This window comes from Podarcis tiliguerta (genome assembly GCF_965153285.1).
Source record: "Podarcis tiliguerta genome assembly, chromosome: 5".
NCBI lineage: Eukaryota > Metazoa > Chordata > Lepidosauria > Squamata > Lacertidae > Podarcis > Podarcis tiliguerta.
This window is the reverse complement of record NC_139538.1, coordinates 37,300,801-37,422,696: the sequence shown is the minus strand read 5'-3', so window position 1 is coordinate 37,422,696 and position 121,896 is coordinate 37,300,801. Positions and strand designations below refer to the sequence as shown.

General features: G+C 43.5%; 5 protein-coding genes across 21 annotated transcripts; 3 read left to right on the top strand and 2 right to left on the bottom strand.

Moving 5' to 3' along the window:
- Positions 1 to 223: 223 nt before the first annotated feature.
- On the bottom strand, positions 224 to 42,534 carry PFKL (phosphofructokinase, liver type). Of its 6 annotated transcripts, none has more exons than XM_083443227.1 (22): positions 41,975 to 42,534; positions 33,684 to 33,757; positions 31,454 to 31,531; positions 26,689 to 26,878; positions 24,749 to 24,914; positions 23,519 to 23,563; positions 23,231 to 23,339; positions 22,052 to 22,147; positions 20,993 to 21,085; positions 18,744 to 18,869; positions 16,923 to 16,987; positions 14,555 to 14,618; positions 12,638 to 12,784; positions 12,222 to 12,292; positions 8,683 to 8,770; positions 7,643 to 7,795; positions 7,221 to 7,385; positions 5,570 to 5,631; positions 3,805 to 3,916; positions 3,287 to 3,386; positions 2,520 to 2,625; positions 224 to 1,309 (listed from the first exon to the last, which is right to left on the bottom strand). In XM_083443227.1, exons 1-22 carry the CDS (start codon positions 42,456 to 42,458, stop codon positions 1,162 to 1,164), a joined length of 2,742 nt encoding a protein of 913 aa, XP_083299353.1. In that variant the 5' UTR covers positions 42,459 to 42,534; the 3' UTR covers positions 224 to 1,161. The 6 variants fall into 6 exon arrangements, with proteins under 6 accessions (XP_083299353.1, XP_083299352.1, XP_083299357.1 ...); XM_083443226.1 differs by having other exon boundaries at positions 3,287 to 3,382; positions 3,801 to 3,916; positions 41,975 to 42,532; XM_083443231.1 differs by lacking the exon at positions 41,975 to 42,534 and adding an exon at positions 41,180 to 41,550.
- A 33-nt stretch (positions 42,535 to 42,567) lies between these two features.
- On the top strand, positions 42,568 to 53,829 carry LOC310678868 (endothelial protein C receptor-like). 7 transcript variants are annotated; one of them, XM_083443388.1, is made up of 7 exons: positions 42,568 to 44,665; positions 45,194 to 45,341; positions 47,727 to 47,849; positions 49,640 to 49,675; positions 50,597 to 50,658; positions 52,198 to 52,470; positions 53,313 to 53,829. In XM_083443388.1, the coding sequence occupies exons 2-7, from the start codon at positions 45,271 to 45,273 to the stop codon at positions 53,423 to 53,425; spliced, it is 678 nt and encodes a 225-aa protein (XP_083299514.1). In that variant the 5' UTR covers positions 42,568 to 44,665; positions 45,194 to 45,270; the 3' UTR covers positions 53,426 to 53,829. The 7 variants fall into 7 exon arrangements, with proteins under 7 accessions (XP_083299514.1, XP_083299512.1, XP_083299510.1 ...); XM_083443386.1 differs by lacking the exon at positions 45,194 to 45,341 and having other exon boundaries at positions 42,573 to 44,665; positions 50,597 to 50,848; XM_083443384.1 differs by lacking the exons at positions 42,568 to 44,665; positions 45,194 to 45,341 and adding an exon at positions 44,709 to 44,990 and having other exon boundaries at positions 50,597 to 50,848.
- Positions 53,830 to 56,751: 2,922 nt separating this feature from the next.
- DNAJB11 (DnaJ heat shock protein family (Hsp40) member B11) lies at positions 56,752 to 69,177 on the bottom strand. Its single transcript, XM_083443365.1, has 10 exons — positions 68,979 to 69,177; positions 65,720 to 65,876; positions 63,507 to 63,604; positions 61,829 to 61,961; positions 60,062 to 60,204; positions 59,465 to 59,547; positions 58,592 to 58,649; positions 58,160 to 58,271; positions 57,825 to 57,984; positions 56,752 to 57,115 (listed from the first exon to the last, which is right to left on the bottom strand). Exons 1-10 carry the CDS (start codon positions 69,044 to 69,046, stop codon positions 57,051 to 57,053), a joined length of 1,077 nt encoding a protein of 358 aa, XP_083299491.1. The 5' UTR covers positions 69,047 to 69,177; the 3' UTR covers positions 56,752 to 57,050.
- Positions 69,178 to 69,314: 137 nt separating this feature from the next.
- TBCCD1 (TBCC domain containing 1) lies at positions 69,315 to 80,082 on the top strand. 6 transcript variants are annotated; one of them, XR_014511989.1, is made up of 9 exons: positions 69,331 to 70,062; positions 72,232 to 72,591; positions 72,911 to 73,060; positions 73,890 to 74,256; positions 74,378 to 74,564; positions 74,681 to 75,178; positions 76,420 to 76,577; positions 76,882 to 76,994; positions 79,627 to 80,082. XR_014511989.1 is itself a non-coding variant. In XM_083443311.1 (9 exons), exons 3-8 carry the CDS (start codon positions 72,247 to 72,249, stop codon positions 76,547 to 76,549), a joined length of 1,677 nt encoding a protein of 558 aa, XP_083299437.1. In that variant the 5' UTR covers positions 69,337 to 69,818; positions 69,890 to 70,062; positions 72,232 to 72,246; the 3' UTR covers positions 76,550 to 76,577; positions 79,627 to 80,082. The 6 variants fall into 6 exon arrangements, 4 of the variants coding, with proteins under 4 accessions (XP_083299436.1, XP_083299437.1, XP_083299435.1 ...); XM_083443311.1 differs by lacking the exon at positions 76,882 to 76,994 and having other exon boundaries at positions 69,337 to 69,818; positions 69,890 to 70,062; XR_014511990.1 differs by lacking the exon at positions 69,331 to 70,062 and adding an exon at positions 70,069 to 70,195.
- Positions 80,083 to 85,619: 5,537 nt separating this feature from the next.
- CRYGS (crystallin gamma S) lies at positions 85,620 to 91,043 on the top strand. The gene is made up of 3 exons (XM_083439523.1): positions 85,620 to 85,859; positions 89,116 to 89,358; positions 90,701 to 91,043. Exons 1-3 carry the CDS (start codon positions 85,839 to 85,841, stop codon positions 90,971 to 90,973), a joined length of 537 nt encoding a protein of 178 aa, XP_083295649.1. The 5' UTR covers positions 85,620 to 85,838; the 3' UTR covers positions 90,974 to 91,043.
- Positions 91,044 to 121,896: the final 30,853 nt, after the last annotated feature.

The window sequence follows — 121,896 nt, the reverse complement described above, 5'->3', positions numbered from 1 at the left end:
TTCTTATGTCTTCATTGTGAGGAGACTAGAGGTAGAAGATCCATCACCTTTCCTGTCCCTCCTTCCTCATGTTCCAACTTCTCCCCCGATAGAGAACTTAGGGTGCATAAGGCTAGTATTCCAGCACAGGACCGCATCATTCCTGTTAGCCCATCCCATGCTGTGAGGTCAGAGACAGTTTCCCCAAACAGGAAAGAGAATCAAACTGAAAACACGCACAGGCTTGGTTCATTGATTTCTTTTAATGTACTTCTAGAAGTCACAAAGCTGTGGCACAGACAAATACAGGCAACACAGGACACTGAGTTCACAGAAGTGTATTGGGAAGAGTACGCAAAACGGGTGCCACCATCGCAGCTCTAGCCAGGAAGATGGCTCAGTCAAACCAGTCAGACAGCGTGGAGAAGAGGGTTTCCCCATGCAAATCCACGACACACTGGGCAACCCCAACCCAGCATTCAGACATGCTGCCATGTCCTGGTTGTCATGCATCACCCCAGTGAGGGAAGGTGGGGCAGGGGAAGAGAGGAGCTGTTCCACTGCTTACTGCTACTTTGCAGTATGCCGCCGACATACTTCTGCTAGACAAGATCTTTGTGCTGGATGTTAACATGATAGGGGCAGAAGTTCTTGGTCCCGAATTTGACCCATCATTTGTCTTACAGCACTCCCCAAGTTGGGGAGGCACTTGGGGACCTCACATTCTCTGTGACTCCCATCTAAGGGACACCCCCTTCTGGACTCCTGCAATCTCCATGGCACCAGGCCCAGAAAGAATCTATAACCAATCCCCATTGTCCATCTGATTATTGAGTACATGATTCTTTAAATAGTGTCTGAATAAAAGAGTAGCCTGGGAAACAGGGATGGACCCTTTCTGGAGTGACTGTGCTGCCTGGAGTGAATAGGCTCCTAAGAGGGAGCCATGGACAGAAGAACACTCACCCTCTTAGGCTATGAGGAGTATACAGCAGTGGGTATGGAGTGATTCTGCAATGTCAGCCAGGTTGGCCTCAGTCACACTCCTACAGGCTCACAGTGGCACCAGCACTGCACTCAAAAGGCATGAGAAGGCCAGAGGAAGGGGTGGGGGAGTTGTGGGTGTGTGCAGGGAAAAACAATGGAGAACTAGTCTGGGGTGAGCAGAAGAGAAGATTGCAGCTAGAACCCCTTTTCGATGCTGAGCGTGCGACGGGTGACATGCTCAATCTTCCCAGACACATATTCAGTCAGGCTGATCTGGTAGTGGGCCAACATCTTCAGCATAAGGCGCAGGTTCAGCCACCATTGCTCCTTGGGGAGCCTGTGTCTGCAAGAAAGGAGAGGAAAGCGAAGTCAGCACCAGGGTTCAATCTGAACTGGGGCTCAGCCCTGGAATGTGTGATGTCATTAGCAATAAACAGAGCAGCTCTGTGCACCTGTGAAGTCAATTCCCCTCTCCTAGTTGGGGGAATTCAAATCTTTGCAAATTGCAACAGGAATTGACCTCGATCTTTACCTCCCAGAGGGATGTACAGATCAGATTCTGTGCTGAACACAGAAGGCTCAAAAAGTGTAGCAAAATGCGTATTTTATGATAAGGTATAATTACAAGTGTGTACTTTGATGGGAGGGACGCGGGTTAAACCACAGAGCCTAGGACTTGATCATAAGGTCGGCGGTTCGAATCCCTGCAACGGGGTGAGCTCCTGTTGCTCGGTCCCTGCTCCTGCCAACCTAGCAGTTCAAAAGCACGTCAAAGTGCAAGTAGATAAATAGGGACCGCTCCAGCGGGAAGGTAAACGGTGTTTCCGTGTGCTGCTCTGGTTTGCCAGAAGCGGCTTAGTCATGCTGGCCACGTGACCCGGAAGCTGTATGCCGGCTCCCTTGGCCAATAAAGCGAGATGAGCGCCGCAAGCCCAGAGTCGGTCACGACTGGACCTAATGGTCAGGGGTCCCTTTACTTTGACGGGAAAAGCTTACAGCAATTTGTATGTTGTGGGGAAAAGACATCCAAATATACATATTTAAACACCATTTAAACATTTTCTTCTGAAGTTTTTTAAAACTCAAAGAGATTAATGCAGAAATGGGAGGGGATATGGCTGAATACATGTGAAACTGACACAGATCGGAAACATACCGGCCCGCCCATATCCCTGTTTACAGGCAGCCTCCACCCATCTGTGGCTGTGGAGCATATCTTAAGTAAGAATCCATCAAGGGAGAGGCAGGCAAGGAACTCACCCAGCTCACTTTGATGCTCAGTATGCTAAATTCTGAACATTTGACTCCCAGGAGGGATGAAAGTGTCCCCACTGGCAAGCAAGTCACAAGGCTCACCATTTCCCAAAATATCTGGGCACTTCCCACTTCCCTTAGAAAGGAAGCACAAAACAGAGCTAAGAGGACTGTAGTTAACGCCTCACAGCTGCTCTGCCCACCAGTCCTTTCCATGAAAAGCACTGGCAGGAAGTGTCCTCCCTGCTCCCAGAATCTCACATTCCATGACTCGGATGGCAGAAGAGGTGCCTACTTACTCAAAATCTGTGACTTTCTTGAGCTCAGTCACTGGGCTAAATGACACAGCCTTCCTCTTCAGGCCTATCACGCAGGCAGAATCGGCAGAATTGGCAAATACCCGGCCTGTGGAAACAGAGAGGACTTTTAGGTGTGGTGCCAAGAAATTCTGACGTCAACCAAACGGCTTGCCATTACTTGAGAAGGCCTGGATGTGGCTACCCTGGTTGTCTCTGGCAGAGAGCCAGTAGCTATAGAGGCTCCTGGAACCCCAGCAAGTCAACAGGACTCAAGAAAATTAGTTGCATACTGTTTTCAATGACTATGGGCACACACTGAAATGTTGGTCTCGTGAGCAGTCCCCACAGAGCACTCAGTGGCTTCAAAGCACAAGCACAGCAAACCAAGGAGGCCTACTTTAGGATAGCATCCTCCTCCTAGGTACAGACAAGATGCTTCAAATTACAATGGTTCCCTGGGGTGCCACCCTGCACAGTCCTGGCTAGGCCCTGGCAGGGAATGGACCATCTCTCATGGTAAGGGGGAAGGCATATGTGCACAGCAGCCTCCTGGCATTTGTCCCTTACTGAAGCAGTGGTACTTCACCTGACTCCCTTAATCCCTCTGCTCAGTTGATTAGCAACCGTAAAAGTGGTTGACAGGTAGATGGAGGCATGGTGCATAAGAAGTTCACCTCATTCTGCCAAAGTTCTCCTGAGGATCTTCCCTATTACAAAACACCAGGGTGAAAATTTTTCATTCGCAAGGTGATCCTCTCTGAACATACCCTTGCGGTAAACTTCCTTCAACTTCTCCGACATCCACAGTACAGCTTTCACACCCAGCTTGGTGCCGTAGTTGCGGTCAAAGGGGGTTGGGGCACCTCCCTAGAGACAGAGAAAAGGAAATGAAGGCAGAGCCCAAAGGGTGGTCATGCCACTCCTGCTGCAAGGGAAGTCCAGCTGTTCTTCTGCTGGGGCCATCTCACTAAGCAGCCATTTTGCATGCCTCTTCTGCAAAATGATGACAGTTCAATGAAAACTAAACAAAAAACCCCGGTCAGCTGAAAGCTGGAAAACAGGACCTTGGCATGCACCCCACTGCCCTGAATGGAAGAAGTAGCTGATGAGTGTTTTCATGCAAGACAAAAAGTATTCCGGTTACAAACTCTCAAACAAAAGCTCTGCTGTTTTTCCCAGTTAATATCTGCCTGCCTGCCTTTTCTCCACCAGTAATCTTCTAATCCATTAGAAGTGACTTAGCCTGACACTGCCTTGTGGCTACCCAATATGTAGCAATACTTGCCTGCTGGAGGTGGCCTAGGACGTTGATCCTGCAGTCAAATATTCCTTTCCCTTCGGAGGAGTATAAGTTGTAGAGGAACTCAGTGGTATAGTGCTCATGGCACTTCTCGTTGCTAAGAAGACAGCAAAAGGGAGAAGGCACTTTAAAACACAGGCAGCTGCCTAATAATACCAAGTCAAAACTCTCAGTTCATCTAGCTCAGTGCTGTTGACACTTGACAAGCAGTGGATCTTCAGGGTTTCAGGAAGGAGCATTTTCCCAGGCCTGGTGGGAATCAAACCTGGGGACTTTTGCATGAAATGTATGTGCTTTACCTGCTGAGCTACAGCCCCTCCTCCCCTTTGATGCACTAAGTGAGTATGAATGTATCTCTCACAGAAAATACAGCATAGAAAGCATCCTGGGCCCAACTGATTTTAAATGCTGAAGCCCTCGGTGACGGAGTCTCATGTTTTTTATACACTGGCTTTTTCCATACAAGACCTTCTGCCCTCTGATTTCATAAGGAAGGCCCTGCTTCAGGTTTCATCCCCTGCTCCACAACAAGAATAAAGGGTGGGGCTTTCTTGGTAGAAATCCAATGAAACACACCAGGGCCACTCATTCTTAACTCATTCTTGATCTTGTTTCAGTGACTGGTTCCTGATTGTATGCTGCATTTTTATTGGGTTTTTCAGGATATATGTTTTAGCTTTTAAAAATATTTTCTGAGCTTCTGAATTCTGCACACTGACTTTATCTTAATTCCAAAACAAGGGAAATACAGTTTTTGGAAAGAAAAATCAAAATGAAGTGAGTTTGTTTGCACAAGTTAACAACACCAGGGATAAGAGCTTTGGAGAAGAGTCCTTTATGATCCAAGAAGTGTGCGGGATTGAATATTCTTAAAGTTTTGCTCTGCCAGGACTACACAGAGAACTGGGTTTCAGGCAAATGCTGACAAAATTTAGACAAAGGAAGCAGAACTAAACCAGTGACAGTGTAGCCAGCTACTGAGCACTGGCAAACCCATTCTCTCCCCTGTACTAGCCTTGCACTTGAGGAATCTCCTCTACCCTTTTTCCGCAGGACTGCGGTAGAATCCATCAGATCTCCATCCCGGCAGGGAGCCAAGCCTAATCTCATCACATTTCTAAAACCATCCATCTCTTTTCAGTGTTTCAGAGGTTTCTAGGCTGCAATTCCTTCATTTGTGCTGAGTCACTATTCACGCATGCTACAGAGATGCAAGTCTTGGCAATACTCCAGGGATTGGGTCAGCAGAGTCACAGAGAACAGTGCCAACCCTGTGATCCAGGAGCAGGTGATGGCATCCTGCACTATGAGCTGATGCTTCCCATAGTTCAGAGGCAGTGAACCAAGCTCCCATCATCCCTGAGCATTGACCATGTTGGCTGGGACTGCTGGGAGATGGGAGTCCAGAATCATTTGGAGGGCCACAGATGCTCCTATCACAGATATTGTACAGTATAGTACACTCCCTCTGCTGAACACATCACTTGCTCCCTCCTTTCTTGAGGGAGACAGTCTGAAAAAGACAGTCTGATGAACCCATTTTGAGCCCCAAATCTCTTTATGCCTTTTTCAGCTACCGTCTCAGCCTTTTTAAAAGAGCTGCTGCCATAGCATTGGCACACTCAATATAAAATTGTGTATTCAAAAAGCTACAGAGATAAAAGTTATTTCAATCCCAGATGACACTGAAGATTTCCATCTTCTTCAAGAACTGAAGCACGGCCGTTTCAGAGCCTTTTCCACAACTCACCGCAGTACTAGGCCTCTCTGAATGTCTGTTTTCATTTTGTCAGTTAAATGTTCAACATTTGCCTGGAAAGACACAAAGACCAATCGTTTTCATTGGAACAAATTTTGCTGATTCAAGAGAAAACAGCTCTTTAGAAAAAGGAAGAAGGAAATGTCACTTCTGAGCTACAGAGAGAATGAGATTAGATAAGACAAGACTATAAATGCTTTGCTCAAGCCTGACTGTGTTAGAATCAACTGTCATTAAGTGCAACAAACAAGTGAAAAGAAAAGGTTAACCAGGAGGGAAACAGAATGTTTTAGCAGCTTGAATAATCTTGGTCACTGTTGTTCTTGATAGCAACACATTTATATGAACAACAGTTGCTGCATTTGTTCCATTGAGATCAATGTAAGTCAGACTTCCCCAATCTGGTGCCCTGCAGTTGTTGGTGGACACCAACTCCCATCAGCCCTAGCCAGCCTGGCTAATGACCAGGGATGATGGGAGTTGTAGTCAGAAACATCTGGAAGACACTATGTTGCAGAAGGCTGTCTTCAAGTAAACCATTTTATAGCTTGGGTGTATTCATTGCCAGCAAAGCTGGCAAAGGCAACAGGCTCCCCCAGAACAAGAATGGAAAAAATCAGAGATGGAGAAGTGGTCACCATCAGATGATATATTGCTTTTGTTCTATGATCAGGAGTTTGCTAGCATAAATGCTTGTATAAGGCATGTCTAAGGAGAGGAGAGATTGTTGCCTCAAGCAAGCAAAATGCTTGTCTGATGTAACAGAGCTACTTTGAATTCCATCCTAACTGCCTTGGGCTTTGGAGCCAAAATTTGCTGTAGTGGAAAAGGGTGGCAGAGGGATAATTCATTCTGCCTCATTTTTAAATTACTCTGTAAAATGAGACAGACGAGTTGTCATGATGAGCATTGCCACCACACGTGGTCCAAATATCTCCTCTCTCTTTCAGCCAGTTCATCTCACCTGCACTTCCAATATCCAGATAAGTTACAGGATTCATTGGGAACACTTCAGTCTTCTCACAGATGGAACATGACTTATGTAAGAGAGGATGTCTGCATTTTATAGAACTACATATGTAATTTAGGTCTTGCTTTTTCAAATATTGTTTAATAATAATAATATTTTTTATTTATACACCGTCCTCCCTGGCCAAAACCGGGCTCAGAGCGGCTAACATCAAATGTATAACACATTAACGTAAAATCAGCCAATCAATTAAAATACATCCGGAAATCCAACCAGGATCAGAATAAAATCCAATCAGATGGCAACCAGCAGATTAGGGTTGGGGACCTTAAATGCTCACCAGGCCCAACTGTTTGTGCTGAACTTATATGAGCCTGTGAGAAAAATTGGGAGGTCACTTTCATGCAAGTTCTTATGAAAGGGGAGGGCTGCAACATGAAGTACACAAATCAATAACAACTTATAGGTTCCTGATAAGCATTGATTTGAAGTTTGGATTTTCCCCCCCAACCAGGAGTCATCTTCTTTTCCATATTCCCTTCTCATCCACCCCCAATTATCACCCAGTCGCCTGCCCCTTGCACATCTGACAAATGCCAGGAAACCATCTTTCTGTGCCACCTCACGACATTCAAACAGCACTTCACGTGCTCAATTCTGCCACCAGCACACCTTTAAGTCATGAATGGTGAAAGGATCTTCATAGACGTAGGCAGCATCAGCTCCTGTTGCAATGCCAGTCACTGTAGACAAATAGCCGCAGTAACCGCCCATCGTCTCCACAATGAACACTCGTCTTTTTGTGCCCGAGGCGGACTGCTTGATGCGGTCACAGCTCTACAGATCAGGGAGGAAGGAAAAGGATGCTTAGTTGCCCAGGTGTTAAGCTGAGTTTCTGTCTACCATTCTGGGGTAGGTGTAGTTTTACGTGGTCTGTATTACTCCCCTGCTCCACCTCCTGCCTCCTCTATCTTTCTTGCCAACATTTCTGATATATGCAATAGAAATACATTGATGAAACAAAGGTTATATAATTCATCTCCCCGCATGCCTAGTTCCCGGCATTCTGTGGCTGCTGGATAGACCCATCTTACCTCCATGGCAGCATTGACAGCTGTATCGGAACCCAGGCTGAAGTCAGTGCCTGGGACGTTGTTGCTGATGGTGGCTGGAATCACACACATAATGATGCAAAGCTCATCATACTGACCACGAGCTTCCACCAATTGTAGTACTCCCTCATACGCCTGCAAAAGACAAGAGTGGCAGAAATGTAAGCCACATACCCAAGCCTAAGCACTGGGCTGCAAGAAGTAAGAGATAAAAAGAAATTTTACACCTCTGAGCATCTTAAATCTAAATTTTGATTGACTCTCTTGAGCTGGGTAGGAGTCATGACCTTGAAATGAACCCTTGGAAACTGGCTATCTATCAGTCCAGAGGTATTTTTGATACATAGTCATTTAAAGCATATGTTTACTAAAGAGGATTGCAATTGTTGAAACAAAAGGTACTATGAAAAGAGACCAAAAAGAGACCAACTCTATAGATCTCACTATATACTATATTTAACCTAGTCAGTCATCACATGGTTTTTATTGGCTGCTTCCCAAGGGTCTAAAGGCAGGAGTGGGGGAAGGAGGATGGGTGGGGGGGGGGCAGGGAGAAAGGAAAACTCTTGTCTGTAATACATGATGGTGGGGATTACAGGAAGGCCTTGGTGTGGGGGAAAAGGGTGTCTGTGTATGGCAGTTTTAGTTCTTTGGTGGCTGACGGGGGGGGGGGCGGGGAAGCGAAGGGAGGAATTGGGGAAGCAGCAAGTGGAACTGGCAGGGGAGTGGTTAAGATGGCATTTAGAGATATGAGGGGGAATATGGGAGGGTTATTTAGGTGATGAGTGGAAGAAAGCTGGAAAGGAGGAGGAATTGGGATGGGGAAGGTGGAAGTGGATGGGGTTTAAAGGGCATGTGTTCTATGACTGAGCTGCAGCTCAATGTGGCTAATTCCAGCCTTGCAGTCTGTCTACACACTGAAGTACCAACATCAGTGCAATCATGCCTGGCCCAGCTTTTTAGGAAAAGGAGCGAGGCATTTCTCATTCAAATCTGAAAGTGTCCGATGAACTTCTCCACACCTCAAATCCTCCAACAACCAGCAGTGCATGGATGTTAAATTTCCGGACATTTTCGACAATCTTTTCCATGCACGTCTTGGGAAGCGTTCTGGCAAAACAAGAACAAAACAAGCTGTTAGAAAAGCTGCATCACGACGATGCCTGCCTCTTCCTGCTTTACCGCACCTGCTTAAGAATCGGATTGTCTTAGCACAGTGAAGGAAAAGAGAGGAGACGCTAATTCCATGAAGCAGGCAAAGAGATGCTTTGAAATCTTCCACGTTTAATTTGCTGCCTTACTTTCCAAATAACAGCATAAAGGCAAGCTAGAGCATGCGCCAACGGCCAGCCTTTGATAGGATATGTTCTTTGCCAAGGGAGCAGAGACAGACGGGCTCACTCCCACAGACTGGCAAGTGCAAGTCATTTAGGAACAATGCACCTTTTGTATTGCTTCCTGCAGAATGAATGGCCTACTGACCAGCAAGAGGAAACATGCTTATTAAACCAACTTCCTCCCACTTTGGCCATGCTAACAATTGAAGAGTACAGTCCAGATACTCTGGAAAAGACTCTTATGTTCAGATAAGCCCAGTAGAATAGGTACTTGGCCAGATAGCTCATAAAGATCTGTGGTCACTCTTCACCTGCAGAACTAAGCAGAAACGAGGCTGTCTATGTGAGGGAACATAATCCTGGCAGTTCACATAGCAGGTGGTTACTTCAGTCGCTACTCATCACACTCCCTTAAGAAATACTGTACTGCACAAGTGAAGCAGGGTTAGCACAGGAAAGGGTAAAGATGTAACATGCAAAACTGTTACATTAGCAATGGCCTTGTAAATGATTTGGAAATGAGTTCATGCTTGCAACCTGTGACTGTTCCAGCTATACAGTCTCTGCAATGGGATACAGCAGGGGTCAGCAAACTTTTTTTGGAGGGTGCAGGTTCACCGCCCCCCAGACCTTGTGGCAGGCACGCACCCAGCAGAGGGGGCTCCTCTCTCTCCCCCAGCCCCTCCCCTCCCCCTGCCTGCCTATGGTGCTGTCGGCGCAAGGGCTGGCTGGCTCCAGAGAAGCGCTGTGCTCTCCCAACTGCGGCTCCTGTGCCTGCCTTTGCGAGCGGCAGAGGCTGTCAGCGGAGGGACAAGCGGCCCGAAAGGGCTGCTTCGGGCCGCTCATCCCTCCGCCGCTGCCAGCCTCTGCCACTTGCAAGGGCAGGCACATTAGCAGCGGTTGGGAGAGGCACTGCACTCTGCCAACCACGACTCCTGTGCCTGCCCTTGTGAGCGGCACAGGCTGGCGGTGGCGGCAAGAGCGGCCCAAAAGGTGCTGGCTGGCTCCGGAGAGGCACTGCCCAAAATGGCACTCAGCTAGCTCAGCCTAGCCCTTCCTCCTCTATGCAGGGCGGGCAAAAGGATGAGGAAAACCCAGGAGGGAGGGAGGAGATGCCGCTGTAAGTGTGTGTGCATGGAAATGGTGCCCCCCCAAAAAAAAAATGGTGGCGCAGAAATAAAATTAACAAATTTTTTTAAAAGAAGGAATCTGCATGATTCACGGACTGTCCATGGACCGGATGCTGAGGGCAATTGGGCCGGATCTGGCCCATGGGCTGTAGTTTGCTGACCCCTGAGATACAGCAACAGGATATACAGTGAAATTATCTGTTAAGCCAACATAGCACAGCTGAGACCGAGGACTGTAAGGAGACAAATCTCTGTAGGACTGAATTCCACAGGTATTCTTGACTGGTGAAACAGTCCAATGAAACTTGTGTCTGTAGCAGATCTGGTTTTGCATTCATTACCACTTTAAATAAACCAGTTATTGTACAGGCTGCATGCACTTTATGGCAAGAGTGTGCAACTGGTGAACATTATCCAAATTCATACTTGCAGTACACATTTTAAGATCCTCTGCCCCATATGTAATTTATAAATGAGTGCATTTGCATGCACGCAGACCCCATCAGGTTTCAGACGCAATCATCACCATTGCCATCACATTTCAAACCCTCACAAAATTTCAGAGCCCACAGGAATAAATGGCAAGCTCAGTAGGTCCCCCTGCCCTGTTTACCAGAAAGGAGAGCAATTTGGATGAGATAATGCTTCCTGCCTGATGGGACTCAAGTCTCATGACATTATTATGCAAACCCAAGAGTTTGCAACATTTAAGACTCACCCTTTCTAACATTCCATAACTTGATTATCAACCTAAAGCAGGGGTGGGAATCTTTTTTGGCTTCACCAATGAGATCCTTATTAGGATCTGCCTTGTGGGTCAAATTTGACAGGTGGATGGGGTTACTTACCTATCAAGCATGTGGCATCATTATGACATCACATGACTGACAGGTGGGCAGGACTGCCCTATTGTCAAAAATCCCTTTCACCCCAATATTAAAGGCGGGGAGGAGGAAGAGGCTTCCAAAAGACTTTGCAGGTCTCCCTAACCTTTACAGTTAGAGTGAGACTGGGGGATTAAAAGGGAAGCGGGGGAGGAACCTTGCAAAAGCCATTGCGAGCCTCCCACTTTAAGACTTGCAGCATGTGGGTGGCCTATAAAGAAATGAGAGAATGAAGCATGGCAATTTCACATTGAATAACTATTTTGGAAGCCCTCCAAATGAGACAATGAAGAATTGGCAAGGAAGTAGGAAACAGAAAATATTATGTTTGCTTATCATACAGCACCAAAACATTCAGGAGAAGCAGATAAAGCATTCTATGAAAGAGAAATAAAATAAACAAAGGGCCATGAACTAACAATAATGAAGGATCCTGTAGAGATAATACAGGAGCATGAGGACTGTCCAAGAAGTTCAGGCATGCACTTTCCATTTCCGACAGCTGAAAAAATAAGATAGAAGCTTGGCAATTTTAGGTTTGCGTCTAAGAAATGAAGAAGACAAATGACACTGGAATGTTAAAGGGGGAAATTGTCTTTGGAGAAAGCTGGTTATGAGATGACTGTGGTAAGAAAAGAATATAGAATAGCAAAGGATGACTACATAGAAAAACTGACTGTCATAAACTTGGTATGTTATCAAGAGACCTTTCAGAGAAATATGTTGATATGTTGACAGTGGCCAGCAATTTTTAAGAATAAATCATACAGGAAAAACAACCACACAAACAATGAATTTCCACAACTGGAAGGCAGAGGCAAGATAAGCTGCAGGGGGAGAATTCTTAAATTACAATAGTTCTGTAATAAATTAAGCAGTGATACATCCCTAATCACCTTCATGAAAGGTTGAGAAAGGTTTGCTCTGTTTTAGGTGAAGGACAATTGTGTAAAACTGCTATGTTATGCTATGCTATGCTATGCAATGCACCCCCTGAGACAATAAACTAATTCCATTTTAGAACAAAAGATCCCTTGAACTGAGTGCCAGATTGCATGTGAGAATTGCAGGTTTGCATGCTCACTACACACTTTGTAACAGGTACCAACCTTTTGGAAGGTTTTACCTGTATCGTCCCCTCTTTGAACTCAGTCCTGCAATTTCTCCCCATCTGCAGAGAACCACTCTGTGGGCTGTCATGTCAACTTACCTTTTGGTCCCCAGCATGGATCCTCCACGCCCTAGCCAGCCTGCAACATCGTGCCAGCCCACCTCTCGGATCTACGAGAAGAAACATTTCATTAGACCTCTCATGATTCGCCCAGCCATTCCCAACTGCATTGCACCAGGTTGTCTTCCAAATCTTGGATTTGAAAGTGAAAGCAGTGTGGTTTAAAAGAAGAAAGATCAAATTGATATTTTGTTTCCTGTTACAACCAACTGCCCCTCACCTCCCCCCCTTCCAATCAGAAATTCGTAAGCCATGGTGCCAGTTTTGCAGCAGAAATGACAGATAGGGTTCCAAATGAATGTTGCCCTGTAGATGCTCTACTTTACAAAGAAATGAGAAGGACTAGTAGTCCGACAGGAAGGAGGACCTCCTCCCATCCAATTAGAGAGATTCACCTGTCCTTTGCTCAAGCCTTCAAAGCCATCATTCACCACATACATTGTGTGGCCTTGGCAGATCCCAACGCGCACAGCTGACCGGACTGCTGCGTTCATGCCGGCTGCAGGGGCTCCCACATTCAGAATGGCAATATTGAAATTGCTCTGCCCGGAACAGAAACAGATAATAAACAGCTGGAAGAAGTCATTGGCAGCACTCAGAGGGTGCTGGGAGTACAGCGAGCTTTTAGGAGGTACCTCTGCTACAAAGCAAGCTGTGTAAGAAGACATTGTGCAACTTCCTTGTCCTGCAATACTTCAGGTAAGTATTTTGAGGACTTCAGAGAAGACACTGAGTAGCCTCGGCTGAGATGTGCCTCATTTCCTTGCATAACCATCTCAAACAAGGTGGTCCAACTTTTCACACCAAGCGGGCCGCAAGAGTACTTTGGCACAGAACCCAAGGGCTGCAAACTGCCTTGTTGCACGGGGGGAAGGAAGCAAGGCCAAAATTTGACACCCCCTCTCAGTCCTTGCACTGCCTTCCCAAAACTGGCTAAGTGAGGCACCGGTCTTTTGGAAGGAACTGCGAGGCTCTGGCAGGGTCCTAGACTCCTCCCACCTTCTTCCCAAAGCTGGAAAAGCACTACCTAGGCTTTGGGAAGGAGGAATAAGGACTCTAGGACCCTGCCAGAGCATCGCATTTCCTTCCCAAAGTCCAGAGCCTCACTTACCCAGCTTTGGGAAGATAGCATGAGGGTTGGGGGGGGGGGGAGAGAATAAAATGTTGCTGAGGGCTGCCAAAAAAGGCCACACGCTGGACTACCCTGATCTAAAAGAAATGATAGGAAGACCATATATCAACATAACAATTACAGTTCACAAAGTCTTTGCCTAACTTTTGGCTGTAGAAGAGGCTCAAGTTTTTCCACCCTGTGCAAGGAGTTCAGAGCTCCGTATAGCAGCAGCAGCATTGGGTCCTACTTTCACCTTCCCTCTCCATCTCTTTGCACCTCTGTTCAGGCGGCTCAGGGAGTCAGGCATGGCACTGCTGCCTATGTCCCTGGGATGGAGCACACATGAGGGCTGCTGGTATTTCCTGCAGAAGCCAGAGGTTGCTTCTGCATTCCTTTGTTTGACCCTCGAGCAAAACAGGTGAAGATCTTTTTCCAGTACAGATGGCAGCTCTTTCCTGGGCTGTAAGGACACATCCGACCTCTATTGAAAAAGGCTGGGCATGCAAGCAACTGCTTTGAGGCTGCGAGCATCTGCAAATGGGAGGGGGAGATGTCCAGGAGACAGCACTTCTTTCGTGACTGTATTGGAAACCCTTATTGGATATACAGTGTGGATTCTAGCATACACAGGAAGACATTGTTTTTACTGTTTGTGAACATAGAATGCATGTGCAATTTGTGGACATTTTTTTAAACCTTGCATTGTATCCAATGCTGTGCCAGAAGGGTTCCACTAGTGCAACAGGACTTCTGTTCCCTTTCCTACCCTGATGGGTTCCCAAAATCAGCTCTGGAGGGTCCCTCAATATAATTTTGAGTGTGTACAGAGGGCTGGTGGGGACAGTAGAGGAAGTTCCATTGCACACAGAAGTCCTTTTTGGAGCTGCAGCATTGTATAGGTCCGTCCATCATTAAATGTCCAGATGCACCCTCTTGAGAGCTGCTTCCTGCTGCCTTGGGGCTTTTGATTTGTGCTTGTGCACACCAACTTTTTTATTTATTTAATGGTGGCTTTTTCAAACACTTTCTTTACAAGGAGCTCACAAAAACAAATTAATAACAAAAGCAACATGCTTACAACATGCAACACAGACCATGATAAATGTGAAAACATTAAAGCAGCAAAAGAAATAACAGCTATTCCTTTCACACTGCAAGAAACCTGCAGAACAAAAGATGCTTCTCTTTGCTTCCTTACCTTTTCCATTGCAGGCTTCTGGTGTGCAAGAAGCTTGTAAATGTTCCAGTTGTTTTCAAAACTCCTGGCAAAACAAGCCCACAATTATATTGGTAATTTTTATCGTAAAAAACCACCAAAGCCAAGAGACAGAGAGAAAGTCTCTTCTCTTTCTTACTTGGACTCTAGAATGCTCCTAAGATGCACAACACCTTCAAACGTGAACCTCTTTTTAATTCCTTCCAGAAAATGTACCATCACTGAAGTGCATTGTGGATGTAACTTCTCAAATTTAATTTAGCTTTTGCCTGAAAGTGCTGACCTATGGAATCTTCCACCTATTTCAATTAAGGTAAGTGAATTTTCTACTCATGCATCTTAAAGCATACTCAGACCTTTTAACTTATATTTGTTTAAACAAAAAATACACACAAGAATATTTGCACTCCCAAAAACAGTCTTAAATTGCTACTCCTGTGTCTCCTTGCCAGGAAGGTCACTTAAAGCAGGCTTCCTAATTCTCAGGGGAATTTAGCTATTGCTGAACTCCTTCAGCTATTGTTGTATTCCAAGTACCATTAGGGCCAGCCAGCATGGCCAGTGGACAGGGATGATCGAAGCAGAAGTCCAGCAACATCTGGAAGATCACAAGTTTCTCATCCTTGCTCAATCTGGTGTCCTCCAGATGTTTTGGACGACACTAAGTGGGGAAGGCTGCCTCCCCACTGTGTACAGAATAATTTATTGCCCTGTTTTGCTGCAACTGGTTATCAGTCATTTCCTCAATAAGTTATGTTTCTGTTTTCAAAATAGGCTGATAGTTTATCTAAGCCTTGAGTCTGCTATAGCAGTCACTGTGACACTGTCTTATAGGTGACAGGAAAAAGCGTTAGCCTGCAGTTCCTTCCTTAAGCATTGTTGTTGTTTAGTCGTTTAGTTGTGTCCGACTCTTTGTGACCCCATGGACCAGAGCACGCCAGGCACTCCTGTCTTCCACTGCCTCCCGCAGTTTGGTCAGACTCATGTTTGTGGCTTCGAGAACACTGTTCAACCATCTCGTCCTCTGTCGTCCCCTTCTCCTTGTGCCCTCCATCTTTCCCAACATCAGAGTCTTTTCCAGGGAGTCTTCACTTCTCATGAGGTGGCCAAAGTATTGGAGCCTCAGCTTCACGATCTGTCCTTCCAGTAAGCACTCAGGGCTGATTTCCTTAAGAATGGATGGGTTTGATCTTCTTGCAGTCCATGGGACTCTCAAGAGCCACCTCCAGACCATAATTCAAAAGCATCAATTCTTCGGTGAGCAGCCTTCTTTATGGTCCAGCTCTCACTTCCATACATCACTACTGGGAAAACCATAGCTTTTACTATACGGACCTTTGTTTGCAAGGTGATGTCTCTACTTTTTAAGATGCTGTCTAAGTTTGTCATTGGTTTGTCATTGCATTAAGGACTTACTTACTTAAAAGAGTGGCATGACCAGAATACTGGTCAAAAATTCCCTCTGATGTCTAGACTTTCAGTGGCATTGCTTACGTAACCAAAATGGCGCCATCCATGCATGAGGAAAAAGAGCAGCAGAAAAGGGAAATGATGGAATGGAGTGGCTAGAACCCTAAACAGAACCAATTCTCACCGCAACGTTTTGCATAATTCTGCCCCCCCCCCATTTTAGTTCCTGTAACACTATACAGTTATGGAGAGATCCTGCCATTGAATGAGTCACCAGAACATACAGTATGTATGTATGTATGTATGTATGTATGCTGTATGTCTACCCAAGTAGTAGTAGAACGGGGTTAAAATAGGAAGAAAACCAACTGCTCGCAATCCAAAACGTGTGAGATTTATTTGAATCTCGTGAACTAATGATCCATGAAGAAACAGGGTTAGACACTTAAGACACCCATGTTGCTATTAATGTCAAGGAGATGGGCTGAGTGAGTTGCAGTAGAAACGAGAATGAAGAAAAAGTAACCATCAGCTCTGATCATTTGGCTCACAATAAATAGGACTGGCCATTAGAAGTTGAAAAAAAGAACACAGATCCACTAACATCTAGAGACTTCCTCAAACTGTGAATCATGGCTATGGGGTGGGGAGTCAGCGTTTCTCTATGGGCAGGAAAAAAGAAGTAAGGAAATTCTGTAATATTAGAGGAGTTTTTAATGCTTTTTTTGTACCTGACTTCACATTTCCTATGAAAAAACACCTTGGAAATGTTAAGAAAAGAGAAGTGAACAAATGAGTAACAAGTTCTTCTCTTTGCTACTAAATACCAAAGGTTAACAGCAAGACGTGTCTTTATAACTGTTGTTATTTTAAATGTTAATATAAACAAACAGATGAGAGGAAGTTCAATTTCCACCCAGATCCCAGAAACATCTCTCACCTCCCTCTGAGCTGAATTGCTTCATCAAATCTTTTGTCATCCATTGCCTTCTGGACATCTTTGGTCTATAAAGATATTGTGGAGGTGGGGGGTTAGAGAATCATAGTGAGGCTCTAGTAGAAATCTAATAAAACCAAGGGTACAGTGAGATTAATTCATCTTCTGTCAATTCCTTTTAAGGACATTCATGGACACGCTCATCGGAGGGCCATTTCAGGCACAGAGAAAAAGGCAGCATAAAAAAGGGAGGCTGGAAGGACCAAAGGATTGCAAAAACCCCTGGGGGAGATGCATTGCCTTTCTACTCTCTTCTCCAAAAAGGCTGGGCCAGGGCAAACCAAGAAAAAGAACTCTCCCAAGGAGAGTTTACTGGCACAGCCTGTTCCGTCATATATGCCAGACTCCAAATGTTTATGGCACTGAAAAGGCATGGTTCAGGGGCTCTGGAGGTTCTGCGCTCAAAAATCCAAAACCATATACCTACAAACTCCATGTTGATGGATTGCAACAACTTATGCATGCATATTGCATACTTGATTTGGGAAGTTGTTGTTCATCAATTTTATTTTGTCAAAAACCAGAAGAAAATGGTTCTTCTGGTTAATTATGTTTTTAAACAGTGCTTCATCCCAAAGGATCCCAAGGTGGTAAACAAATATTCCAATAATATACAACACATGGTAATATTAAAACTATAAAGCAGTAAGTATTGGGGGTGTCGGGGAGTAATATATTCAATTTTGCTGCAGACACACCAACCCTTAAGCTCACATATCCCTGAAAACCTGGGAAGGAAAAAAAATAATTTCCCCAGTGTGTTGAAAAGCTGACAATATGAGAACAGCTGTATCTCCACTGAGAAGGAATTCCACAACTAGAGTGTAGAATGACAGAAAAGGCCCAGCATCACCACAGACCAGGCCTCAGCCATCTATGGGACCATAATAAGCCTTCCTTGCAGAGCTTGACTCAGGCCTCATGGAAAAATATGGGGACAAAAGACAACGGGACAGCTATATATAAGGGTGCAGATGCAAGGGGAGAGGCTGGTACCTATGCTAATCAAGGCTGCATTCAGACATGTTGTTTTTTTCTGTTAGTTTGATTACAATGCTAGATTTCTTATGTTTCTTTTACATTTTAGTGCATTATGGAACTGTGGCTTTTCAATCAGCATACCACCATGCCATGCTAAATTTTAATGGTGGGAAAGAACGCATATGCTGGGGTGCCACCTTACATTTTGTCATGTGCAGTTACGACACAAAACTCCTGCAATTTTCCACGTGAACAGGGTTGCAAATGGACTCTTTTGGTAGAAACAGTTAAAATGGAAATCAGTGCTAAACGTCCACTAGATTTCCAGAGGTGGTTTTTATGTTGTGTAAAAGATCACGTAAAACAGGGGAATGAGCAAGTAAGGAAATGTAACAAAAAGAGAAAAAGCAAAAGCAACCCCAACTACAGAATGCAAGCTTAGTTATACCTCCCACCCACTGGAAATCTAGCAAAACCTCATACCATGTTTTCAGATTTCTTTCTACATAGGCTATTTTTCTTGTTTGTTTCAATGAAAGCAAATAGTTTTGGTATTCCGTCTCAGATGTCATATTCCCTCTACATATGCACAGTTCCCAACCCCCTCAGAGAACCTTCCAAATATCTGCTTGTTTGCTGATTATCATCATTATGTGTCAACTGTGAAGTTCCCTGTCACCCCACACACATGTATAAAAATGGAGGCCTTCTTCCCCCCCCCCCCAATGCTGTGCTTCTCCACACTGCATATATTTGGCTTCTATGATCATGTGAAATACTCACCACTTGCACACATTCCATTAAGGGTAGGCGCACTGACTGGTTCCCGGAGAGACTGACCACACAGGCAGGAGTGTCTGGTGTTGCTTCCAGCAGTGCCATCACAGCTTCCATCCCCATTTTGCTGCTCTGGGGGACACACAATGCATTTCCAGAGACAGTCAGCTATGTATACCTTGCATATTTAGGCACATACCATGTCTCTTTGGGATTCTGCAGCACAACATGCTTTGGAAGGTTGGAGCCTTGTCTCACCAAGCACTGGAAATCATACTTCACCACTTCAAAAATGTGTATGTGTTTCAATGTAAAAACCACTGAGACAGAAAGATGGGGTAATTGTGACGCTAACAAATGCCCACGGTTTTCACATCAGCAGCAGCACACAACCTGTATAATATGCATCTCCTAAAGTTACAAAGCAGCAAGACTGCAAAGAAGTGCTAATGGGAAAAGGCTTGCCTTGGAGACATATAAAGAAACAAAAGACTCCCAGCAGCAGGAATATGAACTGAGATGATAGAAAGAGCCAGTATTCAAAGTTTCCTCTAACAGAAAACACTCTTCCCAGGTGTTCACACATTAGGAGCAGCACAGAATGGCTTTGGTCCACAGCCGCTCCCTCTTACCCAACAAAGTTCTGCAGTGCTATCTGACACGTTCTCATAACAGCTGTTTTTCCAAACTACTGTATTTTCTCTCTTCTTAGTGCATGTTGCTAACTATCATGTCGACCGATCTTGTTTAACAGGCCTAGAGAGCCACCTCTTCAGAGGAAACTGAATACGTGCAACTAATTGGGTTGTTTGCTTTACTGAGAAACGGAAATCTGTCTTTTTCTGTTAGTTCCCATTCTTGGTAGTGGCAGATAGGAGCAGCCTTTACTTTGAGGGCAGTGCTTCCTCTGGGTCACAGGGTCAGCTTGCAAAGATGCCAAGGAGGGCACTGCCAGGCTGCACCAGAAGCTGAAAAATAACTCCTCCTATCCTGTAGTACTGGATACACCAGCAGTTTGCAAAATTCAGCTCTCCAAACACCAGGCTGACCAACTGGACAAATATTACTGTAAAAACACATCTAATGGACCATTTCCGAAAGAGAAAACACGAAGAAGATGGGACAGAAGGTCATCCCCAGGTCTTAGAACGGTCTAGCCTACAAATGCAGAAAAATATTCACCCACTCCTTTCTTGCGGCACAGGAATTCCTGATGCGATTTTCCTACCCTGTTTAATAGTGTGTGTTTGGGTGGGAAAAGACTGCCTCGTTTCAATACCACTAAGAGTGCAGGAAATCCTCTGGAGCAGTGGGAAACGTTAAGACAAAAAGAAAACCATGACCTAATGAAAAACCTCTCCTTCCAAGACCAGTCCTAAACAAAGAGGAAGGCAAAAGAGAGAATAGAAAAAAGAAGTAGCTAAGTATTCTGAGCTCTGAATGGAGCTCTGCTGAGAATCTTGCTTTTGACCAGCCAAGATCAGCCAGGGAGAGTTCCCAGCCCTTGGATTATTTACAAGTTAACTACGGCTTGCAACAAGATGTGGCACTATCTTGAAAGTGAAGACTGTCCCATCCCTGCATTGATGAAGAATACTGAGATCCTGGAAAATTTCAAGGTTAGCGAAGGTTTCTATTACAGTAGTGTTAAATAGAAATGGATCAGGCATTCTACACAATGGAATGAAGAACACAAGGCTGTCTCTATGATGCACAGCAGGGTTTATTGTTCAGACAGGACTAAGTCACACCCAGAGATCTAGAAGCACTAGCCTAAAAGAAGGACCAGGAAGCCTCTGGATTTAACAGCAGAGCCTGCAAAACCAGGACAATTTTTCTGTTTGCTTCCGAGTGGCCAAGCCAAGAATAAACAAAGCAAACACCATGAAGGGTGCAGAAAATGCCTTCTTGCCATCCAGTCTACTGCATTTGCCTATTGTGAGTTCTGCATGCCAGTTTTGAAAGAGGACTTGCAGTACAACATACCAGCAGTGTTTCCTTTTAGTTATGGCTCACTTATCTCCACCTATATACAGTGGGGCATAATGCTCGACCAGTGTGGGTGACTGATTTCTAAATGGCAGCAGGGCACATGCACTCAGTCTGTGACGTTCCTGCTTTTTTCAGGGTCTTCAGCTCTGACTCGCCTTTCTGCTGCTAACACAACGGCACTTTACCAAGAGAGTGAGAAGCCATTCCTTAGACATACCCTGAACATCCCAGACATCTAGCAAAAGAAAAAGAGTAACACTTACCAGGACACGATCAAATGCTGAGGGGGTCCCACCACGCTGCACGTGGCCAAGCACAGTCACACGAGTGTCGAAACCCAGGCGCTTGACAACCAGCTGATCAGAAAGTGGGGGAAGGGAGAAAGAAAATCTGGAGTTAAAGTATGCTTACAGCTTCCCTGTACCAGATTCCCTGGTAAACTGGGAGAGGGGCTCTAGGTCAGACATTTATTATTACCATCATTATTACTATTATTATCAATTTATTAATCACCTTCTAAACTACTGTCTCAAAGCAATTTACATGATGAAAAACTGCTAAAACCACAAATATAATAAATACATTTAAAACAAGACTAAAACCCTGTCAAGTGAATACTCATAGCAAAGACCCATTTATCCAATTGGGAAAGCCTCCTGGAACAAAATGCATTCAGCTGCTTGTGGAAAATGCTGATAGTAGGTGTCAGTCGTATATTGACAGGAATGCTGTCCCACAGAAGAGGGGTGGCCACAGTAAAAGCCCTGCTCCAAGTTACCATAGGTCAGGCTTCTGGTACCTATAGGAGAGACTCTCTTGTGGACAGCAGTGATTTATTGGGTGTGTAAGGGATAAGGCGGTCTCTCAAGTAACTTGGTCCTAAGCTGTATAGGGACTTGTATGTTAGTACTAACACCTTGAACGTGGCCCAGTAGCCAACTGGCAACCAGTGCAAATCCTGCAAGCAAATTGTTTGCCCCACAAGCAACCTAACCGCAGTTTTCTGCATCAGCTACGGCCTCCAGATCCACTCCAACAACACATGTAACAACACATAGAGTGCATTGCAGTAATCCGTGAGGTTGCCAATGCAATGTTTACATCTGCATTGAAGCTGCAAATGCCCACTTTAAAATTCTCTGGAGTGATTCAAAGCCTGAAGAAAGCTGGGAAGCCCAAGTGAAAAATGGACAGCTGTCAAGTTCACAGGATATTTTTATACTCAAGATAGTTCCAAAATATGGAAAAGCCTGTTTTCTAAGAACCGTGTGCTGAAAAATACTTTCACTGCTATGGCTCTACAACATTAATCAGTTACTTACATCCTTCACGTAGTTAGAAGTGATTGGTTTTCCATTCCTGTCTATGGCACCTTCAGCGATGATGATAATATTCAGCCGGGATCCTCTGCTCCGGGTCTATCCAAAGAAAAATATGGAAGCCAATGATTGATCCATCAGGGAAAGGCAAGAGGCTATGTTAACGGGGACTCTCTCATAATCCTAACATTAACACCTTAGGCTTGACAGTCAAGCCTTTTCCCATCAGCAACTTTGCAGTTCAGGGATGGGGAAGCAATGGTCCTCCAGGTGTTGCTGCTCTGCAGCTCCCATCACTTTTGACCATGGTGATACTGCCTGGGGCTAACAGGAGTTGGGGGTGTCCAACAATATCTGGAGGGCCAAATGTTCCCTGCCCCTGTTGTAGTTCCTGCCTGCTGAGAAAGGATGACTAAAGGCAGCTAGGTGGTTCGGTATCTAATACTAAGATATTAAGAATGGTCTGCTGGATCAGGTCAGTGGCTCTTCTAGTCTAGCATCCTGCTCCCATAGTGACTAATCAGATGCCCATGGGAAACCTGGAAGCAGGGCCTGAGCACAACAGCGCTCTCCCCTCTTGCCTCCAGGAGTGGAGGGAGAATGCAGCCAGGGTGGCTAGCTTCTGATAGCTTCATCCTCCATGCATTTGTCGGTGGCCATCACTGCCTCTTGCGGGAGTGAATTCCATGTGCTTCGCGAAGGAGTATCTCTGTCCCAGATCTTCCAACATTCAGCTTCATTGAATGCCCTCAAATTCTAGTATTAGAGGAAGAAAAGCTTCTCTCGATCCACCTTCTCTAAACTAAAAAGCCACCAATCCTCAACTCTCTCTTTCTTGAGATCCTGTCCTTTCCCCCCAGCTCCATGCCTCTCTAGGCCAGCTTTTCCTACCCAGTGTCACCTGCATTTATCTGCAGTACAGCATACACACAAAGGAAGGTCTTCCACAAAGAGCAACACATCAGCAGCACAGAGAGCTCTGGAATGCTGCTGTGAGCTGGTGCACAGTGCATTAATAGATCTGATCCTGTAAGCTCTCTGGAAAGAAATATATGGCCCCATCAACTTAGATGCGACCACTAAAGAAGAGAATATAAATGAAATCCCCCCCCCATTTGTACTCATCAGAGAAAGAGCACACAATTTCATTTTTGTTGTGCAACAGATATCACCGACACCCACCTCACCAAGCCTCTCACACATGAAATCCTCCCAGTCATCCTCAGGAGGTGACTCAGGGATGAAAAGCCAGTCTGCACCAGAAGCCAAAGCTGAAACTAATGCAAGGTACCTGCAGAGGAAGAAGAGAGTCAGCTTGTGAATGATGAATCCCGGGCGTATCAATCACGGTGAAAGATTTGGGAGATGGGTGGGTGGGTGGCAGGCATATACCCATGTTTAGATTTAATCCCCAACTGGAAACCCAGGTCTCCCTCAACGAAAAAAATAACAAGAGAGCTCTCTCCTTACCCACAGTGCCTGCCCATCACCTCCAGCACAAATGTTCTCTGGTGACTGCAAAGCAAAATAAGAGAGTAAAGACTTGTCCAGATGGTCATTCAGTGCATGCTTCAGTTGCATCTTCTCATGAGTGCAGTATTTACACACACTTTAGCTGGACAGGAGAAGAGACAGCATCAATGCTGGGAGCACGAGCCCACAGATGTGCTTGAGAGCTTGCTGCTGGTGAGCACATATTTCATTTTGTCTTTTCCCTCCAGTCTCTTAGGCCTTTGAAGGGGACTCTCCCAGGTCTTGGGCTGACTTTGGAAAGAATCGAAAAGTCTCCAGACTTGGGAAAGAAAATCTTGCTGCTTACTCAGCAAACCTAATTGTGACAGGGATGAGCACCTGAAGTCACATGCACATCGGAAGTGCTCAGAAGGATGTCACAATTGAGACTCCACATTCTCTTGCAGAGGGAGGAGCGACCAAAATCTGTAGGGCCTAGGTTAGAAAATGAGCCACACCAGGAAGGAGTGAGCAGGGAGGTACTGTGCTGCTGCTTCTCCTCCACCTCTCTGGAACAGTGTAGGGTTGTGCATTTTAGCCCAGGAAAGATGCAGTGCACTGCTACTTGTGGAAGGAGCAGAAGGCTGCTGAGGCAGTGGCTGCTTGCCTCTGAAGATCAAGGAAGGCAACCAGGTCTTGCTTCTGAACCATTTGGGCAAGCAGATATTGCTCATATGGTGCCTCCAGCACAGGAACTCCAAAGTGAAACAGTGCTCATGTGGCAAAGACTGCACATGTCGTGCAGGCAGGTAGGGATTCACATTTTCTTAGCAACATGTTGCTGAATGAGTGGGGAGAAATATAACATCTCAGCAACACAAGTGTCATCTTTGATGAAGACATCTGTGTACTTGGCTAATGAGTTCCTTTTATAATGCAAGGAAAAATGCGAAGGGTGGCATTCAACTAAGGTTTACTCAGAATATACTCAATGAAAATGACTGTTAGGTCCATTGATTTCAATGGCTCTAAGTTAATTGTTCTGGGTGGTGCAATATCTGGGAAGGCTCTAATAGGGAGTTAGTCCCAGAAAAGCAGGTTCATCACACCTACACACCCTTTGGAAAAACGCTTCTGCAGGGCAGGAACTAACTGCTGGTTACATAGCTCTCAGGCTTGTCCTAGGCATGCTGCAGCCTTTTGTAAAGGAAGATAGGAAGCAAAAGACCTGAGAAATCATTTGCTGACCTCTGGGCAGTAGTGGTGATTGCGTCGATCACCTCCATGATACGGTGCAGGGCAGAGTCAGTGCCAATGGTCATATCTGTACCACAGAAATCGTTGTCAATGGAGCCCACCAGGCCCACAATGTTTAAATGACAGTATGTCTGAGACACCTCCTCAGTGATCTTCCCTGAGGAAGAAAGAGAGAGAGAAAATATTAACAAATGGATATGAATGAGAGATGGTCTGTCTAGGGAAAGGACTATGGAAATGACAATTACATATGAAGAGAACATATCCTAAAGTAGAAAATAGGATGGTGTTAGCCCAACTGGAAATGGTTAATTGTTAATTTGAGTGAAGTTATATTTCTTTCCTATTAACTTGAGACTGTAAATGAGATTATAACCTTAATGTCTTTTCAACTTGATTTGCAATTGCATCTTGATAATCTGAAAACCATAATTTGGCACTGATACTAGCTTGATTGCAGAATCATGTTTTTAACTAGGGGGGAAAAAAAGAATTTTAAGAAGGAGCAGGGCAGCAAATTAAGCCCCACAAATTAAGTTAGCATTGACTCCACTAAGACGGAAAGCTTTCTAAATGCAAGTATAACTAGTCTCATATACTAAATGTGTTACTATTGTGTAATTTTTAGAGAGATGAAAAAGCCAGACTCATTTGTTACTTGATTGTTTCCTTTCAAACATCTTGGCCATGGATACACAATATCATGTAACTGAATCACTGGCAAATTTTGTATTCTAAGCTATAAAGATTGCTAAGCAACTTTTTGCAGAATTAAGGAGTGCTCGTCTTTAACTTAACTGCCTGGCGTGCTCTGGTCCATGGGGTCACGAAGAGTCAGACACGACTGAACGACTAAACAGCAACAACAACAACGTCTTTAACTTTGCTCTATTTTGTTCTTTTTAAAAAATCATGAACAATGTAGTGTTCATAGACACTCTTGTATATTTGAGTTTCTTTTCCTCTCCATTGTATGAAATTGAAGGTCTGCAAACTGTTTCCTCTCCATTTTATGAAATTGAAGGTCTGCAAACTTGAACAGTCCTCAGTGGTCAGGCTCCTGTGTATTTATTTCTGTGCTACTGAAGGTCCCTTCTGCTCACTGCATGCATGTATTGAGGAATGAAAGGGTAAGTGGGTGTGTAATTGAATGTAAAACATAGTCACAGTAAGTTTCAAGGCCCTTCATAGTGATAAACTTTCACAGAAGGTTGAAGTTGTAAAGACAATCCTGCCAGGGAGGGAGGTTGGGGAAATTAAATGGGGGGAAAGCATGTATATGAAACTGCTTCAGAACGAGTTTTTAATGCCCCATTTTCCTTCCTCATACCGTGTAGTGTTTTTGTACTGGTAACCTGCATCTTACGGTTCTTTTATTTACGTGATCATAGCTTTGCATGGAAGCTGAAATAAATAAATGGACAGCGGAAGAAATCCAGTCTCTATTTATTTATCCCCACCCCTGTGAAAGTTGAAATTGCAGGCTTATCCAGCTTTGGGAAGGCAGTGCAAGGGCTCTGACAGTATCCCAGGCCACCTGTAAGGTCCATGCCCAGGATACAGTAAGTTGTAAGGGAATCAAGCAGGACATTTTACTCATGACACCCACCCACCCCCGTTTTTGTTTTTGAACTGACAACATTTTGAAGATATTGAGCAATGGATGCTCTGTCCTCAGTGGACTGTGAGTGGGTGGGGTTAAACCAAACCTTTTTTTTGGCAGGGGGTACCTCTACAAACCTAGCATGCTGATACATCTCTCTTGTTTCTCAAAGGCTCAGTTTTGGCTCCAATTCTATTGGCCTTTACCATGTGGGTTCATTGTTATGGGGATTTCTAACATCCAAGACTGCTATTGGGATTTCTCTGATATAGGCATCAGGTTGACTCACTGGAGTAGTGCTCTGAAGGGGACTAAGGTTCACACGTACCTTCTTTGACCAGTTCCTCCAAAAGACCACCCCACTCCGAGCGGAATATATTTGCACCAGTCAGGCTTCCGTCCCCACCAATGACGCACAAGTTGGTGATGCCGTGCTGCACCAGGTTGTAGGCAGCCTGGAGGCGGCCCTCCCGGGTTGTGAAAGCTTTGCAGCGGGCACTGCCAATGATGGTGCCACCCTACAAACGAAGAAACCAGGTGAGAAAGGAAGTTCAGAAGACAAATCGGAAGTCAGCAGACAGGTCCACGGATAAGCACAAAGGTCATCAACATCTTGAAGGGCTGGGAGTTCCAACAGGAATAAAGCATGGGGACTTTCTACATCTGGGTTGGGGTTCCCCTCCAGATGTTGGATTACAAGTCCAACCACTCCCAGCTGGAATGGCCAATGAGAGCTGTGGCCCACCAAACCCCAGAGGGCTACAAGTTTCCCAACCCTGTTCTAAACAGAGATACTGTTTAAAAGATGGTTTCTTTGAAGTTCCAGATTCAAGCAGAATTGGATTGCTATATCCTCTAAATACAGAAGGCATATGCCACATCAGCCCAAGAAGTGCAGGATTCTTATTTCTAACCTGATGTACCAGGGGGCTCCAGTGCTAGTGGGTATGAAGATAAATGCAACAACCCCAAGGCATGGGATTACCCTGATACACTGTTATGTATACTGAAATGCGAAGAAGGGATATGGAAATGTCTCTTTCTCTATCTAGTCATGCTGCTGCCAGAACGGTGATCTTCAGTGGACTTGGTGTTGCAGTCTTTATAAATCATGTACTGTTGCAGTCCTTATAAATCATTTTATTGATAAACAGCAGCTCTGACTATTGCTAATAATAATAATAATAATAATTTATTATTTATACCCTACCCATCTGGCTGGGTTTCCCCAGCCACTCTGGGCGGCTTCCAACAAAGCATAAAAATACAGTAGTCTGTTAAACATTAAAAGCTTCCCTAAAGAGGGCTGCTTTCAGATGTCTTCTAAAAGTCTGGTAGCTGTTCTTCTCTTTGACATCTGGTGGGAGGGTGTTCCACAGGGTGGGTGCCACTACTGAGAAGGCCCTCTGCTTGGTTCCCTGTAACTTGGCTTCTCGCAGTGAGGGAACCCCCAGAAGGCCCTCGGCACTAGACCAGGTAGAACGAGGGCACTAGTCCAGGTAGAACGATGGGGGTGGAGACACTATGTAATATGTACCACTGAACAGCTGACTTCACTATCAGGCAACTCTCCTTTTGAAAGGGTCTTGGACAACACAGCTAGAGGAGCACAGGCCTGGCCCAGTCTGTGTGCTGCAACCCAGCCAAGTGTGACAAATCTGCTCTGTCCCCTACCATAACACAGGGGCATCTCTCATTTCACTCAAAATCACTCCTGCCCCTTGATCAGTGTTCAAAACTTACATTGTTCTAGGTGCATTTTGCAACAGGGAATTTCATTAGCGCAAGCAGTTTCTGAGCTATGGGCACAAAAATGCGCCTAAGATTTCAGATTAAAACTGCAGAGTGGAAGAAAAGGAGCACCTTTTTCTGCCTCCCCACTTCCAGCTACTCTCTGAAGACTGGAGAAGAGACCCTCTTAAGAATATTGAGGGGGTGGGCAGCGGAAGGACTAGGCCGTGTGAAAAATGAACATAATAGTTTTAGCTGCAGTTCATTCATTTTCAGCTTTGTATTCTTGTTATAAAAAAGCGCACCTAGACATTCTGTTGTTGTGCCCATAACCTAGGTTTAAGGTGCCATTTAGCTCCTGGCTTTCATATCTCAGTCTCTAACACTGCCTTCGATGCTCTTCACACAAAACTGCTGCTCAGTAGGATCTCCTGCTGGGATCCTCACAATGTTGATGAACGCTGCTGTGACAGGGGAAATGATCTTTCTGAATGCCCTCCCCACTCTTGAACAGCACAAGAGCTACGGGAATAGCACCACAAACCTGCATCCATTGAGCTAAAACTCCAGACTATGACCAACAAGCGTCACTTTAGAGCAAGAAAACAAGAGGGGGTAGAGGAACACAACAATGAGGGATGCAAGTGTTACTGGAATAAATACAAAGAGCAATGTGCTGTGAAGGTCTGTAGAGGGAGAACATGCTGTTAGCACAGTTAAGATTCCTGCCGTACCCTGCTAAAGGGGTGCACCAGCACCACAGTCACTGACACAGCTGCCACCCTTGTCCTCATCTTTCTGAAGGTAAGCCTACATGGGCAGGTAAAACAAAGCACTGCAGACAGCATGCTGGCCTTGCTTAAGCCCATCAGAAACAGCGGGCTGCATTGACAGCATCAGAAAGACATGGAGGGTGAGGGACAAGAAGGGGAAATCCTGCAGAGGCATGCAAGACCAGAATGTTACCTGAGGGAAAGGAGGCACACCAGTCAAATTGGGAAAGGCTCTAAGAAGGGGAAAAACAACAACACAAACACTATTAGGAGGGGGCTGAGCAGGTCCCAGTTCAGAGAGCTCCTGACAATCAGGATCACCTAGGAAGCAATTCCAGCTCAGTGGTGCGAGAACTACAGCACTCCCACCCTACCCGCGGGCGGTAGATGTTATACCCAGGTGAACGGAGCTGAGTTGGATTAGACCCAGCCTACAGCAGAGTTTCTGAGACATCTGGAATTACCAGGTGATAACTTGGGCTGTTATGATGAACCAGGTGGAAAGAAATAAAAACAGGAGTGGAGTCAAGAGCCAGAAATTGCAAATTACACTTAGTTATATTCTATACACCTGAACAAAGCAAGGTCACTTCAGAGAGAGAGGGAGAGATTTATTGGGAAAACACAATTCTCACATAGGTAGGGCTGCCATATGTCTGGACATAGCCTGGATTAGGCCTTCGTAAACAGTGGAAATCGCTACAAGTGGAGTTTTTGGAGTATTTCCTTAAAAATTGCTTTTTAAAGTTTTGTGTCCAGATTTTCACTTTTAGAAATATGATAACCCTACACATATGTATACAACGCAGGAAGCTGTGGCCATTTCAGGGTTCCTTGAAATCTAGACATGCATCACACATGTATTTTAAATATAAGCATTGACTCTGATTAGGCATTTTAGGTAAAGAACTTAAAATTGACAAGGCCCTGCCCTGATGATGATTTCTCTGTCAACACACACTTTTTTGAGCCTGAAGAAGGAAAAAGGAAATTTAGCACCTGCCTAATAATAATAATAGTAATAGTAATGATAATAATAATAATAAACAATATAATGTGACACAGATATTTTAAAACTGTGCCACCACAAATTAATTCCTATCACTTGTGACTGTGGTGGGCCAAAGAATGCATATGTCTAATCCACCCACAATAAATGGCTCTTTTTGTAGCACAAACCCAAAGCCACCATTTGACCTTCCCTGAAACCAAGCACACTGAAGAAATCATAAAGGTGAAAGGGCAAGTTAAGCATCCCAGGCTGACAGATGAAATTAAAGGAGTCTCTCTGGAGGATGGCCATATAAAGTAACAATGACTGACAAGGAAAAGTGATGTAATCTTTGGACTGGGGAATGCATCAGGTATGAAATAATGTGAAATCAATTAATTAGGAGATTTAACTGACTGGATTGCTTTCTCCAAAACTCAACCCTTTCTTGTGATTCCTCCAAGAAAACATTTCTTGGCAAACTACTGCAAAGCTTATGCTAAATATCCCAATTCAGGGAGGGACCCTGCCTCATCTCACAACTGGGGCCATATCAGGTGGAGAGGCTACAAGGGACCTCTGCCTGAGACATGGAGGACCTTACATAAGAACACAGGAAGCCACCTAATACAGAGTCAGACCAAATTGGTCCACCTGGCTCAGTACTCTCTATACTGACTGACAGTGTCTCTCTGTGGTTACAGGCAGGAGATGCCAGGAATTGGATGTGGGGCCTCCTGAAGCATGTGCTCTGGCCCTTTCCCAATCTTCCTAAAGCTTCTGCTAGCTGGGACAAACAGTACCAGGTTAGAATGAATGGGTTCAATTCAGGGCAGCTCCTGCAATCTTATTATTCAGGCTTCCTTTAGAAGTCAATTTAAGAGCACGATAATGTACCAAAACACTCCTCCTTTCTCCCTGCAGTGGCAGCCAAGTACAACTCCCATCTCCCATGAGGCCACACTAGGCAGCTACAGAACCTTTCTTAAACAGACCAAGGGATCTCATTTCCAGTGCTAGTCAACATACATTTCTGGTCTGTTACCTAACCAGCTGTGCCACAGCTATACCCACTGCTGTGAATTCACACATTGTAGACTCTTCCTCCAATTGATGCCTGTTTCCTTCCTTCTAACATGGAGCCTTCTAGGAGAAGGAATACCTCACTGCCTCTCCAATCAAGATTTTGTTCTTTATAAAGGGCACAGGAAAGCAGGGGAGGTGGAACAGGTCATATCTGGTGATCTGGGAGACAAAGGCCAAGAAGAACCAAACAGAGCTTTTGCAGAACTATGCAGGCCATGTTGCTACCTCAGCACAGTCCTTCTCCCTTCCTGTGAGGAGAAAATTGCATCTGCATGAATTTGAGAAAAATGGGACCATGAGAGGATGTGGTTTGTCTTCACTAACACCCATAAATTAGCACTTCAACTCAGAAATGTACAACTAATCTAAACAACTCAGAGAGCTACTGTAAGTCAGAGCTCTGTACTCCAGAAGGCAATGTGTGGCTATAGACGGACCTGAGATGGGAAATGTCATGAGGCCTGTCTGCTTCCACAGCAAGGAGTCAGGCAGCATGACCATTTGGGCCTTACCAGTTGAATGATGTTGGATACACTGAGCCAGTTTGCTTGCTTGATATTCTCTCCTCCTTCTACCAGTCCCTCGTAACCCTGCAAAGAGGAAAAAGAGCAGTGTGAATGCGTCATTGCACTAGGGAAAGTTTGCTCCATGACCCTTTAAAATTAATCCAGCATAAGGAGTGTTGCAAGAATCCCTTAAAACAGCTCTAAGCCACCCATATTGTCTCCATACTCCTCAGATCACACAAAGACTCACAATTAAACGTGAAGCCCTTGAATATACAAACATAAAGTTGCAACAGCTTCAAGGACACACATTACAAAGACAAATGTCATATTATCACAACATTTCTACAGGATTTGATCTTGAGGTCTGGCAATTTTTCAGTACCACAGCAAGAGTTCTTGCATAACTTGCTGGACTGTGAGAAGCTCATGAGGAAAACTATGGAACTGTCTGCCACAATTTATAGGCAGTACAAAGTGTCTTGTGGATTTACAGTTTGAAAGTTATCACAAGAACAAAGGCGTTTTTGCCATTGCTTTAACTTTTCTATGAATATACTAATGTTTTTGAAAGATCCCTCAATGCTACTCAGCTGCAAAAAAATATAATGTATTCAGCATTTGTTCTTGTAAAGCATGTTGTTAAATTATTATACTACAATTAATTTTGTATGTCAGAGAATGCACAGACTGTCAATTTTTGTGAAGGGGTATCCTAGGTGACATCTAGTTCTAACTTGATCATCATGCCTCCCCTGAGCCCCGTTTTACAGTTGCCTCATATTCCTGGCCAGGGGCTGCCATGGTGCCATGCACTGGGCTCTTCTTGTGAGTCATGTGATCACTAGTCAAACTGTGAAACAACTGCATCCAGGAGCACTAGTTTACTGCATGACTAATCATGCTGTGAATTGTGAAATCTGGCTTCAGATGTGACATCCAGTGCCTGTATGACGTATTAGATTCTTGGTTTCCTTTTTTAAAAACCACACAGGCATGCTATTTAATCTCAATAGGTGATGGGGAGGTTGTTTTTAAAAGGAAGCAGCAAAAGACAGGATCCAGGTGGCCATACACACTTGATTAATTTGCATATCTAATTTTACTTCCTGTATATTCATTCTTAGATGCGGGTGGCGCTGTGTGTTAAACCACAGAGCCTAGGGCTTGCTGATCAGAAGGTCGGCGGTTCGAATCCCCACAACGGGGTGAGCTCCCGTTGCTCGGTCCCTGCTCCTGCCAACCGAGCAGTTTGAAAGCACGTCAAAGTGCAAGTAGATAAATAGGTACCACTCCAGCAGGAAGGTAAATGGTGTTTTCGTGTGCTGCTCTGGTTCGCCAGAAGCGGCTTAGTCATGCTGGCAACATGACCCGGAAGCTGTACGCTAGCTTCCTCAGCCAATAAAGTGAGATGAGCGCCACAACCCCAGAGCTGGTCACGACTAGACCTAATGGTCAGGGGTCCCTTTACCTTTATATTCATTCTAGAAACTGCACCCTGGATTTCCCTAACTTCAAAGGACTATTTAATGATACTGATTCTGCCCGTGGGAAATTTGCAAAATTCACCTTTCCAGGCTGTGGCTTTTTAGAGGGAAAGGAGTGAAACAGTCAGTTATGTTTCTTAATCACACAACCCCTGCTAAGACAATTTCTGAGCAACAACCTTCAGAGAAAGAGACTGATGCTGTTACCACATCAATGAGACCCAGGCCTACTTCGGAAGATACTCTACCTTCTTCCTTTGACTGTGTAGAGGTGGAGTTCTTACCATCCTATTCTGCCTGCCAGGCACACATGACCTGCCTTCGACACTCCCAATATGTTCACAAAGTTTGAACAGCGTTATAGATCCATAAAATTCAATGCACATTAGCCCAAATCACACAGTCAATTTCCACCCTCACCCTGCCAAATCTGGGAACTGGCCCTTCCCATAGTGGAATTTATGCATGTGTGCCCAATGTAAACATTACACTCTAGCATTGCAAGTGGTGTCAAAAGGATGGATCATCACATGGTGGGCAGGGCAGAAAGGTGTGATCTCACTCTCCCAGTGCTAAGAGGAAGAAGGTAGGAAACAGTCTAGTCCAAACCAGGCTCCGCTGTCATTTACATGATTCCAGAGTCTCCTGGCAACTATCCAGCAATTTTAAAAAGAACAAAGCTACACCAATAACCACCCACATGCAAAGAAAAAAACAACACAGCATTTTGATGGGTAAAAATTTTGAACCTCATAGATCAGGAACACTTTTGCTCCAATATATATCCCCATGCGAGTCACGGCTCGGACAGCAGCATTCATACCTGGAGAGATAGAAGACAAGGTAAATAAATGATACAAACCTGAGCTAAAGTGATGCAGAATTCTGCACTTTTATTTTGGTAAGAAGCATAGCTAGTTTTGAATAAAGCAACACACTGCAAAAATGTTGAATTCTCACTTATTTTCAAGGAAGGGCACACGAGACTTACAATTCCCATTAGCTCAACGAGACTCAGGAAGTTGTCCTAAATACACTTACTAAGGAGCAAGCTCCTTTGAACACAGTGGGATGTCCTTCTGAATGTTTAGGTTTGCTTTGTTACAGTGCTCAGGGTGGCATTAGTGGCATGCAAGTTGCCAGTAACATGTTAAAACTCCTTGCACAGAAAAGCTAATACACTCAAAAAACGAAGGCAAGAAACAAATATAATTGGATGAGAAAAGAAATATGTATGAAATCCCACAAAAATGGCATAACATACCTGGGAAATAAAAAATGCAACTGCAAAATGTTTGTCTTGATGTATTCAGTGTGTACATTTGACTTTATTTCACTTTAGCTGCCAAAAGAAAATGCCAAAGCTGATGTTGCCTCCTTCTCACATTGGGCAGAATTACTGGAGAGGAGGGAAGTACAGTATGTTCTTAAATAATATATATATTAACTTTTAATAAATTGTTATAAATTAACCAAGAGATCCACCTGACTTTGGCAAAACAGGATAGGACTTTTTAAGCTATTCTAGTTCCAGAGATTTTTTGATTGGAAATAAAGCAACAGTGTCTGCAATCTGTGGCAGAGATGCAATGAGAAATAAGATACCCACTAAAGACTCAGATTTCATTAACTTTTGGCCTGAACATGAGGCAGTCAAACTAAAGAGGCATGAAATATATTAGAACCAGTGTCATTTGCCAAATTTCATATACTCTCTCTTAACTCATCACAACAACGCTGAATCTTGATATTTACCGTATATAATGTCTTTCCTAACTCAAATCATTTTCACAAACGTTATCTGTGCAACCATAACAGCCTTGCAATGTAGAATGCTATTTATTATTACCCTCATATTGCAAACTCGCAGTGATGGGGAGTGGGGGTTATAAGCATAAGAAGTAGCAGCTTGCCTAAGTCTACCCACTGAGCTGGGAATTGAACTGTGAATTCCCAGTTTATTGAAACCACATTCTGCACTGTTTCACACTGCACAAGTTCCAAAACTGAGACAATGCAATTTGGCTCCATGGATCATGTTTTCTTCTGTCCAGAGAAATGAGAACCCTAAAGCACAATTTCCCCCTCTTAAGTACCATTTTCTCTCTTTAATCTGACAAAAGAAGGCTTATTGGAAGCCAGGAAATTTGAATGGGCGTTTTCCAAAAAAGGCTTCTTTCTCCTTTAGATAACTAATAAGCCAGTTATGCAGGATGTTTCTTTTTTCTTGGTACATTTAGTTGTTGTTTCTTTTCTTGTCCTTGACTGAGTGTCAGCAGCTAGTCTCTCTGTTTCTGTCTCTCTCTCTCTCTCATGGCTCTCTCCCCACTCACTTGGGTTGGTTTTTTTGTAGCTTACTCTTCAAAATCTGGTTCTTCTCTTCTCTTCTCTTTTCTTTTCCTTACTTTCACCTCCTTCCCCTTTGTATAGTACAGTATATACCCTTCCATCTTTGAGTCCCTTATTTCCCTAGATTTCCATAGCATCTCATGTAAAAATGTTATTTGTCTGCAACACATATCCAGCGGCTTTGTATTTTATGCCAGTAGATTTCCTTAACATGGGGTCTGAATTCTAATTTCAAACAGTCCAGTAGATACTGACCCCTCATAGTCACACTGAATCCATGGAGTCCAATTCCCTGCTCTAAAGATGGGATGATCCATCCCCCTCTCCCGCTGTAACAGGTCAGAAGAAAAGGCAAAAAAACTTCTGTCAGCAGGGAGCTGTGTCAGCTACCTGATAAACAAAACACAGTGGGCAGATGTGCTTCAGGGCTTCATCCCTGCAAAATATGCAAGTAGATCAGCTATTTACAGAGACCTACTTCCCCTGGAGGGACGCAGGTGGTGCTGTGGGTTAAACCACAGAGCCTAGGACTTGTCGATCAGAAGGTCAGTGGTCACTTTGAATCCCCGCGATGGGGTGAGCTCCCATTGTTCAGTCCCTGCTCCTGCCAACCTAGCAGTTCAAAAGCACGCCAAAGTGCACGTAGATAAATAGGTACCACTCCAGCGGGAAGGTAAACAGCGTTTCCATGCGCTGCTCTGGTTTGGCAGAAATGGCATAGTCATGCTGGCCACATGACCCGGAAGCTGTACTCGGCCAATAAAGTGAGATGAGCGCCGCAACCCCAAAGTCGGTCATTACTGGACCTAATGGTCAGGGGTCCCTTTACCTTTACTTCCCCTGGAGAAAAGCAGATAGAATCAAAATACAAATATGCCTAGTGTGTCACAATAGCTCAGACCAGATTTAACTCGCTTCTCATAGGAAGTTGCCTTGTGCCAGGTCAGACTATTTCGCCATCTAGTCCAACTTTCCCCAGCTTGGTGCATTCCAGTTGTTTTGGACAACTCCTACTATCCAAGATATTCCCTTCTGTACTCAGATACAAGTTGCTACCTGCCTCTGATCTGTATATGCCTGCTGTACTTTGGTCCTTCGTGTACAACAACTCACAAGCAGCTCTTCTTGTCATGCGAGTCACCTCAGCATTGGAGTTAATGTGTAAAACAAGTCCCAGTTATTCAACTAATTTGCCATATTGGGGCATGTATTGCATAAAATACTTTTCAATACCATGAAAAGTGATGCCCAAACAATAATGAGAGATCAAAAGTTGATTCTGAGTATACTGCCATTTACTCTGCTATCAGAAGATTACCCCATTTGCTCCAGTATATTGTGCTAAAACTTGCAAGGATTAAACAACGTATTTATTTTAAAGTTTTCTATTCTGCTTTTCATCTACTAGGAGAAATCAAGGCAGCTACTTAAGAGTTAATTTCCATTTTTTTGTGCAAATATAAAGTATTAAAACCACTGTAGAGAGAAGCTAGACAATGTGAAGTTCTAAAACAGGGGCGGGAAAAACCTTTTTACTGGAAAGTTGCATTGCCCCTTGGTCAACCCTCCAGGGGCCCAGGCCTGTAGTGGGCATGGCCAACTGGATGTAACCAATTTCCAGCACAAAAATACACAAACATTTGCTGCCCTGAGCTCCTTGGGGAGGAAGGGTGGGACGGAATAACAGTAACAATACATACAGTACCCAAATGCACACAAAGCAATTTTATTGAATTCCACGGATATTCTTTTCCTAATGATGCAAGGTGCTGTGGTTTTCCATGCTCAGTGGAGGCCTGCATCAGGCTGCATGCATGGAAGAAAAATCATTGCAACATTATTTTATTTTAAAACTTCATGACTTTTAGATCAGTTTTAAAACATTGGGATTAGGTGTGCCAGAGGACATGAACTGACTTAACTGATTAGAGGCAGCAATCACAACTGGCCATCTGGTGCCATCTGTCTAGTTGTCATCATACTGTGCTTTGTTTACAGGCCCCATCAGCTACACAAGAGTAGCCCTTGCCAATATTCTGCCATGTCTACAGCTTTCTCCCTTGGTGGGCAAAGCATCTTGAAAGAGACACTGGTTTGCTACAAGATACCATGGTGATGTCAGAAACCTTCATTGATGTCATCCCCAACAAGAGGCAACCCCCCCCCAACATCCCTGTTTATGTCATATAAAGCACTAGCCAAGTGATAATGTTACGTACCGTATTTTTCGCCCTATAGGACGCACCGTCCCATAAGGCGCACCTAGTTTTTTTGGGGGGAAATAAATGAAAAAAATTATTTCCCCCCCAGGCGCGGGGTTGGGGAAGCCCGAGCTTCCCCCGACCCCAGCCCCCAAACAGGCAGCTCTCTGCAAGCCGTGGGAGCCCAGTGCTGGCTCCCGCTGCTAGCGGAGAGGTCCGCGAAGCCTGGGCGCGCTGAGCTCAGCGCACGCAGGCTTCGGCATGCAGGCACCTCTCCGGCAGCAGCGGGAGCGCTCCCGCTGCTAGCGGAGAGGTCCGCGAAGCCTGGGCGCGCTGAGCTCAGCGCGCGCAGGCTTCGGCATGCAGGCACCTCTCCGCCAGCAGCGGGAGCGTTCCCGCTGCTAGCGGAGAGGTCCGCGAAGCCTGGGCGCGCTGAGCTCAGCGCGCGCAGGCTTCGGCATGCAGGCACCTCTCCGCCAGCAGCGGGAGCGCTCCCGCTGCTAGCGGAGAGGTCCGCGAAGCCTGGGCGCGCTGAGCTCAGCGCGCGCAGGCTTCCGCATGCAGGCACCTCTCCGCCAGCAGCGGGAGCGTTCCCGCTGCTAGCGGAGAGGTCCGCGAAGCCTGGGCGCGCTGAGCTCAGCGCGCGCAGGCTTCCGCATGCAGGCACCTCTCCGCCAGCAGCGGGAGCGTTCCCGCTGCTAGCGGAGAGGTCCGCGAAGCCTGGGCGCGCTGAGCTCAGCGCGCGCAGGCTTCGGCATGCAGGCACCTCTCCCCCAGCAGCGGGAGCGCTCCTGCTGTTTGCGGAGAGGTCCGCGAAGCCTGCATTCGCCCCATAGGACGCACCCAGATTTCCCCTTCATTTTTGGAGGGGAAAAAGTGCGTCCTATAGGGCGAAAAATACGGTACTTTCCTACCTTGGGGCGAGGGGAAATATAGGCACTTCTCTCAGGGAAAGTACAGACCAGCAAGACTTTCCACATCAGAAGGCTTTGAGAAGGGATTTGCTAGGCACCTCTCTCCAAAAATTTGCTCCAAACACCAAGTGACAGTGGCGTAGCGTGGGGGGTGCAGGAGGTGCCGGCCGCACCGGGCGCAACATCTGGGGGTTAGGGTTAGGGGGCGCAAATCCATGGGTTAGGGGGCGCAAATCCATGGGTTAGGGGGCGCAAATCCATGGGTTAGGGGGCGCAAATTACTTGCTGACAACCCACGCTACGCCACTGCCAAGTGAGCACACAGGTCCACAAGCATGCTTCAGAATCACAACAGAGATGTATTACCTCTTCCATACTAAATAGATTACATCCTTTACTGGTTTACGTTAGGCTGCTTCCACTGAAGATACATTTACATGCTTCCACTTCAGCAATTAGGTAACTTGCCAAGCCCTGGAGCATATCCACAGTAAAGATCAGAAACCAAGACAAGGGAGTAATTAGTGGGACTAATGGGCAAAAAATATTTGCCAACTGATGGCTGATGCAGGAACTGGATAGTTCCAAGTATGTTATGAATGCAATTTGCCAGTGGAAGAGGGGAATGGTTTCAAGGGCACATAACAAGGAATATTAAATTGATTGTTTTTACAGTGCTGTTATAATGCATTGTGCTTTGCAGGCAAGGTATGTGTCATAACATTCTTCAAAACATTCTTCACTGTAAACCGAACAGATTATTTCATTACAAATGACCACAGAAACTACAGAACAAAAAACAAGGGCAAAGAGAAAGCTGTGTAAGGGTAGAAAGCTGTTCCAGAATTTCCCCCTCCACACACAAACATCCAGCAAATTCAGTTTGTCTGAAACATTCTCATTTTATTCCTAGCCTTTATGTAATCCCCCCACAAAGTGAAAATTAAATTCAACCAGCCTTCACTGTTGCACATGATAAATTTATTTGGATCTCCTGTATTCCAACAAAGCTAAAAAAATTTACTGCTAAAATGGCAGGGAAGAGGGAGTTGAAATTAAAAAGAGTTGGATGCTAGAATATTGTCTATCATTAGACAATATTATAACATCCAACAAACAGTCAATGTTATAACTTAACATCCAGTCTTAGGGCTGTATCCAAGTTCAATTCAGAATAGACCCATTGCAGTTAATAAACATGACTAAGGTTCATTAATATAAAGTGATCTACAATGAATAAAACTTATTTGTATCGAACCCTTAATTTTGATTTTTCTTGGGAATTTGTCATACCAATAAGTATTCTAAACAAATGTTTTAACATTCAGCAATTACAAACAAAATAGTGATAAACACTTTCCAGCCATCTGCTTAAATAGGCTGGAGAAAACCCACTACTGCCCTCAACAATATGTTTATTGTATAGAAGACCATCACGATATATTTATCCCTACTCCATCATAGTATACAGACTCAAAGATGGCTCTGTCCTGTCAAGGGCAAAGCAAATTGATCAGGCAAAAATAGCTGTATGTCTATTTTTAATAGGTTCCTATGATGGTCACAGCTGCACCACAACACACAACAGGGGCAAGTTCAAAAGAGAGAAAATCATTAAGGTACCATTAACACAGAGGAATCTGAACTTCTACATATGCAACTGCCAATAGATAAATTAGCCCAGTTATACCAGAAAACTCATTAACTGCAAATACAGTTTTCCTTTCCTTATGAAGGAAAAATATATTTTGTCAGCGAAGTTATAAATGTAACAGTTGTTCCATTCTAGCTTGCTACAGAGATACAGGCAGGAATCACAGAGTAAAATGGGCAAACCTAATCCAGGCCCCTGGAGCCATGTGTATAGTTTAACTACAGTGGAAGGGAACTAGAAGGGCCTTGATGTCACACTGAAATCATCTAGGGTATCTCATGGTTAGTGCTATTTCAGAGTGCCTAAATATCTGTAATTAGCTTGCAATGTATCTCCTAAATTAGCATGTACAAAACATGAAAATTAGTGTAGCTGATTCCCCACCCCCATTGGAATGATCAATAAATGTGTTTTGGACCCAATGGTTCAGTAGATTAGCACTTGATGCTGACCAGTGACCCTTGCCCTCCTGTGCCTAATCTTGTCATGCACTGCTAGAATGCACATTGCATAAATTTTCATGGCAGTTCTTACAAAAGCGGGGGGGGGGGGGGGGACACCTGGCCAAGGCCCAATTAGGCCTGTCCTATTTGGCTGGCAAGGCTGTTTCAGCTAAGCCATGCCTACATCTTACATGAAATCAGGCATGGGGGTAGGTAGACATGATTTTGCCCGGAGGTCTCAGGGCAGTTCACAGAATCAGGTCATGGTTGGGTCTTGGAAGAGCTGGCCCTGGGCTTCACAAACCTGAACCATCAGCTGATCATTGGCACAGCGTACAATGTGCTGATTGTCTACAATGTGTGGGCTGTGTCTTTGCCTGAAAAGTTTGACTTCAAACTGTGCGGACAAAAATAGGCCTCCTGACTTTTGTTATGTGAGGTGACTGACCAGTGAGTGGCTGCAACCACTTGTCAAACTTGGCCCATGGGGGAAGGAGATAATGGTTTAGTTGCTGCCTTAAAATAATTAATAATGGTAGGTCAGCATTTATCCCCATATTGCAGGCAGAAGCAAGGGATGAGGCAGACAGCGCAGCTTGCCTAAATAAAGCTAAGGAGTTCATGACTGAGATGAAATGTGAACCAGGGATGGAGCCTTTCCTGCTTACTGACTCTCACACTTACTCTTCTGCTTTTTCTCCCTCATGTGAAATTCTCAGGTGGCTTTTCCACCTAGGCGGCTCCTAGAACTGCTTAGCTTCTCCAAGGTGACTACTTTTAGCCACAAGGTCAGGGACGGGAAACCTGGTTCCTTCCTAAGGTCGCTGGACTCCAGCAACGCCAACCTAGCAAAGGCCCATCCGTGGTGAAGACTGGCGGGAGTCCAGTGGGCTCTCAGTGGGAACCTGCTCCTTCTCCCCAACCCCAGATGTACAAGGCCTGCTTTTGCCCACTCATCAGGCGAGAGAACTCTTCACATGCTCCAGGGCGCTCTCGCTGCTGCTTCACACATTCCTTACTCTTACTCTAGCCTTCCCACACGCCTTGCAGCAGGAGTTTATGACCCTGAGCGTGACCCGAGGGGAGCAGCGGGGACGCGCACAAGCGCGCCCAGCCCTCTGAAGTAACTGGGGAGTGAGTGGCTGAGAGGAAGCGGTGGGCGGAGCTCGCCTGAGGAGACGCCGGTCGCTTGAGGAATCCTTGAGGAATCCGTTTCTCTGGCTTCGATTGAGCAGGCGACCCTTCCCCTCGCCGCTCAGCCCCTCCGAGGCGCCGGCCTTCCATTACTCAGGCCTTGCGAGGAAGAGACGTTCCCCCGCCGTGTCTGCCTGCACGTTCCACCTGGCGGCGCGAGACAGGAGTCCACCCCCCCGCCCCCCTCACGCAACATCCTCCCTCCAGAGTCTCGAGCGCAGGCAGCAGGAAGAGGAGGCGGATGGGATGCTGAGGAGGATCCTTCCTCCTCCTCCTCCGACTGACCTTGTGCGTCGCCGCCGCTGGTGAGCACCGCGAGAGCCAGGCCGGCGCCCGCCATGCGCAGCTTCTCCAGGTCCAGCCCCGCCGAGCCCAGGCCGGATCCCGCCATTGCCCCGGCTACGTCCAAAGTGCAGAGCCCCGGCGAGAATGACAGCAAGCGGCGGCGGCGGCGGCACCCGGAGCCCGCGAGTCCAGCTCCCTTCAGCCACGCCCCCCGCGACCGCCCTCGGCTTCTGGCTCCGCCCACAAGGGGTGGGGCTACCTGCCTCGGCCGGGCAGCAGACGTCACGGCGCGAAGGCTTCCCCGGGGGTCGGTTTTTCTGAGCCCCGTCTGAGGAGGAAGGGGCGCTCTGCTCTTCCGGCAGACCACACCACCACCTCCTACCTGAAAGGCCTGCAGGACTTGCTTAGCATGGGTGATGTGGGGGGTGGGGGTCGGGGAATGGCAGGTCGTGTGAGCATGAAAAAGGAGCCCCCAACTCAGCATCCCGTTTCCCACAGTGGCTGGTCAGAGCAGAGCATGAAAGCCGCAGTGCTTTCCAGCAAATAGTGGTCGATGGCATGTTGCATCTGAGGGTGGAGGTAAATGACCCTGTAAGCATCGCAGATTCATAACTTCTGTGAGTCCGAAGAGGATCCCTTCTAAAGGCAACTATTATGTGGCTACTGTGTTGCTATCAATTTATAACGTTGCCTTTTGCCAGTTTCGTGTCCGTGTTCACGTTTCTCTCTATACATGCAGCTTCATAAAACTCTTTGATACTCTATATAAGGCCAGATTGCAAAAAAAAGAACCAGCATATTTTAAGAGCACTTCCTTTTTTAATCTTTATTTGTCCTGTGGACACAGCCAATTAATTTTATCACCGTAGTAACACCCAAGGGCAGATTTAGGTCTAATGAGGCCCTAAACTACTGAAGGTAATGGGGCCCTTTATATGTCTAGCTGTCCTTTGTCAACAACAAATTGTCGCTGTTTTTTGTGTTGAATATATGCTATATGGTAATTTATGGACCTAATTAGTATCTAAAGCCATTTGCACATAACAAAATATGTATTTTATCAAAGTAATTGTTGGACTGAAATACAATTAAGAAGAAGTATATTAATAGTGAAATACAATTAACAAGTATATTGGGAGAGGGGCAAAAGAGTGAGGCCCTAAGCCATTATGGCTTGTTTAGCTTATACGTAAATCAGGCACTGGTCACACCAGTGAGCTGGCCAGAAAGATCCGTGGTTATTCCTGGGGCATATCTATATATCTGGCCAGCTCGTGATGAATGCTAAAAGCGTTTATTGAATATATGGAAAATAATTGTGTACAGCCGGAAAATGCTGGCAGCATTAAGATAAATTTAACAGTGTAAATAAGTTTTGATCAATGCAATAATGGAAAACCAATTGGTATAGTTTTTGCAAAATATGCAGGGATATAAGATATGCAAAATGAACCATGAAAAGATAAGAAGGGAAGTCATTGATAGTTCAAGTTGTAAAATGTTTATTTGAAACTGTAAAACAGAAAATTTAATATAGATCATATTTTTTAAAAATGATGAATGCTAAAAGCACAAAGGGAGAGTGAGGCTGATTCTATAGATATGAGATATAAAAAAGTAACTGCAACAAGTGTTCTTAAAATATGCTTTTTTGCAATTTGACCTTGAACATGTTGAAGGGTACTAGTTGGGGAAGGGGAAGGATGCACACCTTGCATGCAGAAGATCTCTGGCATCTCCATGTAGGGTTAGGAAATACTCCTGTTGGAAAGCCTGGGGTGCTGCTGTCAGTCAGTGTGCACCACACTAAGCTAGAGAGGCCAATGGCCTCTTTATATGAGGCAGCTTCCTTTGATACTAGGGGGTGTTTACTATGCTGATCTTTACATTAAGTACTAAGAGAGCAGAAGATTTACCAATGGCTTCCAGGACATGTTCAAGATAAGAACTAGCACCAGGGTCAAAACAGTTCATAATGGATATCTCTTTTTATATCAAATTATGCCAACTTTGCTGATCTATAGAAATAAATCATAAGTTCAGATCGACAAACACCATTACAGTGGAGCTAGGATGGCCAAATCCTTTAATGCCATTCCATTTCATTCCTTTAACTATAACCCATAAATCAGTCCAGCACATGATGGATTCCCATTTTACATTTATGTTTCTTTTTATGGGTAATTTTGGTCAATTTTCATACTCAAAATACCAGAATACGTAACAAAAGAAGGCTTTTCCCAACACCAAACTGAAATGCTCAGGCTGACCGCACCATGTAGAAGACTATACTAAACATTTTGCAAAGTGGAAACATGTTTTCATGTGAAATTATTCTATACAATAAGATTTCATACAAGGGGGTTGTGGAAAGAATGGAAGACAGCTGTACTGTTATGGAAGTTTGTAGAAATTGTAAGTTAAGGCTAAGAATAGTGTGTGACTGCTGGATGCACCCGAAGTGCAAAAGACAATTCTCAAAAATTTAACTGATTTGTTTCTTATATTAGCTGTCCTCATCTGATTCCTGTTGGTCCTTTTGTTTCTCAGCTCTAGCCATGTTAACCACGCCTTCTAATTATTAATCATATTAATTGACTGACCTCAGATGTTCAGTCTTAGTGAGCTCACCTGTATCCACGTCCAAGCAGAAACCAGAAACACATTAAAAATCCAAGACTGCTAAACCAGGTTAGATGAAAATAAGATAAACTTTGGTGTTATTCTTTTAAATTAAAAGATGAGAACTGGATATTATTGCTGCACCTGTATCTTCACACATCTGCACCACAGAGTCTCATGTATAGATTGAGCAAGAAAAGGAGCATGCATCTTAAACCTTTCAAGAATGCATAGAAGACTTCCTGACAACACTTAAGTTTGTTAACATCTCTGTTGCCCTTTGGGACTCCTTTGTTAGATATATAACTACATTCAGCTGCTAACCTATACTTGCCCAACAATCTCAGTTACAAGATGCATAACCTTTTGTGTTTATCCAATTCCAATCTTCATGGTAAGTACTCTACCAGTTTCACTTAAAATTCAAGGCATGTCTGAGTTTTGTGAAATAAAACATCTGGTTTTCTTCTGGAAAATTGTTCCGACTATAATTGTGCTGTTATGTTTTGGGTCTGGCTGTGCTATACCTCATTCAAAACTCCACCAGTGCACCTCCCACAACAGACTTTCTGAAACCACACTTCGTTTTCTCTGCAGAGAAGTGGGGGAGGAAAAGGAAGCATCCTTGCTATGGCAAGGCACAGTAACCGGGAAAACCATTAAAATGAAGAAACATGCTGTATAAAAGAAGGCCTCTTGATATGGTTTTTTTTACTGAACCCATTCCAGCTGGAACACTTAGCATGTAAGCATTTTGATGTTTTAATAAACTGACTGAATCCTGACAATAAGGAGACGCAGTGGCATGTCCAGATTGGTTAATTGCCTGCTTTGGATGTGGCCATACTCCTCTTTAGGAGCAGAGTCATAGTTTGGGGTGCTCTTTGACCCATTTTGTCGCTAGAGTCCCAGTGGAGCAGAATATCATCATCATATTACTCCATTGCTGAAAGAATTGCATGGGCTGAGGGGGTCTGATATATGACCATTGGAGCTCTGTTAGGTGAGAAACGGAGAAGCAGAGAGAACAAGATGTTTTAGTGGGTTCCCTTCCTTTTAGTGGTAAGAGTGTTGGACTAAGACTTGAGATACTGGGGTTCTAAGCTCTACTCAGCCATGAAGCTCACTGGGAGACATAAGGTTAGTCACTGTCTCTCAGCCTAACCTACCTTATAGAGACCCATGTACACCATCTTGAGCTGCTCGGAGGAAAGGTGGGATATGAATATAGTACATACACACCTACTGTGATCACTGCCAATTTGCTTGCCTCTTTCTTTGGGCCCGATCCATACCAAAACCTACAGGTAAAAGCTGCTGTCTTGAGCAGCTGAACATGCAGTGAGAGCACAAAACGGCAGCAGGATCTGGGACTCGAGGGTTGGCAGTGGGTTGCCTATAGGGGTGTGGGCTTTGTCAGGCGCCCAGCAAGACAGACTTCTAACACCACCCCTGGAGACAACAAAATGGGGAGATGCAGAAGTATGGACCTGGGTTTACATTCCTTTGCCATACAGTCATATTACATTTTATATAAAAGCTTGTACTCTCATTTTTCTGTTGGCCTGAAATAAAGCCAGAAGTTTCCAGCCTTGCTTGCTAAAAGGCTTACAGCAGGATGTTGGGATTTTCTGGCAACAACACAAAGTCTATTGTTTAATTAAAGTTGGGAGCCCTGCATCACACAGACGAGATTTTGCTATCTGCTGAAAGGAGATTTTTCTAGTCGTTCTGGTAATATCCACTATCTTGGAATTACTTAACTTAGTCATTGCTACTGATAGGGTTAATCGAGGCTGCAAGGAAATGGGTTTTTGTTTTAACCGTGGAACTGTGAGTTAGAAATGGTTTGGTCAACAATGAAGAGAATAGAGCGCTAGAAAAAAGAAGAAGAATAAAGAGGTCAGGCAGAAAAGAAAAAGAGCAAAGCAAACAGTCTGAAAAGGAACCTTTCTTCATAGAGGTTTAAAATTTAGCTAGTGAAGGACATTCAAAACTCTCAAGTTGATTGGTACTTCTAGGGTTTTTTGTGTAATATTTTCTGCATTGTTTATAGTTGTCGTTTAATTGTTTAATGTTTACTGAGAATTCATATTTTAAAGGAATGGTGTTTAGGAATTACTCAGCCCAGAGATGGATTAACCAGTCTGCATCCTCATTATCTATATTGAAGAGATCATCCTGATATACTTGTTGGTTGACCATTGCTTTATTAGATGAATTGCTGGTTAATAGTCCAGGATGGAGAGGTATGGAATGGTTTTCTGATAGCTGGAAATCTCTCTGTGTGCTTTTGAATCAGAATTTGAATCAAGTAAGAGAATGTGTGTATACAAAAGCACATACACACATGCATGTGTGTTAAAAAGCAGTGGGTCATTTAGGGAGAGTGAGAAAGAAAATAGTGAGTTGACTGAAAATTAAGCACGTTGGGATACAGGATCCCTGGTGACCTGCAGTCTAGTGGATACGCTGCCCTGCAGAAGTGCTTCTGTGCCTCCACGTAAATGCAGCAAATATCACAGGCAGCATAAATCTCTTGTGCATAGGATATTAGACCAACAATGCAGCCTCTGGAGTAATCTAATTGCTTAGGGAAGTAGAGAGTTTGCAACAATATCCTTTACACATTTGAGCCTCAAAACTGTGTTTTAACTGCAAAAGTCCCCGTGAACCCAAAAAGCTCTGCTAGAGGCAGGAAACAGGTTTTCGTTTCCAATGGGTATAAATAGTACTTTCCCCACAATGCTCGTGTTTTGATTTCCTCATCACATTTATTTCCTCCCCCCCCCCCCGCTTTTCACACAATAAACTTGGGGAATCCTTTAAATAAATTTGAAAAAATCGTTTCCCAGTTATAGTCTGGGAATGTTGCAATAGTAATAGCTCTGGAAGAAAAGAGGGGCGAGGCCTGGCAAGGAAAAGTGTCAGTTCCTCTGCTGCAGATGAGGAAATACGAAGATAGATGGAATGACATGCTCCACCCTTCAATTCCCAAGAAACCCTGGGCTCCCTCGTCTAATCCTGACTGGGCAGGGTAGAGAGCTGGATCCCAGATTTTGTTTGCATTTCCAAGAGACTTCAGCTCATGGTGGCTTGAGATACAGAAAGCTTGGATTTCTTTCCACAGACTACAACACTGCACAGCACCTCCAGCACTCCTGGATTTTGCAAACAAGCGATCACCTTCTGGGAATGTTACTCCTGCAAATAATCTTCGCTTGGGCTCTCTGCCACTGGGTGTATGGCGTAGGTAAGTGAAAATGCCTTGTTCTCTAATGGTGCAATTCTACTCAGAAGCAGCTAGATTATTTCTAGAAAACTTCACACAGAATTATAGCATGCAATCTGTTAAGACAGGGAGCGGTGTATGGCATAGTGCAGTTTTATTAAACTGAAAATGTTTGTAGAGAACTTTTTGGGGTGGAGACAGAGATGTCTATTACCTAGGGGCTCCATTCATGTGTGATCTATATGCATATCTTTACTTCTGTATCAACCTGCCTGATCAGTAAAATCATCTGCCAAGATCCCCCATGTGTCTCGTCAGGGTTTTGAAGAACATCTACAAAGCAGAGGGGCTTACTTGAACACCCCCAAGACGTTTGCCTGGCGCCACTCACAGCTGCTTAGGCATTAGACAAAAACATTTGTATTTATCCAGACATTTAACTAGTTATCGTTTTAGCCAGCAATCCTTAAAGCACCCAGACTAAACCTCATTCAACACAGTGGGGCTTCACTCTGCATAAACATGCATGAGTTGATTCTGTTATTCTTTTGCTTTCATTCTTTTGTTTTTACCTTGTACGCTGCCTTGAAAAATGTTTTAAATAAGTAAGACTACGATCTGAAATCTGGGTGAGGGGGGTGGAGAATCAGAACAAGAGATATTTGGAATCTAGCCAGTGTTTGTAAGTTTGGCTTAGAGCAAAAGATGGAAACGGCTGGCAGGAACACAGAACTGCAAAGTAGAAACTGAGTTCAGCCTCATGAACAGGTCCTGGTTATAAGAACAGCTCTTGTTGGTCTCAACAAAACAGACTTGCCTGATCCGTTAAAGTACCGTACTATATGCAGGCACACACACATACTACTTCAGAGTTGTCATATTGTTCAGTGAGACATTCATTACGTTCTATAGAGTAATGGTGTTTTTAAATAAGAACCAACCCTTAAAGGCAGGTGAAGGCTCTCTGACCCTCCCGAAATTTTTGGGAATATACTATCACAAGCCCCAGCCAGCATGGCCAGTGGTTAGGGTTGATGGGAGTTCTGCAACATCTGGAGGGCCACAGGTTCCCTTCCCTGATTTAAAGAGTGTCTTGACACAGCTGTGTTCCAGAAGCCCTGTCCTGGCCCCTAAGCTAACCACAGTTCGCCAAAGTTGAAGTAACATTTACTCCCAATCTAGTTAGCTTTTGTACTTAGCAGCAGGCAGCAAAACGTTTTTGGTTGACTCTGGCATCTATGCTTGCACCATGCACCAGAGTTCAAGCTCTCCTGCTTACCATGGTACCATTACATAGGAAGAAAATCTAATCTGGGATCTTGACTTTTCTATGTGGCACAAAAAAGTGCTTCACTACAATATAAAGGTAAAGGTAAAGGGACCCCTGACCATTAGATCCAGTCGTGACCCCAGTCGTGGGGTTGCAGTGCTCATCTGGCTTTATTGGCCGAGGGAGCCGGCGTACAGCTTCCGGATCATGTGGCCATTATACCATTATAGCCCTGGGTAAATATTACCTACTACAGATTCTAAATAACTGTCAGCTCTTGACCAGAATCTTGTGACTATTTAGCATGGCCACTAGCATCTTTCTTAAAAGCAAGCTTGAAAAATGTTTTAAATAAGTAAGACTATGGTCTGAAATCTGGGTGAGGGTGTGTGTGTGTGGAGAATCAGAACAAGAGATATTTGGGAATCTAGCCAGCATTTGTAAGTTTGGCTTAGAGCAAAATTTGGCATAATGCTCCATTATTAATTATTATTATTGTATTCTTATCACCATGCATCAAATGGTTTATATTTGTTTTCAGAGAGAGCTCATCGTTCAACAGCAGCCTTTGTAGCAGGTATATTATAGCATCCTTTTTCAAGCTCAGTATTTTAAACAAATTCCAAGCAAGCACCGACTGTAAAAATTCTGAATTTTAGTTCCCCTGTTTGAACTGAGGAAAAATTCCCTTTCCATTTTAAGCATGAGAGGGACAGAAATGAATCAGGTAGGAAATGTGCTAGCATTCCAGATAAACAAAAATATGGAATACATATATAATACATTCAGAATTATTTTAACTTTTAATAAAGCCTGCCAATTGGTTTAAAAATTCCCAGAACAGTTCCGTATGGCAGACTGTGACCAAGCCCTACCTACATCTTGCCACCTTGACTGCACAGGGCTGGCCTTAATGGATTTTATTCTTTGCAGCTACAGCAAAATTCAAATTGATACCTCACTTCCACTCATTGTTCGTTTGACTGCACACAGAGAGAGGATGGAAGCAGGGAAATAGCACTCCCTCTGAAATTTGCTTCCTGAAGTAGCTGTTTTTATCTTGCTTCAGAGAAAGGCCAGCCATATGATAAGGAGCTGGCATTTACCATGGGCACAGTATGCTCCTGCATATAGGAAGCTACCTGCTCCCTTCGCGCGGGAGATTTATTTCCCTCTTAGCTGCTTTCGAGCAACAGAGCCACCACAGGAAAAGGTGGTGCCTTCCAGTCTAGGAACAACAATGGGATGGCAGTCAAATTCATGCCACTTTCAGCCCTGCGACTAGAAAAGCATCCCCTTGAAGGATAAGCCAGGAAAGAAACCCCTTCCTTCTTCCTTCCTGTATGAAGTTTCCTGTCAACTTTAGTTTTATTCACTTGTGGCTGCCTCTGAGCAAAAGGGAGCAAGGATAGGCTAGCGTGAAAGAAAGTGCTTTTGCTATTTCTCATTTGCAGGTGGCTGAAGGCAATAACTTAGGTTGTTCTGGTTTTCCTCTCAGAATCTCATGCCTTTGTTATGACTCACCTGGCCTACTTCCCAAACAGCAGTTCAGTGGAAATGGTAGGTAATGCCACTCTGGATGGAAAACTTACCCACAGCGTGGAGTATCAAAATGAGCAAATGAATGCAAGTCAGTTGCTCCAGCTGGAATCTTTAGATCTCTGGGAGCAGAGGAAGAGTGCACTGCAAAAATACCTTGAGCGTTTCAAGACATTGGTCAACCTGTATGCTAGCGAAAGGAAAGTACCATGTGAGTATTGTGGTGTGATGGTAATGGGCAGAGTTGTTGCCATAGCAACTGTCACAGCTGCTTAAGATGATGGTATCATTGAGCACCAAACTTTGGGACATGGTGTGATCACGGAGTAAATAGTTTATCTAGAGATTTGCATATGAGGGAAAGTATGGTGCCATTTACTGTTTAAGTAAAATTAAGCCACAGAGGCAGCCAAGAAGCCAGCTCCTATTATTGCAGTCAGCTATGAGACCAATTTGCAGTCTGTGGCAGAAATAAAATTATATATTAATATATGCATTCATTCATATTATATCCCTTAATGAATACTAAGAACTCTTAAGGTGCTTCATTTTGTATTATGCTTTATAACTAACACATTCCAGGCCTTGTTCTAATTTGCTTGCATAAGTTTGTCTCATTAGTTTGTCAAATAAAGACACAGGTTTAGTAAAACTGACTTGCTAAGGAAAGCATGAGATGGCAAAGGGGTTGTATAGTGAAGATGCATTGCTTTGATCCAGCAAGTTCAATGCTTGGATATTTTAGTGGGCAGTAAGTGCTAAAACACCTCAATAAAAGGTAAAATTGCACTGTCTGATGTCAGCTCAGATTTTGCACTGAGAAAGTGAGATCTTGAAAAGAAAAATGATCTTCTCAAAATATTCCCAGAGTAGGGATGCATTTGGTAAACCTTCCAGCCTCCTATACTGAAGATTATTTCTTCTGCCCCTATTGCTTTCTGAGGTGTAGTTATTTTTTTCCTTGTCTATCATAGAATCATAGAATCATAGAGTTGGAAGAGACCACAAGGGTCATCGAGTCCAACCCCCTGCCAAGCAGGAAACACCATCAGAGCACTCCTGACATATGGTTGTCAAGCCTCTGCTTAAAGACCTCCAAAGAAGGAGACTCCACCACACTCCTTGGCAGCAAATTCCACTGTCGAACAGCTCTTACTGTCAGGAAGTTCTTCCTAATGTTTAGGTGGAATCTTCTTTCTTGTAGTTTGTATCCATTGCTCCGTGTCCGCTTCTCTGGAGCAGCAGAAAACAACCTTTCTCCCGCCTCTATGAAATAGGGATGTGGTCAAACAATTATTTGAGAACATGCACATCTTGCTTATTTTGTGTTGTATGCATATTTACACTTTCTGGAGAGCTAGCATTAGCTGTAGCCTGTTTGCCACCATTTGCTACTGTATATGTGAATTAGCTCTCTGTGGACGTGTCAGGGCTAATTTCCCTGAGAAGTGCGGACAGAATGCTTCCTTAGGTAATTCAGCATAGTACAAGGGTGCATGTGAGAAAGATAAGAGGCCAGTTACGGGGGAAATATTTCTAACACATTTGCTTTTGTTGCAGACCCCCTACACATGCATTGTACTTTGGGGTGCCAGATCTTTGGGAATGGCACCAACAGAACCTTCTACGAGGTTTTAGTCAATGGGACTGATTTCCTGAGATTCAATGCAGCCAATAAGAGCTGGGTACCTTTACAGGAAACTCCTGTGGCCAGCTATACCAGTATGCAGCTGAACGAATACAATGAAACCAGTACGGACCCAGCTTTCTTCCTGAAGGAAACTTGCATCAAGATTGTAACAGAGCACACCACAGTGAAAGGAGCCTTTACAGGTATGTGAGACACCGGTTATATGATGTCCGAGAAGCACTCCTACCCTGTGCAGGTTGTCCAAGTGAGGAGACAACCAAGTATCCTTTATGGCAGTCTTCTTACCAACACACACTAATGGACAGGGATGGGTATATTTTGTGGTGCTGTCACACCACAAGCATAGATGTTGGAATGAGGTACAGAATTCTGAATCACTGCCTTTCTTTAAAAAGAGAAATATAAGCACCTTGTCCTCAATATGCTGAAGATAGTCTTGGAAGTGTTTGATGAAAGCAGGGATGCAAAACACCTGACAATTCCGTAAGATGTCATGGGGCGACAGTGGGGTGGAGAGGCAGAAAGAGTGCAGCATATTACAGAGGCTTTCCAGAGATCCAGACTTCAAGATCCTTGCTAGCTTTGTTGATTCTGACTAGCTGCAGAGGTCTGCACACATATAAAATGCTTTATTAGCTGCAGAATCCAGAATTATCCTGGTGCAGAGAATATACCAGCTGATATTTTCTTTGAGTTTTCTCTTCTTTGCAAGGGACACCCACAATCTCCTGCTGAAGCAGTGGGTTGAAAGTGGACGAGTCCATCAGTTCAGTCATATTTCCCCCCCCCCCCAAAACACCATCCTACCCAACTTTTTTCACGAGCTGACTCAAATGCTTAGAAATTTTAGAGTGAATGCATTAGCTCAGACAGAAGCAACTTAAATCTTGAAACCAAAAGTTCCAATCCTTGAACCCACCCACCTAAACAGCTAAAACAACATTTACTTATCAAGTCTTAGAATGCAGCTGCAACCCCTCAGTTATAGAAAAAAACTCTCAAATCTTTTTTTTTTGCCTTACAGGGAAACATGAAGGACGTTCACACACTCCACTGGTGGTAGGCATCAGCCTTGGTGCCCTTGCTGTAATGGCACTAGCTCTTTGCATCTTCCTATGCACAGGAGGGAAGAGATAGCATCTGAAGTATTATATGGACCAGCAGCTCTGCAGATGGGTTAGCCAAACACAACAGAAGAACAATGAAGTTGGGATGGGTGAACCTGCCCAATTCCGTTTCTCATCTTTCCAATTTGAAGTCCACTTCTCCACATTTCCACATCAATCAGAATTTTATTTTAAGAGTCCTTATGTAAATTCATTATTTTAGTGTGAATTTCTATGTCATTTCACCAATATATGCATTTTTGTACACGTTATGTGGCTGGAGAGCTACATTGCAGAATTCGGAGAAGGGTGAATTTCAAAGGATGGCTTATATTTTGTTTGGTGTATTTTTGTGTATTTTTTAAAGAAAGTGTGGATTAGGTAGGTTAGCATTTAAATGTAAACTGATTCAAATTCCTCCCATCCCTCTTTTTTTTTTTTAAAAAAAAATCATATGAAGAAACAAGCCAATGTCTATATAAATCTGTATCCCTTGCCTCACATCTACCTGTAAGAATAAGATGGGCTGTAGAACAACAGCAAGATCACTACCGGTCTCACAGGAATCTTTTCATCTATTATTACTGCTCCTATTTGACATTATTTCAATCCAACAGCATAAGATATTGAGATGGGATCGATGAATAGTTTTTAAAATAAAGTCTTCACTGCCACAAAATGTGGTAATGGCTCTTGGGCCAAACTAATTAATGAAGTATAGGTCTATCCACGGCTATTAGAAAGACTGGCTGAATGGAGCCTCCATTTTGAGGCATCATGTTGCTGTAATGAGCGTGTGTGTCTGTGTGTGCATGTACAAACTACTGCCTTTATGCCCAGATTGTTGGCTTTCTGGAATCATCTGGCTGACCGCTGTTGAAACAGAATGCTGGACGAGAAGGGATGTTTGAATGATTCTGGATCCAGAACTGGGCATTGCAGCATCTGTCCCTAGTCTTCAGAAGCAGCAGTGAGATCATGCTGTAGTGCAGAGCTTTCCAAACTCTTCATGTTGGTGACACACCTTTTTGACATGCATCACTCTGCGACACATTCAGTTCTCCTAGCAAACCAGAGCTCAAACTAACCCCTTATAAGAGATACAGACACATATCGCGCAAGACACCTAAACGCTGCAGCCGACACACTAACGTGTCGCGACACAGTTTGGAAAGCTCTGCTGTAGTGTTTCGTGTGGCAGGTATATCCAAGGCACTGTGGTATACTTCAGCAGATTTTGGAGAAGAAAGCCATGTGTGACTCTTGTTATATCTTCATACCTCCCTTGGATATATAGCGTGCAATGCAGAATGGTAAGTTTCAACAATAACAACCCAACATCTCAGGAATATCTATTGCCTGGGTGAGTGAGTGGGGGTGGAGGAGGAATCAAGAGCCACAGAGATGTCTACTTTGATGAAAAGGAAGCCAAGCTAGAAAAAGTGCTTCTCTTACTGAAGCTAGTACTGAGCATACAAGAACACTTCCAGAAGCCAGGACTCCCATTAACTTTCTTTCCACAGACTTCCTTGAGATTACAGCAGCAAGGGACAAACCAGGAGTTGCTCCTCAATTCTACACATCTTATCCTTGCAACAGATCTGAGTGGAAAGCCAAAACTCATTTAAAAATGCTCTTAGGAACATTAGACATCTGCTCAATCAAGCCTCACTGGGTTACACCCCAAATAGGTAAAACTCTACTATTTCTGCAAAATAGCAAACTTGTCTCTTTCTGCTTTGAAATGGTAAAGGTTCTTTACTAAAAGCAACCCTAAAACCCTTCCAGCTCTCTCTTTAAGGCCTCTTCTCTTTATACATAAAAATACTTTCAACAGTAAGAGGAAGGAAAGGAAGGGGCTAGCTTTCTGAATGTAGCAAATGCTGGATATTTTTTATAAAATCACTCCAATTTATCAACAGTTATGTGGACACTTTCAATGCTAATCTGTCTCTAGTTCTCTGTTCACATAGATTATGGTGACAATACATTGTTACTTCAATGGCTGTTATTTCAGATAGTATTAGTGCCAATACAACACTTTCATCTTCAGCAGAGAAAATAAGCACTGATTCACTCTTATCCAGCACAAGGAGCTGATATATAAAGAAAAAAAATCCAGCTAACATTTCACCAAGAAGAGAACATAAGCCATATTGAAACATACACAACTAATTGCAGGGGATATACTTCAGGAGCCTGAAAGATTTTAAGATTGCTGTGCTCCTTAGCCAAGGGAGAGTTTGGATGATAAAGGAAGAGCTGGAGACCATTCTGAGTCTTTCTGCCTTGCATGAATGTATGTGTTATCAACAAGGCTTCAAAACAGTTGGAAACAAGGGCAAATTCAGATACAAAAGTGTGTGTGTTGCATATATGCCCAGTGTTTGCAGGAGTACAATACCATATGCAGTGTGAAATGGAGGAATGGTTTGTAAGCATATGGGAAGCTCAAAGTGTCCTAGGTTCCTGAGTGGCTGGGGTTATCACATCGCTTATTGCTGCAAACATACTTGTTCTGTAAAATATGAATTGGCTTTACAGTTCCCACGGAAGGCTACATGAGTATGTTGGCTTACATCAATTGCATAAAATGCAAAGACTGAATTTGTTGAACCACAGGCTAGGGAGGAAGTGTTTTGATGCAGTTTCTAAGAAATAGGGGGAAAGCAGCAACAGCTGCACAAAGGTGGAGGAGCGGGGAGTACATTTCTCTTTTGGAGCTGCATGGAGCAAATTCTCTATCAGCAACGAGAGTCTTATCACTTTCACCCCATATAACCAAGTGTAAACCTTCTCTACTCAAATGGTGCTCCGTCTAAGGGACTGCATAGTCTTTGCTTGCTGGATTGTCTGTTTATGAACCACAGATTACAAATCCATACACATTTGCTATAGTCTATAAAGGAAACCCAGTGGTAAGTACTGCTGCCACTCTTAGAAATGCATAGCAAACTGTCAAAATTTTTCATGGACAGTGTCATGTACTGCAGCAATGCTTGTGCAGAACGAAATGCAAAACTGTGTGGTGGCAACAGCTACAGTATACTTCCACAGTACAAACAATAGGAAGTATCTGGACAGTTGTCAAACCCCAGAGGACAATGCAGAAAGCAAATGAAATTTCAACTGCAGAGATAAGGGTTTCTCATGCCTCAATTCCATTAGAGTGAGTGATAAGAGGACTAGGTATGTACAGAAATTAGGATTTTAAACCCATATTTTCCAAGCTGGGCCCAAGAACCAAAAATGCTAGCAGCAAAGAACCCATTAGTTTAAAAGTCTGAAACAGAGACAATATAAAGTAAATTGGAGGGATAGGGAACGAGTTATGAAAATTCACTCAGAGGGGCAAGAAAAAGTAACATCAAAATATATTTTAAAACCAGAATTTCAAACGTGGTACGTGTGTTAAAACGCCTCACATTTCTCAACTGCTGGAGCCTGATTGCTCCAGATAGAGCACCAGTTGTGTCCCAAATAAGGAAAATTCTTTTACCGTCTTCTGATCTGTCCCCAAATCACCTTCACTATTTGTAAAAATGGAGGGCTCAGCAGTCACTCCAACACCCCTCAGCTTTGTTCTACTACAACCAGAAGACTGCAGTTCATAGTACTGATTTCTCTCACTTGCAACAAAGTTCATTTGTCACCACTTAATATCCCTGCAGTCCATTGTACACCTTCTGCACTGATGCCTGTTTCAGCAGTTGTTTGAGACCTGCAAAAGATTGAAAAAAGTAATAACCATACAATGTTCCAAATATGTCACAAGGAGGAAAGAAAATCAAATGAATTCAGGCTCTTCCAATTTTAAGCCAGCACATTCAGTTTCGATACTTTAAGTCTGGCTCACTCAAAACGGTTTTGAGAAAAACTTCCAGAATGATGTCTATGCAAATACTCCCACAGAAAAACAGATAGGCTACAAAAGAATGACATTACCTTGGTTAATAACTAAAGCAGACTAGGAACAAGCAAGACGCCTGGAAAAGATTCCTGACCTGTTTTCAAATTTCACTGTTTGAAAAGTTAGTAATATTTTAAAAATTGTACAAAGCAGCAATGGCTGCTCTCCTCCCTACCATCCCTAGTCTTCCAGAACATACCCCTGAAGAGATATTGTCACTTTTGTCACAATGTCTGTAGTGGTTGGGACCATGTTATAGCCAGAGCAGCCCTTTCTGACAGACTGCAGCAAACTGGTTGAATCATTATCTTGCAGCCAACTTATTCTAATAGATGGCATGCCTTTGAAAACAGAATCTTAAAACTGGAAAATGACAGAATGATACCCACAAGATGGACACTTAGATGACAAAGTAACTTCCAGATCTCAGCATGAAGAATATATCAGTAAATGGAATTACTGATCAAACCATGTGGGATTTTACCATAGCAACACTATTCTAGGATACATAGATACAAACCTTCTCGTTGTTCACTTGTCAACTGCTCTTTGGGAAAGTCTACATCAAATGTAATTATTAGAGAGCCTTTAATGTTATTGTTGTCAAAGTTGGGAAGACCTTCTCCTTTTTTCCACAGCTTGGCTCCAGGCTTTGTGGTTTTATCCCGGGCAACATGCACCTAGTAGATGGGAGTGTGGTGAAGAGTTTACAAGATTAGCATTTGTGACTAGATACTTTGACACATCAGCACCCCCCCCCCCCATATTTTAGCGTCAACAGATGCAATTATCATGGAAATAACATAGGAGACTACTCTGAAAATGTATTATCTCAAATAGAAAAAACTGCCTTACCTTATGCCCATCTAAATGGGCAATATCCATTTCAAAACCCACAAGAGCCTCAACCAGTGAAATAGTCACATTTGTATATAAATCATCTCCTCTTCGCTCAAAAACTGGGTGCCTGTAGGAAAGATGTTAGAAAACGTTAACATATTCTACTTGTTACTTCATCAATTTTCTGTATACTTGTCAAACTCTCTAGCATTTAACTTTAAAAAAAAGTCTGTCACTCTTGTTGCCAAAGGCAATAAATCCACCTCAGTCTTTGCAGGAGGGGACAATTTTCTATGGGGATCATCAAAACCTTCTGCAGCTTAGCGGGTGGAAATATTTATGCAAAGTAAGCTTGTACAGTGACTAGTTAATATATGATTTTTTTTTTTTTTGGGGGGGGGGAGACAATTTATGGGCAAACAAGGCAAAAATAACTAAGCGACTTACTTGAGAACTTTTATTCGGAAGCGCAAGTCACCTGGCTCTCCATCAACATGTGGTTCACCTGTGGAAGTTTGAATGTGGATTGGGTCTGGTTTCAAAACCATTTCACTTCCCACAAATGAAACCCAAAGCCAATTCTTCCCTTTAAGCTTTCCGATAGTCACATGATCCAAGTAAAAAAGATGTTTAAATAATTCTATCCTGCTCTTACACCAAAATAGGATTGTATAGTAGCTTACAGATGATACAGACAAAAAATCCTCACTCAAGTCCCTGCCCTCATACTTACCATCTACAAAGTAATGACAAAAGTAAAATGGATTGGATGGCAGAAAATAAGTAAACTCAGGTACAAGTTATTTGAAATCTAATGACTAGTTGGGGTGAAAGTGTTAAAGGAAAAGAGGTGCCAAAAGTTGATGGTTTCTCAGCTGTACTGATGGTGTGGTCTTGTCTTCGTTCTCTTCTCTGCTGCAGCCTGACAGAATAGCTGCTGCCAGATGTCAGGGGAAGCACCCTGATTCATTAGCTGAGCTAATGGAAACCCTGCATCCCTTCCTTATTATAGCCTAATGCAACTGGTGCCATTGATGGGGGCATGGCTGCTGCCCATGGCCAATTGGAGGCTCTCCACCAGAGCATCCTCTGCAACTGCCATTGCTAAGGTAGCTGTGGGGATAATGTTCTATGTAGATAGTGCTGAGTTAGAAGAGGTGAATCTTTACTGCTGTTCTAGCCCCAAAACAGGTTCTTTCAAAAAGGAAAGCAATTTGGAAAATCAACCAGCTTTTCTGCCAAGTTCTACGCCCCACCCAAGTTCTTTACTATCTCAGACCCAACAAGATATTAATTCCAGATAGAAAGGGAATATTGTACCTTCTCCAATAAAGGGATATTCCATGCCATCTCTCACACCAGGTTCTATCTCCACTTCTAGGGTTCGTTCTTCATTTACAAGCCTAAGAAACAGGGGGGAAAGGCAGCACTCTTTTTTTAAAAAAAATGTTTTCTTTCTTTAATGATTGCACTATAGAAGAGATGTTTGCTTTTCTTTGCTATTCAGACCATGCTGTGCAATAGAACTACAGAAGTGTTGGGCTTACTACATTATGGAACCTTGAAGGTACACAGAAACAAGGTGTTTCCAGATGACTCAAGAAGTCATCTATAAGAATGCTGCAGAGAGCATTCTCACGTTCCGTTCCGTTCCAACCCAACAACACAAATGAAATGCTCTATTTTACAGGAAAATATCTATCAGGGAATCTATATTGGTGGGGCAATTATTCAATTTCTCGTCAGTAACCCTGGTTTTCCAACAATTTTTCCTTCCTTCTTTCATTCCCATAGATGAGCTACACAATACACCACCATGTGGCTCAAAGTGGTAATTCTCTCTCTGTGCTACTTTCAACAGCGATGCATAATTGCAAACTATGCATGCACCAAAGAGCCAGAGGACCTCAGACTCACTTGACATTGGGACATTCATCACAAACTACTTCTTGGGTCATCTGGAAACGCCCTGGGCCTAGCTGAGTTGTCCTCATCTCTTGCCGGCAATTGCATTTCCGCTTCCCTGGTGCCTGCCTTGCTACTGGCTTGTTTCGAATAACCTGCAGAAATATAAAGAACCAGAGTCTCATATTCAGATTATACACATAAAGCACTTTAGTCTTGATGGCTTGAGTAAACGCACACATTCCACTTACCTCAGCTTGCCACCTTAGGCTTTGCAGCTAGCATGTCACATACATATATAAGGACAAAACAAGGCAGCCTAGCAGAAGTGAGAGTGCTGCTGCTTCCTCTAAAAATGCTTATATATTTGGTGGGTAGGACTGGTTGTCTCTGTTGTATTAATGGGCAGTATCCAATGCACTCTGTTTGTGCTATTGATCCCTCCTGCACCCTCCCCCAATCTATTTTGGAGGATTGAGGAGACCCAGAGAACAGATCTGGGGGGCACACAGGGGGGAATTCCATTGTGCAGCAGAAATCCTTACCCTGATGGAACAAGTCAGTTAGAAACCAACATATCCTAATTTAGGTATGTGTCTGAAGAGGTGTTTTTGATAGCTGTTGATTGGTGAAGATTAAATTATGTATTTTAAAATGTGTACAGTGGTACCTCGGGTTACATACGCTTCAGGTTACATATGCTTCAGGTTACAGACTCTGCTAACCCAGAAATAATGCTTCAGGTTAAGAACAGAAATCATGCTCCGGCGGTGCGGCGGCAGCGGGAGGCCCCATTAGCTAAAGTGGTGCTTCAGCTTAAGAACAGTTTCAGGTTAAGAATGGACCTCCGGAACGAATTAAGTACTTAACCTGTGGTATCACTGTACAGTATTCCTTATGTTGAATGTTGCTAATGTTTTGAATTGTAAAGTTGCCTACACCTTTTCTGCATAGGCGACTCGTAAGTTTAGTAAATATTAATAGCAATCTTGACCTACTTATGAATACCAAAAGCACAACTTATTTCAATGATTTGTGAATACCTGCAGCAGTTAGAGCAGGAATCCACAAATTGGATACGGCTTACCAGAAGCCAGCCCTTATTTGTGTCCAGCTCTGGTTGTTCCCTTCTGAATCCAAAGTATGCTCGAGGATTGAGGGAGGGATTTATCTCCCTTTGCAGAAGGTAGAAGCTGTGTTAAAGACTGTTTCTGAAAAAGCAACAGTAAATATGACCCAACCACTACTAGCAGTCTTCTTTTTTTGGCATCACAGTCTTGTTTCACTTCACATAAAACTCTCCAGAGGGCAAGACACAATTTGAGTTTGTTGCCACTTCCTTCTACACACACTAGAAGCAGAAATAACTTGGCAGCCTGCTCAGTAATGATGAAAGGCAGAAAGATCAATTAGCAAAAGCTTTAGTTAGACCAGTAATATCGCTGCAGCTGTTCCACTGGAACATTAGCACTACCAGCTGTTCCACAGGAACATTAGCAATACCCTCAAGACTAGCTCAACAAGCACTCAGGTGACAACAACATTCTTCACTGCATGGTCTGTTAAAGGCACAAGTGCCAGGAAAGGCAGAAACCACAAACTCTCAGTAGCAATACAAAAGTGATAGTGATTTGCTACTTTTCTGTATACCATTCACGGGAAGAATAAGCCTGATGCCAAATTTCAGACTCTCATTTATGTTTTGACAAGAATATTTAACTTCCATATCCCCAGAACTTAACAAAATCATAAGATGAGGAGGCAGATTGGCAAGCTTACTTCCACAAAATTTCCTGAGTACACTTCTTCCAGTGTAACTTCTAGGTCCACAATGATATCACTTCCTCTTGGAATGTTCCTATCTTGCTGACGAGGATTACCTCCAAACATGAAACCAAAGTCTCCAAAGAAACTGTAAAGAAACGAACCATCATTATTTAAGAGAAAAGAGTAATGGGCCTATTGTGGGGCTCCTTCAAATCAACTGGTAGGAAAGTATGCATGAAAGGGTTAATTTCATCAACTCAGAATATTATCAGATTTGTGTCACCTTCCTGAAAGGAATCTCTTCCCAATTTGAGGGATAACTTCTGTGAAGAAATAACTAATAAAAACAGGAAGAGGAGCTGCTTGCAAAAACAAAAGCAAACTGCACTGAGACAATCAAATTGCAAAAATTGAAACGTGAAAAAAGCTTACAGGCAATCAGAAACAGCTCTATTACTCAGTTTTACATAGACTCTGAGCCCCCTTCTCAGTAAACTTTGCCTGGTCTATATATGGGTGGGTCTGCCTACTCTTCTACTTAATGAACAGTGTCAGAACAGGAAGGCAAGGGATATATAAAACCTGCTTCAGATCCCAGAGTGGGTTTTTAAGTGGTTGTGCCCTCTCAGGGAATTAAAATATTACAGAATATATCTCCTGAAACAAGAGGTCTGCAAATTTGTGCATCGTTACAAAATTGATACACATGTGGACAGGGAAAACTATACAGCTGGCTTACTGATTTTTATTTAACTATTTTAAATATATTTACCTTGCTTCAGAGCATCTTACATAAAACCACTGATATATTCAGATTTAACATTGCTTCTGAGAGCTGCAGAGATTTATTAAGCATATCCACATGCTACCTCCAGAAAATTATTTGGAACTGCTAACATGATAACAAAAGGCTGCTGCGCCTTGGAAATAGGAAGCCATGATACATGTTGGAACTGGAGAGCTACTGTGAATTCTGCCATGGGTTCTGCGTCTAGAGGGTTAACAGCTCCAAGAACTAAATATGTTCCTGCCAAAATGAAGCAAGCACGGTAATCTCTGTTCAAGTGGCCTTGATATTTGGAGGAAAACTTTAACCCTATCAAGATGTAAAATCATTGGGGGGAAATCAGACCCAGGGGCCAGAGAATTGGGAGAGTGTTTTCTGCTTTTGCTTTCACTATCTGGAACTTGGTAAACAACTGTCCTGCCTTGGCATACCCCTTGCATGTGAACTGAGCCAATGTTGGGCCTCTCCTCGTAAGGAGGATGAAAATGTCCACATGGAGGACCCATTCACATCAATCAAGAAACTGAAGATTCAGACATTCTAGTTTGACTTTCAGATCCCCTTGGAAGTGTTTGCTCCAGCAGAAATCAGATTTAATTGGTTCTGTCTTCTCAGTCACAAGGGACTTAACTCTTCCCTGCCTCTTCTATAGCTGTTTTTTTTTTTTTTTTTTTTAAATATTCACTTGTGTGATATGGATTCAGTGCAGTGTCTACTCACCATGACAGACTTCTATTGCTGTAATATATTCTTGCACATGTCACTCATTATGAAAGAAGCCAGAGAAGAACCTCAAGACAATAAACTACAGCAATAGTGTTGGCTGTAATGAACTACCAATGATATCCCTTCACTGTAAAGCTTGTAATGTTGTGCAAATATGGAGAAATAAAACAGACTTACTGTGAAAAAATATCTCCATGAGAACTCTGGTGACCCTCTTTCAATCCCTCTTCTCCATATGCATCGTACTGCTTTCGCTTTTCCTCATCTGACAATACCTGCAGGAGATAACAGTGTGCATCTACGTATCAGGCAAAACTTTAACATAACTGTTACAAAGCAGTGAAATCTGGTATTAATTGATTCCACGTCAAGTGGAAACACATTCCACTGATTTTTGTCAGGGAAATGCCTTCAGCAGTGGCCTTATGGCAGCCTAAAATGTTTGTTTGCTTGATTGCAATTGATGTCTTAAGGCTGATGGAAGATTTTGAATGCAGTTATTCTTGGAACTGCATGGAGACTCAGCATTATAAAACCTATGAACAATGGATTGTGCCCAATATTGTCACTCAGCTGCCAGTAAAGTTTCAATTAGCAGAATGAGCAAAGAAACATTTTTTTGGCAATTTCCCACTGGCAGCCCCCTCTCCCTCGGGCTCTAGAAGGTTGGAGGATCCTCCAGAGAAGATTTAGGGTGGGTGCAGGGAGAGGGGGAATCACAAAAAATTGCTCCTCTCCTTGTTTTAACAATGGAAGCTTTATTGTCATTTGAGTGACACTTTTTGATATAACCAAATATCCAAATATTTAGACAACAATTTGTGACTTTTATTGACACTGTAGATGAGATAAGCAACAGTCACTGGTCTCCATTCTCAACCTGTAATACAGTGAAAGCTGTAGAAAGGCTTGCAGAACATTTTTTCATTGTCCATTCTTTATAATCAGAAGATGTATGCCCTATGTGCTTCATTTGCACATCCTATGTTTACACAAAAGCAAGTCATACAAAATTTAGCAACAGGGAAGTTAGGGTTAGGGTGATTAATTGCATATTTAATAACATACTGCAGACTTTAATTTCAGCATAAGAAGCGGTCAACTAGATAAAGCTAGCTTGAAAGCTCCTAGTGCAAAAGTTCTTATTTCTCTAGAGTTCTCTTCCTGCCAACCCACACTTCTGTGCATTCCATGTTGCAGCCTGTTCAAGTATCTTGATTCATTGAATTTACAGAGCAATGGATAAACTGTGCGACTGTCAAAAGGGATTCCTGTTCTTCAATTCAGAAAAGAGAGATCTGGCTATCTAGAAAAAGCTAGCAGAAACATGAGGCATGAGCAATGCATAAAATGTTTAGAATTTCATCTGTTTACCTCCCTCTACCAATAACATTCCTGAGTTTAATTCTTGTAACGTGTCATTCAGTGGTTAGGCCAGTGTGCTTTTTTATCTGTATCAGGAAGGTGCACCAGAAAGCCAGGCACGGCCTATCTAACACTAAAATCTCCACTTGTACATTAGCTTGGACTAGCATTTGCAAATACAAGAATCACAACTGTGCTCACTTTGGGCTCCCTGGAGATGTCATCTGGACTAAATATAAAATCTTTTGTTGTAAATTCCTTAAGAGGCTTAAAAAAAGAGCAAGCATTATATAAATTTTGTTAAATAAATCCTTCACCTATGCTCCCAAAAAGCACAATAACAGGCCAACCAACAAGCTAATGATTTTTTGTTAACCAGCCATTAACTTCAAGAAGTCCTTTCACTATGTCAATTTAAAGACAATCGGTAGAGCATGTTAATTCGGCACAGATAAAATACAGATATGATACATTTTGTTGCTAATGTAAAAACAACAGTAAAAAAACACCCTGTGTTTTGTCTGTTTACCAAACTTAAAACCACCTCCAGACCATTTTCAAATACAGACGTCCCTTGGAAGTCAAACGGAATCCGTTCCAGAAGTCCGTTCGACTTCCAAAACATTCAGAAACCAAAGTGTGGCTTCTGATTGGCCAACTGGAAGCTGCAGAAGCCCCGTTGGACGTTTGGGTTCCAAAGAACGTTCGCAAACCGGAACACTCACTTCCAGGTTTGCGGCGTTCGCGAGCCAAAACATCCGAGTACCAAGGCGTTCGGGATCCAAGGTACGACTGTATAGGTGTGTTTATAAATCATCCTAAAGAAATGAATGATAGGAAAGGGGATGGAGATGACTTTCCAGGAATGTCTATTAATGGCACTCTATCATAACCATGCTGTAGTTGACTTAAGACATTGTCCACTTACTGCTCACTCTGCTAAGGTTTTGCCAAACAGCAAAGATTGAAACAGAGAAAGCAATGGGTGCACTAGTTGGGCACAGACTTTCCCCAAATACACCAACCTCATAGGCAGCCCCAAGATCCTGGAATTTTTCCTGCGCACGTGGATCATCAGGATTCCGGTCTGGGTGAAGCTGCAGGGCGAGTTTTCGGTAGGCCTTCTTAATGTCTTTAACAGATGCACTACGGGGCACCCCCAAGATCTTGTAGAAATCTCTCCTAGAAGAAAAGTGAAGCCAGTTATTGTTGTGCATCTTCTTTCTTTAATGTGACCACATACTCAGGCTAAAAGTTAGAGAACAGCAGGAGGGCTCCGTTTCCTTCTTCCCCTCCAATATTGTTGCTTACCACAACAATTATAACTTGTAATAAAGCTCTAGAAGCATGGCATCCAGAGAATGACAGAAATGTTACCTCCAAGGATGTATTAGAACTTTCAGCCAGAGAATACTTGGAGGGAAAGTCCTGTTTTTAAAATGTGAGCTCACTGAAAACCACATGCCATATACACAGCCAGTCTCTCTCTAATAGTGCAATCCTAAACACAGTTACTAAGGAGTAAGGCCTACTGAACACAGTGAGATTTACTCCAGAGTAAATAAACTTAAGATTGCCCTATAAATGTACTATGCGGTCTTAATCTACACATTAATAATATGCATATTCCCAAGTGTCTACTCAATGCCTGTGTCCCCTAAGGGGAAAGAAAAAATAGGAGAAACACAGGCGAAAATTAAGGAGCTGATGTGATAAGAAGGCTACAATAGTGTGTTTGTGTGTAGGCATGCATACATTAGTATTTAAACTGGATACCCCTTTGAATACATTGGCAGAAAACGGATGCAAATAAAATGGGATGTGAAGTATATGAAATAAAAGGTGTTACCAAAAACACACAATTACAGTGAGAAGAAAAACAGAAGGCTTGCTTGGTCCCCACTCTTAAGCTTCTGCCATTTATTGAAAACATTTGTGTTCCAATAGGCTTTTGGCCTGATGGATTGAATTATTTTAATACAGTACAATCTTAGCAGACTTATATATGTTAGGCATTTATTATTTATTTAGGTAAATTTATATATTGCCTTTCTTCCACTACGGAACTCCAAGTCGTGTACATAGGGTTGCAAGACACACACTCATCTAGAAACAGACCAAACCCAGACATACTTAGCTCCAATAAGGTGGCTGTATCAGGCCACAGCCATTTATTTTAATTGTGTAAGCTTCCCTGTTTATTGCAATTTCAATGGAAAGGAATGTATAAGCTAACAAATCAGTAAATTTACTTGTGGGATTTATGATACTGTACATTCTCAACCAACGTCACAAGAAGGGACAAGCAAACATAAGTTACACACAAACTAAGTGGCTGTGTTTTATCTTGGAGTTCCCAGACCTTATCTTTATTCAATGTCATTTGGGGCAAGCCTACACATATTTACTCAGAAGTAAGACACCCTGTGTTCAATAGCATGCTCCTGTACTTTATTTATTATAGATTTATATTTTATATATTTTAATTATTTCAAAAAATTGTACACAGCTTAATCACACCGATCCCTAAGTGGTGTAACCAGGTGACTGGCAAAATTTCAATTTACAATAAAGCAAATCAAAATATATAAAAATAATACAAATAGAAAAGGCATAAAAACAAGTCCAACCAAGACAAAATGGATCAATATGAATTAAAAAGTCTTGAGAAACAACAAGGCCTTTCCCTGAACCCAAAATGACATCAGAGTGAGTCTCCCTGGGAGAACATTCCACAACTGGGAGGCTACCACTGAGAAGGCCCTTTCCCCAATATTCACCCAACTGTACCTCAGATGGCAGGGAACCTAAATAAGGACCAGTTATGAAGATATTAATGTACAGACAGGCATACAAGGATAAACGCTCCTTCATGTACCCTGAGCCCCATATCATAAAGGGCTTGAACCAGCACTTTGAAAATATACAGTGCAACCCTAAAACAATTGATCAATCTACCTGTCATTATCAAACCATACAGGTTCTTACACCTAACATACGCAAAAGACCTGGAAGAAGGGCTAGGTCTTCAGCCTGTGCTGAAAAATGTTCAATGTTGGCATCAGTCAAATGTCTGGGACAGTGTGTTTCACAAGCAGGTAGCAATTGCCGGAAAAGCCTTCTGGTGAACCAGACTCCCAAACCTTACTCAACAATATTACCAAAAGCGCCTCCCTGGCAGACTTCAAAGCTGAGACAGCACAATGTAGGGGGAGGTCCCTCTCAGGAGGTTACTGGATCCTGTAATAATGCATCACAGTTGTCTAATCTGAGGGTTATCAGAGCATGGATAAGTCAGTAAAAGGTGCTCAGTGACAGCAACAACCTGCACCTTGACAATGATGGATGAACTATCCCCAGGCTGCGAACCTGTTCCTTCAGAGGAGACAAACACGTCCCCAACAGTACCTTCCCCCCTTTTTTTGGATCAGGTCACACTGTACTGGCCTCCATTCAGTTCCTGCCTGTTCCCAGTGCACCAGCATCTCAACCTGTACAACAACGTGATGTGAAGGGCAGCACCTACTTCTGTGCCACGTACCACATCTATAACCTGCCTTTCCTCAAAGCAGCCCAAGGCAGTGGACAAAGGCCTTCCTCCAATCTCTCACAACAACCCTGCGGAGTGGGCTAGGCTGAGTGTGGCCCGTGGCTGAAGAGGGCTTTCAACACAGTCCTGGCCAGATAACTCTGATACCCCAAACCACAGGCGGAAATACACGACTATACAGTGGTACCTCAGGTTACATACGCTTCAGGTTACATACTCCGCTAACCCAAAAATATTATCTCGGGTTAAGAACTTTGCTTCAGGATGAGAACAGAAATTGTGTCGCAGTGGCAGCAGGAGGCCCCATTAGCTAAAGCGGTACCTCAGGTTAAGAACAGTTTCAGGTTAAGAACAGACCTCTAGAACGAATTAAGTTCTTAACCTGAGGTACCACTGTACCAACCAACCGAAACTCCCTCGTCTGCACAAGCTGCGAAAGCGGCAGCAAAACCGGTCATCTTCCCGGTCACCCTGGGCGAGGGGGAGGAGCCATAACGGCTGTAACCGGGGAAGGGGAGGACAGGACCACCCGCCCCGCGTGGGAAGAGGAAGGCGAGAGCTGCCCCTGTGAGGAAGGGGAGAGGTGGCGGCGAGTGGCGGGCGAGACGAAGCCCCCTCGGCGGCGGTGAGGGGCGAGGGGAGCAGGGGGGCTCCACCCGACCGCGAGGCCACCTGCCAGTACTGGTGGGGCGGCGCCGTTTCCTCCCGGTCCCTTCCCGCTCCCCTCGGCTCACCCGGCGACGGCGTCTCCGAGCAGGCACAGCAGCAGCAGCAGAAGCCCGCCGAGGGAGCGGGGTGACATGGCGGGATGGGGGGGTCTCTTCGAGCAGGTTCCAAGCGCGCCCCCTCCTCGGCTCCTCTCACACGCCGGTAACCATAGGCACGCACGAAAGAGAACCCGGTGAAGCTAACCGCCCAATCAGGCTCCGACTCGGCGCGCGCCTCTGGCCAATCACAACCGCACACTTCACCCGCGGCCCGGCTACAGCCGCCCAACCAGACTTCGAGACGTCAACAAATGGGGACGGGGCGAAGCCGCGCGTCGCTGCCTTAAAGTGTAGCGTTGGGGCGTTGCGATGTCACGAGCGGGCGCCTTCTGGGACTGGTCAGAATCGCAAGCGGCCTGACGGCGCCTTCAAGAAGGGACTTCCTACTTCCTTTCCCTGCGCTTAAATTCTATTATTATTATTATTATTATTATTACTACTACTACTACTACTCATTGTTTTGCCTGCGGCTCCTTATGGATCGTTTGCAGCAAACGGAAGGACTTTAAAAGTTATTATTAAAAAATCAATCGTGAGGATGATCGAAATGAATGACAATCAAAACGTCAAGCGAATGCCGTTTTCAGTTTTCCTTTAAATGCCTTGGGGAATTGGGGAGCGCTTTATCCCCAGATCTGTGTTCTTTTCTGTTTCTTCGGGGGTTGCCCCAGCAACAGCTTTGCGGTGCCTAAAGAATTAACAAATACGTTCATGCCATAAATTGTATACTATACAGTTCACTGCCTGATACCTGAAGTGTTATCCTCGGTTGGGGCAGATAAATTAACATCGGCATATGTGTGCGAGGTGAGGGGATCAAAGCAGTGGGGTCAAATAGCAGAGAAATGTAAGAGTCTGACGATTCCTCCCCTCCGCAGGGGGCGCAGTGGCCTCCTCTTGGCCACTCCGCTAGCATACTACACATTTTTAGCGGAAGTGCTGGAAGCTAGTAAGCGGAGGCGGTGGCTGTTGCTCTTGCCACTTGCCAGAGATTCGCAATGACGGCCCTGCCGCTCTAGGCGAGCATTTCTCTCTCTCGAAGGTGCCTTGGGTGAGTGTTTTATCTGCGGCTGGCATCCCGATTCGTCTGTGCGCAGGCGCAGTGGTGGGCGGAGGCCGCGGGCTTTCGAAAGTAGCTCGGTCGGCGCAGCCGAGTCGGGAAAGGCGCTGACGGAGGCGCGCAGGTAACGGGAGGCGGGCGGGAGTTTCGTTCCTCAGCCTGAGGCGGGCTGTCGGGCCCCACCTCCCAGGCGGGGAAACGCCACAGGCTGAGGGCGGACTTTTCCCTTCTCCCCTGTTTCAGAGGTTGGAGCCGTCCTCCGCCTCCTCCTCTTTCCTCTTGCCTTGGAGCAGGCATCCCCAACCTTTGGCCCTCCAGATGTTTTGGACTACAATTCCCATCATCCCTGACCGCTGGTCCTGTTAGCGAGGGATCATGGGAGTTGTAGGCTAAATCATCTGGAGAACCGCAGGTTGGGGATGCTTGCCTTGGAGCCTTTCATGAGAAAATAGGGGTCGCCCTTTCATTCGCTCTTCCCCTCAAAAAGCGGGACTTTCAAATGCACGTGGAAGGGAGAAACTTGCCGCCTTGCTCCTGCTGCACTTGACAGGAAGCAGGCATAGTGGGCTGGGGCTTCACTGGAGTGCCCCCCCCCCGTTACTTGTCAGAGAGGGAAAATGTGCCAGTGTTGACTGAGGGAGCAGTGGGATGCAGTGAGGAAACCTCTCTCCTTATACAGTGGTACCTCGGGATGCGAACGGGATCCGCTCTGGAGCCCCGTTTCCCCCCCGATGCGTCTGTGCGTGCGCAGGTGCGTTTCGCCGCTTCTGTGCATGCACGTGATGTCATTTTGAGCATCTGCGCATGCGCGAGCGGCGAAACACAGAAGTAACACTCTCCATTACCTCCGGGTTGCCGCAGAGCGCAACTCGAACGCGCTCAACCTGAAGCATATTCAACTCAAGGTATGACTGTACTAGGGAATCAGCTAGAGGACAGAGATTTTCAACTGGTGGGTGGGAATTGCGGTCTGGGACGATCTGGGTCTCATTGGTTTCATTAAAACCATTGCCAGTTACTCTTCAGCCATGGCTCTTCTCAGAGTGGCATACTAAGTAAATGGATAAAAACACAATTAAAACATGAATGTTGGGGGGGGGAATTTAACCCCCCCCCCCGGAAATAAGAAATGAGAAGGAAGTTTGAAAGGTGGGGTGCTATAACTGGAAAGCGTCAATCTCCTTTTCCCCACCTGCCTTAACAGTAACATGTTTTCTTGGAACAAAGAGTTGCAGGGTGAAATTTGAGGTAGTATTTTTTCATTTAAATGAATAATAATAATAAAAATCAATGGGGGGGTGGGGGACACACATGACCTAGGGGAACTTGGAAAAGACCCATAAAAAACCTTTGCAAACACAGGTATGATAGCATTCTGTCCTGCTGCCTCTGGTAACTAGCACATATAGGAAGAAATTTGTATGCAAAGCAGCAGGAGGACTGCTGAAAATAAAGTTTGGGGCTTTAGAAATAATGAAAGCTGGTAAGATTTAATTGGCCTGCTTTCTGGAGTCTGGGCAACAGGAGGTAAGCCTATCGTAATATTGTCTGACTTTGAGGCTATGTAGTAGTACATGACTCTACTGTGCCTTTTGCTGCCTTGAATAGAGATGCCGTTATTGAAGAGTTCCTTATATTGAGTGAGCTGCTACAGTAGAAACTCCTGAGCGTTTTCCTCTTATGTACTGTATTCCATCTGCTCCCTCATTTGCATGAGCAAAGACATATACAAATAGGAGTGTCTAATGTGAATAAGAGAATGGTTTGCCCAAGCTTCTTGCTGTTCCTGCTGAGGAGGAGGGATTAAAGAGCCAATGCTGTGTGCCTTTGAACTTTGACTTAATTCAAAATACAGCTTTAGCTAAAAATATTTGCCGGTTGGGGCTATATGGCACCCAGTGACTGGCAGGACCCACTCAATATATTTGAAAGTTTAATTTCTAAATAGTCATTTCTGTGTTATGTAGAATGAGTGTGTGCATATGGTTTGGGACTGCAAATGTTTAAATATAGGATATTGAGCAAAAAAAGAAGGCATAATAGGGGGAAATAGACTATTGACTTCCTTGCAAAAAAGTTTGATCTGAAAATATGGAAATGGGTATTATTATTTTTTAATGGTTGAACTAACTTCTTATTTTCATTTTCTTGAAAATATAGATGTGAGTTTTGTGGATGGCAAACATGGATCAAATCAGTGTCAATCTCTGGGTGAAAATGGAACCTTTTATAGTGGGAGCCTTACAAATCCCACCTCCCTCCAAGTTTAGCATGCATTATCTTCGGAAGATGTCAACTTATGTCCGGATGCGCTCCAGTGAAGGCTATTATCCACACCTTTCTTGGCCTATGTGGCGACACATTGCCTGTGGGAAGCTGCAGATAGAAAAGGACTTGGCTTGGCTATACTTTGAATTATTTGACAGTCTTGTTGAACGGACTTCAGAGGAGCGACTGGAATGGGCAGAGGTGATATCCAGCTGTGCAACTGAGGAGGAGGCAGAGAAGCAGAAGAATAAGGCATGGAATGTCATATTGTCACTTTTAATACTGTGGGTGTATGCTCTTCATAGCAGCCTTACCGACCCAGGCTTCTCATGCACTCAGTGTGGAAGAAATGCCCCTGCCCAAGTACATTACATGCTGCATGTGAGCCACAATCCAATATGAGGTTAGCTGTTGGGCCACTGTAATTACTTCTAGTTGTTAAGAAAATTAGCAGTGGTCTGCCTTTTTCTTTTCCACTTCACTACATGCTGCTAAATATAAAATAAGAACTCCTGCTAAATTATGTACTTGAATGTTCTTTAAAATAAACCTTTTTTTAATCTCTGCTCAGTTGTCTGTGGACACTCTACAGTTCCTGCTGTTCCTTTATATTCAACAACTAAACAAGGTTTCCCTGAGAACATATCTACTTGGAGATGAGTGGCCGAATCCTAGATCCAAGAATTACAGTCTGACTGGAGAATCCACCAATCAGATTAAGGTATTGCTTTGAGGTTCTTTGAGTTCTTCTTTCATCCATGCTTTGGTAACCATTAGGTTAAATTGCTGCAATGTGTTATATGTAGGGCTGCCTCTGAAGATGGTTTGGAAACTTCAGCTACTGCAGAATATGGCAGCCTGGTTGTTCATTGGGCAAGATGGTTTTAGCATATCACACTGTTCCTGCTGACTGAACTGGCTGCCAATTGATTTCTGGGCCCGATTCAAAGTGCTGTTTTTGACCTATACAGTGGTACCGCTGGATGCGAACAGGATCTGTTCTGGAGCCCTGTTTGCATCCGTTACTTCCGGGTCGCCGTGGAGTGCAACCCGAAAATGCTTAACCTGAAGCGTATTCATCCCGAGATATGACTGTAAAGCCTTAAACAGCTCAGGACTGCAATACCTCAAGGACCGCCTCTCCCCATATGAATGGACCTGGACCCTGTGATCATCATCCAAGGCCCTTCTTTGTGTGCCTCCATGAGATATCTGGAGGGTAGCAACACAAGAATGGCCCTTGTCTGTGGTGGCAGCTCCTGGTTTGTGGAATGCTCTCTTCAGGGAGGCTTGCTTGGTACCTTCATTACATAGGCTTAGGTGTCAGGTGAAAATGTTTCTCTATAACCAGGAATTTGGTTGACTAACATTCTATGGCCTTTAAAATGTGTTTGTGGGAGGGGGTTATTGAATTGTTTTTGCTTTATTATGTATTTTGTGTTCTCATTGTGTATTTTTATGTTGTGAACTGCCCTGTCAACCACCACCTAGGATTTTGTTTGTGTGAATGTCCATTCTGTATCTGATATTTTTCTGTTTTTATTCATAAGAACTGGAATGACAACTATCAGCAAGACTTTATCCAGAACCATCTCCAGGATCTTCTCGAACTGTTGCTGGACCCAGATCAGCTCACTGCCTCCTCACATTCTACCCACAATAGCCTGATGTCACCTGAGGCTGTTCGCGCTCTTGGCTTCCTTATTGAAGGATGTGTGAACAGAAACAGTACTGTCCACCCTCTGCATGCGCTTGCACTCTGGCAGCCATTACATGCAAAGAGTGGCTACTCAAAGATCTCCAAAGCCTTCTCCTTCCCCAAGCTTGAGTCCTGGCTGAGGGCTTGTCTGACTGGGAACCCATTTGGAACATCAGCTTGTCTCAAGTCTGGGAAGAAACTTGCATGGGCACAGCAAGGTACCGTTATTTCAGGCCATCAAACCTTTGGCACAAGCATGACATCTCCCTTTTCTCTTGCTGTTATAAAATGGCTTCTTTCACTTTTTTTAAAAGCAGTGTTTTAATTTTATTCTTGCAGTTGAAGGAACAACCAAGCGAGCTAAGATAGCCTGCAATACTCATATGGTCCCTTCAGCACACCGCATCGTTGTGATGAGCCAAGTTTACAAGCAAACACTGGCAAAAAGTTCAGGTACCCTAGAAGATGCGCACGTGAAGATTCATCGCTGCTGTGAATCCTTCATCTATTTGCTTTCTCCCCTGAGGTGAAAGAGCTTTCACCAGTCATTTTTTGCAACCACATTTAGAAGCTATGTGACCATTTTTGTTGTGTTCTTTTGCTCCAGCTTTAATTGGCTGCTTTCCCTTCTTCCTCTTTCAGATCTGTGACCATAGAGAAGTGCAGGAATAGTACCTTTGTACTTGGCCCGGTGCAAACAGTTGTTCACCTCCACAGCTGCGACAATGTCACACTTATTGCTGTTTGCCGCCGTCTGTCTCTGTCATCAACCACCAGTTGTACCTTGCATGTTCTCACCCCAACTAGACCTCTCATCTTACTGGGGAACCTAGCAATAACTTTTGCCCCCTTCCATACACATTATCCAAAGCTTGAGGACCACATGGGCAGGACTGGCCTGGCTACCGTGCCTAACTATTGGGATAACCCAATGTTAGTATGTAAAGAGAACTGTGATCGAAATGTCTTCAGGCTCCTCCCACCGTCAGAGTTTTACCCCTTTGTTGTCCCATTTGAAATGGAAGGAGACACCACAGAAATACCTGGTGGGCTGCCACCTGCTTACCAAAAAGCACTGAGTCAACGAGAACAGAGAATTCATATCTGGCAGAAGACCGTGAAGGAGGCGGGGCTGACCAAGTAAGTAAACAACCTTCTTCCAGGTAGGAAGAACCAGCTGCAGCAGCAGATAAGAACAAAATGTAGCAGTGTTAACAGATAAAAAGATTGCTATATGTATGTTGCTCAAGTATATCTTCACAATTTCTGCAAGACAGCTACAAACCGTTTGCTAATCTTTTATAAGTTATAAACTTGTTAGCTAATGCTTTTTAAACTGACAAAACTGAGAAAAACACTACATTGATGCTAAACATGCTGTGTATCCTGCTACCATTTCTCTAAAAGTACTGCACAGATGTGCAAGTAAATTTTCATTGAATTGACACCTAGATGGGATTGCTTGGATATGATGTTTACTGTCTGATTTGCTCTCGTATAGCTGCAATCCTGTGCACGTTTACTTGGGAATAAGATAACTGAACACAATGGGGCTTAATTCCAAATAGAAATGGATAGGATCAGGCTGCATGTCTCAACATCTTTTGGCCTACATCCTAACCAATGGAGCCATGGTAGACCTACTTGGTCAGACGTGTCCTTTGTCCAAGCTTTAGGAATTGTCTTGTCTTCCAGAAGCACCCCAAACCTATAGTTATTTTAAACCTCATCATTTCAGAGGCAGTTTGAATAAGATTTGAATTCACATGATTGGCCAAGTCATCCAGTTTCCACTTAGAGTTAGTAGAATCCGCAATGTGTGGGGCACGAATGGTAAAAATTAACAGGAATTAATATACAAACTCAAAGCCGTCTTAGTTAGAGGTTCCCTTTCACTCAAGAGCATTTAAATAATCTCTACCTTCAAAGTATACAAAAAACCGCCCACCCAAAGCAAAACCCCATGAAGAAATTGACTGTTTTTCCTTGCAGAATTCACACCTTTTATTGCAGGGTTCCTACTCCTCTGATGGGCAGAAATAAGTTCAACAGATTTTAAAAGACACAGGAGTGTAATTTAACCATCACTCACCTGTTCTGTTTTCAAAAGTGTCCTGCTCTCTTCTCCAGGAAGGTAAACAAAAACAGTTTCAAAGATATTTTGTCGAGGAAAGGGTTGCATATCTTTGAAAACTGATAAATATAGCTCTCCAACATGTAGCAGTACTTAAATAGTAATGAAATTAGGTAGGACCATGAAAATCACCCCCCCCCCCAACCAGAACTTCTGAATCATGTGCATGCACTTCAGCAAGTATTTTCATTGATGGGTCTTACATTCATTGTATGCATTATAGTGCTAATCTTTTGCTGGATTTCAGGGACCAGAGAAAGACATTCCAGGTGTATGTGGAGAACAAGTTCAACGAATGGCTAGTCCAGACAGGCAGTCGCCAACAACTTGACAGCCTGGTGCTTCCTGCTGCAGGTTCTAAGCAGGCAGCAGGATAGGAGAGCTTTGGAAGTACACAGTTATTTGGTGAGTCCGGAGGCCATGTTCTCTTCTGCAATTGCGAAAAGCTTGTATGTTGTCTTTCACACATTACAAACTAGAATGGCTCAGATGGATCATTTCATAGGTCCAGATGGTCTGGCACCCCTTTACCTGTGGAGGATGTTCCTTAAAACTAAACAGTGTGTCTGTCTCCTTTGTTTCCTTCTCTTTCTCTCCCCACTCCCCTGGCAGACTCTGTTTCTTCCTCAGTTTGGGGAGGGATGTTGTCTTAATTAATTAACTAACTAACTAACTAACTAACTAAAATTTAGATACCTCTTGATTGTAGAAAAAACATCAAAGCGGTTTAGTTTGAACTGAAGAGGCAGTCAGAGGCTTTGCTGGTTTGGTGCAGTTCGAAAACTCAGCAAGAATGCATTGTCCATTTCCATGAGGGAGAAGGCCAGAGGCTCTGCTTTGCAAGTACTGAGCATCAGATTATGGTTGTGCAAATATTACTGTTTACTTCAGCTCCAGTGCACTCCCACTGCTGGTGTTTTGTTTTTGTTTGTTTTGAAATCGTTTATTAATTTTCCAATAAAAACATCCAATTAACATATCAAATCAAATCCAATAAAAATAAAAAACTGAAATAAAAAAAGTCCAATTGTCTTCCAAATTGCAATAATTTTTGTTTTGGCTTCCCCCGGTCTGAATTCCAAAGTGCTTTCAACATCATAGTCCTGCCTCTCATCATCCTCAATGTTTTTCATAATTCCATATCCGATTTTTCCCTCCACGTTTTGACTCTGGTTCTGCGATCCTCATTCATGTCAGAAAACAGATATTTTCATTTTCGCTTCATTTCATTGCATCCAATTTCAAAGTTCTGTCCAGCTCTTTGAGAATTGTTATTTTGGCAGCTCCCAAATCGTTGATCTTTTCCGTCCAGGTGTTATCAAAGAAACAGAGAGAAACCGCCTTCTTTATTCTTAAGCAGACTGTTTGCAATGTAGCCATATATCAGACAGTTAACAATTGGCCTTTGGAATCCACCCAATCCCCCCTCCGGGCCCTAGAGGGGGGCTGTCAGACATCCATTTAGCCCTCTCTCTCACTCATAATAAAAAAGATCTTTTTGCAAACAGTTGTATATATAATATTGTTTCCAGTCTTTATGACCAACCATCAGTTAGCTCCTGTTTCTCTTAATCAGGGAAGTATTTCAGATATTCCATAAGTGCGTGGTGGGTAGATTTTGTCGTTCTTTGTTTTCGTCTTTAACAGGCATTTCAAATCTTAGAAGAAAAGCGGCTGCGAATAGGTCCCAATTATATATGAAAGTCCATCTGTTCTCACTTTTTGAAGAGCAATTTAGGTTCTTAATGAGGCTTGGCATGCAATACGAATTGTTAATGTTAGAGGGAGAAGAAAAAAAACATACCAAGCCCCTCCAGATTCCAAACATCATGATGAGGATCTCTTTGAAGTTTGATCTTTTGCACCAGAGACTGTACATACTGCAGCTTCGTCAGTTCAGAGCGTGTCTGTTTGTTTTCCAAATCTTTATATTTTCCCAAACAGATGTGTCCGGCTATGGGGTGGCGTCGCAGGAGTGTCAGTCCATCCCTTTCTCTGTGACCCAGTGCCCCTGCCGTCTGCCACATCGGCAATCTGGGGCAAACTGTGGGTCATCGAGACAGTCCTTCCCTGCCCTGGGGAGGCTGCCAGGTCTAATTACCCCCATATCAGCCCTGAATTATCGGAACGGCTGAGGTCCGATCATGTGGGATCCGCCATTTCCCACCGCCAGAAACAGGAAGTGCCCACTGCTGGTTTTTGAAGCAGAGTACACATGATGTCACCCACAATTGATATGTATTCTCTGGTTTCTTGAGAAATCATGTTGCTTTATGTGTTTTCCCTCAAACCAGTTTTTATCTGGTTTGAACATATAAGGTACAGCTAATCTGAAATGTGCACGTTTTACACATGTGCAGATGATGGCTTCATTGAATAGATTTGGTTTTGTGTGTGCAAACAAATTAGGTAACGGTGTGTACAGCAACATAAAAATGCAGCTTGAAACACTGTGTGTGGAGGGGTCGAGGAATGACCTTAACTGCCTTCCAGGCTGCTAATGTGTACACGCTGAAAGCTCTGCCATTATGTGAAGCTTCTGAATGCCTCTAAAGACCAGTGAGAGGTCCAAGATGAACCTCTGCCCATCTCTCACTGTGAACTTGAGCAGGTATCCAAAATATGCTTTCCACGGGTTCTTTCCTGAAGCCTTTGCATCATCTCACTCCTCAACTTCTAACTCATTTTACTCCATGTTCCTTGTATTTCCATTTAAAGCACTGTGTCATTCGTTATACTGGTTCTTTCCATTTCCCTTCTTTTCCATCATATTCTGCACAAGCTCTCCTATTTGTTCTTTTAATCCCATCTTCAGAATATCCACTGTGCCACTCTGTGCACAAAATAACCTAGCTCTTGTTCTCTGTCATGCTGCTACCTTTTGTCTTTGAAAACATACTGCTTCAACAGAGTCTTAGTGACTTCTTTAGTTCCTAGTTAACTGTTCTCTATCTCAGTGTCACTAAAGCTGTAAGGTCAGACATGGCCAAACTTGGCCATCTGGCTGTTTTGGGACTACAACTCCCATCATCCCTAGCTAACAGGACCCAGTGGTCAGGGATGATGGGAATTGTAGTCCCAAAACAGCTGGAGGGCCAAGTTTGGCCATGCCTGTATAAGGTCATTCCATCTCTTTAGTATTCTCCACAGCACCGATATAAAGCAAATGCTTTATATGTGTAGTATTGGTATTTGACTAAGCTTCTGATACTTTTGTTTCATTCTTGTGGCAGTTGCATAGTGGTGGTGAACTAAACTGGAATTTTACCCACATGATGACGTTTTTGTAGTGGAGTGTGTGTGTGTACATGCAAGAGAGTGAGAGAGTGTGATGCCAGCTAATAATTGCTGTGTAGTCAGAAAGCAATGGGATTGTTGTTGTTTTGTAAAGAAGCAATGGGATTGTTGATTGCTGCATTCAACAAATACAATCTGTTTATCTGCTTTGTTACAGTTCTAGAGATGAACTTTGCAAAACTGAAAGTGTTTTTACTGCAATAAACTGGAGCCAAGCTGATTAAAACTCTTATGGCATTGCTAATGAATTTGGAAACTTGAATTTGCTTTGTTTACTGTCAAGGCGAGGATCAACTTTCTCTCCCTGTTACAGCTGTCATAGTATCTCCCTTCGTTCTACACCTTTCTCAGACAGCCAGTTTCTATAGAAAACAAGCCAAGACTTTGCTGTTAACATGTCTATCTATGGCTGAAATGAAATTTATGTATAAAGGTACACTGAAAAGGACTTTTACTTTCCTGGTGTGAAGATAGGGATAAGGTTCTGGCTGCTGAATGAACCTTTTCACTTCTATTAACTAAATTTGTGTTGTATAAAACTCACAGATGTATTTTTGTACCAGTTGTTTAACACTTCAACTATGAAATTTGATTAAATTCACGTGATTTCTTTGGTTTCTTTTCCTTCTTTTCCATATTTTAATTTAAATGACCCTTTTCAGTATTGTCATTATACAACATAAAAAGGGTCATGGAGGCACAATTTTTCCTCTTTAAAAAAAAACACCACTGGTATCCTGCTCAGTCCCCTGCTCCCTTAAAATACTTTACAGATAGAGCATTCTCATCTGAAACATTCATCTCACTCCAAAGATGGATATACACATTGTGAATCCATAAGATGTACTGACTTACCTTGCTTTTTCTGAAGACACACCTAGGTAGGACAGTGAATTAGCCCAGGCAAAAGTTTTTCGAAATGGGACGGTAAGGAAGTGAAATAACATGTGTCCAGGTCATCTATGACAACTGTAGGCATAACAATTTTGAACAAAAGTTGTTCAATTATAAAAAGTTAGTGGTTCAAGATATCTCCTGTTGCACCTTGTTAAAAGGAAAAGAAAGTCATTTTGCCTGCAATCCTAGATATATATTTTTACTTAGGAGTAAACTCTATTAAACTTATTTTAAGGCTTATTTCTGAGTAGAGCTGCATATTTCTCCCCTTCTACTCACATTTTGCAACTTTTCTGTCATTCTGTGTATAAAAGTGGAGGGAGAGGGATTGTTTGTGTACTTGGCGTTGGCTAAATTTGAATGCTAACATGGATGACAAAGTTAAAATCCTTCCTTTCTGAAATCATGGTGGTTTTTCTAATTAACTAAAACTATCTAGCTCTTGTATGCAGTGGGAAAAGATATTCAAGGGAATCAGGGTTTTAACATGGATGTCTTTCACATCATCAAACCCCAGAAGTGCTTTGTTATGCTTCTCATCTATAATGACTTCAAAGCATGCACGCCTAATTGGTCTAATACTACAAATGTCAGCTCTCATTAATACTCTGGATTCATAGTGCAACGAGAGCCATCTTAAAATTTTCCATTTACAAAGTCACATTTTCTTTCAAGCAGCAGAAACTCCCAGTTGAATAACTCTTCATTTTTATGGAAGAGGACTGAAAGGCAAGTTCAATTGTTGCAGAATTAATGTCAGAAACCATGATAATAGTACACTAAAAGCTCAAACATACTGAAGAGGAGCACACACAGATCAAATGTCACATTATTCCTAAACCCATTTCATGTTTTTAAGAATTAATATTCAAATGTATACCTCAGAAATTACATCTTACATCTATTATAGATTTTGGAAAGAAGCCTGCCACAGATTGCAGCTCGCCACTTTCAAAACAGTTCTATTTATCGCTCTCGTGAACAAAGCATTTCCAATAATACGTTTATTCAGATTTCTTTATCCTGAAGACTTGGGAGTAGGTTGCCGTAACTTAAAATGAACAAAATAAAAAAATTACTCAACCCTGTTCCATGCACTGCAAAAATGCTGCTTCCCATGTTGCTATTTAATGGTATGGGGATGAATCTTTTATGGGGGGGGGGGGACTAATGGAAGAAGGCATGTTAGGTGAGGATGTTCCAATGAGCAGGAATGAAGAAGCGTGCAACCCAAACATAACACTGTTTGCTGGAAGAAATCCCAATTGTTTTGAAAGAGCTGTTGGTGTTGCTCCCCCCTCGCCCTTTTGAAACCTGTGCAATCATGTGCAAAGAGCGTGGTGGCTTTTTGGGTACATGGGAATGGGAAGAATTCACAACAGAAAATCGCTGCAGGGTTCATCTAGTGGAATTTTTCTTTAGGTCGAAGAAGAGAAGGCTGGGAAGATAAATTGAACTAATGAAAAAACACTCTTTACAAACAGTAAAAGCGCCTTCTAGTCTTTGGAACAACTTGTAAAATCTGATCCAGCAGAGGTTTTGGTCAGCAGTCACATTGAGGGAGGCCATTTTTGCCAGTTCCCTTCCACTGCAGGCCCCTGCTGTGTGCTCCAGAAGGTTGGGGGGCTGTAGTTAACCGAGGTTTTTATACTACATTGCATTATTATTATTATTTGCAAAGCTAGTAAACTGCAACTTTTTTAAAACGTGTTTCTCTGCATAACTACCATTCTAAGTAGTAATATTGAAAGAAATCCAGACCCTAGCAGTCCTCTTAAATACAGTTTACTTAATAATGTAAGAAATCTCAAGGAGTTTAATGCTAGAGGTTGTATCTGATGGTGTCCATCCATTGATGGGAGGCTCTTTGAGTCAGAGGAGGCTTCTGTCAGCAGGAGGGAGATGAGAGGCATCTTTGGCCACTTCTTCCCATGCAACCTCTCACCTAAAGGGTCCTCCAACCTTCTGGAGCAAAACGGAGGGAGGCCGTGGGAGCAGAAATTGGCAAAAATGGCCTCCCTCCCTGGTACTGTGGACAAACCCCTTCTGCATCAAAGAGCCATCAGTGGAACGACACCATTGGATATGGCCCTGCCTAGGCCTTCCCCCATTTCTTCCAATGGATGCTGAATCCTTGTAAAGCTGGGATGGGGAAGTACTGGTCCTCTAGATGTTGCTGAACCACAGCTTCCTTGACCATTGGCCATACTGGCTGGCTTTGCTGGGAGTTGGAATCCAACAGCTGGCGGGTCACATATTCCCCATCTCTCTTGTAAAGTTTTGGGGTACCCTTTCTCCTGTCTCAAATAACCAAAGAGTGCCAAATAGATGGGGGAGAAAGACAGCTGTAAACCAGCTAACGTTCAGGTTTTTTTTATTTTTTTTAAATGTCTCTGACATTTCTTGGCTAGCCCATGTCTTCTGAAATTATTTTCTCTTATTCTCTTAATCTCTCCTCTGTCCCGTCCCCCTTTCTTCCACCAATAAATCCATTTTAGGATTTTGCTGTTAAATAACGTCCCAAGTGTATGGGGATATTTTGCTAGCTGGTTGCAATGACGAGTGTAATGAGCGTCTAGTTAATTTTTTGAGCTGTACCATTTCAAACTTTTTTAATCTTCCCACACAAAGGATAATTAAAGCTCAAATTGTTCTGTAGAAAGTAAATTGGTTCTAAGAGCGCCACACTGAAATTCAACCTTCTGAGCAATTAATTGTGTGCATTATTGTGCATATAGTAGTTTCCTGCTTTTAAACATGCCAGTTGGCAAGTATTTTAATAACTAGAAAAATGTGAGGGTTTGGCTCAACAAATTAGTTTTATTTTGGGTGTGTATCTCTGTGCTGCATGGTTTAAATCCTGCTCATTTCTCTTCTCCCACGTCCAACTCAATGTAACATCTGAATGCAGCTGATCTCAAGTCATGATAAAAACAGGGTTGATTGTGCACAATTCAATCTTCCTTTTATAGATTTGGATCCTTCTTATCACTTAGGCAATGTTTTTGGGTTTAGCAGGGGTCTTTGCCACATTGGGTAGCTTGGTGAAAACAGATTTAGGAACTCCTTTGGTATTCTGTAAATGTGGTTTGTTTAGTTATAAGGTCAAATGCTTGAAAATAACGCAGTAGAAGATTAATTGTGTGGTCGATTTAGCCTTAATTCTGAGTAGAGTAGCAATCCAGAGGACATAACAGTAGGTAAAGTTTAGGGCTACAATTTGTGAATCACCAGGATTCTGGGAATAAATTAGTAAGGGCTAATCAAAAGCAAAGGAGTGTTCGCTTTGCTAAACACACTAAATTGATCTCAAATGGGACAGAGTCTCAAACAAAGATGTGCTCTCCTAAGCCAACATTCCCAGCATGTTTGCACTCCTATCTTGGTAATGTCTGCACTGAGTTGATGGCACTGAAAGATGGCAGGATCTCCAAGGACGTGCTGTACAGGAAGCTGGCTTCATGTACCAGGCTCCTTGGCAGACTAACTGTGTTACAAAGATGTCTGCAAATGCGAAATGAAGGCTGGCAACACCAACCCCTCCATGTGGGAATCCCTTGCAGACGACTGCAGTGCCTGGAGACAGGCAGGTTGGGTAATTCATAGCAGTAACCAGAGGAGGAAGGACCACTGGGAGGAGCACAGAGAGAAGAAACTGCATGGTGCATCTGCAGTAGCACAATTGGACCTTCATCTGCCCCAGCTGCAACAAAACATGTCTCTCCTGTATCGGTCTCTACAGCCACAGCAGGTGCTGCAACCTTCCAACAAGTTGACTTCACCCTCAAAGGCTCACTCCTTTATTTTCTCCTGAGACAGACGGATGCCAACTCTAAAAGGTAAAGGACCCCTGACAGTTAAGTCCAGTCGTGAACGACTCTGGGGTTGCAGCGCTCATCTTGCTTTACTGGCTGAGGGAGCCGGCGTTTGTCCGCAGACAGTTTTTCCAGGTCACGTGGCCAGCATGACTAAGCCGCTTCTGGCGAAACCAGAGCAATGCACGGAAACACCGTTTACCTTCCCACCGAAGCGGTACCTATTTATCTACTGGCACTTTGACGTGCTTTCGAACTGCTAGGTTGGCAGGAGCTGGGACTGAGTAACGGGAGCTCACCCCGTTGCGGGGATTCGAACCGCCGACCTTCCGATCGGCAAGCCCTAGGCTCAGTGGTTTAGACCACAGCACCACCTGCATCCCCAACTCTAGCCTCAAGGTATTTGCAGTGGAAACATAGATGCTCCTAATGAACTCTGGAGACAAGGTTTGCTTAACAAAACCCTTACCTCACCAATACTGCAGAGGAATTGCTTTGTGATATTGCCCCCAGTCTGTGTAGAGCTTAGAGGCCCAGGGTAGGAATCTTGCTGAATAAAATTATAAACTCAAACAAAAAAGCAGCTGGTCCTTGCTGCTCACCTCAACTGGCTTAGTCTTCTGAGGCCCAGGTCAAGCGGCCACCCCTCCCACTCTGCACAGGCCTGGCTCCTTTTGTCTCAGATCCTCAGAATAATAAAAGCTCTATCATTTGCACCCACTTCATATAATAGTTTTAGGTGTATACCTAAAAACTCAATGCCCAAAGCCAAGTGGGTACAATATGTGATAGCAAACCTAGGTTTGCTGTTGTGTGATGTGCAAAAGCATTCCCATATTATGGTCTACAAATAATACATGTTGGCCCCGCTCAGGAGTTATTTTTATGGACCTTCTCTGGAGCATTGCAGTTGGCTCCCAGTATGTTTCCAAGCGCAATTCAAAGTGTTCATGCTGACTTTTAAAGCTCTAAACAGCTTTGGGCCTGTATACCTGAAGGAGCGTCTTCAACCCCAGCGTTCGGCCCAGATACAGAGATTCAGCTCTGAGGGCCTTCTGGCTGTTCCCTCACTGCAAGAAGTGAGGTTCCTGGGAACCAGTAGAGGGCCTTCTAGGTAGTGGTGCCCACCCTGTAGAATGCCCTCCCATCAGATGTCAAGGAAATAAACAACTGACTTTTAGAAGACACCTGAAGGCAGCCCTGTACAGGAAGGTTTTGAATGTTTGAGGTTTTTTATGTTTTAATACTTTGTTGGAAGCCGCCCAGAAGGGCTGGGGCAACCCAGTCAGATGGGTGACATATAAATAATAAAATTATTATTATTATTAGAGGGCAAGCACTTTTTATTTTGAATATTTCTGACAGGAGTTCAGTGTTCAGACTCAGCAAAGCATTCAAAACCTGATAATGCAACAGGCAATGCCGAAAAATAAAAGGAGCAATGAAGCCTGCCTTTATTTTGTAATCCTGTTTGTTTTTCTAGAACAGATGAATAGCCTCAGAATCACTGACTCAATTTTTGGATCCCATTTTCATGACAAAGCGAATGTCTAGTCTAAAAATGAGCTCACTATAAAATGAGGCTTCCTGATTCTTGCTCTGGCAGCTGCTTCTAGTTCACCTCCTCCTCCAGGAATATTTGCACCCCACATTGATCATGTCCAAAACTGGAAGCAAGGTAAGTATGTTTGTGGTCTCAGGATGCCTCTCTTCCATTCATTGTCTGCAAGAAAATGAACCTCTTCTAACAGGAATGCATTGTTTGCCAGCTTGGCAGAACCAAGAAAAGAGCAGATCCTTGAGTGGCTCCCTGTTTAAGGAGGCAGGTGGTTCATTACTAGTGGAAGATGTACAAGACGTACCAGGTTAGATAATAAACAAACACCTGGAATAATTAGCGGACTTTCCTAGTTTTCCTTGTTGCAGCTCCAGCAGATATAATTCTGTCAAATTGAGATCAGTATTTGAAAATGACAACATTAGACAGTGTGAGATGCTTATTTCCTTCGTTGTTGTTTGTTCTGTGGAAGATGAATAAAGAGGAACCTGGATTTAGTGGCGTGCTTTTCTTTTAAGTGCACATGCAACTCAGCTTGATAAACTTGCAGCATACTGCATGTGAAATAAGTATCTTTGTATGTGCTCTACATTTGTATTTATTTACAAGGCATAAAATGGGCAGAGAACCTGTAATCTTCCACATACAGTGGTACCTCTGGTTATGAACTTAATTCGTTCCGGAGGTCCGTTCTTAACCTGAAACCATTCTTAACCTGAGGTACCACTTTAGCTAATGGGGCCTCCCGCTGCCGCCGCACCGCCGCTGTGCGATTTCTGTTCTCATCCTGAGGTAAAGTTCTTAACCTGAGGTACTATTTCTGGGTTAGCGAAGTATATAACCCGAAGTGTTTGTAACCTGAGGTGTTTGTAACCCGAGCTACCACTGTATTGCTGGGCCACAATTTCATAATCCCCAACCATTGGCAATGCTTGCTGGGGTTGATGGGAATTGGAGCCTAACAAAATCTGGAAGGCCGTGAGTTTCTCGTATTGGGGATGCATGACCAGAGCTGTTGAATTTGGAAGGTCACATAGGCACAATTGTATCTTCTTTCACATCATACTAACAAGCCAAACTGCAAAACCACTCATAATTACCTAGAGTCTACCATGGGATAGGAGAATAAGCTCTCAGAAGGAAGCTTTGCTTGTGCTTCAAGATATGACACTGCTTCACTGAGGGAATTTCCAGACTTCTGCTATTGTCAAGTGTGGGTCACTCATACTGACAAATCCAAATGGACAATTATGGCAGATTGGGAGGTCTCGCATAACATACTCATTTCCCCACTTGATTGGTTATCAGAGTAAAGAACAAAGTGCATTTTGTGTGTGGCTTAGATGTCTTCCCTTCATGTTGCATTGCATATACTGTATGTTGCTGTGCTATTTTGTCTTACATGTCCCAGCTGTGATTACTGGGGAGATACTGCCATTGCTATTGTAACTGCAATTTGGAAAGTGGTCAATTAAGAGTAATGTCAGATATTATCTGTGATGCTGTTTGTTCCAAAATCTAAGCAAATAACTACCAACCCCCCACCCCCTTATTTGATGAGCCTCCCTGGGGAGGGCATGCCACCATTGAAGAGTTGGCCACCTATCACACCTCATTTGGCAGCGATGCATGGAGAAGGGCATTTAAAGATGTGACGACTCCTCTCATCCACCCTAATCCTAATCTGGATTGCCTAATCGGGTCTTTGTACAAACGATGAAGTACAGAAATACAAATGTATTGTTTTGCATGACCTTTAGATTCTTGTTCTTCTAATTTAAGAAGAAGAGGCTTGACCAAGAATGGAGAACACTTCCTGCCTCTGAAGTGTCAAGCAGCTACAACCTTTGGTACTTGGTCAAGAGTCCAGTAGGTAGACTCTGGTGGAAGCAGAGCTAATAGAAAATTGCTTTCCGTTTGCTCTGCTGGGTGGTGCTAGCAGATGGTGGGCCAGTGGTGGGATTCTGCTGCAGGATTCATGCAGAGAATTGAGTGCAAATGTATTCCCCACACAACCACTTCCCCCAAACAGAAATCTGTGTACCCACTGAATATTTGTATGGTTTGAATGTGCGAAGGATAAGTTTACTGCTTCAGATAGAACATATTGGAGGAGGGGACAGCTGTGATCTCCCTCTCCCTCCTCATGTTCCTGTGCCTGGATATGTTGTCCAAATAGGGTTTGTGTGAATTGGCTTTGATGCACATTCTGAAAGGAACAGGGGAACAGCCTGGAGTTCCCCTGTCTTGAACTGAAATGATGATTCCCCACCCCCTCTGGTGCTCAGTGTGATGCCCTTGAGTGAAGCAGCAGGATAGGATTCATTACCAAGCTGCCCATTTTCTAAGAATGTCAGAGGAGGTGCTTTTCCATGTTCCATCTTTAGGCGAAACATATCATATACAAAAGAGAGGGTCTTATCTGCGGTGGCTCCCTGATTGTGGAATGCCCACCTGAGAGACATACGGTACATCTGCTACTGACAATTTTTATTATTTTTGCATCAGGTCACAACCTTTTTATTCACCCAGGCTCTTTGAATTTTGGCATTTTGAGCTGGTTTAATAGCCTTTTTCCTCCTAACTTTATTGTGCTCTTGGTTTGTTGTATGCTGTATTTGTAATTTTACATTTCTTTGCATACTGTCCTGAAATCCACATTTGGATGAAGGGTGATTTATACATTTTTTTAAAGTAAGGAAATGCTGTGAGCTCAAGAGAGTCATATCATACATAAGAAATGCAAACTGTCATCTGCACCTATTGCTGTAATACTGGCTAACCTAACTGCAATGTTACCATAGGCTTCCTGTTAACACTCAGGGTACTTTTTGCCTAAATGCTCTGTCAGCTTGACAGAACAGTGCCTGGCTTGTTTATGAGCCTTGGCATTCACCTAAGGTAACTAAGTCGCAGGTACTCTTGCGCAACTCTCTTGTACCTAAAAATGGAAGAGGAATTCCTAGTGGAGCTTGTTATTTAGGGATAGGGAATAAATTTAATTCAAACTGACCTAAATGCATATCAATATTTGAACTGAAATTTACACTTCTCCAAATTTTTTCACGCAGTTCTCCAAGCAAAACAGTGCACAGAAATAGTTTCAAAATAGTTGTCAGGAAAATTGCAAAAAATGAGGTAAAATTGCATGTAAAATGCGCATTGTAGAGGATGCATAAATTTTCATGCAGATGTGAAAGAAATTGGAAACTGATGCAGATATGGGCCAAATTGGAGTTAAGCTTGGGGGAAAATAGGAAATGGAGAGAAACTGAAATTGATATACGCTCCCATCCCTCGTGTCCATGTAATTTTAGCCAAGCTGCACCACGTCCAGTGGAAGCATGATTCATTTTGTACTTTGCTTGTGTTTCAGATCACCTTCTACGAAGGCAAGAATTTCCAGGGGCGCCGCTATGAGTCTGACAGGGACTGTTTGGATTTCCACACTGACTTGAGCCGCTGCAATTCTATCCGTGTGGAGGGGGGTGCCTGGGTTGTTTATGAGCGGCCAAACTTTGCAGGGAACATGTACGTGCTGACTCATGGGGAATATCCTGAATATCAAAGGTGGATGGGCCTAAATGACCGCGTCAGCTCATGCAAATCTATTCAGCTAGTAAGTTCCTTCCTCTCTGTTTAACTCTGAAATCTGGGCAAATGGGATATTGACACTTGAGACAGGTTCATTTATAAGTCTCCCCTTTTTTTTAAGTACACACAGATCCTCACACTGTATTTAATGTTATTAACACAGATAAACACTAAAACAGGGGTGAGGAAACTGTGGCCCTCCTGATGTTGTTGGACTCCAATTCCCATCAGCCCCAAGCAGCATGGCCCATGGTAAGTATTGATGGGAGTTGTAGTTGAACAACAAAAGGAAAGCCATGGGTTCTCCATGCCTGCATTGAAGAATGTGAAAGCTTTCTTGCTTCCAAGAGCCCTGCTGAATCAAAGGAAAGATCCATCATCTAATCCAGCAACCTGTTCTCACAGCGGCCAACCAGATGTCTATGACTTGATCCACCTAAAGCAAGAGTGGTCAGGGTGGTGCCCTCCAGATATTGTTGAACTGCAGCTCCCATCATCCCTGACCTCATGCTTTTGAGGCTGGGATGGTGCTGGAGGACTCACCTCTTTTGATAGAGCCTTTTGCCTGGGTCTGCAAAAGTTCTGGTAGGTTATAAAGCATGGTTAACAGAATGCATGTCTCATGGGACCTTGGAGTCTGATATGCCATAGGATATTAAAGATGATATATGCCATATTGGGAACAGCTTGCCCAGAGGGCTGAAGCTACAGCAACAGCCTCCTGGCAGCAAAACTACTGTTACTGGAAGGAAGGAGGCAGAACGATGATGAGGTAAGAACTCTGTCAGTGCACTGGCAGGAGTGCTGGATTGGCTTTGCCAGTACACCTGTGCAGCCCAAACTTTACCATTGCCTCATTCCTCTGGTAAGCAGCAGCAACAACATTGCTTCTGGGAGGTTATTGCTGCATCTCCACTGCAAGCCACTCCTGTGCCATGTGCAATTCCCACCATTTGGTTTTACAACAGGGATGGGGAACCTGTGGTCTCCCAGAAGTTGAACTCCAACTCCCATCAGGCTAAGCCAGGATGACCATTGGTCAGGGATGATGGGAGTTGGAGTCCTGCAACAACTGGGCGGGGGGCACACGTTCTCAATCCCTGTTCTATACTCACAATTGGTAATGAATTAGATCCTTCCTGCTTCTTGCTAGGGGGCACTGGCTGACAGGGGTCTCACAGAAAGTATAAAAAGTATAATAAAGATAACTAAATACACATAAAGTGGTGGTTGGTTCTGCAGCCACAATACATTCTTTGCTTTATTGGGTAATGTCTATTTTCCATCCAATATTGCAGTCTGAACTGTGCACAGCCTCTGCTCAGCTCCTCAATAACATGTTGTGTTCTCCATCCTCCTCCTTCTAGCCCGGTGGAGGCAAATACCAAATTCAGCTCTTTGAGAAGGGTGACTTTAGTGGCCAGATGCACGAATCCACAGAAGACTGCCCTTCTGTCATGGATCAGTTTCACCTGCGCGAAATCCACTCCTGCAAAGTCCTGGATGGGGCCTGGGTTTTCTACGAACACCCCAATTTCCGTGGCAGGCAGTATCTTCTGGAGAGAGGAGAGTATAGTAAACCTGTCGAGTGGGGGTCTGCATCCCCAGTGGTCCAGTCCTTCCGCCGTATTGCAGAGTAATGGGCAGCATTAAGTCTAAAGCCGACATGAAAGCTGACTTGATGCCATAAATAAAGCACTTGTGAGTTCAGTTCCGCTTGTCATCATTCATGGTAAAAATGTGCGTCTGTGTGTTTTCTTTAAGGAAGATGACTAATCTCTGGAACATCCATTCACAAGGAAACTTGAGTTTTGCTCAAATTATTGGGGGTGGAGAAGAAATGAAGTTTGTCCCTTTACTTTCTATGACAGCCCATAGAATACTGTTTTTGTTTGTTTGTTTTAAAAGGGATATTCCTAATGGTTTGGCTAAAACTGAGGGGAGTCAGAGGGCAAAGGTTTCAGGATTCCCTCCCATTTCCCTTTTTGACCCCACCTGCACTATACATTTAAAGCAGTATCACACCACTTTAAACATAGTTTCCCCCAAAGAATCCTGGGAATTTTAGTCTGTTGAGAGAACAGGGATTGACTATTAAACCACTCTAGGAACTGTAGCTCTGTCAGGGAAATAGAGGTCTCCTAACAAGTCTGAGAATTGCTGTAATTTCCATCATGATAATCCAACAATTGGTTCAACCTTCTCCAGCCTTCGCTCTCCAGATTTCTGGATTATTATGATTTGAAATGCACTCCCTGCCCTTCATCCCCAAAGCCGCAGGGTAGCTTACAACAATTAAAACTCAAGGTTAAAAACAATTGAGAGTCACAGAAAGAAGGTGAGTTTTAAAAAAAGCTATACTGCAGGTGTCTGAAGTCAGGGTAAAGAGGACTGCAGCTCCCATTAGCCCTGGCCAGCACGTCTGTTAAATTGAAATAAAACTGATTTAAGTTTGTAGTCTTTCCAGCTAACTTAGTCTACTGTAAGCAGACAAAGAAGTCCAGGAGTACCTTTAAAGCTTCATACAATGATCAGATGAACACCCCCGTTTAGATAATAATAGTGGGGTGATTAACTCTTTACTGGAGTCTCTGTACAAAAAGCAAAATAAATAAATAAATGAAATAACAATATATGGACCCATGCGTTCAGAATTTCCATCTCAACACGGACACGTACAATTATAGAGTGGGCTTCTCATAAAAGCACTCTCAAGTATTGCTGAAGGAAGCACATTCAGTCGTGCACTTGAGAAAGCTCTTCTATATTTTAGATTTGTTAGATTCCATAGATAAGGTGCCATTGTATCAAGGGGATGAAGTTTTCTCATTGCAGAGAGATTGCTCTGTTGTTCAGTGTCAAACAGGCATTGCTTCAATATGTGTTTTGCTTTACCGAGACGTAAAACTTAGTAACTATTGTGGCAAAAAGCCAAGAAGGCATAACCTTAAATTGATGGCTTTCATCCAGCTGCTTTTGTGGGAATCAGGCAGAACTAAAGGAAGCAAGGCAGTAGTGGCTAAATTCAACTCGAGTCAAAAGTTAAATGCCCTCATCCAAACCTGTGTGGAAATGGAGGGAAAACCAGCTTTGAATCACAGAGCAGCATTCAAAACACATCCTGGTACAGGGAACATTTATCTTAAGGTATTAAGCAGTGCTTTCCCCCCTAAAAAATGTTTATGGCATAGCTGTCAACGTTTCCCTTTTTTTAAGTGAAATTCCCTTATTCCGAATAGGATTCCTCGCAAGAAAAGGGAAAAGTTGACAGCTATGGTTTAGGGGTACTCTCATTTTCCTACTCATATTGAAATACTGCCCCTCAATGAGGCCAAACTTAGATTCACAAAATGTTTAGGGCTATGCATACCCCTGCACCTCAGAAAAAAAGCTCTGGTATTAAGACCACAGAAGTTCTTGTGGGTTTTATAAGGCTCACCCAAATTTGAATCTAATGAAACGGTTGAGGTAAAGGTTTGGCCTTAAGAACTTCAAGCAGAGCAGGTATGAAATCATGACCTCATTTGGAAGAAATGCATTAAAATGTTAATACTACTCATAGCTTTTTCGACCACATATTTTTGTTGAGCTGACCACATTCCAGAGGCCAAGCCCAAATACATTAAAACTCTTACAAGCCTTGGTTTTGGTGTAATTTTTTAATTAGAAAAAGGAGTCTTTTAAAAGTTGATGCAGTTAGTCGTCGTCCCCCCACCCCCCACCCCTCATGTATGAAATTGAATCAAATGCTGCCCTTAAGTCAATGGATGCTGCTTGCAAACCACCCCTGGACATTCCCTCCCCCCATATTTATCAACCAAATGGTTTAGAACCAAACAATAATCTACAGTGGTTCTAGCCTGCTCAAACCCTACCTGTTCATCTGCCTAAGTGGTTTCCTCTTCTAATCAACTGGTTAGTGTACTGTGCAGGTGCTCTGCATAAAATTCCCCAATTACACTTAACTAGGGTTGCCATGTAGGGACGCGGGTGGTGCTGTGGGTTAAACCACAGAGCCTAGGACTTGCCGATCAGAAGGTCGGCGGTTCGAATCCCCGCGATGGGGTGAGCTCCCGTTGCTCGGTCCCAGCTCTTGCCATCCTAGCAGTTCGAAAGCACGTCAAGTGCAAGTAGATAAATGGGTACCGCTCCGGTGGGAAGGTAAACGGTGTTTCCGTGCATTGCCCTGGTTCGCCAGAAGTGGCTTAGTCATGCTGGCCACATGACCTGGAAGCTGTACTCGGCCAATAAAGTGAGATGAGCGCTGCAACCCCAGAGTTGGCCACAACTGGACCTAATGGTCAGGGATCCCTTTACCTTTAGGGTTGCCATATTTCAACAAAGTGAAAATCTGTGTATGTGAGTGTGTATAGAAAGTAGCCTATTGGACAGAGGTTAAAATCTATATTCTGGCCACATCCACTGCTGGGATGTGGCTCCCAGAAGATTGCCAATAAAGGAATGCTGCCCTTAGGATGAAAAAGTTTTCCCGCCTCTGCTTTAAAGAACATATTCTAAACTGGCTTTATTTCCTTTGTCTGCAGTTAAGAACTGCAGTCTAGAGAAAGTTAGCCAGGCTTACAGTCCAGTGAGACAAGCAGCAATTAGACATGTTTGGTTCCTTACCAAGCACCCCAGGTTACACCCCAAGTTCTTTCCTGCACTCTCAATGCAGAATTCCCAATTCTTTTCTAATTTGAATAGATGTGCTTCACCTCTTTGCCACCAGGTGCCACCCTTTCTCTTCTTTCCTCACCCACAGAGACAGTTTGATGAAATCTTTGGATAAGCTGACTTCAAAGCCCCCCCTTCCCCGGTTATGTTATGCCTCAAGTCTTATAAAATAACAAATGTTCATTTTGGGTGGGCATTTTCTTTGCCGGGTACTCTGGGGAACCTAAGAATTTTTGCATATCAAGCAAGGGAACGAGGGACTTTGGATAATGATATTCAGTGTATAAAGTGCGCACTTCTATAGCAAGGGCCCTGCAGTCTCTTCCAGTTTGATATATGAGGTTATTATGTAGCAATGAGGCAGGGGTATGTGATGCTTGTCAGCAGCTACAATAATACAACCCTTGTGAATACTGTATTAATTAGGGATTGGCCAAGTAGGATGCACACTCTAATAGGGCCAAGAGCGAGGAACTCTGCTTCAGTCTGGTTGTGGAAAGCAGGTGGTCACAGAATACAGTGGTACTTCAGGTTAAGTACTTAATTTGTTCCGGAGGTCCGTTCTTAACCTGAAGCTGTTCTTAACCTTTAGCTAACGGGGCCTCCTGCTGCTGCCGCGCTGCCGGAGCACGATTTCTGTTCTCACCCTGAAGCAATGTTCTTAACCCGAGGTACTATTTCTGGGTTAGCGGAGTCTGTAACCTGAAGCGTATGTAAGCCGAGGTACCACTGTAATAGAATTGTAGAGCTGGAAGGGACTACAAGGGTCATCTAGTTTTGCCCAACATGGGGCTCAAACCCACAGCCCTGAGATTAATAGTCTCATGCTCTAGGATGTTGTGTGATGATCAAGGTGTACTTGAAAGTGATGAGGTGAGTAGTGGATTAAGGCCTCATCTGCACTACACAATTAACGCAGTATCATACCACTTTAAACAATGCTGATTATCTCTCCCCCCCCCCCGATAATTCTGGGAGTTGGGGTTTGTTAAGAGTTGAGACTTATTAGGAGGTCCCTCCCCCCTCAAGCTACAATTTCCAGATGGGTTTAGCAGTCAATCCCTTTCCCCAGGTAATACCGGGAATTGTAGCTGTGTGAGCCCAATGATGGTTTCAAGTGGCAACATAGTGATTTGAATGAATGGAGTGAAGGGGGCTGTAGGCCACTGACATCGGGAAGAGAACAACTGATCTGATAGGTGACGGGCAACATGTTTGGATCTTGACACACAGATGATATGAAAATGGCTCAGCTGCACTAGGGGCATGTATAAAGTGGCGCTGGGCAGGAAGTGTCAAGTTCAGTTTAAGCTAGAGCTAAAATGGCGCCACAAACTCTGCGCTCTAGGAGGAGAAAGGCAACCATTCTGCAGCATATACTCCATGGAGACGATAACTTCTCAAACGTTTTCTCAGGTGGGGTAATGGGACATCCACGAAGCCCAAAGACCAGCCACCATTTTGCAACCACTGAAATGGCCCAGACCTAGCATCATTCCCTGCTTCAAAGGCAAAGAATATTTGAAGACTATCCTGAAAAATGTCCCCTTTTGTGGGAGAAGTGGGTAGAAAAGAAAAACCTCTGGAAAATTTCTTCAGGGAAACTTGGACTCAGCTCTAGTTTAAACATGCTTCTTCCTCCCCAGGATCAAACTATGAAGAAACCGGTTCTACAAGTTCGCAAAAGCTGTCTGTGCACAGCCTTGACAGGTTGGGACCTACGATGTTGGTACCAAGACACATTCCACACCCCCCCCCCGGCCTCTCCAGAAGAGCTCAGCACTTTAAAATGTTCTATATAACAATAAATATTAATATAATAAATAAAGCAATAAGTGCAGGCCATGCTCAGAAACATGCAAACAAAAGATCAGGCAAACAAGCAACCTGAAACATGGCAAAGGGTGTCAGACTAGCAGCTGATCCAGCGTTCCGTTGGCTCATACGCATGTGGTATTTATTATAAGATTTGTTAACTGCTTTTCACTCTTAAAATAACCCCAAATTGGGGTGTAACACCAAGTCTTGTCATTTCAGTTGTGAAGATGGGAGACAGCTGTACTAGGCTCCCCTTATGACTGAGGGGCTCACTGTGAGCTTGCTTCTTATTAGGGAATGTTTGATTCCAAATCAATCTACAGACGCTGTATCATTCCCCACAGGGGATTCAAATGCATGGAGAAGTGGTTTTAGTGGGAAACAGTAGGAAGCAGCAAATAAGCAGCATGGAAGTCATTTCCAGGAGTGAGGATAGGTCAAGGTCAAAGCCTGGTTTGTGTATGTCGAAAAAGGGAGATTGGGGCAGAACTGGTCTCACTTTGTGTGGGGCCAAGTCAGTGGTCTACTGATTGTGGGCCCTGAATGTGAGCCCTTTACAGTCAGAGTTACATCTGTCTTAGACCACAGTTTCCCTGAAGGATCTTTGGGACAGTAGTTTTAGGAGACAAATGATAAATCCTTCATTAGATCCTTCCTAGAACTACAATTCAACAGGCATGAATTAAAATTAAAATTGGATGTCAACCACAGGTGGAGTGAAGATGCCTGTAAGTGATCTACAGTCACAAACTTCTGGCCTTTAGGTGGCTCCTGTAGTTTTATGGTTGATTCTTGGGATTCTTCCCAAGTCAGCGTTACAGAGACACTGAACCAGTCTGTCAACCTGCCATTTGAGTCTCAGGTGACTTCCGTGGCAAAGAGCGCCTATGCCCAACTTAGACTGGACTGTCCTCAGTTTTCCATTACTGCACTCTAGGTGGGGCTGTTACACCTTCAAGGCTGCCCTTGAAGAGGGACTAGAAGCTGCTGCTGGTGTGGTTGGTGAGTGGAGCAGCCTGATGGGACCATGTGTCGCCAGTCCTGAAAGCAATGCACTGGTTGTCTGTGAGCTACCGCATCCAATTCAAGGGGTTAGTACTAGTGTACGAAACCCTAAATGGCTCAGGACCCAAGCACTTCCTCCAATATCAGTGATCTCTATGATAGTTTAAGGGCACAGGAGACCTTCAGATAGCTGACAGTGGGGCGGGGCTGGAGAAGAGAAGGTTGCAGTCAGGAATAGATAGAGATATGAAAGCAGAGAGATAAAGTGGGGTAGCAGCAAAGTCATGGATGGCATTATAATAATATTTACATAATGAATAATAGTATTTGCATAGCACTTTTGTGCATTCAAAGCACTTCACACAAATTTTCTCACGTATATTTTTTGGAACAGTTGTGATAGGGAAGCTGTGGCCCTCCAAATGGGGATGGACTTGAAGCACCAGGAGCCCTAGTCACCATGCGCAGTGGCCAGGGATGGAGGGAGTTGGTAGTCTGGTAACAGATGGAATCACAGGTTCTCCATTTATGCTCTGACGTATAATTGTTAGCATTATTATCTCCAGTGCTTTTACCCCCTTAAAAATGTTTAGGGGTACTCTCATTTTCCTACTCATATTGAAATACTGCCCCTCAATGAGGCCAAACTTAGATTCACAAAATGTTTACGGGTATGGATACCCCTGCGTCCCCCCAGAAAAAGCACTGATTATGTCTGTGCCTCAGGGGAGTGTGTGTGTGTATGTGTGCATGTAGGCCAAAGCTGGGAAAACAGAGCCTTGTCTAAGTCCACTTGGCAAGTTCCTAGCTGAAATGAGAATCCCAGCTCCCACTCTTAGCTAGTACAATATAGCAACTTTCAAAAATTACAACACTAACAACACTCCAGCCATTGTGCTGTCGATCCAGAACTAAACGATGGACAAGCAGGTTGCTTTTAAAGATCTGAAAAATGTAATAGCAAAATCAGAACATCCTGTGATAAGGGCGAATACACATAAGTCATGATAACCCCTACCCATGAGACCTCATTTTAGCACTGCTGCTGTGACAACTGAGGCTCCATGTATCCACATGTATGCATACAGAGCATTGCCCATCACTTATGCCAGGACAGCTGGGCCAGGCATGACTATGTAAAGGGGGAAGCTGAGTAAGATTTGAGTGCGCGGAAGCCATTTTGCTTGCTTGTTCCACTTGTCCTACATTAGCATTTCCTTTGAGTGTCCTTTTATTGGATTGCTTGATCTGCCTAGCACCAAAATGCAATTATCAGAGTTCCTTTCTCTCCCCTCCAAACGGCTCTTGCCCTCTGGTGAATTTCACATTGTGCCCCAATGTTGGCAACTAATACGAATAACAATAAAGTGTGGTAGGTGTTTTAGAATATTATTTTTTTTAGATTACTTTTTCCAGTGGGGGCTCCCTTGTTGGAGCAGCAGACAGAACAGAGTGGATATGGATATGAGCCACAGACAGAGAGCAAGCAATCGGAACTGCTCAGCTGATGCCTTGCCTTGACAGCTAATTTCCATTTTTCAGTATCAGGGGGTCTGTTCCAGTAATTGGCATGCAGATTGTGTCTGATGGGCCTGTTAGACAGAAGAAAAGAATCTGCTAGTTAGAATAAACCAACCCCAGGCTGATGGATGGGGCATAAGGAGGTCATTCCAAAAGAGAATATATGTAGGTATATATACCACACACTCTACATAGCATGTATATAGAAATTCACAGTCCGTGCCCTCCCTTCGCCCCTTCTCCCTTTATCCTGCAAAGTCTAATTTATCATGTTCCATTGAGACAAATCCGGCTCCATTCCCCTCTCTCTTTCCCTTTTTCCCTTTAAGGGATATTTGATGGAACCTATTCTTGGTTTTAATAACAAGACGGTGGGGCAAGGAAGAAATTAAAGTGGTGCCATGGTTCATTACCAGCCCAAGATCCTCCAGAACTGGCCCAGTTGTTAATTACACTAAAGGAATTAATTCCTTCCCTCCATCATCCTTAATCCACTGGGCAAGCAGGGAGCTCTTTGAGCCTGGCAGAAAATCTGGGCATTTGTATTTGCTCCCTCTACTTTGTCTAAATGATTGTTTATATTGGCTTTCAAACTTGGGATCTTTTCCAGTGCTGAAATGCGCTGGCCTGGAGCAACGTGGCCTTGAGTGTGCCGACTCAAGCTTTGCAGAGGCTTGGAGGCAGTTTTGTCGATGAGTTGCCACTGATGCACATTTGTGTGTGTGGCCCACCTCTGGTCAAAACAGCTTGGCAGGTTTCGTAGTAACTTTGACTGGAGAAGCCCCCCAAGAGAGAAACCAGCACTGCTGGTGTCTGTTGGATGGTGCCAGTGGGAAGCTGCATACTCATCTCCCCCTATAATACCTACAGCAATTTTGAATTGTTTTCATTTAAACAATTATGACTTTTTTTTAAAAAAGAGAGTGGGTGTGGTGTTGGGGCTTTTCGAAAAGTACAGTGGTACCTTGGTTCTCAAACTTAATTCATTCTGGAAGTCCATTCCAAAAACAAAGTGTGCTTTCCCATAGAAAGTAATGCTAAATGGATTAATTTGTTCCAGACTTTTAAAAACAACCCCTAAAACAGCAATTTAATATGAATTTGACTATCTAACAAGACCATTGATCCATAAAACGAAAGCAATAAACAATAACGACAGTCACACAAGCAAGCAATCAGTAGCTGAACTGGGTTCCACACAGTCACAAAAACAACAAAAAGAGCTGCAAAAGCAAAAACGCAAAATAAAAACTGACAGACCTCGGTGTAATACTCAAAATGGAAGTGTGGCACTCAAATCGAAAGCATAACACTCAAAACGGAGCACGTTTGGCTTCTGAAAAAGGTTCACAAACCGGAACACTTACTTCCAGGTTTGCAGTGTTTGGGTTCCAAGTTGTTTGAGTACCAAGGCATTTGAGAACCAAGGTACCACTGTAAAAGTAAACAACAATGAAAGGTTGCACGAGCACCCCCCGTTTCTTTAAATAAGGAAACAGAGTTTCTCTCTTTTCACTATCTGCTATTCCCCCTGCAGCAAGACCCTCCCTCATTACATTTGTGCCCTTAACTTATCAAGCTACAGAAAGAGGATCTCAATGATAGTGCCACCATGTTTACTTACATACAGTAAGTAATTAGCAGAACTGGACAGTGGAAGTTTGCTGGGCCCATAACCTTTGTTGGCTGGACTCCAAATCCACCCAACACACCATAGGAAAATGTGGGATATCAGTCTCATTGTTCTATAAACTTTTGTGCCTTCCACTGCCAAGAGTCCCTTTCCACTTGTTACATGGCTAGAACAGCATAGTGAATAGGCTAGTTATAATGACTATAGCAAAGGCAACTGTTTGCTAGAGTCTTCTGCATCTGATGAAGTGGACTATGGTCCACAAAACCTCATGCCATAATAAATCTGTTGGTCTTTAAGGTGCCACCAGACTCTTTCTTTTTTTTGCTGAAAGAGCCTTGATGTGGCTATTCCTCTGGAAGCCATTTCCCTCAAAAGTTCTCTGACTTGGAATTTTAAATGATATTCTGAATGTTCAGGAGATCAGGTGCCTAAAGCCAGTAGCATTGTAGGTGCCTGCACAGATGTAATTTTAGGTTAACTGCTTACCTGTGATGGAACTTGTGCTGATAAATGGGACCTGCAACAAAATGTTGCTGCATGGAGTGTTCCTGTCCAGGGTTTCAGCCAGGGCTTGTGTCCGTATACGGCATTCCACATACAACCATTTTTTGACCCCCACAACAGAAAGTCAGAACTCTATGCCCACTGTGTATGCTTAATTCTCATAGGTTAAAGCGAAAGCTTTTTTTCTTTTTGCAAACTTTGGGGCTCCTCTAAACCTGCTGATCTCTCTCTTTCTCATGCGTGGATGCTGCCATTTTCCCCCCTACATATGGTGTGCTATTCAGAATGAGGTATCCTGGCAATAAATCCATATTTCCACAGCTTTTTTTTAGAGATTCAACTGGTTATACCAAGGATGTCAATAGCTTTGATCTCTGGAAGTCTGGCAATTTCTGTTGCTCTTCTGCTTCTGAACTGAGGGACATCTCTGTTGGTCCAAGGTTAATATCAAGTTGTCCAAGTTCATATTTCTGAGACTTCTGAAAATGCCTTTGCAATCCATTGCTCACCTGTTGCTGTAGTCCAGCTCTTTTGCAAAAATGTCCCTGCCTTTGTTTTTGATTCCTGTTTAGAAATGTCCATGTGGCAACCTGTGAAGGGGAACAAAGAGGGAAGGTCGAGAACAACATTCAGCCTTTCTCCACTTATTCCAATAGCAATCTCTTGCTCTCTTTTAATAGGTTGTTAAGTACTAGCTCTTAGTAAGGTGTCCTGCTAGCTTAACTATAGTATGCACAATGTGGCCGTGAACTGCAGGCTGAAAATATATTTTCTATTCTTTCAGAATTGCCAGGATAGAGAATGGCTGTTAGCATTTGCCCTTGAATATCTAATTATACAATTCTGGCTGCAATGTGTACACAAGGAGAGAGATGCGTTAGCAGCAGCTTGTAATGGATTGGTGAGCCTCCACAGAATTGAGCAAGACTCAGTGGGAGAGGAGTGCAAAAGATCAGGTCCTCTAAGCAAAGTAGCTCCTCTGAGGTATTCAGAGAGAGAGAGAGAGAGAGAGAGAGAGAGAGAGAGAGAGAGAGAGAGAGAGACTGGCTAGCATGGGGCTTTAAAAAGCGCTATCACACTCAGTGAAAGAGGAATCCGATTGGAACTGGGGAAGACTTCAGAGTACCCTGTTAGGGATTGTTAGGGTAGCCTCAGCGACTTCAGTACTGTTGCAGTTACAAGATGCATTCTAAACCTATGGTGGCTGAGAGGAGGACATTGTGGGAGTTGGGGAGTCCTTCAGAATGTGGGAAACTGGTTTTGGAAATACAAGCATAGGGAGAATCATAGAATTGTAGAGTTGGAAAGGACCCTGAGGGTCTTCTAGTCCCTGACAGGGTCTTCTAGTCCCTGACAATGTAGGAATCTCAGCTGAAGCATCCATGACAGCTAGCTATCCAGCTTTGGCTTAAAAACCTCCAAGGAAGGAGAGTCTACCACATTCCAAGGGAGTCCATTCCACTGTTGAACAGCTCTTGCGGCCAGAAAACTCTTCCTGATGTTTAGTCGGAATCTCTGTTCTTGTAGCTTCAAGCCATTGGTTCGAGTCCTGACCTCCAGAGCACGAGAAAACAAGCTTGCTCCATCTTCCATGGGACAGCCCTTAAGATATTTGAAGATGGGCTGTGAGGAAAGCTCAGAAGGATTTGAGAAATGCAGAGTATGCAACAAAAGACTCCAGAACATAAGAAGAGCTCTGATGGATCAGAACAAAGCCTGTTTAGTCCACGATTCTGTTTTCCACAGCAGCCAATCAGATGCCTATGGACAGCCTGGGAGCAGAAAAGGACTGTCCTTTCCGCCTGCTGTTCCCCAGTCACTGGTCATCTGAAGCATGCTGCCTTTGAACTTGGAGGTAGCCATAGCCATCAAGACTGGTAGCCATTGATGGACCTATACTCCATGAATTTGTCTAATCTCCTTTTAAAGCCACCCAAATTGGTGGCCATCACTTCCTTTTGTGGTAGTGGATTTTATCATTTAAGTTGGTGCCATGCAAAGAAGTATTCCCTTCTGTCTGTCCTGAGTTCCCCACTATTCAGATTCATTGGATGACCATTGGTTTCTGGAATAATTTATGGCTTTCTTAAGAGGAAGCTAAGACGGGGAAAATGTACAGCAGCAAGCTGGGCATTAGGAATGCACCTTGTCCTCTGAGCAAGCCTGAGGCAGAAAAGTTAAATTGTGCCTCCCTCCCCAAGGCTGTAAAAATGTAAGAACCAAAAATACAATAATTGGCAATTTACTGCTCTTTAGTGAGACCCCAAAACTGTTGAGCTAATTCTCCCTTCCTAAAGATAGGATGTCTCTGTCTCTGGAATAGATAAAGTTGGGCACACAAATAAAACGACTAGTCCTTTTAGGTCCTCAGTACAGGCCATGAATAGATGTACTTTTTGTAATGAATGATATTGTCAGTTGTTTATGAAGAGAGACTATGGTTTCCCTTTCCTACTTTTTCGAGGGGGTGGGGAAAGAAAATATATCTGAGAAAATGTATTATTTATTATTAAACGTTCTACCCCACCTTTCAACAACAAGGTTCCCCAATCTGCTTACAAGAATTTAAAAATGGCACACAATAAAGTCACAGCAATAAAAGGCAGTTAGTAAAACAGGGACCTAAAAGAAACAGGAGCAGCAACATCACAAACCACAAGAGAATGGTTAAAGCACCTTGGTGAAAGTGGAATATCTTCACTGCTAGAGAGGGTGCCAATCAGGCTTCTTTGTTTTTTTTTTTTTTTAATATAATTTTTATTCAGTTTACAAGAAAGACAAATTAATACAATTCAAACAATTTATAAAACCATTCTCTCATTTTTTGACTTCCCTCAACTTGACTGATACTCCTTCCCTTCTCAATTTTCCACACATTTCTTAGTTCTTATCTACTTCTTAAATTAAATCTGCTTTCAATCCATAATTTTAACTTTCTTTTTTACAAAGCTTCGCTAAACGTTACAAGCGTTATTTGTTTTTCACCTAAATTATGCATATATTCTGAAAATTTTTCCCATTCTTCAATAAATCTCTGATCTCGTCGATTCCTAATTCTTCCTGTCATTCTATCCAGTTCTGCAAAGTCCATCATTTTCATTCTCCATTCTTCCAGTGTTGGTAGTTCTTCTTGTTTCCATTTCTGGGCTAACAATATTCTCGCTGCTGTTACTGCGTACAAAAATAATTTCCTGTCTTTCTTGTTTATCTCATTTCTCACAATACCTAGCAGGAATGCTTCTGGCTTCTTAACAAATGTATACTTAAACATTTTCTTCAATTCATTATATATCATTTCCCAATAATTTTTAATTTTCTTACATTCCCACCACATATGATAAAATGTACCTTCTTTATCTTTACATTTCCAACATTTGTTACATCCCCTGTACATCTTAGCTAGTTTCACTGGTGTTAAGTACCACCGATACATCATTTTCATCACATTTTCTTTTATAGTTGTACAAGCAGTAAATCTTAATCCTTCTCTCCACAATTTCTCCCAATCCTCCATATATATGTTATATCCAAAGTCTTTCGCCCAGTCAATCATAACTGATTTTATCTCTTCATCTTTTGTGTGCCATTCTAACAATATGTTGTACATTTTAGCCAGAATTTTATAGTCACTGTTTATTATTTCTTTCTGGAATTTCGACTCTTTCTCCGCAAAACCATTTAACTTAAGCTCTTTTCTAAACATTTCATTAATTTGGTAATAGTGCAGCCAGTCATTCACATATCTTTTCACTTCTTCATATGGCTTCAACGTCCATTTACCGTCTATTTTCCTTATTAGTTCTCGATATGTTACCCATTCCCCACTCATATTCGTCTTTTTCACACATAATACCTCCAATGGTGACAACCACCATGGTGTTTTTGTCTCCAACAGATTTTTATATCTTTCCCAGACTTCTATCAATGAGCCTCTTATGGTGTGGTTTCCAAACCCTCTATGTACTCGCTTTTTATCATACCATAGATACGCATGCCACCCAAATCTATTGTCAAATCCGTCCAAATCCAACAAATCAGTATTTTCCAATTTTATCCATTCCTTTAACCAGCAGAGGCAGGATGCTTCATAGTATAATTTCAGGTCCGGCAGGGCGAAGCCTCCTCTTTCCTTCGCATCAGTCAATATCTTAAACTTTATTCTCGGCTTCTTACCCTGCCATATGAACCTTGAAATTTCTCTTTGCCAATTTTTAAAAATCGCTGCCCCCCTGATTACTGGGATGGTTTGAAACAGAAATAACATCTTTGGTAGCACATTCATTTTAATTATTGCGATTCTACCCCAAAATGAAAATTTCATTCTTCCCCACACCTCTAAGTCTTTTTTAATCTTACTCCATGTTGGAATATAGTTATTTTGGTATAAATCTATACCTCTTGGGGTTAACCAAACTCCCAGGTATTTAACTTTCTTAACCACTTCTATTTCTAACTGTTGCTGCACTTCCTCAATGACTTTTAAGTCCATGTTTCTGCACATCATTTTTGTCTTTTTTTTGTTTAGGCGGAAACCCGCCAATTGTCCAAATTGCTCTATTTCCTTCCAAACTTCCCTTGTAGTGTCCGTCGAATTTTCCAGAGTTAAAACCAGGTCATCGGCAAATGCTTTAGTCTTATACTGCTTGCTTCCTAACGTTATCCCTTTTATCTGTTGGTTATTTCTTATCGCTCTTAACAAAACTTCCAGGACCGTGATGAATAACAGTGGTGAAAGCGGACATCCTTGTCTTGTACCCTTCGTTATTTTTATACTTTCTGTCACCACGTTGTTAACTGTTAATTTTGCTCTTTGGTCTTTATATATTGACCCTATCCCATTCAATAGGTTTTGTCCAATGTCCATCATTTCAAAGTTTTTTAACATAAATTCCCAAGAAATATTATCGAATGCTTTTTCCGCATCTACAAATATTAACATTGCTTGCTTATCAATCCTGTCATTCAAATATTCCAAAATATTAATTATGTTCCTAATATTGTCTTTCATTTGTCTGCCAGAAAGAAAGCCTGCTTGGTCTTCATGTATCAACTCCATTAACAATTTTTTCATTCTATTTGCCAATATATTAGCAAATAATTTATAATCATTATTTAAAAGCGAAATCGGCCTGTAATTCTTAACCTGGGTTAAATCTGAATCCTGTTTGGGAATTAAAGTAATATATGCCTCTTTCCAAGTTTCTGGTATCTCATTTCTCAATAGTATATCATTCATTACTTGTTTCAGTGGTGAAATTATGATGTCTTTCATTTCTTTATAAAATCTTGCACTGAATCCATCCGGGCCTGGAGTTTTCCCACTTTTTAACTCTTTAATTGCTTTTTCAATTTCCTCTTGTTCAATCATCTCATTTAGTTTGCTTTTCTCTTTTGTCGGAATTTTCTGCACCCCTTTCTCGTTCAAATATTCCTCTATTTTCTTAAGGTTGTATTTCTCCTTTTTATATAATTGTCTATAAAAGTCTACAAATCCTTTCCTTATTCCCTTCGGATCATCTATTTCTTTGTCATCAACCACAATCTTATGTACCATGTTCTGTTCTTTCCTTTTCTTAATTTGCCATGCCAACAGTTTCCCTGACTTATTTGCGTGTTCAAAATTCCTTTGTCTCATCATTTTGATGTTCCATTCCACTTCCTTATTTATTATCATAGAGAATTGCGTTTGTAAAGTTTTTATATTCATTTTCAACTTTTTATCATTTGGTTTGTCTATTAATTTTTTCTCAATCTCCATAATTTGCATTAAAATTTCTTTCTTCCCTTTCTCTCTCTGTTTATTTTTGATTGCATTTTGTTGTATAAAGAAACCTCTCATAACTGCTTTTCCAGCGTCCCACACTATATTGTTTTTGGTTCCCTTATTCATGTTGTTAATAAAATAGTTGCTCATCTGCTTTTTCGCATTCTCTACTATTTTTTGGTCATCAAAAAGACTTTCATTTATTCTCCAACGAAAGGATTTTTCTTCAAATCCTTTTAGAGTACATTTTATTGGGTTATGATCCGAAAGGACTTTGGGTTGGATTTCAATCTTTAAAATTCTTGATATTAAATCATTTGTTATCCAGATTTGATCTATTCTTGACATTGATTGATTTGCTTCTGAATGATATGTGAACTGTTTTTCCAATGGGTGTTTTAGTCTCCAGATATCAATTAAATTACAGTTCTCTACCATTGAAAAAAAAGTCTTTGGTAATTTCCCTTCCTTTACTTTCCCTGATACTCTCATTCTGTCCATTTCCATCGAAACCACTGCATTCATATCTCCCATTATTATAATTTTTTGATCCATGTATTCAAATAGTTTCTCCTCTAGATTCCTAAAGAATAATAATAATAATAATAATAATTTATTATTTGTACCCCGCCCATCTGGCTGGGTTTCCCCAGCCACTCTGGGCGGCTTCCATAGAAACAAAAAATACAGTAAAATATCACAGATTAAAAACTTCCCTGAACAGGGCTGCCTTAAGATGTCTTCTGAATGTCAGGTAGTTATTTATCGCTTTGACATCTGCTGGGAGGGCGTTCCACAGGGCGGGCGCCACTACCGAGAAGGCCCTCTGCCTGGTTCCCTGTAGCTTTGCTTCTCGCAATGAGGGAACCGCCAGGAGGCCCTCAGAGCTGGACCTCAGTGTCCGGGCAGAACGATGGGGGTGGAGACGCTCCTTCAGGTATACTGGGCCGAGGCCGTTTAGGGCTTTAAAGGTCAGCACCAACACTTTGAATTGTGCTCGGAAACGTACTGGGAGCCAGTGTAGGTCTTTCAAGACCGGTGTTATGTGGTCTCGGCGGCCGCCCCCAGTCACCAGTCTAGCTGCCGCATTCTGGATTAGTTGTAGTTTCCGGGTCACCTTCAAAGGTAGCCCCACGTAGAGCGCATTGCAGTAGTCCAAGCGGGAGATAACCAGAGCATGCACCACTCTGGCGAGACAGTCCGCGGGCAGGTAGGGTCTCAGCCTGCGTACCAGGTGGAGTTGGTAGACAGCTGCCCTGGATACAGAATTGACCTGTGCCTCCATGGACAGCTGTGAGTCCAAAATGACTCCCAGGCTGCGCACCTGGTCCTTCAGGGGCACAGTTACCCTATTCAGGACCAGGGAGTCCTCCACACCAGCCCGCCGCCTGTCCCCCAAAAACAGTACTTCTGTCTTGTCAGGATTCAACTTCAATCCATTAGCCGCCATCCATCCTCCAACCGCCTCCAGGCACTCACACAGGACCTTCACCGCCTTCACTGGTTCTGATTTGAAAGAGAGGTAGAGCTGGGTATCATCTGCATATTGATGGACACCCAGTCCAAACCCCCTGATGATCTCTCCCAGCGGCTTCATATAGATGTTAAAAAGCATGGGGGAGAGGACGGAACCCTGAGGCACCCCACAAGTGAGGGCCCAGGGGTCTGAACACTCATCCCCCACCACCACTTTCTGAACACGGCCCAGGAGGAAGGAGCGAAACCACTGTATAACAGTGCCCCCAGCACCCAGCCCCTCTAGACGGTCCAGAAGGATGTTATGGTCAATTGTATCAAAGGCCGCTGAGAGATCCAGCAGAACCAGGAAACAACTCTCACCTTTGTCCCTAGCTCGCCGGAGATCATCAACCAGCGCGACCAAGGCAGTTTCAGTCCCATGGTGAGGCCTGAATCCCGATTGGAAGGGATCCAAATGGTCCGCATCCTCCAGGCGTGCCTGGAGTTGTTCAGCAACCACGCGCTCAATCACCTTGCCCAAGAATGGAAGATTTGAGACTGGGCGATAGTTGGCCATACTGGCCGGGTCTAAAGATGGTTTTTTAAGAAGCGGTTTAATGACCGCCTCTTTCAGCGGATCTGGGAATGTTCCCTCACAGAGGGAAGCATTCACCACCCCGCAGAGCCCATCGCCCAGCCCTTCCCGGCTTGCTTTTATTAGCCAGGATGGGCAAGGATCAAGGAGACAGGTGGTTGGTTTCACGCGTCCAAGCAGCCTGTCCACATCCTCGGGGGTAACGGATTGAAATTGATTCCATGCAACTTGACCAGACAGAGCTCTAGCACTCTCCCGCCCTGGCCCTGCTCCCACGGTGGTGTCTAGCTCCTTCCGAATATGAGTGATTTTATCTGCAAAAAACTTTGCAAAATCGTTGCAGGAGATCTTGGGGTCTTTACAAGGCCCCGGTGGTAAAGGTGGTTCCGTTAAATTGCGAACCACCTGAAAGAGTCTCCTGCTACTATTTTCTGCAGATGCAATAGAGGCGGTGAAGAAAGTCTTCTTCGCCGTCGCTATCGCCACTTGGTAGGCTCGACGTTGGGCTCTAACCTGTGTCCGGTCAGATTCGGAGTGAGTTTTCTGCCACCGACGCTCTAACCGTCTCAACGATTGTTTCATCGCCCTCAGCTCCGAAGAAAACCACGGGGCTGTTCGGGCTCCATGCAATCGGAGAGGGCGCTTCGGAGCCAGACAGTCGATAGCCCTGGTTAACTCCGCATTCCAGCGGGCCACCAGGGAATCAGCTGAAAGGCCATCAACATGGGCTAAAGCATCCCCTACCACTCTCTGGAAACCATTTGGATCCATTAAGTGGCGGGGGCGGACCATCCGAATTGGTCCCACCTCCCTGCAGAGGGGAAGGGTCGCGGAGAAGTCCAGTTGCACCAGGAAGTGATCTGACCATGGCACTTCTTTTGTTTCACTTTTACTTAGTGTCAGATCACCCACGTCACTAGAGGTGAACACCAGGTCTAAGGCATGTCCATGACTATGAGTTGGGCCAAACTTATTCAGGGACAGCCCCATGGAGGCCATGCTTTCCACGAAGTCCCGAGCAGCCCCTTGTAAGGTCGTGTCGGCATGGATGTTAAAATCCCCTAGGACAACCAAACTAGGTGTCTCCAGGAGAAAATCCGCCACGACCTGAAGCAGCTCGGACAGGGAATCCTTGGTGCAGCGGGGAGGTCGGTACACCAAAAGGAATCCTGTACTGCCCCTATTGCCCAACTTCCAGAACATGCACTCAGAGAGCTGGATCTTCCCAGTAGGACGCCTGGTGCAAGCTAGTGACTTCCTAAAAATCACTGCAACCCCCCCTCCCCGCCCACATGACCTGGGTTGCTGTGCGTAAGAGAAACCTGGTGGGCAAGCAGCGGCAAGGACAGGCCCATCTGCTTCCTCCAACCAGGTTTCTGTCACACATGCCAGGTCAAATCCTCCATCCACAATCAAGTCGTGGATGGCAGTGGTTTTATTCATCATTGACCTGGCATTGCACAGCAACACTTTCAGGTCCTGTGGGTTTCCCCTGTTGATTCCAGTATCCATCCGGTCAAGGCCAGACCCGGAGGCAGGGATAGTCTTCAAACAACGACTAAACCTGCCTCCTCGGTAATGACATGGTCTGGTCTTAGCGTAACTCCGCCTCCTGCCCATGATCACCGAGATCGGATGTCCCAGTGCTTTCCCCCCTGTGAAACTTGTCCCAGCCATTGTGTTGGCTGGGGAGCCACTCCCAGGCAGCCCTGATCCCACCCCTTAAAAACAAAACACAAACTATACAGAACCAATAAAACAACAACAAAAGAAACAGAACAATTGTACTAAAATTAATCCCCAACCAACTATCCATCCCACCCACCCACCCCCAACAAAGGAAAAAAGAAAAAAAGGAATAAAAATTTAAATTGCCACCGACTGCTTGAGGACCTTTTAACGCACATTGACCACCTGGAACCGGGAAGCAATGGCAGAAAACTTCCCACACTTCCCCAAAAGTTTGTTCCAAGTAAGGGTCTGGGCCACGTCCCCTGGGCCAGTTGGAGAAGGCCCTGGAAGGGAGCAGGCCCTGCAGTCCTCACCCAGCCGATGGTCCGAGGCCTCACTGCAGCAGGAGTCCCTTTATAGCCGGGAGAGAGGGCCTGGGCCACGCCCCCTGGGCCAGTTGGAAAAGGCCCTGGAAGGGAGCAGGCCCTGCAGTCCTCACCCAGCCGATGGTCCGAGGCTTTCCTGCAGCAGGAGTCCCTTTATAGCCGGGAGAGAGGGCCTGGGCCACGCCCCCTGGGCCAGTTGGAAAAGGCCCTGGAAGGGAGCAGGCCCTGCAGTCCTCACCCAGCCGATGGTCCGAGGCCTCACTGCAGCAGGAGTCCCTTTATAGCCGGGAGAGAGGGCCTGGGCCACGCCCCCTGGGCCAGTTGGAAAAGGCCCTGGAAGGGAGCAGGCCCTGCAGTCCTCACCCAGCCGATGGTCCAAGGCTTTCCTGCAGCAGGAGTTCCTTTATAGCCGGGAGAGAGGGCCTGGGCCACGCCCCCTGGGCCAGTTGGAAAAGGCCCTGGAAGGGAGCAGGCCCTGCAGTCCTCACCCAGCCGATGGTCCGAGGCCTCACTGCAGCAGGAGTCCCTTTATAGCCGGGAGAGAGGGCCTGGGCCACGCCCCCTGGGCCAGTTGGAAAAGGCCCTGGAAGGGAGCAGGCCCTGCAGTCCTCACCCAGCCGATGGTCTATTTTGAAGACCATCTATTGAAGACCATCTTTGAAGAAGTCTATTTTGTTTTCATTGGGTGCATACACTCCGACAATTATTATTTTCTCACCTTGCCATTTGACCTGTACTGCCACAATTCTACCTTCTTCATCTTTAAATATTTGTTGGGCTTCTATTTTATTTTTTATGTAAAGGACCACTCCTCTTTTTTTGACTTTGTCTGATGAAATAAATTCATTCCCTAATTTTTTATTTATTAAAATTTTTCTGTGTCTTCTCATTACATGTGTCTCTTGCAAACAAATAATGTCCAGATTTTGCTTTTTCAAATATTGCTGAATTTTATTCCGTTTTTTTTTATCGTTAATCCCATGAATATTCCATGTCCATAATTTTAACGCCATGCTGATTTTTACTTTATTTATTTAATAATCAATTTTAATTTGTTTTTCTTTCTTCGTCCTCTTCTTCTTCCTCCTCTTTCTCTTCCTCCGAGTCTTGGGTAACTTCTCCCTCTGCTCCTGCCCCCAGTGGTGCGGTCTCTTCACTTCCCAGTTCTTTATATCTTCTCATAAATTTATCCAATTCATCTGGTCTTGTTATTCTATGTCTCTTCCCCTTGTATGCAAAGGAGAGCCCTTCTGGGAATTCCCATCTGAATTCAACTTTGTTCTTCCTGAGAGCCTGCACCAAATTCTGATATTGGTTGCGTTTTTTCAGCAGATGTAGTGGGACATCTTTAAAGATGATTATGTTATTCCCTCCAATGTTCAGTCTTTTCTCTCTGTTTTTTTGTAAAATTAAATTTCTCATCTCTATATCTTTAAATATCACCAAACAGTCTCCTGGGAATTTCTTCGCTTTGTTTGTCCTCACTTTGATTCTGAAAGCATTCTGTACTGTCTTTGCAACTTCTTCTTCTTCCATCTCCATCCAAATCGCAATTTCTTTAATCAGTTTCTCCTTTATTTCTTCCCCTTGTGTCTCTGGAATTAATCTAAATCTTAAATTACTCGCTCTCTGCCTCAGTTCATTCATTGAAATAGCATCCTTTAGTTCTTCCTGAGTTTTATTAACTTCTGCCACCTCTGCTCTAATCTTTTCCTCTCCCTTCTTTAATTCCTTGATCTCATTTTTGTTCTTTTTTGCCCCCTCTTCTAAATTTTGTGTCCTTTTTATCATATCTCGTAACTGCGCTTTAATTTCTGTAATAGATTCATCTATTTTTTCCACCGTAACGTCAATTTTTTTGTCCACTTGCTCCAACTTGGATCCAATGTTTTTTTCACTCTTATGTATTTCCGATTTTAACTCTGATTTAAGTTCAATTATCATCTTTAATATTTCTCCTTTTGTGTCAGATTCCTGTCTTGATCCTTTTCTTTCTGCTGGTGTTCCTTCTCCTTTCTTTTGTGTGTGTGCCATTTTCTAAGTTTGTAAATATCCACCAGGGGGCGTTTTGTCGCTGTTCAACCAAATATATATTGTCTTTATTTCTATAATATCCTCCAAAGGGCCAGTAGGGGGTGTTCTAATTTTGCCCAACCAACGTGTTTATCACAAAAATAAATAGATGATATTCTTCCCAATCCTATTTTTATATTTAAATTTTAATTCTTCTTGCCTCTTGGTTGGCCAAATCCAATATTTTTATTCAATATACAGCAGTCTTAAACCCCCTTCCGCCACTTAAATTCACTCCAATTATAATCCAAAAAAGGGGTCGAAAAAAGGAGAACCAAAAAAAGAAAAATACGAAGGCTGTTCCTCAAAATTGTAATCCTTATGGCCCGCAGCTCTCCCACCCTCAAAAATAAGGTCTTCCCAGTTCTCAGAGTCAGAAAGAAAAAAAAGAAAATAAGCAACAAGGGGAGAGACAGAAGTTTACAAAAATCTCCTGTCCCTTTTAGAGGAAGAGACCAACTTCCAAAAGGGGGGGTAAAGGGGGAGAAGAAGAACCCAAGTCCAAAAAGCAAAAATCAATCAGTCCGTAACTTTAAAGTCACACAAGATGGCGACTCCTCACCCTTCACAAAATAAAACAGGGGGGGGCGGTCTTTCTTCTTCTTAAATTAAAATAAAAAGCACAAATTTAGTTCATTTGTCTAGACCAGTATAATCCAATATAGCTCAAAGCTCTGCCAACTCACATGCAGAAGAAAAAATATCCAAATACCAAGAATGGGTATAAAAATTCAATCCATATAACTTATTGCGCAGTTCTTTTAAAAACGAAAGTAATCTGGCCAGGAATGCTGCGTCACCCAGTTCTTTTCCAAAAACCAAATAAATCCCAAAAATAAAGAGAAAATAGTACCATCAAATTATAGGGAATAAAGCCGGAATGTCTTCTCCCCCCATAAGTCCAAATTTAAAACTTTAACTCCACAGAGGGGCAGATCTTTTTGCTCAAAACACCTCCGTTTGTTTTTTTACTCACAGTTCGGTCTGCTCTGTAAATAGTCCCTGCGTTTTCTCCGGAGCCCAGACAAAGTTGACCTCCTGTTTTTTCCTTTGTCTGTTTCGAATTAGGTCCGAATCCACAAATTTAGTCTTCTTTTGATGATTGCCAATTCGAGTTCTTTGATATGGAAAGCCGCTCGCTTCAGTGGGGAGGCTCGGGGCTTCGCTCCCTGAGGCTGGCAATGGCGTCCCGCTGTCGGCCCTTCTACACCGCCGCTCTCGTCTCCTCTTAAAGAGGATACTTGGCGGCCGGGAGAATCGCTCCTCTGGCAGCGCTGGGATCCTCGACCACTGAATATCCTTTCAGTGGGTTTTGGGGGGTTACGGCGCCCTTGTAACACCCCCTTTAATGCCTCTTTGGAGCTAATCCCCCTCTCCCGAGGGGAATTCGCCTCCTTCCACCTCGCGATCCGACTGGAAGTCCCAATCAGGCTTCTTTGATCTTGGTGCTACTACCAAAAAGGCCCTGTCATGGTTCAGAAGATGGTACCATGACAAGCACCATGGAGAGTAGCTTTGAAGATGGAAGGATAAGGTGGTACTGTATTAAAATGTTTGACATATTGTTGGACACATTGGCTTGGATCTTATAGATCTCTTGTGCAGGGCCAACCTTACTGTTAGGCAAAGTGAGGCAACTGCCTGAGGTGGCAAACACATTTTTGTGGGGTTGGAGGGAAGCTGTGGCAGCTCCTGTCCAAGCTGTTCCTTGTGGGTTTCCTAGCCAGTCCCCTCTGTTAAAAAGGGAGCTATGTGTGCCACAGGTTTGACATATACCTCCTAAACTAGCCTGCTGTCCTTGAGTGTACTGGCAGATACTGCCTGTATTCAGCTCCTAGTCAGCTCTCTTAACTGTGCTACAATTAACTGAAAGCCAGAACGAGGCAACATTATGTGGAATGTTAGCATCCAAAATGCATATGTAAAGTGTTAAGGTTTAAAAGGGCTGCAGAGCCCTGTGATGCCATGTGCATGAGGCAGTCGTTGTCATTTGGTTCAGTTATTAACAACCTGGGGAGTCTTAACAGAGCAGCAGGTATGTTGTGTTGTGCTGCTGTCTGCCTCAGAGTCAAGAATGTCAGCCAGTCTATAAATGTTTGTTAGTCTGTAACAGTTTAGTGTATGTAAGATGTTTTAGCAACTAAAAGAAACATCCACCTGCATGGTATATATATTTAATCTTCAACTGCAAGTACACTAGTTACAAGTTAGATGTTCTTTATAAGAGCGTGTCTTGCGTAGTTTTTGTTGGAAAGATAACTAAAGGGTCAAACAACCCAGGGCTGTCTTCCACATACTCTGCAAATTGGAACTAGAGTCTAATTCCCCACACATTAGAGGGGGACTTCTCAGTAGTGGCACCTCATCATGGCACCCCCTTCCTTCTCAGATATTGCTGGCACTGATTCCTGTCAGTTTTCAGCATCAGCTGAAGATCTGCTTATTTGCCCAGGCTTTTAGGTGAGGGCTGATGGTCCATCATTGTTTATTTTGTTACCTGTGTATATTCTGTGCCTCTTTTGTTTTCATATGTGCTGTGTGCTTGATATTAATGAAATCTGTTCCAGGCTTGCTTTGGCAATGAAGGAGTTGGTGACAAATATTTTAAATAAATAAGAACACTATGGTTGCTGGGACTACAATGAATCTCCGTAGTTCTATTCTTCCTGTAATCTAACGGAAACCGATTGCTTCCCTTCCCCCCACTCACCATTCTGTTTTTCACCTAGGCTTCTTCACTAGAAAATGTCAAAGACGTTAATAAGACAGGATGCGCTTTGTGCCAGGGGGCGTAAGTGATATGCTTAGGAATGAAGAATATTCCTCTGAATGTTGTCAATTTGTAACTTTTCAGAGATGCCTGGTGGCTGCTTAGCAAGGGGCACGGTTATCTTTGAAAGTGGGGATCAGTGTGCAGATGTTCTGCCTGGTCTCTTAGATAGTGTTGCATAGTCCCAGCGGGACATGCAGAATTTCCTTTTTTTTACTAAAAAGAAAAGTTTAAACATCCAGCAGATCCTGGTTGCCTGTATGTATCACTTGGGCTAATACAGTATGACACCATTTAGTAGCTGGCTTTAATGATCATGGGCAGAATGCATGTCCTTAAAAAATGCAGGTATTAGCTACAGTGTTCAGAGCAACTGAATTCAGGAATGAGTTTGTAAGTGTAAGGTAAGTGAATATGTGAGTACAAAGAAATATCTTTATCTTGCACTCAAGAATGTGGAAAACAATCCTCCCACAATCCAAACTCTGAAGGTTTATCTTACCTCACTGACTAAAATTGGCTTAATAGACTTTCTCTCCCCTCAGGGATCTCTGGGAATTATAATTCTGTGAGGAATCTCAAAGTATTACCACCCTCATTGCATTTCCACTCCCAGTATTCTGGAAGCCATGACAGTTACATTTAATAAAGCAGATGTAAGGCTATAATATAGAATAGGAATGTCGGAGAATTCTTGCATAAATAAGAGCAGAAATTGCAGGTGTTCTCTTATTTGTCCATGCCCAGAACAGAAATCAAGGCAGGTAATATGATTCATATTTGATGCTGTTGTTGCTTTCAGCCTGCAAATGATACATGACTGATCACATTCTGCCTTCCCCCACCCCAAATTTACATTGAGTTTCCTTTGTATTGAAAAAATGTGGTCACATTTTTCTGTAATTATTTTTGTAAGCTATGCAATTTCTGTAATTAAATAAGTCCGTTTGCCACAGCAGACAATGAGATGGATAACATCGTTTTTGATGGAAGATGAACTGCAGTAGGACAGAAAAAGTGTTGCATACACCGTAAGTCTTAAAGAAATAGCCATCAATTTACGTATAGTATTTACCTTTGTGTAGTACAAGTCAAAGCTTTCTATGTACAGCCACACCTCACACACGCCGTCTTACAAATCCTTGACCTTTCATTTAACCCCAGGCTGAATTTATGTGGATGGGGACCTTTTTCAACCTACGGACTGAATTCCCTCATGGGCAACTTTCCTAGGACCACGTGCCAGCAGTGGGCAGAGCCAGAGGCAGAAGTGGGTGGACTAACTTTTACTTGATTTTACCTTTGTCGTTAATAATAATTAATGGGTAACTTGTTACTTTTGTTTACTTACAAAATGAGTGTGGCTAGTCTCTGCACCTTGACATAATGGAGAGATAAGTCATGAGTATTCTGGAAGTAGTAACGATGGGAACGGAGAGGGTGAATGATTTAATGCGAGTGTAGAGGATAACAAGCTACTCTGGAAAAATGACCCTGTGAGCTACTTCAAACAAAATGGCTGCCCTGCAGGAGTTACTCAAAATGGCCTCTGTGGCAACTGCTCCATCCAACAAGCCATTCATCTGAGTCACCTCCCATGGTAGGATTTATCTTTGCAGCACTGACAGCGGTTTCATAGTTACACAGAGACAAACCACGTGGGATACTTGACCCTGGGGGATGAACTGGGACAAGTTAAGCAGACTGATGTGTGAGCCACATTTATGGCAATATATAAATACACATTGCTTCTCTTCTGATATCTGATGCCAGCACTGAGTACTTCCCTTACTTCAGAATGGGCCTAGCTTGCATATCATTAAAAACACAAGTCCCCAATTATCCCCATAATGTCTTAGAAGAGTCATGCTCTATTTTCAATATCCAGCAGAGGGAACCAAAGGCATACTTAAGCCACCCTGCCTTGAAGCGAGCAAGTTTCACTGACATTTGCTTTCATCCCTTGGTTGTGAAAAGCAGTCTACAAATCCTACTCCAAATTCCTATTAACTTGATTTGCTTTGAATTGATGGCTAAATGAATAGTCGCTTGACTGGCAACATTTGTGTAATGGATTGCTATTGCTATATAGGCTCCCGGGGACAGAGGAGAAATCGATAAAAGGTTACGCCCTTTTTGTATTAACATGCATTGTATTTAAACGTGCTAAGTGTCAAGGGTTCACAGAGCTCTTAATCAGGAAGGAAAGATCAAATATGAAGGTTAGTGTGGCAGGACTGGAGAACCTGAGTTCCTTGGGGCTCTTCTTGAGCCCTGCCCTCATCAGGCCACACTCTCTCACTGGCTTCCCACAAAGAATCCTGAGAACTGTAGTTTGTTGAGGCTGCTGATAGTTTTTAGGAGACCCCTATGGAGGAGATGCTTGAGAGTTCCATGGACTGCAAGAAGATCAAACCTCTCCATTCTTAAGGAAATCAGCCCTGAGTGCTCACTGGAAGGACAGATCCTGAAGCTGAGGCTCCAATACTTTGGCCACCTCATGAGAAGAGAAGACTCCCTGGAAAAGACCCTGATGCTGGGAAAGATGGAGGGCACAAGGAGAAGGGGACGTCAGAGGACAAGATGGTTGGACAGTGTTCTCGAAGCTACCAGCATGAGTTTGACCAAACTGCGGGAGGCAGTGGAAGACAGAAGTGCCTGGCGTGCTCTGGTCCATGGGGTCATGAAGAGTCAGACACGACTAAACAACTAAACAACAACAATGTGTATCCCACAAAACTACAATTCCCAGAGTTCCCTAGGAAGAGGGATGGACTGTTAAATCACTCTTGAAATTATAGCTCTGTGAGGGAAATAGGGGGGCTTTCAAGCAACTATCAGCACTCTTCACAAACTACAGTTCCCAGGATTCTTTGGTGTGTGTGGCAGAAGCCATGGCTGTTTAAAGTGGTATGATATAGTTTTAAATATATAGTGCAATTGGGACCTTTGACACGTAAATGAAAGACTGCATGGAGTGCTCCCTCACACTGAACCCCAGGGAGAAGGCTTTTTCTTAAAGCTTTTTGTTTTTTCAGAGGGATTTCTTATTGAACATGCAGGAGCATGTAAATGTCAACTATCTTACCTGAGGTGTTATGCTCAGGAAACGTTTCCCTATGAGATATTTTTGAACGTGGCTCTTGGTGTCTGTGGCTATGACACAGGGCGAGCTGATCATATGGCCTGGTTCTCACAGTTGGGCTGTGTCCATGTCGCTGCCTAACATTTCTCACCTCAAATTAGAGTACAGCAGGGAATGCGGACCAACCAGCCAGTGAGGGACAATCTGCAGGCTACTGGTTCAGATGAATGGTTCTCTGCAGCTTCAACTTGCCATATTATAGGAAGCCATTTTCTGTCTGGCGGTTCAGTCATATATGGCAAGCAATCTGAGAAATGACATTGCAACAAATCAATATGATGCGATGCAACTGAAACAACCCATTCTCCATTCAGGGACAATGTCTGCAATATGTGTTGGAAGTTCATGCTACAAATTTCCACACGAGGGTGCTGCTCTCTTTGCCAAACTTGGAGACGACTAAAAAGATGCTGAATAAACAGAAGAGAGTTCACAAATAAGAGGTTGTCGGGAATCTAATATTTGTGTTTCTACTATTTGTTTTTATATTAATAGATTTAAAACAAAGTAATGAGGGGGTTATGTTGCTGTGCAATCCAGGTCTGTTAATGTGGGGTGGGTCTGGGGCTGCTGGGAATGCAAGCAACTGCTGTTGGAACAGCTTCTAAGCTGGCTATCAATCATAAAGCCTCAGACCTTGGGGCAAAATGTGTCCTTCCATGTCTCTCTGGCCTTTGAGACCCTTCCACAGGCTCCCCTTCCCAGACTACACCCCTCACCAGCCCTTCTCCATGCCCTCCTCAAGAACTTTTGCCTGGCTGGAATATGACTTCATACTATGATAATGCATCTTGGTTGCCTGGATATAGAGGTGTCTGTAGAAAACTCTAATTTTCAAAAAGCTTGGGGGAACCCCCAGAATATTTCCCTTGCAGAAGGGTAAATCCTTTTTTAATATTTATTTTTTAAGTGACAAATTTAACAAAGAAGGGGGTGAAAACTCAGTCAGTCACTTGGAATAGCTCAGTTGGTAGAGCATGAGACTCTTAATCCCAGGGTTGTGGGTTTGAGTCTCATGTTGGGCAAAAAGATTCCTGCATTACAGGGGGTTGGACTAGATGATCCTCATTGTCCCTTCCAATTCTATAATTCTGTGATTCCGTGATTTCAAAAGAAGAGAGAACACACACAGACAACAATAATACACACTGCCAGCTCACATTGGGAACACAACAGCCATTAATACTTTCAGCTGAAATTAAACATATAAGTTGATTTAAGCTCTCCAGCTATCCAAATAGATATCCACGTGAAATTGGCATTCATTAAAAATATATTCAAATATTTATCCTTCCACACTTGAAGTAAGTCTCTTGGCAACCATAAGGGCTCACAACATCCACTTTTATATCCCATTGTTAATCTCCACACTATAGGAATATAGTTTAAAATTACATGAACATCTGCAAATATCAAACATTTTGCCAGTACAGCAGTTATACAAAAACAGCTTTAGACCAAAAAGACTATAATGCTGGACATGCCCACATCATAGGCCTCAACATGGCCTTCACAGCATTAAACTTCCAACATCTATCTGTATTAGACAGTGCCTTCCTGTACAAACATTGTAGAGTCTAATATATTAGAAAAATCATTTTTTTTCTTGGTTCAATCTATTTTCAAATATTCCTATATTCTTAAGCATTTTTTAAAAAAGTTTCACCATGCAAGGGTAGATCCTGATATTCACCACCTGTTATTGTGGTTAATACCACAATATTGTGACTTTGTGTTATCCAGAATTCCACTTCTCACCTCCCCTAGCTCCAGCAAACACAGATTTACTGTATTTTTCGCTCTATAAGATGCACCAGACCACAAGACGCACCTAGTTTTTGGAGGAGGAAAACAAGAAAAAAAATATTCTGAATCTCAGAAGCCAGAACAGCAAGAGGGAATCGCTGCACAGTGAAAGCAGCAATCCCTCTTGCTGTTTTGGCTTCTGTAATAGCTACGCAGCCTGCATTCGCTCCATAAGACGCACACACATTTCCCCATATTTTTAGGAGGAAAAAAGTGAGCCTTATAGAGCAAAAAATACGGTACTTCACTAACTGATTTTCTTCCAAAGATGGAATTAATGAACTGACAAACCCACTGATCATGCCAAATTGGGCCTAAGACTATTTTCTGTGTGGGTTTGCTCTAGGATTGATTTTTGTGGGACCTTATATGAATGGACCACAGGGCCAATGTAGGTCATGTTGAAGGGCAATGGGTGAGAATAAGTTCTTTCAGTTCTGTTGAAAAGATGGTCTCTGTTTTGTCAGAACGCAGTTGTATGTGTATTTGCAATGCAAAATATGTCGCATAAATTAGCGTAAGATTTTCCATATTGGGCTGTGCAATAAGTATAACTTCACAATGTTTGTAAGTTTGGCCAGGGGTGCCAACTTGAATAAAATATGGGGGGGGGGTCAGGTAAGCCCCACCCCACATAATTGATCATATGACACAGTGCACGCACACTATTTGAATGGCAATGTCCATCAACTGGGGGGACGGGATGACTGGCCCTCTCAAATATTTTATTGGGGGGGGGGCGCGAAGATCCCTTGGCCCCTAGGAGTTGGCTCCTATGACTTCAGCTCTACATGAAGGTTTGCATTATCACAGACACAAATTAGCCGAACCGATGTTTATTTGTAACAAATGACTAGTAAGTATTCTTCAGTAGGTTCTGTCAGTTTAGGTTTTGATGTAGGTTTTGTAGCTGTGAAACTATTTATGAATTATACTGTTTGAGAGGAATAGTGAATATGAGGCAGGATATACAGTTATTGTGGGTCATATTACTGGAAGAATAATATGAATGCTTACCAGGAAGTAGTCCTATTGAACTTTGTGGGTCTTCTAAGTGAACCTAAATAGGATTCCTCTTTGTGTCTCTCTGTGTGTATGCAATTGCAGTAAGAGGGAGTACACAACTTTATGGCAATATTATAACTTTTTTGCTCCCCTGCTCTCTTCCTCTCTCTCCCCGTTGTTCCAGTAGCAAGAAAGTGAGGAAAAACACAAGAAGGAAAGCTTGAGCCAGCAGTGCCTTTGCCTCTAATAAAGGTAAGTCAATATAAAGATCATAAATATATTCTCATACAATTACAGGCAATACTTGTTTTGCATGGGGGTTACGTTCCAGACACCTGCATGCTTAAGCCCCCCCCACCCTGTTCCACCCCTTTTTGTAATGTCTTGATGATGTTTTGGGGCTACTTCCAGGTTCGGTGACACACCTAAATCGGTTGTTGCCTATATATCAGTTCTGGTTGTGTTTATAGTCAGTCATTCTTTCCCTGTGCCAGCACCCTGATTTATGGCATTGCCTGAAATATAATGTGACCAATTGGTTGGTTTGAATTATGGGTGGGGAACCTATGACCCTCCACAAGTTGGACTTCAGCTCCCAATAGCCTCAGACAGGTCAGAAATGATTGGGAGTTGTAGTCCCAACAACATTTTTTTTGGGGGGGGGTACAAGTTTGCCACCTCTGGTGTGGCTAATAGCAGTTAACCTTCTGTCTAGATTTGATTCTCTTATTG

What these genes read in the sequence shown, in the direction of transcription:
- PFKL (XM_083443227.1), bottom strand. Translation starts at nt 42,458, where the DNA reads ATGCTGAGTTGGGGGCTCCTTTTTCATGCTCACACGACCTGCCATTCC. An exon ending in AAGTGTTCCTGATCTATGAG is followed by an intron (nt 31,532 to 33,683) that starts GTTCAAAATTTT and finishes TCCTCTTTGCAG; the next exon opens with GGTTACGAGGGACTGGTAGA. An exon ending in GAAGGAAGTTTACCGCAAGG is followed by an intron (nt 2,626 to 3,286) that starts GTATGTTCAGAG and finishes CTGTTTCCACAG; the next exon opens with GCCGGGTATTTGCCAATTCT.
- LOC310678868 (XM_083443382.1), top strand. Translation starts at nt 47,567, where the DNA reads ATGACATGCTCCACCCTTCAATTCCCAAGAAACCCTGGGCTCCCTCGT. An exon ending in CCACTGGGTGTATGGCGTAG is followed by an intron (nt 47,850 to 49,639) that starts GTAAGTGAAAAT and finishes ATTTGTTTTCAG; the next exon opens with AGAGAGCTCATCGTTCAACA. An exon ending in AACAGCAGCCTTTGTAGCAG is followed by an intron (nt 49,676 to 50,596) that starts GTATATTATAGC and finishes TTTTCCTCTCAG; the next exon opens with AATCTCATGCCTTTGTTATG.
- DNAJB11 (XM_083443365.1), bottom strand. Translation starts at nt 69,046, where the DNA reads ATGTCACCCCGCTCCCTCGGCGGGCTTCTGCTGCTGCTGCTGTGCCTG. An exon ending in CATGGAGATATTTTTTCACA is followed by an intron (nt 61,962 to 63,506) that starts GTAAGTCTGTTT and finishes GTTTCTTTACAG; the next exon opens with TTTCTTTGGAGACTTTGGTT. An exon ending in TTCCGAATAAAAGTTCTCAA is followed by an intron (nt 58,272 to 58,591) that starts GTAAGTCGCTTA and finishes TCTTTCCTACAG; the next exon opens with GCACCCAGTTTTTGAGCGAA.
- TBCCD1 (XM_083443310.1), top strand. Translation starts at nt 72,247, where the DNA reads ATGGCAAACATGGATCAAATCAGTGTCAATCTCTGGGTGAAAATGGAA. An exon ending in CAGAGAAGCAGAAGAATAAG is followed by an intron (nt 72,592 to 72,910) that starts GCATGGAATGTC and finishes ATCTCTGCTCAG; the next exon opens with TTGTCTGTGGACACTCTACA. An exon ending in ACTTGCATGGGCACAGCAAG is followed by an intron (nt 74,257 to 74,377) that starts GTACCGTTATTT and finishes TTATTCTTGCAG; the next exon opens with TTGAAGGAACAACCAAGCGA.
- CRYGS (XM_083439523.1), top strand. Translation starts at nt 85,839, where the DNA reads ATGTCCAAAACTGGAAGCAAG. An exon ending in TGTCCAAAACTGGAAGCAAG is followed by an intron (nt 85,860 to 89,115) that starts GTAAGTATGTTT and finishes CTTGTGTTTCAG; the next exon opens with ATCACCTTCTACGAAGGCAA. An exon ending in CATGCAAATCTATTCAGCTA is followed by an intron (nt 89,359 to 90,700) that starts GTAAGTTCCTTC and finishes TCCTCCTTCTAG; the next exon opens with CCCGGTGGAGGCAAATACCA.